General features: G+C 46.1%; 4 protein-coding genes and 1 pseudogene across 8 annotated transcripts; 4 read left to right on the top strand and 1 right to left on the bottom strand.

The window, feature by feature from the left end:
• The first annotated feature begins 8394 nt into the window (after window positions 1–8394).
• TRIOBP (TRIO and F-actin binding protein) lies at window positions 8395–68370 on the top strand. 5 transcript variants are annotated; one of them, XM_053407070.1, is made up of 21 exons: window positions 8395–8430; window positions 10479–10670; window positions 18179–18315; window positions 18795–18936; window positions 20132–20306; window positions 22060–22450; window positions 23127–23259; window positions 27095–28477; window positions 50182–50238; window positions 50792–50860; window positions 52471–52560; window positions 53550–53659; window positions 55853–56411; window positions 57987–58082; window positions 59369–59516; window positions 60601–60712; window positions 61871–62030; window positions 63552–63665; window positions 65034–65120; window positions 66187–66385; window positions 67583–68370. In XM_053407070.1, the coding sequence occupies exons 2-20, from the start codon at window positions 10557–10559 to the stop codon at window positions 66346–66348; spliced, it is 4239 nt and encodes a 1412-aa protein (XP_053263045.1). In that variant the 5' UTR covers window positions 8395–8430; window positions 10479–10556; the 3' UTR covers window positions 66349–66385; window positions 67583–68370. The 5 variants fall into 5 exon arrangements, with proteins under 5 accessions (XP_053263045.1, XP_053263046.1, XP_053263044.1 ...); XM_053407071.1 differs by having other exon boundaries at window positions 8413–8492; window positions 66187–66340; XM_053407069.1 differs by having other exon boundaries at window positions 8413–8492.
• A 4882-nt stretch (window positions 68371–73252) lies between these two features.
• On the top strand, window positions 73253–75185 carry LOC128422714 (histone H1.0). Its single transcript, XM_053407098.1, has one exon. The coding sequence runs from the start codon at window positions 73304–73306 to the stop codon at window positions 73880–73882; it is 579 nt and encodes a 192-aa protein (XP_053263073.1). The 5' UTR covers window positions 73253–73303; the 3' UTR covers window positions 73883–75185.
• Window positions 75186–81659: 6474 nt separating this feature from the next.
• Window positions 81660–94754, top strand: GCAT (glycine C-acetyltransferase). Its single transcript, XM_053407085.1, has 9 exons — window positions 81660–81893; window positions 84403–84533; window positions 86483–86584; window positions 87522–87668; window positions 87805–87959; window positions 89957–90039; window positions 91139–91310; window positions 91806–91927; window positions 94320–94754. Exons 1-9 carry the CDS (start codon window positions 81695–81697, stop codon window positions 94469–94471), a joined length of 1263 nt encoding a protein of 420 aa, XP_053263060.1. The 5' UTR covers window positions 81660–81694; the 3' UTR covers window positions 94472–94754.
• A 5910-nt stretch (window positions 94755–100664) lies between these two features.
• Window positions 100665–101726, bottom strand: LOC128422710 (noggin-like; annotated as a pseudogene).
• Window positions 101727–109779: 8053 nt separating this feature from the next.
• GALR3 (galanin receptor 3) lies at window positions 109780–118102 on the top strand. Its single transcript, XM_053407089.1, has 3 exons — window positions 109780–110249; window positions 114679–115051; window positions 116276–118102. Exons 2-3 carry the CDS (start codon window positions 114702–114704, stop codon window positions 117144–117146), a joined length of 1221 nt encoding a protein of 406 aa, XP_053263064.1. The 5' UTR covers window positions 109780–110249; window positions 114679–114701; the 3' UTR covers window positions 117147–118102.
• The last annotated feature ends 2895 nt before the right edge of the window (window positions 118103–120997 follow it).

Genomic DNA, 120997 nt, shown 5'->3' with positions numbered 1-120997 from the left:
CATTTCCCACAATGCCCAAAGCCACTCACAGTGTTAGCATCATGCAAACCACTGAGATTAATATTTTTGATTAAGTGGTATATAAATCTTGCTTAATTAATAAAACCACAGTGACGGTCAAAATACAAGACATTTGGAGGGGAAAAATTATTACAGAACATCTTAATAAATTCAAATAGGATTTATTAAAGAAATACAGTGTACCCTGGGTTAAGTACTTAATTCGTTCCGGAGGTCTGTTCTTAACCTGAAACTGTTCTTAACCTGAAGCACTGCTTTAGCTAATGGCGCCTCCTGCTGCCGCCGTGCCGCCGGAGCATGATTTCTGTTCTTATCCTGAAGCAAAGTTCTTAACCGGAGGTACTATTTCTGGGTTAGCGGAGTCTGAAACCTGAAGTGTATGTAACCCGAGGTACCACTGTAAATCTAGACTTAATATGTAAGTGCAGAGCAAAATCAAACTTAGCGTGCACAGACACTCACACCCACTAAAGCTAACCCATGCAACACAAAGCTAGTCCTGCCGTCCTCCAAATGACCAGAAACTTAGAGTCCTAGAAACATAGAGTTTGAAGGGACCCCGAGGGTCATCTAGTCCAACCCTTCAATTCAGAAATTCCAACTATCCATGACAGGTGGCTATTTAACTTGTCTTAAATGCAGTGCCAAGGGGGCTGGGGGTCTTATCAATGGGGTAGTCAAAGGAAGCTAGCAGTAGCAGCAAAAGGAAAGTGCTGGGGAGGGGAAAGAGGGTAAGTTTGGGTATTCCAGCTGCTGCTGTTATTACGATTACTACTACCACTACATTTATATCTTAGCATTTCTCCAAGGAGCTCCAGATGGTGTACACACATCTTATCCCCCTCCCCATTTTATCCTCGCAACAACCCTGTGAGGTAGGTTAGGCTTAGAAACTTGACTAGCCCAAAGTCACGCTGTGAGCCTCATGGCTAAATGGGGAGTCTATCCCTGGTCGGCCAGGGTCCTAGTCCAGCACTCAAAACTGCAACGCCACACTGCCTCTCTTAGTCTTTTCCCCCCTAACAACAGACCCTGTGCTGTTATGTAAAGTGTTACAGAATCTCCCCTGAATTTCAAAAATGGAATATCGTATGCATTGATGGGGGTAGAGGATTTTTGGAAAATCCATGTTTCTGTTTGTAGATCTTGTAGCATAGTTCTTCAGATCCTGGACAGTGCTTCTTGCTTATCTGGAGCTGGGTGGTGTTAGGAGGAAAGTAATCTCTTCAGCTACTAAAGGCTGGGATTTCATGTGTCATGACCTGGCATTTGCTTCAATATGTCCACTCCACCAATACAGACAGAGCCCCTCAGACGTGTGTGAAGTAGAAACTCATCTGTTGTCTGCCTCTTGTACAGAAGCAGCAGCACAGACTGGGGTCCCCCCCCCTTTGAACTTGTAGAACTGCCTTTGAGGTTATTCTCAAAACAGCTGTTCAGTGAACATGTTAAAAATCAGGCTCTACTTTGCTTTTTGGATACTACGAGTCTATGTGGTAGCTGGTATTCATTAGCACTGTTTCTCAATTGGAGAAGGCACCAATTTTTAAAAAAATAATGGTGCGTAGAGAAGGATGTGCTGAAGACAAGCCTCACAGGCCTGTCTAAACATTGCAGGATAATTCATTGCTCATATAGTGTGCATGTTTTGAAATCATGGAAGCCAGATTTGCAGCAGCAGTTTTCACAAGGGACATATATTTTTTTTAATTGAGAAAGGGCCAGCAACATTGTATTGCCCACTGACTGACTTCCATATGAAACCACACACACCCCCATAACGGTGAGGCGATATTTAACCTATTCTAGTGGGAATAGCACTTCTAAAGAATTGCGTTCATTCTTGGTCCACTTATAGACCCGGCATTGTCACTGGAGCCCTAAGTGTGGGATGTGATGTAGATAGAAAGGTTGACTGCACTTAGCTGTGTTCTGGCAACCTTTTGATTAGACTGTTGCAATACATTAAACACAAAACTGCCTTTGACTGTCCAGACACTTCAGATTGGGCTAGATCTGAAGGCGGTTGGGCTAGATGACCCTCAGGGTCCCTTCCAACTCTACAATTCTTTGATTCGCTTAGTTCAAATGCAGCTGCTTGGCCGCTAACTGGAATGGGCTTCAAGAAACATATTTTTTAAAACGCTGCAGTGGGTGCTGTTCTGTTTCTGCACACAGTTCAAAAGTGCTGGTTTTGCACATTTTAAAACCTGAGACACTCAGGTATGCAAGGACGGTCTTCTCCCATATGAGACTGTGTGAACCTTATATTCATCAACTGAGTCCTCCTGCCTTCTGTGGTTATAATTTACTTATTTTAAAGCACGCACCACCACCCCTCTTTGGACAAAAAAGTCTCTTGGCATGGCTTTCAAATCAGTTAAACACAAGACAAATCCCTGCACTTGGGCTTAAAAGGTCCAACATAAAAGGAAAAGGAGATGAGAGGGAGGAGGAAAAAAGCAAACTCAGGCACCACTTCTTAATAGGTCAGAGAGGCTTATCAGTTGTGACAGCCTGTATATGGAATACCTTTTCTGGGATTCTTGCCCCAAGTTTCTTATCTTTTTGCCATCAGTCGAGAGACCTAGCCTTCATGTCTATGCTGGATTGTCTTAATCTGTCCCATTTGGTCTTGTGCCATTTTTAATTATGAGTTGTATTGTAGAAGTAACAAACAGTGCGCCAAGGAACTGGGGGAGTAATTTACTCATGTAAGCAAGATATAGTACGTAGACATTTGTAAACAGCAAGCATAAGTATCCAAAATGCCCCTCACAGGAGGACTAAGAATGTCTTGACTGTTAAGGCAACTTGTTTTTTGCCTTCTTTGGTGAGATATTTGGGATTCTTGGATAAGTGTGGGGGTGGGAAGAAGAGAGAACATAAGAAGAGCCTGTTGCATCAGACCAGTGGTCCATCTACTCCAGCATCCTGTTCTCACAGTGGCCAATCAGATGCCAGTGAGAAAGTTGCAAGCAGAATCCAAGCACAAGAGCCCTCTCTCCTCCTGGGGTTTTCAGCAACTGGTGTTAAGAAGCATTACTGCATCCGACTGTGAAGAGGCATAGTTGTGTGTGTGTCTTGTGACTCCCGATCATATGAGGATTTTTGGTATGCAGCTCATAGGATTAAATATTTAGGCCACTCCTGGTGCATGGATAAATGCAAAAAGCACCATTTTCGTGACAATCAGAAGTATTTCTGCTTTTTCGTTACATCTTCTGCTTTCTAGGTTGCTATAGAACCCTTGCTCTGTTTATTTTTTTTTAATAGGGGGTGTAAATGATGTCTTTTATATTTTTCTTATTGGCTATTGGCTGCAGCTAAGCAGCAGTGCTTGGCTCTTGGACAGCCTCTGAAGTGTTTTCTGTACCCCAAAGTTGTTAACTAGCAAAGAGAATGGAAATTGAGTTGGAAAAAGGCCTGATGTTTTGGTGCTAAATGAAGAAATATCAATGGGTTTGCCCTACTTCTGAGTAACTCGTAATGGTCTGGTTCCACAGCTCAGTGCTGCTATTTTTTCACTGTTTTATTTAACCACGTATAATCCTCTGAAACCGGAAGGCACTAGCTTGCCATTGCCTCTGTTGAAATCATACAAGATTGGGGTGAAAATTTGAAATGTCGATTCTTAAAAGAATTTCTGTCAAATGGCAGTGTTTGCGGGGGGAAATGCCAGTGTTTGCAGTCCTAGCCCTGAGTTGCAGCAGCTGGGTGAACATAAGAGAGCTATTCACTCGATTCCTCGTGCCAGCCTAATGAAGTTCTTATATAAAATATCATTTTTATTCCAAACAATAAAAACAAAACAGGGCAACAGTACAAAGCAGTATCAGGGTTACATGAGTGGTCAGAAGATGACACCACTCCTTCAAGCTAGATGACCTAGCCAAAAGCCTAGTGAATTTCAGACAATATTGTGGCTCTACTCTTCTAAATGTCCCTCATAATTATAATGGTGCAGAGAGGCGGGGGAGAAGTTAAGGGCATGGTGAGCACCCTCAGTTCAGATCCTGGTCTTCTACATGACTGGGTCCCTCCAGAGGCAGTTTTAGGGTAGCATGACCAGTTCAGCTGCACTGGGCACTGCAATGATGATGTAGAAGAGGGGAGTACCAAATTTTAGCGTTTCCCAGGGCGCCGTTGATATTTGAGAGCCCAAAGTCTGCCACTCTCTTGTATGTGAAATTACACTAGCAAAGTAATCCCTGAGCTGAATAGGCGCCCGCTGTAGTTGATGGGGAGCTGAAGATGTCAGCCTTACTCCCACCGCAGTGGAGAATCAGATTCTAGCTAATCTAGAGCTCGTTGCAGTTCTCCACCAGAAGTTAAATAGTGGAAGGTTATGGAAAAAGATATGTCTCCTGCACTCCCTCTTATGAAGCCCCCAAGGAGTGAGAATAGCCTAACAGCCATGAACATACCATGCCCTACAGACATCTAGTTGGCCACTGTCCAGAACAGGATGCTGGACTAGATGGATCATGGGCCTGATCCTGCAGAGAAGGCTTATACTCTGGCCTCCTAAACCACACCCTAACCACAGCTGCTAGCAGTGGAGGAGTATCAGGGATTGCTTACTCATGAGTAGACCCTTACTCACTACTAGACCAATATCTCCGGGTCCAAAGATGCATACTGTGTTTTCACTCTTCGTATTGGACCTGAAGCCTATGGCACTGGTGGTCTCAGGGACGGGAGGGGGGTGCGCCTCTTCCTATGGCAGTCCCAGGAGTTGCACTTCCCCCGCCCTGCTCCTCTGTCTGTGCTGCAGTGTGTCCGAGTGATGCTGCGGAGTTGCAGGACCCCAGCTAGTAACGTCATCCTTGCCTCTTGCCAACTTAGCCGCATCATAGGATTGCAAGGCCTGTCTGCAGTCGGCTGCCTCCATCTGGGAATCGCCCAGAAATGTGCTTGAATGTGCAATGAATTAGCTTTCCTCTTGATGGGCGGAAGAGCAGCTTTCAGTGGCTGGGTGGTCTAATGAAGAGATGCGCAGGCTTTGCTGTAGTGAGTTTCCCCCTGCGGAGAGCGAGAACAACATGGCCAAGGGTATCGAAGCCAAAGCTTCCATGAGGCTGTCATCCCACCTTGGGGGGCAGGTAGACTGAGCGACAGAGAAGGGAGGCTCCAGACATGGTTGCAGGGACCCCAGATTTTATGAGAATTGAAAAGGTCCAAGAAAATGGAGCTAATTTCAGTGGATGCAGCCCATGCAAGTATTCAGGAAAACGTGCCCCTTTGGGTATTGCTGGACTACAACGGTCTCCCTTGGAAGGTGGCGGACTCTCCTTCCTCAGAGGTTTCTAAACAGAGGTTGGGTGGCCATCTGTCATGGATGCTTTAGATGAGATTCCTGCATTGCAGGGGGTTGGAATATATTACCTTTGAGGTCCCTTCCAACTCTACAATTCTATGATTCTATACAACTCTCATTCTCCCTGGACATTGATTGCCCATGCTGAGTGGGGATGATGATGGGACTTGGAGTCCAATAACACCTGAAGGGTGACTACAGGTTCTCCGTCCTGGGAAGGGGATGCCAGGAGCTCATATTCCAACTCTTATCCAGATAGTCCACACCCAGAGTAGCCAACAGGGTGCTCACCAGAGGTCGTTGGACCATAACTCCTATCATCCCTGATCGTGCTTGAAGGCACCATCTCGCAGGCACCCTAGTCCATACCAAACACATTATCTATGTAATAGAATTGTGGAGATTTTTTTTCAATAAGAAGATTGCATTCCTTTCTGGGCAACCTCCAGGAAGCCCCGTGCCAGTGGTGGGTGAGGCCAGAGGCAGAAACGGGCCAAGCAATGAAAGCTATTGTTGTTACTATTACTTCTGTACAGTAGGCTATATTCTGTGAACACTCACACACCCTTCTCTATCCTCCATCTGGACAAGCAAGAGGGGTTTATCAGAGTTGAAGGTCACATTCCAATCAGGCCAAAAAAACAACACTTGGGGATATGTGAAAGCAGATGTGGTTTTGGAAGAGTTGCAAGGGCCAGACAGAGAGGACCAGAGGGCAGGATTTGGCCCCCAGGACTGAGGGTACCCACACTCACATCTTCTGCCTATGACCAAGATCTCAGAAACTGCTTCTAGTATGTGGTGCCCAATGCTGCAGCTTGAAAGCTAGTGAGAAATACGACTGAGCGTCCTTAGAGGGTAGCTTGGAGAGAGCAGGAATGTGGGGCTGCGGCTGGAAGTGCTGGCCTCCCTTTGCAAATGTGACTTTGTTTAGTCTCTCACACAGGTGCAGGCCCCAGTTCGTTCTACTCATCTGCTCTGATTGGGCTAGTAATTTACTATTTTGAAAGGCCTTCTGTTGACCCCTTTTTCCCCTCGAAGGGTGTGTTTAGAAATGACAGGTGCACCATTTCCACAAGTGAAGCTGGGATTAGGCTGCACTAGGCCAGAACAACAACTGGGTGCAACAAGGAGAAATGAAAGTGAATGGAACAAAGGGAGACAGATGTAGTTTGAGTTGGTTTGCACCCAGCCTTTTACTGTATAGGTGTGTGGCACAGGTAATGGAAGTTTTTGCAGGTCTGGACTGGAACAGGTTAGCCTTTGAACCTGGCTGTGCATAGAACTTCAATGGGTCTGTTCTGAGCATGACTATCCTTGGATATAACCTTATAGTCTCAGTCCTATGCTGTAGAGCTTACTTGGTCTGTAGATAATGACAGCGGCTTTGAAACTTTACCTTCCGGGGATTCATTTCCAGATTGGACTGTCTGCTGCAAAACCAAAGCTGCACCAAATTCTGATGTGTGTTCTCGTGTGCATACTCAGTTTGCATGGTGCATGATAAGCTGGGTCTCTTGGGCCTTATTGTCACCCGTCTTGAACTCAGAGGACATCTTGGACCACAGCCACCCTTGCTGTTGCACATTTGAAGGGAACATCAGCTGCAGTTGGCCAGCAGTCATTAAGGAAATCTAGTCCTCCATCTTCTTAATAAATCCCCAATAAGCTTTTTCAGGATACAGAGTTTTAAAAACCCTAGTCCAGAGTCAAAACTACACCAATGCACAGGTAACTCATAGAGGCAGGGGAAGTTCACATGCTTTGCATATGAATGTTCTCAGTTGCTAGATCCACCATTTTCAGATAAGGCTGGGAAACAATATTATCTGAACCCCTGTACCTGCTGTCAGTCAGGCTAGAACTGGGATGGGAAACCTGTGGCCCTCCAGATACAGTTGGACTCTAAATCTCATCAGCCCCAGCCGACATGGTCAATGGTCTGGGATGATGAGAGTTGTAATCTGGCTACATCAGGAGGATCCCAAATCCCCTAGGCAATACTTGAGCTTAGGTGAACCAGTGGTTTGACCACCAGGCATAACACTACTTCCTGTGTTCCAATCATAGCGCACTCAAAGCAGCAAACACAGTGCAGAGCCTTGTGGCATTTTTAGGACTGCTGTTTTAAAATAAGCTCCCCTGGACAGTAATATGTAATATGACTGAGGACAGCATTCTTGCAATGATGATGATGATGAACTGGATGCCTGAGCAAGATGGAAGGAGGCGATCAGGGGAGACGAATAATCATGGCTGGCCCTTCCATTATTAAGCAGTGAGGCGGTTGCCTAAGGCAGCTGATTTTGAGTGTCAGGGAAAGGTCAGCAAATGGTTTAGCTATTTAATTTGACGTTTGTTTTTACTGCCAGGTAAGCGAAGAGGTGTTTATGGGATTTTTGTTTTTCTGCTTAAGGTGCCAAAATAAATTAACTGCCCCAAGGTACTAAGATGCACCTTGTTGGGGGCGGGGCGGGGCTGGAGAGGCGGCGTCATTTGCTGCTGCTCCCTGAACAACCTGCAAAACACATTGCGCCGACCCTCTGAAGAGTGCTAAGCCGAGAGAGCGAGGCAGAGGCTTCCGTGACGGCGAAAGCAGAGGCAGAGAACTCCGCAAGGACTCAAAACACATGTGGCTGCGTTTGCGTAGATTCCACGTTTCTTTTCCCATTACTTAAAATACTCGGAGCATCAGCGAGACGCTGGTTTGGCACGAAGGCCAAGCGAGCTCACGCTGCAAAGGGAGGGAGAAATCGATCACATCCCCAGCGCCGCTGCAACGTGGCTCGCAAAACATGAAGAGGCGCCGAGCTAATTATGTATAAAACAACGCAACAAAACAAAAGTTTCGACTCCGAAAGTTCCAAGCCCTGATCAACATTCCGGCGGTTTTGATTCGCTACCGAATTAGCCCACCCCACTCTCCCAAACAGCCACTTAAAACGTAGTATTCAAATGAAGGTGATTCGTTCAGCCAATGGGAAAGGGGCCGGTGCTTGTATTCTGGTTCCACCTCCCCGTTTGTATTCATTGTTAAAAAAAAAGAGAGCGAGAGGAGACAGTGGCGGAAGGGCTCCAGCTGTAGTCGCGTGTGTATATATACCTAGGATTGCATTTTGAAGGGTGCGCGCGTTTCTGCTGTTTTCTGTCGGTGTTTTATTGATAAGTTGCGAGCATATTGATAAGCTTAATTGGGGGAAGCAACACGGAAGTATTTTAGTGGTATCTTCCGAATTTTGATAAACACACGTGAAACTACCTAACGCGCCCCCGCCCCACTCTCGTTTAAAGGCAGAAAGTGGATTGTCAGGTGTTTGTGGCTTCCGCAGGTGATATGATAAAACCTGGTTTTATTGCTGCAGAGGCGTTGCAAATGGGGGCCAAAAAAAAAAAAAAAAAATTGAAGTCCCGCAAGGCTGAGAAGTGAAGAAGCTTTGGAGAGCATGTGTTAATTGTGAGAGTTTGTCTTCTGCAGTACCTACTGCTGTAGGATAAATTTATTTTAACTGGCTTTAACCAAAAATATTATGGTAGTTCTGATTAATACGAAAATGGTCATTTGATTGATTAGCTTTGTGATGTGTGCAAGTGATAATTGTATGGTGGTTTGGTCTGTTCTTCACAGCCTTTTGCTTCCCACAGTGGTGTTTGATATGGATGGATTATTTCTTAAAAGAAGAGCACAGCAACCTCTTTCAAAGAAATAAAATGACTGTGGTGGCTCATAAAATCCAGCACACAGAAATAGTATGTGTCGAAACTCTGAAGAAATATCCTGTTGGTGGTGGGAAACAAATTAGGCCTACATTTATTTTAAAGTTGCGAAATTGCAAAGGCAATTTTCTTTCACGCTTGGTTCAAGTAACCTCATTTTATTCACCTTTCCTTATGTCTTCATGAGCACGAATAGATTAAAAGCAAGGGTAGGTGCCAATGGTTATTAATCCAGACATAATGCTTATGGAAACACACATTGATTGATGCCTCACTGTTAAAATTAATCTGGTGACCAAGCATGTGTTTCTGTTTCTCCTCTTCTCCCTCCCCCAAGTTGTCCCTTCTGCATGAACTTGGCCCTTTCCATTTCCAGTGTCTGTCAAATTAAAGTTGCTTACCTAACACACCTGGTGAAGGGGTGAATGTGATAATCTTACTGCATACTAAATGCTATTCTTTCTCATTCTAATGTTCAGACCATGAGTACCATTGCTAATATAGCTAAAATGTCACCGCCCCAACATAAGAGAGCAGTAGCTGCTGGCTCAGAGAAACCCTGAAGCTTGCAAAAGTACCAAAAAAACCCTGATGCCCCCACCCCCCAAGAAAAAGCCCAATGAGAATTCAGCAAGCTCAATGGCCCTAGAATGCTGACGTAACTGTTTGCTAGATGTGCGAGTAAAATTGAAAACTAGGGTGGGGAGAGGAATGGAACAGGGCAGACATAACTGAAGTTGTGCTCTCCAGATGTTGTGGAGTTCAACATCTCTTGGTCAATATGGCCAGTTGGATCTGATGGGAGTTGTAGTTCAACAACCTCTGTAGAGGGTATTGGCTGCCTCTGGAATGGAGTATGCTGAACAAGAGCACTCCACAGATTTACTGCATGTCTGACTTGTCCTGTGTAATTTTAAAATGAGGCTTCCAGAATTGTAGAGTTGGAAGGGACCCTGAGGATCTTCTAGTCCAACCCTTCAATGCAGGAATATGCAGCTGTCCCATATGGGGATCGAACCTGCAACCTTGGTGTTGTCAGCACCTCACTGTAACCAGCTGAGCTACATGACCCAATAGTCTTATCCTCACGACAGCCCTGTGAAGTAGGTGAGGCTGAATGATAATGGCTGTCTGAGTGAGCTTCATGGTTTGAGCAGGGATATGAGCTGCTGTCTCCCCACTTCTTATTGCTAACTATTACACCACACTGCCCCACATATGGGACGGGTCTGTTTTTGGCCTGCAGACTTTGATGCTCTTTGAAGATTCCTCCTTCTCCTCTGATGTTCTTGGAGCACGAGACACTTCCTGCTGGTTGGTGCCAATGAGCACCAGGCTATACAGAACATTTTCTCTTTGATAAGGCTGGGGGGGGTGTGTACTGATGTATTGTATCTTATGTCTTATGATCCTTTCGTTGCAGCTGTTTCCCCACCCCTACCCTGAAGCTAGTTCCCTAAAACTGCATGCCTGGGGGAATCTTCCCTTCCCTGCATGGACCATGTCAGAAATGTCAGAGAGCACTCTGTGTGAGAAATTTGAGGCCAATGTATTTGCCAAGACCCGGTGCCAGAACTGCTTTCGAACTGTCACTGCACACAAGCGTGGTAACCAGGTGAGCTTATATTTGACCTTGGTTATTGTGGGCAGAGGGGGAGAGTATCCTCTATTGCATGTTTTTTTGGGGGGGCTGTTCCCAAGGAAATGTAGGAAGCAGAACATTCCATGGCGAAGTAATGTTAAGAGGCAATATTCCTAAACGAGCAGTTGTATAAGGCTTTCCAAGATTTATGATCTGCATAAGATGCACTGCTCTGTGGTCTGTTGATAAAAAAATCATGGGATCTCTTCCAACTCTACAATTCTAAGGGTGATCTTGCCCAGCCCCCTGCAATGCAGAAATCCTATCCACAACCATCCCTGGGTGGCCTCAAACCACCAACTTTTTTTTGGTTAACAGCCAGATGCACTGAGCCATTGACTTGTTGGGCATCATAGGAAGCTGCCTTATACTGCATCAAAGCAGTAGCCCACCCCAAAAGCCCTACCTGGAGATGCCAGGAATTGAACCTGGGACCTTGTACATGTAAAGCAGATGCTCTGCCCTTGAGAGTAGGCCTTCTCCTACCATGAACAGGGCCTTTTTGGTTGTGGCTCCACCCGTTTAGAATATCTTTCCTAGGGAAATATGAATGGGACCCATAACTGCTATCTTGAAGAGGACGTCAGAGATATATTCATTCCAGTCTGTGTTCAGTTAGTTTCAATGTGCTGTGCTTTGAAATGTTTCTTGCTGCTGTTTCTAACTTAGCAGGCTCTTTGGCGCACGTAATTGTGGTGGTTATGCTGCATGCCTTAATCTTTTCTCTTTCCTTTTTTTTTTTTTTTGTAAAATTGCCCTGTGAGGACAATGAGGCCTGAAAAGCAGTCGATAGATCTCTTTAATAAATAACTTTAAACCTTCCCCAAAGTTGGCAATTTGACAGGTGACAGAGCATGACAATTGCCAGAGCAGCATGGCATGTGCATCATAGGGAGGGGTAAGTTTTTTTAAAGGCTGGGAAAATAAGAAAATGGTGTGGCGTGAGTTATCGGCAGAGCTGAGTGAATGGGACTGGAGCATAACTGTGAAATGATTTGGTAGCCAAGGACTGAGGCATGATGGTGGCTAAAGCAGTGCAGGATCAAGACCGTTATCACGAGAGAGGCTGGTGCCTTTAAATTTGCAGCAACACACAGAGATCGCCGAGTGGCTGTTCATAATATTTTCCTTAGATGTTAGCTCTTTCATGACGATTGTCCATGTGGTTTAGTGGTTTAATGTTTTGACTGTGATCTGGAGAACTGGGTTAATATCTCAGTCACGGACTCACAGGTTGTCTTGGAGTAAACTGCTGCCTTCCAGCCTCAGCTTGCCATCCTCTCTTCCAATTCTGGTCCTTTCATCACAGTCTTTTATACTGGGTTGTTCTAAGGCAGGGGTCAGCAACCTTTTTCAGCCGTGGGCCGGCCCACTGTCCCTCAGATCTTGGGAGGGGGCAGACTGTGTTTTGAAAAAAAAATATGAACGGATTCCTGTGCCCCACAAATAACCCAGAGATGCACTTTAAATAAAAGGACACATTCTACTCAAGTTAAAACACGCTGGTTCCTGAACCATCCGCAGGCCGGATTTAGAAGGCGATTGGGCCACATTTGGCCCACAGGCCTTAGGTTGCCTACCCCTGTTCTAAGGGCAGCCTGGGGATGGAGCTCCGCCTCCTCAACGGATCAGTCCCCCCCCCCAAATCCATTGTTTGGAATTGCTGCCTATGCTCACGCTTGGTCTCTCTTCCCAGGTTCATCCCATCAGTTTCTCCCAACATAGAAAGCCAGCTCATGCGGAGTTGAGACGGGTTGCTCCATCTAGCTGAGGACTGTCTGGCAGCAGCTCTTCAGGCAGGGGTCTTGGAGAGGCCAGGGATTGAACCTGCAACCTTTTACATGCAAAGCAGACACTCTGCCACTGAGCTACAGCCCTTCCCACATCCTCATTGTAATTCCTTTGGCTTTAATGTACCTGCAGGCTGTAATCAAGGCTTGACCCAGAAAGTGAGGAGCACCAAACTTCCAACATCGGGGTTCTTATACCTTTAAGAGCTGGGTAGAAGAGGGAATGTTGGTAAATTCAGCTTTTTCTTGTCCTTGCCCTGTTGCGATGTGACGAGCTCCACCTGCTGAAATGTCCTTTTTCTGCGGCTGTCGCAGTGTCAAAAGGCTGAGCATCCCTGCCACAGAGCAGGAAATGGATCTGGCCTTTGCCCAGCTCATCAATTTCCATATTTTAGAGCAACTTTGGGGGGGGGCAGTGTCGGGGAACTGGTTCTGTAATCTGAGCAGCTATTGGAGGGAAGCAGGGGCTTCCCCTGCTGACAAGCAAAAAGAAAGGAAAGGCATTTGAGTGCTGTTTGTGAATGTGGACTTTGAATGAGACCACAGAGACTGCTAGATTATGTGTTAATGAGATACTAAGGGTTCCGACAAGAGGTGTAAAAGGCTGCAAATGAAGTCTCAGTGGCTGCTGGGCAGTGTAGTTAGTGGTCTCCTTGTTTTAATGGAGATGGGCTCTGTATTTTTAACAACTGTGGGGCAGGGACTAATTCAGCAGGAAAAACTTCCCCATTATTATTTGATAAACACACTTATCAATGGGCTTGGTGCTTTAAGAGGCTGTCCCTCAAGGAGCTTGCAAGCCTGAAATGCAGCAGTCAGGATGGCTCCTCTGATTTACCTTTAATTTGAGTCAGACTGTGGCATTGTGGGTTAAACCACAGAGCCTAGGACTTGCTGATCAGAAGGTCAGTGGTTCGAATCCCCGCGACGGAGTGAGCTCCCGTCACTCAGTCCCTGCTCCTGCCAACTTAGCAGTTCAAAAGCACAAAATGCAAGTAGATAAATAGGTACCACTCCAGCGGGAAGGTAAACAGCATTTCTGTGCGCTGCTCTGGTTCGCCAGAAGCGGCTTAGTCATGCTGGCCACATGACCAGGAAGCTGTATGCCAGTGAGATGAGCACCGCAACCCCAGAGTCGGCCACGACTGGACTTAATGGTCAGGGGTCCCTTTACTATTGTTCCTTTCAGCTCAGTATTATCTATTTACTGACTGGCAGCATTCTCCAGGGAGTCTGGCAGAGCCCTTTCCCAGCTGCACCTGAAGATGCCAGCGGTTGAATCTGGCCATGTTTTCCCATGGGCACAAAAAATGCAATGCTCATTGGCTGAAGAAACTACAGATCATGCATCTCCTTGATTTGACCTTGCCTGGTAGATAGGCATTCCAGCATTTAAAAACAAACAAATGCAGGGACTGATCTCTTGCAACGAATAAAGGAGTGTGGATGCCACAGCATTAACACTCACCAATTGTTTATGCTCAAAACAGCAGAGGAGAAGCTGCTACAAATTTAGGGGTCACCTGCAGTGCTTTAAATGATTGACTTTCCTAAGTTTCTCAGGACTAACGCTGGCTCTTCTGTGCTAAATAAAACAGTTTAATGGCTGCACTAGGAGTCCACACCTAGGAAAAGTGGATCAGGTGTGATATTTCTAACAGTGGAGTGTCAAGCCCCCACTTTTTAATCTTCCTTACAGTTTTAAGAGGAAGCCTGAACTGGTCGTGGTCAAAGTTATAACCCTCTCCTCCGCTCAGGAAAGTACCGAAGCTACTTCTACACTATAAACATTGATCTGGATTGAAACCTGCGTTCCTGTCTTGGTTTCAGCAAGAAATTCATAGAGGCCATTCTAAAAGCTCCCGAATCTCCCCGCAGAACGACATTTCACAGGTGTGGATAATGGGGAGAGAGAGGCACCTTAATTCCTCCACTCCACTTGAGAAATAGATGCAACCTGTGACTCTCGCTTCACTTTGGCAAGTCATGCTTTTGCTGCCCAGAGTTTATACGTTCCTTCCAGGATCGGGGTGGGGAGCCCGTGGTTCTGCAGATGTTTCTGAACTCCAGCTCCCACCAGCCCTAGACAGCATGGCCAGGGGTTAGGAATGACAAGGCGGTAACCCAGCAGCATGTGGAGCTCTGCACCTTCCCTGTCCCTGCTCTGGGATAGAGATGCCAACCTGACAAGGGACTCTTTAGCAAGTGTTGGTCTTTAACTGTGGCCCTGGATTAAAAGTCACCTGTCGGCTCCTGGCTCATTCGCTGGCTGGCCAGGTGTAAACTCCATCCCTCCCTATGGGGTGCCAGCTGGTGTCCTGTTAACAAAGGGTTTCGTGTTGTTCATTGTTTGCTGCGCTGGGTCAGCCTCGGATTATGAAATAGTAATGAGGTTCCCTCTCTCCCCAGTCCTGGCCCTCTAGAATTTCCTCCTGGCTCGCCTGCGATCTGCTCAGAGCCATCCCTGCTCAACTCCCCCCCCCCACTTGATCAGGACAATGGAGGGGAAGTGGTGCTGACAACCAGCCTGCTAGGGACCCTCCCTTTTGGAGATCATAACCTGCTAAGGTAACTGGGCTGGGGTGAAGGCGGGGTGGGTGGGATGACTCTCCAGCTGGCTAGGGCAGTGAGGAAGCTCTTAAAGGGACAGGCGCGCTTGAAATGGAACTCTGGATCTGAGCAGGGAAGGACCTGCTGTTTGTCTTTGCTTCTGGAGCCTTGTGAAATCCCCTCTCCCAAGCACTGGAGGTCAGGCAATAAGGAGTGCTTCCTATGTTGCTGAGCCCTCCTGTGCTTCCGGGGTGCTTCCCTGCCTTGCTTGTGGGGCTGAGTAGGAGGGATGGAGTGGAGACTTCCTGAACCATAGGATTGGGTGGCGATCTAGCTCAACCTCCTGCACAGGGCAGGAAGATTTTCTATATCTCTGCCTGATTAGCCTGTGACATCTAGGTGACCCGGTGCCATGCCTGAAGAAACAAGGAAGGCTCCTTGGCTTTGGAGATGCTGCAGGCACCTTTTTAGAGCAGGGCTCCATGAGAGGATGGTTGTCAAGAGAGGAGTGCTCTGTTTACGTTTGTGACAGCGCAAGGCAAGCGTTGCTCATCCAGTCTACACCTTCCAGTTAATGTAGCGCAGGAGGCAGTGTGCCCTTTGCCGGCTATTGATTGCCACGGTTGATCAATTGGGAGAACGGCGTTTGGCGTATGCTATTTATATTTTTGGTTTGCAAGCTTTTTGGTCCAGGCCCTGGTTGAGCCTTAACACAAAGAATACTTCATCTTAACAAATGACTTTCAGACTTTCAGTCGCTAAGCATGCTAGAGTCTGAGAATGTTTTCTCTCTCTTTAGGAACCCGTAACTTGCTCTTTAAGCCACTGTCCTCAAAGCGAATTATAGCTGCAAGCCAAAGGCCTGGATCTCATAAGTTGCCTTAAGCAAGTTCACAAAAGCAAAGTTTGCCTATCCCTCCCTTCCCTGAAAGCATCTGTGACCCCCCTCAAAAAAAGGCTCTCTGGAGGATCAGGACCCCCTCCAGAACAATGGGGCATGGGGAGCTCTACTGGAAGGAAGTGATGGAGTTTTCCTTCCTTAAATTAAAGTTAATTTAAGATCCAAGACTAATCTGGGTTGATTCTCTCTCTCTCCCACCCCCCACCCGCAAGGTGTTGCTAGGCACTTGAAGGACTCAGAGCAAAGGCCCGTGGTCCAAATTTACAAAAATAAAAATAAAATTGCCAGTGCTAATTTAGATGTATAGATTGCTGTGGAAAATTTGGGTGGCTGGGCTGGGTTCTCACCAGCTGTGCTTTGCAGCGAAGCCAGATGCTGTTAAAAGTTTTAAAAGAGGGGGGAATTAACTTTTTATTGTCATTTTATAGTTGTCTTACATAACCACAATCAGCAAAACCAAAAAGCTGCAACTATTCGCTCTGGAGAAACCGTTGCTGTTGTGATAAAAGCAATTCCCACACAATAATAGCAGACATTTCTATAAATAGGAATATATATGTTTGCGTGTGTCTGTATATCTATGTGAAATTTGGTTGTCATAAAATCCATATGTTGGTTTAAACCCTAGGGACTGGTCTTCCACTTTCTGGTGTTCCTGTAAAGACAATAAAGTTCCTGCAGTCTCCGGCAAAAGTGGCCCTAAAGTTATATTCCTCTTGCCAGTCGTAACTTGTGTGTTAGCTTTTCAGTGTTAGGAGTTCCAGGTTCTGCTGTGAAAGAGGCAGGATGTGCTTCCCCACCCCATCAATGCTTTTCTGCAGCTGCTCCCTGCACCCCATATATCATTGGTCAGGAAGTTCTTCCTGATTTTCTCAAGAAAACCTTGTGGTGCCGGGTACAGGAGTCTGCTGGAGTTTGGAGGAGACAGACCCTTCCTTCTGTGAACTCCCTTGTGCTCACTTAGGACCCAAGCCAATGATTACAAAATACAATAATAAATTTTTGCAACAATGTGAAGCAAAATAGCCTTTTCAGCCAGGGATTTTTTTTGGGGGGGGGTGCCTTTTGTTTTTTAGTCCAAAGTTTGTGGACAAACGTCTGGGGGCTGTGGGGGGGCAGAGACAAAAGTGGGCATAGCAATGAATGTTGAATGCGACTTGTACCTTTGTGTGGCTGGGATGTACAAAAGGCAGAGGGAGATATCTGGCTCTTGGTCATGTGGTTCCTCAACCCTCTTTTCAAACTCTGGATCCCAGAAACTATAGTCCAAAAGATTAAAAAGAAATTGTCGCTGTCAGGGCTGGATTTAGGTTTGATGAGGCTCTAAGCTACTGAAGGTAATGTGGCCCTTTATATGTCCGGCTGTCTTTTGTCAACAACAAATTGCCGCTGTTTTTTGTGTTGAATATATGGTAATTTATGGACCTAATAGGTATCTACTGTAAAGCCATTTGCACATGTTACCATGCAACCAGTCCATGCAGAATGTAGGCACCCTATATATAGAAATGAGCAAACCAGTGATATTTTAGGGAGCAGGCTAGCAGGCGGGGCCCATTACTTACATCACAGGAGCCTACACAACACAAAACACTGTTGCTGTTTGTAAGTTTTATTTCATTTGTTTTTAATCTTATGTTTTGGAAATGTACATCCAGGTTTTTTTCTTTAATTTTTTTTTGGGGGGGCCCCAACCCTAGCTTGTTTAGCTTATACGTAAATCCAGCAAAGGTGGCTGTTTTAAAAGGGCTGATAGATGAACCCATCAAAATATGCTAGGAGGGAGTGCCACAGTTGAGGAGCCACCGTCAAGAAGGCTGTGCTGTATTTGAATTTGATCTTTCTATTTATCTTGGGAAATTGCACAATGGGCTTGGGTTAGAGTGAAATTCCCAAGAACCAAGGATCAGATTGTTAAAAAAAAAAAGTTCTGTTGCCTAAATAAGGGGAGGATAAAAACAAAAAGAGGATCCACCTATTACTTTCCTATACAAGCGGTACAAAGTGTCTCAAAGGGCTTTTTTAATGTAAAGGACACTGCAGTCTTTAAAGCTTACACATAACTCTTCATCAAGCAGACTGAGAAGGCAACTGGGTATGTGTGTGTGTGTGGAATGTGGCAACGTTCTTTATTGTTCTCTGCTGTGCAAGGAAGACATTTTCTGTGCTCTGGAGAGTGCAGAGGGAGCACCGTGGTGCCCCTGAAATATCTCCCGCCGACTCCCATTTCTTTCTGACAGGAATTGAAGGAACACGCAACAAAAACTCCCAGTTGCCTTGATGGTGACAACGTGACCAGTCCCTGCGACCCCTTGTGCATTTTAGTGCCCCAGTGTGAACTCTATGTCTGTGTGGGCTCTGAGGACAAAGATGAGACGTAAGTTTTCTGATTGTGTCGGGGTGTGTGGGAGACACCCCCCCTCACGGTGATTCCTGTTGGTGACTGGGCAGGAATATGAGTGATTAGGGAGGTATCCTAGGCACAAATGATTAAGGGCCTTGTAGATTAATAGAGGAACCTTGAACCTGGCTTGGTAGTGCATGCGCAGCCAGCACAAACTTTTTAGAGCATGGGAGCTGTGTTGTCGGACTCCAACTCCCATCAGCCCCAACCAGCGTTGGCAGGGGGTAAGGAATGTGGGGAAAGGTAGTCCAGCAATTTCTGAGGAAGCCCCAGGTTCAAATTGTCTGCTGGTGTAACAATAAGGTCTTCCTTGGCTCTTAGCGTTGGCTACCTTTACACTGGCAATGCTCGGCCATCTTGAGCAGCTTTCTGCCATGGGCCCAGCGCTTGGCTTTAGCCCTCACCTGCTGGGTGGTTGTCGACCATTTGTGTGTGTTTTTGCCCCCCTACAGCTGGCAGGAAAGCTTGGAGTACACCCAGCTGAGCTGCAGAGCTGAGGAGGAACCCACAGAAGTTAGTACCTGTCCCAGCACCAGCACTGTCCTTGATGCAGAAGCGGATGTTGTTGACACAGATGCCCGTGCCACGCTTGAGGTGAGATGGAAGTGTGTGTATGTGTACACGTCTCTTGGCAGCCTCATGTTCCCTTTGCAATATTCCTTATTTTCAAGCCTCTTTAGATCCCTGCTGTGGCACCACTGCATGCCTGCTCACCAAGCAAAGGGAGGCAGAGCAGATCCTTATACATTGCCTTAAAGTTTAAGGTCACCTTCACACCAAGCACTTCAAGCACAGGGCTGCCTCCCGGATAGCTCAGTTGGTAGAGCACGAGACTCTTAACCTCAGGGCCATGGGTTCGAGCCCCACATTGGGCAAACGATTCCTGCATTGCAGGGGGTTGAACTAGGTGACCCTTGTGGTCTTTTCCAACTCTGCAGTTCTCCCTAAAATAAAAGTCTTGGGAACTGTAGTTTAAGGGATCTGTAGCTTTGTGAGGGGTAAACTACAGTTTCCGAGACAGTTTGGGGGAAGCCACATGATCTATATGTACAGTAACTTGGGGAACCTCAGATTCAGAGGCACCGACTTGCGCCCAAGATCAAGAGAGCCGGTGCATATTGCACATGCAATGTCGCATCATCAGGAGAAGACCAAGTGCGGAGCCCAATGTGGCACTGCTTCAGTGGCCAGCAGCTCCTTCTCTTTTGCTCTCAGGAGGAGCCGGCCACTGAAGCCACAGCGCACTTGGCCTCCTTTGCCCCCTCAACAGTGAGAGGGCCTGGCCCACACCCCACAGATATGGTGGGAAGGGGCGGCAAAAACACCTCGGCCCTATAGAGTTGGCACCAGTGCTCAGACTGTATGCCAAATGCGGCCCTTTTGGCCCCAAATCTGGCCCTCGGAGCTTTCTGCAGGCTACCCCCCACTTCACACCTTCCTTGAGTGTTTTGGCTCAGCTGGAATGTGCCCTTGGGCTCTGATATGGCATCCTGCATGCCTGAATGGAGGGTCAAAACTAGCCTACTGTACAAAGGTGAAATTTGCATGGCCTGCCTACCAGTGGCATGTGGCCTCCAGATGTTTGCCTAGGTGGGAATGTGGCCCTCAGTTTGAAAAAAGACACACACACACCCCGTTCCTGACTTAAAGCATCTGGGGCCCTTCTCCTAGGGACCGGATGTTTGGTATCTCTGACACACAGGCTTTCCTGCTGACAGACAGAGGCAGCAGGGCAGTGTAGGAAACAGCCTCTCTTTTTCTGTGTGTTCCCTGCCTCCCCTTTACATAGGACTGGGAAATGACCAGGCTCCTTGAGAGCATTTTGGAGCCTGACAAAGACAGCACAATGTACTATGCAGGCAAGAAGCAAGAGGCACGACCCGAAAAACTGCATGCTGATAGACCCAGATGGGCAGACCCAGCATCCTCTGGGAGAGCAGAGTCCTGGAATTGCCCAAAAGCAGGTATGTGTCATCTCCCTCCTCAGTCTCCTGACCTCTCCCCACCTCCTGCCAGCACAGATCTTTCCGTAGATCTTGTTTCTTCCAAGGGTGGGAACACACCATCCCAAAGGAAAGAACTGTAACTGCAGTGTTGCTCTAGGAACCCAAATCCTGTGCCTGGATTTAATAAACAGGAATACATTTGCATAATCAGTTCTCCCACTGATTAGGATCTCAAGCAACTTTTAGCGGGGTTCTGAGATGGCAAATGGCAAAATGTGCTGAGTCATGCGTCTTGTCACTGCAAGGATTTCCACTTATTTGATGGGATTTTCCGCCCCACCCACCCCCATACCCCCTAAATCTGTTAAGGGTTCCCCCAGCCTTTCGGGGCAGATTTGGCATGCAGTGGGGAGAAGAGCAAAAGTCCCATTGCACAATCAGAAATCCTTGTCTGATGAGACGTGCTACTCGGATCCCTCCCTTTGTTCCTTGCCCAGGAGGGCTATTAACCGTGGGGAGCTTCTACATTGAAAAGTCAATCTGGAAATGCCAGAAACTGGATTCTGCCCACAGTACAATAACCTAATGGAAGAATGTAGTTTATAATTGTTATCACCTGACCTGGGACCTGCTGAAGTGCTTATAATAAATGTAGATGTCATCATCTTTATAATGCACACGTACCCTTAGTGTGGTTGAGGAAGTAGCCCTCTGGATATTCCAAAAGGGGTGAGCTTAGGGGACCAGCTATTTCATTATGCAACAGGGCAGGGACGGAGAACCTGCAGTCCTCTCAGTTAGGGGATGGATATTAGCTCTGATGGGGGACATGTCATGCTCTTCCTGGGGCAGTTTGTCCACCCCTGCACTCAGCTCTCATCTGTGGCTCCTAGATGCTGTCAGCATACGACAGTGAACATGCCCCAGGAAACGGCTTTGACTGGCTGGCTTAAAACAGGTGAGAGTAGCCGATCGGTTTCAAAGCCTCGGTGAATTAGGGGCTTCCCCTGCATGTAAGGATAGGTTCTGGCGGATTGTGTGGACGAGACCAATAGTGGGTTCAACAGTCAAGAAGGTGGTTTCTGCACGTGCTGTAGAAGGAATTACCTGGGAAGGGAGCCCATGTAGGAGAGAGAATACTCTGATCCTACACCTAAACTGCCTTGCAGGATATCTTGGAAGAAGAAAAGGCTAAAGAGTAAACCCTACACAAATTAGGAGTCCCTAAGGCGGTTGGATGGCGCCTGGTACGCCTCCTTCTGTCAACTTCTGCAGCCAAGCTGGTGCCAAATGTATTGCCCTACTTTCCCTTGGACCACATCAGTGAAGTCGTCGAGAGGGGTGTCTTGTAATCTGGGCAGCCCTGGACCTCCATACACCCTGCCCAGGCTTGTGCCCCAGAAAGGTCACTTCCATGCTGCTATTGCAGTAGTTTGACTTCACCCCCGGGGGTGCACGCCATTGTCTCTTGAGACAGACGGATGCCAACAACAGCTACCATCAACTATGCTGGCTGGAGCTGATGATTATTGGAGTCCCACAACATCTGGAGTCCCACAGCTTCCCTTTCTATGGCTCCTGTGCTGCCCACTTCTGGCCAAAAATAAATCTCTTCTGCTTGGAGAGGCAACTGGGTGTCCTGAGCTAATACCCATTTCCATTTGGCACATCAAGTTCGCTGTTGGTCTGTGCTCTTTTCCTGCCCATGCACACACATGCACACACTTTGAGCATGGGAGGAATTGCTGCAAGATATTTCTCCCCCTCCCAGTTTCCAGGGCTGTGAGTCAGGACCAAGGGGACGGCAGGAGGAAGCATCAAGCCGAGAGCGGCTATTTCTCTCTGGAGCGACGCAAGTCCGAGCCGAGCCGGGCCCCTTCCCCTCCCCGTGTGGGCCGTGGCGCTTTGCCTGCCCGTGGCGATGCCTCTGGCCTTGGCAGGTGGCCTGCTTCCTCCATCAGCTCCGCTGACTCGGACCAGAGCTGGCGCACGAGCGGCAGCAGCGAGGGTCGCCACGGCCTGATGAAGCAGGAGTACAGCATGCTGGCCGACCTGCCCAAGGTGAAGCGGCTGGACCACCGGCAAGCTTTCGAAAAAGAGCGCAGCCGCACCAGAAGTCCTGGCCGGGCGGAGGTGGAACGGATCTTTGGCCACGAGCGCAGGTGAGGAAATGGGGCAGCCCTGGGAGATTTGCGCCTTGTGTGAGCTGGTCTCCTGAAACAAGCACCACTGCCCTGGCAGTAGGGGTAAGGCAGAGTCAGTGTGCCAGCAGAACCAATCCAGTTTTTTCAGAAGGGCACCTGCACATCTCTGACCTGACTACCACCCTGACGTATCCAGCAACGGGGTGAGTTCCTGTTCCTCTGTCCCAGCTCCTGCCAGCCTAGCAGTTTGAAAGCATGCCAGTGCAAGTAGATAAATAGGTACCGCTGTGTCGGGAAGGTAAATGGCATTTCCGTGTGCTCTGGTTTCTGTCACAGAGTTTCCGTTGCACCAGAAGCGGTTTAGTCATGCTGGCCACGTGACCTGGAAAGCTGTCTGTGGACAAACGCCGGCTCCCTCAGCCTGAAAGTGAGATGAGTGCTGCACCCCATAGCTGCCTTTGATTGGACTTAACCGTCCAGGGGTCCTTTACCTTTACATTTTTTTTTTACCCAGCTAAGCCTCAACAACGCCAGTGTGGGGAAGGTAACGCTGCCCTCCAAGATCCGAAAACTGGGGCCCAAAGTCCCTTGTCATGTGTTTGGAGGTGCTTTTTTGAAGGTCAGCTGTTAATTCAGCACCTCATAACTATCTGTTCTCCCCCATCCCCACCTTTTCCCCTTTTCTGATGTTTAGGAAGTCGGAGACGCTGGGGGCATTTCAAGCTCTGGAAGAGGGACTCTTGGAGCGACTGGATAGTAAGACCCTGAAGCTGGCAAAGGAAGGGCGATTAGTCAGGAGGCAATCAAGCCCCAGTCTGCGCAGAGATGTGAGTGGCTAATCCACAGTGAGGAATGGCAGTGGGGTGCTGAGGGGGAGTAGAATGGGGCCTGCTGAAACTGTATTCTCTCTCGGCCTTTGTTTTCCTCATTTTGTCTCCATGTATTTACAACAGTCCTCCTCAAAGGGCAAAGCTCTTGCTTTCCGATCTTTACTCAAGAGCAGGCATCCCCAACCTTCGGCCCTCCAGATGTTTTGGACTACAATTCCCATCATCCCTGACCACTGGTCCTATTAGCTAGGGATCATGGGAGTTGTAGGCCAAAACATCTGGAGGGCTGCAGGTTGGGAATGCCTGCTGAAGAGAATGAGGCTGTTCAGGTCCGCCCAGGGTACCATCTTAATAGAAGACTGCACCACTCAGAAGGTGCACTGGTTTGAGAGTTGACTACCTTGTTGCATTGTGCCTCCTTTGCTGCCCCCTCCTGGCACACAATTAACCAGCTTCCCTTTCCCTCAACTGGCAGCCTCTGGCCGCACCAGATCCTCAAAGCCAGGATTAGGGAATCTGGGGGTCAGCCAGATGTTTCTGGGCTCCACCCTCCCGCATCAGAGATTGTAGAAATATAGAGTTGGAAGGGACCTCAAGGGTCATCTAATGCAGGAATCCTACCCACAGCCATCCCTGGGTAGGCTCAAACCACCAACCTTCTAGCTAACAGCCAGACGCACTGACCCATTGCACCACTGGGAGACATCATCACTGACCATGGGCTCATGTTGGCCAGAGCTCATGGGAAGCTGAAGTCCAGCCACTTCTGGAAGGATGGCAGTTCTCCATCCCTACTCAAAGCCACTTGAACTGGTTCTGCTCCCTCCTAGCACCACTAACATGTGTCTCTGTGTGTTTGTGGACCATATTTGACATGTATTGCTAGCCAAGCCGAAAATCAGGATGGCTGAGCTTCGAAGCTTCTGCCTTGAGCCTTTCTTGCATCCTTAGAATTGGGAAGGGATCACCATGCTGCTGTTCAGATGCTCCCCACCCAGCTCTGCCATATCTGCGTTGGAAGGAAGTCTGGTTAGTCATTGTGTTTGCCAAAGGGTGGCAGCTGGGTGACCAAAATTGCTGCAGGCTGCTTTACTTCCCTGCCACTTATTGCTATTTGTGACTGCCAGTGCCACAGTCCCAGTTTCTGTGGGGTTCCCCTCCCCCTTTGTGGTGCTACGCATGCACATGTATGCATAGGCTTTTACAATACTAGCACTATACATAAATGGGAGGTAGCACCGCCGTTCAGTTTGTACAGTCGTACCTTGGTTCTCAAACGCCTTGGCTCCTGAACAAATTGGCTCCCGAATGATTGAAACCTGGAAGTGAGTTTTCCGGTTTTCGAACGATTTTCGGAAGCCAAACATCTGGCGCGGCTTCTGCAGCTTCCGATTGGCTGCAGGAGCTTCCTGCAGCCAATCAGAAGCCACACTTTTGTTTCCAAATGTTTTGGAAGTCAAACAGACTTTTGGAACGGATTCCGTTTGACTTCCAAGGTACGGCTGTATTTCCACCTAGTGATCCTTTTAAAAAGGGAAAGAAGATGCCGAAGGGGTACAGAGCACAGGTGATGTGCCTGGGATCAGAAGTCATCAGCTGGGGACAGCCTGTTGGACAAGTTAGTCCAATGCTGACCAGTTTGGCCTGTGCCATGTTTGCTTTTTGTGGATTATCAACACATTCTGCATGTTTTGCAATTCTTTATGAGTGTCAAGTCCAGCATCCTCACTGACTTGGCTTTCTTTATGGCAAGTAAACACACACCCTAATTCCCAGCCTCTGCTACTACGAAGAAGGCTTGTGTTGCCAATGGCTAGTGAAATTTCTGAGGCTGTAAAAAAGGGGCTGAGTGGTATTTATTTAAGATCATTTCTATGTGGCTTATTGTATAAAATACCTCAAGACCACAAATATTACAAAAAACATGTAATAAAAGCATCAGAACAAACTACCAAGGACAGCAATTTAAAAAGTACAGAAATGCAGTCAAGCCTTGTAACATCCAGAAGACAGTTTTAACAACTGGGGAGAGCTTGTGGGTAAGAAAGCAGGTCTTCAAAAGATGCCTAAAGCAACTCATGGTCAGTAATGATAGAGGTGGCAGCATAGCTATGTAGCGTTAACCTCTGGCAGCTGTTTGGATCCAAAGAAGGCCAAGCATCCTGAACTTTGGGGGCATCTCCAGGAAGCTGGTCTTAAAGTGGCTTGCATGGCGGCTTACACAACAAATTAATGCCAAAAATGGAACATAAATGACCAATCTTGCTTAATTACCCTAACATCTACAGCAGGGGTAGAAAACCTTTCCCAGCCCAAGGGCTGCGTTTCCCTTTTCACATACCCAGGTTGCACACATGCATGCACACCTTGAAATGGCAGCTCCCAACTTTGATGCCTTCCTAGCCCCATTGAGAACCATTGGGAACAGCTAATGGATGGATGGAAACAGGAAGGAGCACTTTGATCTTCTATGAGGCTTCCCGAGTACTGGTGATAAGCTCCATCCCGCAGGCCAGTGCGAGTCCCAATTTGGCCCACAAGGATGTTTTCCCCAAACCACTCCCACCTGCCCCGCATCTGAAGTTTCATGTGACATCTGGTGTGAGGGGCCTGAGGAAATGGGGAGCTCAGTCACGCAGCCAATCCCTGCAGAACGCAGGCTTGGCATTACCACCCTTCAGCTAGTAGGTGGTGGCTTCAAGCCTGCTGATCAGCAGCGCTTTGAAGCACTTTGTTAGAGCTCTTTGGAAACCCTACATAGTGCTTTGAAGTCCCAGCAATCATTGATGATGTTCTGACGTCAGGTGATTGACAGGTGAGTGGTCCTGCCCACCTCTCACTTTTGGCCTGTGGGGGACCACTGTCCAGATCAGGTTCCCCATCTGTGCACTGGGCAATTGGTGATACTTTTCTGCAGTCGATGATCACATTGGGCTTTATTTTCCAAGCACTGCCTGGATGTAAATGGCTCTGTTACTTGGTTACTTCAGGCATTGAAATAAAGATAGGTCTAATGCTGCGTGGTGCTAGGCCGAAAGATCATGGTAGCCCAGGAAGGAGGTGGCCTTCAAGCCCAGTGGGTCTTGAGCATAAGTAAGACTGACTCTCTCATGGTGTGGGATGAAGTGATGCATTACAGATACGCGCGCGCACACACACACACACACACACACACACACACACTTTTCAAGTTTATGCATTTCCCTGATATTACAATCATTTTGACATTTCAGAACTTGACTTCCTTCCCCCTCTTTCTGTGGTTCCTTAAATTTATTTTAAATATCTTCTGCAAATCCAAATTAACTTAATTTGCTCGTTTATTCATCTACTTTAAATATATACTCTTATTACAATAATCCTGCCAACATTCTTATCTGTTCAAAATTTATCTGTAAATATTCAATAAACCATTTCCATTCTTTTATATATAAAAAAGTTTGTTATCTTGATTTCTTATTCGGGTAAGTTCTGCCATTTCTGCATATTCCATAAGTTTTTGTATCCATTCTTCCTTTGCTGAGACATCTATTTTTTTCCATTTTGGGGCGAGTAACATTCTTGCCACTGTAGTAGCATACATGAATAAGTTTCTATACAGTTTAGGTAGTTCTGTCCCTATAATTCCCAAAAAAAGTAATGCATTTTGGACACAGTTGAAACAGCAGCAGCTGATTTAATTTTCTGCTTCCTACACTGTCAGTCAGGGGAGACAGTTACTGAGCTGGAGAAAAAGATGGATGTGGTCCAAGGCAATTTTAATTCCCAACATACGACCAGAGGGTTAGCCTTTTGCTATCACAAGGCTACTTATTTCCTTCTTCTTTTTCAGGTTAGCAAAAAACTTCCCTGGGAGCCAGAGCAGCCCAGCAGGAGCAGAGGAGGCCCCCAGCGCCTAGGGAGACCAGAGCAGCGCCCTGAGCGAAGCAGCAGGAGCCAAGGGGAGCCCAGCCGCTCTGGGAGCTCCCCTCAGCGCCTGGAGAGAGACAGCAGGAGCAGGGCCGTGTCTCCACACTTGGTGGTCCCTCAGCAGCCAGCAGACCGGCGGAAATGGGCGGACCCCGTGCCCCATCCGAAAGGCGACAGGGACAGGGCACCTCTCCGCAGCCCCACGAGTCACGGGAAGCCAATGAGTGATGGGAGGAAAAGCCAACCGCAGCTCTCGCACAGCTCTGGGAAAAGCATGGAGACCAAGTGGAAAAGCTGCCTGGGCGCTGTGAGCACAGCCCACTCCAGAAGGAGCTTGGACAAGGGTCAAGTGAGGCAGCTGGAGAGGTACAAGGAGAGTGACCGGAAAGCGCGGGGCAAGCCTTTGCTCCCCTTTGACACGGGCGAGCACCCGAGGAAGGAGCCAAGAGACTACCGGGGAGCTGTGTGCGATTTCAGCCCGGGGAGGGCCATGGCAGGCCGAGGGCAGACCCTGAGTCCCCCGAGGCCCAGGGAAGATGGCCGTGGGGCTCAAGGAGAGGCCAGGCGGTCTCTCGGCCCAGGGAGAGATGCAGGGATTGGTTTGAAAAACCGTGGGGAGGTTGGGGGTCTATTTAGTCCTGGGGGTAGCCAGAGAGAGACCAGGCGCTCCCTGAGCCCGGGGAGCTGCAGAGAAAGTGGCCGGCATAGCTCTGGGGAGGTCAGGCGGTCTCCCAGTCCTGGGCGGCTGGCAGAGAGTAGCCGCGCATATCCACAGCAGGCAAGGTGTTGCGCTGTGAGCAAGCAGCATGCAGAAGACAGTTGGAAAAGCCCAAGGGAGGCCTGCAGCAGGACTCTACGGACGAGTCTAGACACTGATTGGCCGGGCGAAGAAGAGCCGGTCAACCCTTTTGATCCCAGGAGACAGGACAACTGGGAGGATAGCAGCACATCCCTGTGCCTCGCCAGCCTGCCAGTGGCTGAGCTGAAGAGGGCTGGCCCAGGAGACCCCTCTTGCCCCGCGAGGCCGGAGGCTAGCCCAAAGAGCCATGAAGGGTCCTTGTGCCACGTGCATCCAATGCAGCTCTTGGAGAGAGACTGGATGAGCCACGGAGAATGTCCTCATTCAACAAAGCCTGGGCAACAGCAGCAGCAACTGCAGCAATTGGAGGGTCACTGGAGAAATCAAGGGAGTCCAATGGAACAGGTAGAGGATGAATGTACAAATCAGGGAAGGTGTCTGAGTCCTGCGAGGCCAGAGAGTCGGCCGGAGAGTGACCGGAGCAACAAAGAGAAGCTCTTGTATCAGGTAAGAAGGTGACCATATAGCACAGTGGTAGAGCATCTGCTTAGCATGCAGAAGGTCACAGGTTCAATCCCCAGCATCTCCCAGGCATCAGTATGCTCATATATCAGCCTCCTTCAAATGTTAAATACTGCTTGCAAAGGAGAGCCCACCAACTTTTCCCATACTTTAGTCAGGATTGCTTGCTCTTTGTCCTCTGGAGCAACGGAGACTAAATTTGTTGCGCCTAATATTCAAAACTTGGGTCACAAAGGTTTCCTCATAATGGCATACAACAAATCAAGTTGCAGAAGGAATGGAGTGTTTATTTGGTCTTTAATCAACTTCTCTCCTGCCTTTTTGTCTAAGGACTCTTGAGGCTGCTAACAATATGGTAAAAACAGCATGATAATTCATCAGCATTTTAGTGTAATTTTCTCCTAGTAGACACATATTTATACGTAGTTTTGACCCAATGTACATATTTTTGAAAGCGTTTCCCCCTAACATGATGCATTTGTATCTTATTTTCATGAATATCTTCATTTCCATGCACACCTCCCCCCTAATGCATGCTCCTCTTGTGCAACATCTTTGGTGTTGCAAACCTGGTTTGCATTAAACCAGTGTTCCCCATTTTGCCCCCAAAGGAAAGCTTGGGTTTAATGCTGGCAACTAACCAGGATATTAAACTGGGATTGAGAGTTAACCAAAGCATGATCCAGGATAGATATGCATGCCATGAAATGGCTGGCTCAGGGTTCCAAAAGATGTGTTAATATGAACACCTGAGAGCCAGGGGGAAGGAAGAACACCCAGGACAGAATTAGTCTGTACTCGGTTCCTCCAGAGCATGCAGCCGGCCATCCTTGGCGTTTAGCCCACTTTAAATGGGAACATTCCATCTCTCCTGGGATAGGGAAGTGATTAATAATAATCGCTCCTCTCACTGGTATGCTGCACTTTAAAAAAGATAAATCAAATCTAAAGGTGTTTATTTAACCCTACCTACCCGCAGTTGAGAAAAGCTTTTGCAGATTAACAGTTAAACAGATGCTACCCATTTATTTGGATGGCAGGCATTGTCATATCCCTGTAAGAAACAGATTGTGCGTCCTTTGGAAAGAGTTGTGGGGGATAGACTATGATATGCCTATCCTAGAAAGCGAAACTGTTATCTTATGTCACGATGTAGTGGGTGTCCAATATAGGAGATAGTAATTACCATATTTTCTGCTCTATAAGACTCACTTTTTCCCCTCCTAAAAAGTAAGGGGAAATGTGTGTGCATCTTATGAAGCGAATGCAGGCTGCACAGCTATCCCAGAAGCCAGAACAACAAGAGGGATTGCTGCTTTCACCGCGCAGCGATCCCTCTTGCTGTTCTGGCTTCTGAGATTCAGAATATTTTTTTTATTGTTTTCCTCCTCCAAAAATTAGGTGCGTCTTATGGTCTGGTGCATCTTATAGAGCGAAAAATACGGTAACTTGTTATCTGATGAAAATGAGTATATATGCTATCAAGTTGCACTGTTTGCAATTTCAACAAAGAAAATCTGAGTGAGAATCTCAAACTGAATGTCAGTGGTTTGTAAAAGTTACATGTTAACTTGAGCAAGCTAAGTCTTAAGAGTAACCCCTGGAAGATTTAAGGGTGATTTTAATATATTCATGTTTTATGTCTGTGCCAATAGGCATTTTACTGTATTTGCAGTGACATATGCCTGCAAGTAATAAATATTTATTGGGCTAAAAACTAAGCAGGATATTAAAGCGGGATTAGATTTAACCTAAATATACTTGCATATACTTAAATACATTTAAACTATATAGTTGAAGGAGCACCTTTCTCCATCTGTCTCTCACATGCAGCTCATGAGGGAGGGACTCTTCTCACAGTAACATCACTGTGGGTGGCGAGGAGGGTGTGACCGCGAGACGGGGCTTTCTTCACAGTGGCACCCTGCCTCAGGAACTCCGTCTCAGGTGAAATCCATTCCCTTTTCCAACTGTGTTCAGACAGAACATTTTATTTGCCCAGTCCTTTGGAAAGGGGTAGATACACGGAGGCACTGTCGTTTTAATAACTGTCAGTTTAGCCATAAGTATAGTTTTTTTCAGATTCGACATTGTTAAGCACCCTGTGGACACTTTCAGAAGGAAGGGCAGATGTAAACCGAAGGAAACAATACCCTGGTTAGTTAGTTAATCTTTTAAACCTGGGTTCTATTCTGTGTCTGAAATGGGGAAGTAAGGTTTAATGCAAGCCAGGATCATAGCTCTGAAGGCAGTACATTAAGGGAGGAGAACATAGCCTTGATGTTCATCTCTGGGGTCCAATAAGCTATTGTTCATAAAGGTCAATAGTTTATGAAATGGAAGGATTTCAATTTAGCTGTGTCCATGAGATGTGGACATTAAACCAGAGAAGCCATGATGAATGTCCAAAATGGGCCACCGTAATGTATGTTGGCAATACAGGCAAGGATCAATAGAGCAGTGGATATTATCTCTGTAAGGCTGTAGTTTGGTGGTAGGAAGGCAGGCTTGTCCTCATGTTCAGTCCCTGGTTTCTTCAGTTAAGGAATGTTTGGTCACAGTTCTAGGACAGTGGAAGCAGGGGTGTCACAAGGGGGGTGCAGTCCGCACTGGGTGTCATGCCTAGGGGGCGTGTGACCAAATCCCCCCTGGGCGGATCGGCATGGCAGCGCTGGCACCCCCATCGAGCAAATTTTCGCGATTGGGCCAACTGTCGTCGCGAAAATCTGACCGCTGATCATGCAAATATGCCCGGTGGCTGCCGGGGAAAGCAAACACCGCCCACTGGGGGGGGGGCGCAGCCTGGAAGGCTCCTGCTGCCAGAGCATCCCCAGCAAAGCTCCGCCACTGAGTGGAAGCAATGATATCCTGGGAAAATGGATTTGAGACCTATCTAGGTAACATTAGAAGCAGACTTATATGAGCTCAACATTTGTCTACTCTGTCTGGCAGTGGCTGTTAGGCAGGGATCCTTCCCACTGCTTGCTGCCTGATTCCTCAACCGGTGCATCGGCACGTACCTTTTATACATTGCCCCCCCCCTCCTGAACAAGCCTCTGCTCGAAATGCAGCTGAAATGGAATGATATGTGTCTACCTGTACGCCTTGGGCAAGCCTAGCACCTGCATCTCATCTCTTTTCCAGACATTGCCTCTCTACCGCTGAGCATGCAACACACCTTAATTGTAAGAGCAGTAAAGCAAATAGCCCAAGAGTTCAATTAATTCCTATTCAGAGGTGAATTGAGTGAAGTATCCCAAGGTCACAGTGCCTTTGGCAAAGGCCCAGGCTAGAAACATTTCTCACCATGTGCTCAGACTATATTCATCATCACAAGGTGGGTGATATTTGTAGAGACATTTGAGGCATCTGCACAAATATACAATTCATAAGCAAGGCCTGCAAGAAAATGTGGTAGCATAGATTGCTGCTGTTCAGGATTTCAGCTATTCTGTTCCGTTTCTTCTTTCGCCCCTGTTCATTTCCCTACCCCAAAATGTCCAAGAATTTGGTGGTCCTCCATTGGATTGTTTGGGGTGTGTGGGTTCCCACCCCCTGGGTATTTTTCTCATAATATTTTTGTACTTCTGGAAACCTTGGCCTTCTCCCATGCCTGTTGATACCTCCCTGTGTGGTGTTGTTTTGGCTACACAAGAAACAGCACCTCACGCCCTAACGCTGGGAATGGAGTGATGTTAAATACAGGCTCCCAGCTAATGGCTCCTGATCATTGCTTTGAAAGCATGTGCATTGTGCTAGTTGACCTGTAAAAATGCAAAAGGAAAAAAATTATGCATGCTTCTAGAAGGGTGTTCACACAATGGCATCAGCATCAAAATGCCAGCCTCTATCCCCACTTCCCCATTTAAGTCCAAATTTACCCTTTCTAAGCGAAATACATTACATTAGACACAAAACAAAACCTGTTGCCAATGCCCCATTTGGGATAGCTGAATGGCCTGTCTGCAATATTAAACCCCCTGTCTGAAAGCCCCCTGTCAAGGTGAGCTATGTAACTTAAGCTTAAGAAGGAGCAGGGCAATAATTTGCTACAACAGATGTACTCCTGAGTAAGACAGACAGATGGGAGGCAGAGGCAGTCGCTCAACATCTTGGATATAGTGTACAGGTGATAGCTAGCTTATCTTGCTTTCTCTGGAGGTGTGCATTCTTGATGTGAGTCTTCTTTCTCCTGCATCCTTTTGGAATCTACTGAAACAAGATCAGCCAAAAAATGACTTCATTTCAGTGGCTTCTTGATCCAAGTGAAACTCTTTAAAAATGTAGGGTTTTTTTACTACTAGGATGTAAAGTAATCAGGTAACTGTTTCCCAGTTGTTTCCTTTTGCTCCACAACTGTTTAAAGCTACAGTCTTATGCACACTTAACTGAGAGGAAGCTCTGTAGAATTCAGTGGAACTAACTTCTGGGTACAAGCATAGGATTATGTGTTAATTCTGCTCTTGAGTGGCCTTGACCTTACAGCTGACAGCTTGCTCCTATGCTGGATTAATTAACTGGCTTTAGAGATGCCAAACTTTACATCGGATTGGGCTGCAAGAACAATATTTGGGGATCCTTAATGCTTAGCAAGATGGGGTTGGTTTTATAGTGCTTTGTCTTGCTCTTATAGCATGGGCTACAAAAAGAATGAGACAAAATGTAAACATGAGCCACAAAATGGTAAAAGTGGCATAAAACAGTCAATATTCAAATTGTATCTAAAAAGTTCAGAAAAATAAAAAAGCACTAAAAGGACAATAAAGTAGGTGCCAGGCAAACTTCTCTAGGGAGAGGGTTCCATAACTGGGGCACCACCATTAAGAAGGTCATTGACTCTACTGGATATGTGATTGTACTGCAGGGGTGAAGAACCCTTTGGCGTAGGGGACCAATGTTGACAGGTGGGTTTTAAATGGCAATTTGCTTGGTACTATTGGAGCAAAGTGCACATCCCCTACGCATCCATTGTGCCTTGCTCCAGCAAATGCACAATTGGGTACTGATTTTAAGCTTCTGATGGATTGTTCTTTTGTAGCATGTCATTTTGTCTGGTGTGGGGCAGTTGAATGTGGTTTAGGGGGAACAGCCTTACAGGCCAAATGGGTGGATCAAATCTTGCCTGAGGGCTGGAGGTTCCCCCTTCTGTTGTACTGGTAGGTGCATACAGTGATAGGGTCCTTTAAGTAACTTTGACCCAAGTCAAACCCACACTACGTTACCCTTGGAATAGGATTGATATTCTTTTTCAAAGCTCAGGAAACACCCTCACTGCCTTCTTAACACAATGTATAGTTTATAAGTGATGTTATAAAATATGGGCAAGAAAAATAAATTTCTGAGAGAGGTTCCCCATCATTGCTGATACACACACATGCAACTGTTGTCTTTCTTTGGCAAAGTGAGTTTGCTACTGGCTTGTCTTCAGCTTGTTGCAAGGGCAGAGGGCTGCTTCATGCCCTGAAAGCTTCAGTGCCCTGGTTCTCCAGGGAAGCAGATGGCAATGCGAAGCCATTCACCTCCAGCAGGAATTGGCCCTGAGATCACTGAATGCTGGTTTAACGCATTGAATTACTGAATACTGGAGCCGGGTATCTGTGTTCAGTTATAGCTTGCTATGGTGCTGCTACTCACTTATGCAACCAGAGAAGTGATAGGAATCATAACAGATGAGGCGGTGGGTGGGTGGCAACTTCCTAGTGCTTGCCGCAGGTGAACGGGACCTTCCTTCAAATGCAGGGCGGCACAGCTAAGAGAGTGTGAAGTTCAGCTGCTAGGTTGAATTTCAGTTGAGCATGATTGGAAAGGAGAATCACCTGCTTACATGATACACTCCAGGCTGAACTGCAGACATGAGAGCCTTGTTTGTTGGTTTTTTTCCCTAAAGGACTGGGAGAAAGAAGGAAAGGCGACTTGCTAACCTTGTAATAGTCAGAATAGGCAAGGCACAGGAGACTCCTATGTGCTGAGTGCTGGAATAAACACAGCTGGCAGATATAACCTACCAAACACTCCAAAGCGCCTAACATAATTGCACTTCTCTATAATAATAAGGATAACGGAGAAGAAACATTGGAAGGTATGTTCTGTGCAGTTCCTACTCCTTATATTTACAAATTCTTTATGGCATTCCTAACATTCTCTCAGTGGTATGAGTCTTGGTGTGAGGCAGGCTTCCCTAAGATGTCTCAATGTGCATGCACTTAAGCTTTTTGAATGTGCGTTTTTATGGGCCAAATTGTTATGTGCCTTTGTGTGCATCTGTGCAGTAGAGGTAGACACTTTTCTAGTGTTTGGAATAGGCAAGGGAGCTTCTATGTACTGTTAATATTTGTTTCATTTTTGGTTACTGCTTTTTGTGGACTTCATAGAGGTCCTATTTGACCTTAAATGTCTTTGTATGTTGAGGTGTGCGTGTGTGAATTGCCAGCAAAGGAACTTGAACCTTGATTGTTTTAAGTGGCATTAATTTTAATTTTAGGAATTTCATGGAAACAAAATTCCTATGTGAGCTGTTACCATTCAGTATCATTCTGATTTCTGAGCCCAATATGTAATTGTTAGTGTAAGGGAAAGCTGAACATTTTTATTCTGACTGAATATTTATGAGTAACCACACTCAGATGACCTGTCTATTGAGCATTCACTGTGATTTGCTTGCACTGTGTTCATACATTTCCCCATTAATAATTAGTTCTTCCCACATTTTTCAGTTCATTTCAGTCACTTTCCTGACAGTAAAAGTGTTTTTTTTTTTTAAGTGGATTTTTTATACTACGAAGACAAAGAGTATTAACCTAAATTTCCAGGTATTTGCTATGATCCTCCTGCAAAAATATTGGCAGTTTAGAGGTGACCTTGCAGCTTGTCTGTTTGCTCAGACATACTGTAAGCTCCACTGATTTTAACCTGGTGTTAAAATACAGCCAAGGCGCTTGTTTGCTTTATAGTTTGGGGGCACTAGGATCATCAGACGGCCGCTTGTGCAAGGAAAAAGCTGCCAGTTAAACCATCGTGAAATCCAGTTAAACATCACCTCCTCTCAATTCCCCATCTTTCTGTTGCCCCCTCAGCCCCACTGCTTCTTACTGCGATGCTGGGGCGTCTTTACACAAGTTTAACATTCGGAAGCGAGGAATGCAGAGGTGTAAGGCCTCCGCAGTAGGTCAAACGGGCTCCTTTCCTTTCTGTAAATTGCAACCAGATGCCGGTCCCCAACCCCCAATTCCCAGCGTTGGGAGAAGGCACATGAGCAAGACGAAGAAACTAGCAGAACATTAAGGCTCAGATCTTGTCCTCTGCAGCTTTGCTCGAATTATAACCAGGGTGGGGTGCAAAATATTGTGGCTTTGCATAAATGGTGGGGTAGCTTTGTCCAGCCGGCCTGCAACCAGACAGCACTCCCCCCCCCCCAGCCACGGCTTGCCACTGACCCTTGGCAGCGCTGCCTGGCACGCTCTCTCGGTCCTCTGGCAAGGCAAAGGGGACTCACGGGCGCCTCTCTTAACATTTAGCCTGTATCTCTCTTTTTTTCATTATTATGGCTGAAGCCTTGCCCCTCCGCTTCCTCATTGGCGCTTCTCTCTCTCTCTCTCTCTCTCTTTGCATTCGGGCAGCCGGGCTCCGCCCCCGCCTCCTCCTCTTCGCCTGCTCATTGGCTGCCCGCGACTTGCGCTCTGCAAAAGTTGCAAATTTGATCTCCTCCCATTGGCTAGGAAGGGTCCTCCCAGGAAGTTTTAAAGAAAGAGAAAGAGAGGAAAAAAAGTTTATTCTGGGCGGATAGAAGAGGTTGGGAGCGCGGAGAGCGGAGGGAGAGAAAGGGGGAGGGTGGGGAAATGGACATCGAGGCTGCCGCCGCTACTGCTTGGAGGTGATTTCGACTTTTCTTTGCTGGGTTTTGAAAAGTGACCAGCGAACTTCTCTAACCGCTTTGAGCGCAGCCGGCAGCATGACGGTGAGTTGCCACTTTCTGGCTTGGTTTCCTTCCACCGTATTCGTGCAGTTGTTTCTGTTAAGGGGCTGGAGGGCAAGGACAGGTAGGCAGCTACTCCTCGGCCACAAGATCCGGATTCCTGCTTGGCGCGGGGCGGGGGTGGGGGCTTCCTCTTGCGGCAGAAGAGGGGTGCTGGATTCCGTGCCAGTCTGCCGCCCCTTTTTTCCGCCCACCCTCCCATTCGTAAAGGTTTCCGGGCTAGACCTCCATCACACCCCCGGAGCTAACGTGCCCCTTCCTAGGCCCAGAGTTTCCTCAACGCTGCTGTTGTGCCGAGGCTGGCAGGATTCACACGTTCGAACACGGGCGTGGAGGACGAAGTGTTGCCGTGTTCCAGGGCCGTTAGAGACTATATAGAGAGCACGATACATTTTTATTTTTTTTAAGATCACCTTCCGCTTGGCTAGGCGCGTGCCAGTTCCGAGTTCAAAACAGGGCGACTGCGGAAAGAGTTCTGTGTTAACAGGAAAGCCAGCATACATAGGTCTCCATTTTTATTTTAATATTATATATTCTCTCCATTCCAAAAAGCGGGGATCTTCCTCGATGGACTCTGTTCCCACCCCTAAAATCGCCTCTGGGGAGCAGGCGTGTATGTAACCAGGAAGAACTGCTGTCTCTGCGGCCGGGTTAGGGAAATGTTTCCCTGTCCGAGGAGGGATCGTTGCCTCTGGGAAGCTGCTTCCCGTCCTGGCCTTCGGAGGTGCTCCAGGAGCCAGTTTGCACAACTGCAATCCTTCCTCCAGCCCCTTCCCTCCCCCACCCTGGCCTCCTGGGAGTGGGTGGGTGTGCTGCAATCATGGAATGGATTCACTCTCTGTTTTGGACATGGTCATTATGCTGTTTTTTGAAAAGCCCCGATTATTTCCCTTGTTTTGGCCTGTGTCTTTTTGCTTTCTTTTGCAATGTCAGAAAACATTACAAAGCAGCCAAAGGATTTAGAAAGCTCTGGGGCTGCCTCACCTTTTGGCCTTCCTGTTCTCTTCTAACTCTCCTATCTCTTCCTCCCTGCTTCTCCTCCTACAGAGGTTTTTTAAGGGTCCAGTCCCCATCTCCACGGCTCATTGCAGACAGTGTCACAGAATCACAGAGTTTGAAGGGACCATGAGGGTCATCTAGGCCAACCACCTGCAATGCAGGAATCTTTTGCCCAATGTGGGGCTTGAACCCGCAACCCTGAGATTGAGTTTCCTATTCTACCTGAGTGAGCATTTAATGGGATTGCTGATCACAACTGGGACAGATAAGTGTGGTGTGCGTTCCTGATGGGGAGAGCAAGGAGTCTTGGCTGCTTCTTGCAAATGTTGGCTATAGGTCGCTGCATAGCTCACTTTCTGTTCTTGTAGAGCAGGTGTGGAGAATATCTCTGGCCCTCCAAATGTTGCTGAACTACAGTTCCCATCACCCTTGGCCATCCCAGCTGGGGCTGACGGGAGTTGTGGTCCGTGTCAGAAACTCAGATATATATAATCTGATTGCCAAACGGCACCTTAAACTTGGGTTACAGTTGCCACAATGGAATGTCTAGGTGCTTTTTTTGCAATTGAGTTTATTATTAATAATAATTATATTATTTCTATATTGCTTTATATTTTAAAGAGCAAATCTCACAGCACTTTACAACACCTTAAAACATCAGATAAAACCATACAGAACAAAACAAATTCAAGCTTCTAGGAAAATAGTTCCGGTCCTTCTCGAAGTGGCCTTTTGCTTTCCCCAGTTACTAACCTGGCATCCAGAGGATCTCTGTGTGGTTGCAATTGGACTTGCACCAGCCGCAAAACGCACCTGGTGCCTGGCTAATTTCTAACACTGGATGTGGTTCAGCAACAACTGGAGAACCAAAGGTTCCCTGTCTCTGTTGGGGACCAATGTCCACCAACCAGACATGGCTGAGCAGCTATAAACATTCCACCCCGCAATGCCTCCAGCCAGAATTTCCAATGATTAGGGGATGATGGAAATTATCATCCAGCAACATCTGGGAACCCAAGGATGAGGAAGGCTGCTGCTTTTGCTGCCAGGCTTGGTCTAATGGGAGATTTGTCAGGAGACTCCTACATGAATGCTAAAGTCAAGAGGAGGCGAAAATGAATGAGCACATTGGCTCCTTTCCCTTCCTCTCTCCACCTCTGTAGCCATTGGCCTTGTAGTTTGTGTGTGTGAAAAAAATGCCTGGTGCAAATGAGGTGTATGTGTGTGTGTGATGGCAATTAGCTATGGCTGCCTGGGGAACGGAGGCATCATGCCTGCGTGCACATCTATATTAGGGGAAGGCAGTGACCCACAGCTCTGAGCTCGGGCGGTGAGCTCTCTTGGCCTGTGCTTCCTACAGCCTCTCAACATCCTGCAGCCCTTCCTATCCTTCCTGGAGACACCGCTCCTTTTCCTCTCCCTCCACACCCTCTGGCACCCAAACCAAGCATAATTGCTAATGGAGTGGGAGAGGAAGAAACTGACATGTGAAAATGCTCTTCCCCCTTATTGAGGCCAGAAGGGTAGAATTGTAATAACTTCCTCCCCCCTTAACCCTTTTGCCTAACAGTGGCATAAATCCTAACCAAGCTTGCCCTGTTTGTTTTGCATTCCCCCTGCCTTTTGTTGGGGGAGGCTGGGGAGGGGAGGGAGTGGGTGTCTTTGGTCGCTAGCCAAGCCTAGCAGAAAGGGAGCTGTTTTTAATCTCTAGGAGGGTTGGATTCCATCTCATCAGATACGCAAGACTGAAGTAGGCACCGCCACCCATTTTCCTCTGCCGGCGTCGTCTTGTTCCCAGTTCAGCATCTCTGGGTGCCTCCTGCTCCAGATCACTTCATGGCGCTTTGTTATCTGATTAACCTTCTCACTGCTTTTCCGAGCATAGAACATGGTTAACTAGATAGACTCACCCCAGGACAAATCTGGGCAGAAAGGAGATTGTAATCGGTGCTCATGTAAGGATTGGTTGGAAACACGTGCCTCCTGATCCTCAGAGTTTCACCAAAAAGGGTGAGAAGACAGAAGTTTAACAGACGCATACCTAGAGCAATATTTATAGAAATACACGGAGAACCAGTCAGCTGTAGCTTTTGCCCATGTAGGGTATGTTGAGAATGTAATGAGCATTCGGCTCATTCTTTGTGCTCATGGCAATTGGAAACATCTGATCCATGTGTTGTATTGAGCCATACTCTGCCCTATTGTCCTGCTGGGCAAACTCTGGTTTGCAATGGGCTGCAAAGCCAAATGTATTTGGGATCCTGATTCAAACCATCGTCTACCCAGTGAGATGAAACACCAAACTACGGCTTGCTGCAAAGCAAAGTTTGGCTGCCTCTAAGTGCCATAGATAAGGGGGAAAGAGAACTTGTGAGGACAGGGTTGATGAGACCAAACCATGGTTTAGTTGATATGTCTGAACAAGCGCAGAGTAAAGTAGCTTTTATCATGACCCATCTGAGGCTACTCAGATCATGCCTCTCCATTCTCTCCCCACCGTCCTAAACTGGATTGGGGAGGCCTATAATGGCCCACGTGGCTTCTCAGGGGGCGTTGGGTAGTGATGTACCACCTCCTTTAATTGTCTGCTCTCCACACATTCTCTAGAGCTAGGCTGTTCCAACAGTTCCCAAGGAGCAAAGCTTTCAGGTTAGGGCCATTTACTGGCTTGGAATATCTTAGGAAAGCAGGAGTTGTGCCAGCCTAAATGCATGTTCCTGGCTGCTTCCCTAACCAATCTGAGTCCCAATCAAGATAAACCTTTGTCTTGGGTCTTGACTATTAGTTTCATCTTTTATTTTCCTTTCACAGTTTTCCATTGTTGATAATAAGCTGCTCATGCGTTCTTCTCATATGTGAAAATGTGCTAACCTGCACCCCAGTTGTGCCCAGATGCCAATCCCTCTACACATTTCCAGTCAAGCATCTGCTGAGAAGCTCCTTGTGCAGTCTAGAACCCTGAACAATTAGGAGTCCAAACTGTGTGGCATATCTTCTCGTGGACAGCAGGCTTCCTGCTAGGGGCGCTTACACATGGAAGCAGCATGGCCACACAAAGGGTCCATGATAGAGGCAGTGGGCCTCTTCCTCATTCTCCCTTGCACTATTCTGATTACACGTGGGAAGTGAACACCCAAATAGGGCTGAGTTGTCTGTCAAACGTACGCTTTCCAGGTGGGTTTGAAATCACTTATCTATTTAGGCATACACTTCATCTCCCCACTCACGTTCAGGGGAGAGATTTGCAAATGTTCTGTCCTCAACTTTTATTCAAAATCGGAGTTCTTTCAGCTGCGTGTCCCACAATTAATCTTGAAAGATCATATGGAAGTATCCTGACTATTTTGATAGCCCTGTGAGGAGTTGTTCTGGCTAGGGAAGGGTTTCTAGCAGGGATTGCCGACAGCTTTTTTTGCCCTCAAGTATGTTTGGAAAGTTACTAGCTAGCCTGCATGCACATACCTTTTTTTAAAAAAAAGTAATTTGTGACATGGTAATAGCCTGTTTTGTTGGGTGAGGCGGGAGAGACCTAACACAGAGTTTACAAAAGTGTTCCTGCTCTGTCACCTAAGGTTGATTTTTTACTCCAGGTAAGCAACTAGCTGAGTGCCTGTTTAAAAAACACATGACCGTGCTACTTGAAAGATCATATTACTAGTGTTGTGAATCAGGACAATGTTGTAAAGCATAGATTAATTGTGCACCCAGCAGAAGGGGTTGCATTTAAAAATTAGGAAGTAGAGACACATCAAAGCTTTTAAAGAAAGCAGAGGACATCGTTTTCTCCCTTCCCTTCCCTTCCACCCTCCCTTGCTTAACTGTTTCTGTGGGTTGTTGTGGTTTTTTTTTTACATCTACAGTCACCTGAATTGCCCCACAACAAATCTAGTTTGTTGGCAAACTGGGCACATGGTACAGTGATGCTAACTGCTTCTGTGTGGTAGTGATGAGGATCCATTAATATCCTGGTTGTGGAATATTGTGTTTCTGGTATTTAGCTACTATTATCTGCACCACTTGATTTTTATTTAAATTTAAAAAAATTATTTGCTGCTTTTCTACTTACATTCAAAGTAGCTACTGGCAATGCTGCTTTTGACGCTGCTTTGGTTCCTGCAGCAAGTTGTTTGCATAGATCTTAACTCGTTAGAATTCCTCCTATGCTTGAACCCGCACAGCTGGCTTTGCACGATAGATGCGCACAGATCTAGCTGAAAGGCAGTGCATGAAGATTTGCAGGAATGCATCCCTAATTATTATTGCGTAATTATAGGATTATTGTATAATCTTAGAAGGCGCATAGCTGTGACTGTCATGAAGGGACCCCACACCTCTGAATTTGCCACTACGCTGCTAGATAAGACTCTGAGCTCCATAAAATGATTATCCAGAGTGGAAGCGGGAGCCAGACTCCACAGCAGGATAATGCAACACTAAACGTAAGACCTTTCTTATTGCTGGTCAAACTTCATTAGTGAAAACCAGATGTGGAATGGGTTAAAAGACCCTAAGCAAAGGAACAGCATGCTGTGTTTGGGTTTTTTTCCTTGTAGCCGATATTGTGTCCTCCTTATCTCATCCCTATCTGTCACACAACCTATTTTTAATAAAGTGTGTGTTTGTTTTTCCTTGCCCTGGATACCATGCACTGTTTACTTTAATGGGGGCCTTCAGCTGGGGTGAGCAGGTCAACTGACTTGATGGAGTTTGAATCCTGAATAATTTTGATTGGGATGTGGACTCTTTCCATGTTATCAACGTAAACAGGGTTTTTTAATGCCAGTTTTTGGTGTGTAGGGAAAGGGATGTGCAGTTCAGGTGGTTTAGAGGTTGATCTTGGCTGGAAGTGGGACTTTTCTGCAAGTTCCCAGGATTCCTTGGGGCAACCCATGACTCTTTAAAGTGGTATGGTGCTTCTAATGTGTAGTGCGGATGCAGCCAAACTTAGGTCTTCCTGCAGATCAGATCCAGCTCTCTGTTCATTGGCCCTCTGTTACCAGATGTCCTCTCACCGAGCTTTTGGGTAGTGGTTTGGGTGAGCCCTTGCCTTAACGTTTGTCCACTTAAATTTTCTAGACTGGTTTTCACTATTTTTAGTGTGTGATTTACACATAGAAAAGATCTGCCATTTTGACAATATCTATTTCCTTTTTCAGTTGCCCCAATGGAAAATAGACAAGGAGAGGAAATGCGGTGCTGGGGTGTCTTAGTGATTCTGTTACAAATTGCCATATCATTTCTGTTGGGGTCCAAAGCATGTTTGAAAACTTTGTGCCACTTTAATCATCATAACAGCCTGTTGAAGAGGGTCAATACATAGTAACTTTGCCAGAACAGCCAGTAAGATTTGCGAGTGAACAGGGATTAAAATCTGATTCCTCACAGCAGAGTTCTCCTCTTTTGCACCAGACGTGGGTCAGTTGCTATTATGTGCCAAACCCACCCAACTACCCTTCTCTCTCTTGTCAGTCTCGGGACTGGCTTTCTCCAGCATCCTTTTCCAGCTTGGCCTTCTGGTTTGTTCCAGGACCAGATAAGACTCTGTGGTGAGGATGTAACCAGCCATGAATTGAGCTTTCACCCTCAGGAGGTTAAATATCTTCCATACGCTCAGGAAATTATGGACTGCCTTTTTATTCAGACTAGTTGCATGCTCACCACTGGACCGAATTATCTCCGTACAAGCCTTTTGAGCTTTCTTTCTTGTTCCTCCTTTACCCGTTTGGGCCATCCTATGCAATTCCTTTCCTTCTTTTGGTGCTTGTGTTCTTTGCACTCTATTATCATGCTCCCCTCTGTAGACCTGCTTTTGCCGGCTCAGCATATTTAATTCCCTTTAATCTTTTCATGCAATGCAGCCGATTCATCCCTCCGATCAGATTGGCTTTGTTTCTGTGTCAAATGGCATGGTGTCCTAAGACGAAACACAACACATGGCAGTGCTGCTAAATTGCTTTGGCTGTTTCCTGCAGAATCATGCAACGGTCATCTTAAAATTGGCATTTCCTGCTGATCCTCCAGATGTGCTTAGCCTACCACTCCCATCAGCCCTGACCATTAGCCATGCTGGCAGGGTTGAACTTGACAGAGAGTTCAGAGTCCAGCAATATCACAGGTTCACACTGTATAATATGGAAGATCCACAAGCTGAAGCCTGGTCCGTGTGGCTTGCAGCTCTCCATCATTTTAGTGTTGCCATCATACAGGGTTAAATTTTATCCTTGCTCTTTTTCCACTGGGGAAAATGCCTGACACACCATGCATCTTTCTTAGATAAATGTGCTCCATCTCATTACTTGGATGTTTGTTGCGGCTACTACTTGTGTGCTATCTTGCTTCTAATCTGCGTGACGGCCCAGTCTATTTGGACTTAAAATGCCATGGAGACGCAGTACAACATTTGGCTGCAAAAATGCAAATATATTACACATGCTGCATTCCTTTGGCCCCTTTTGAAACCTGGGTGTAACTGGCTCGAGTGATCCATTATAATCGCTTGCTGTTTATTGTCCATGTTTCTGTAACCATCTAAATACCTAGGGATTTTCTTGCAAAACTCCTCGTGTATTTCTTCTTCTGGGAATTAGCAACCCAGACATTGGTGGTTAATCTGGAATGAGATGGAGGAAACTAGGAAGTGGATAAGAGCATGGTTCTCTGGTTTGGTAAATGATGTAATGATGCTTCTGGTGCATCAAATGTTTTAGTACTGTACAACATATGTAGTATTCTGGGATTAAATGGGACTGACTCTTAACAAAACTAGAACAGCAATCCTAACGAATTTGAAGTCATTGGAGATGATCTAGATTTGTTGTTGGCTTGCACAGTGCTGCTAGTGTTACTTGAATTTAGCATTGCTTGTTGTGACCCAGGGGCGGGTGGGCAATGGAGTAAAATTGAAGTTCATGGTTAATTGCACATTTTTTAGCATAGCCATCTTAAATTGTTGTTGAATGGAATCTGGATACATTTAAAATAAACGACTTCTCCAAAATAATTCTGGGAACTGTAGTTAACCCCACACAGTTCCCAGTACCTTTAAACTACAGTTCCCAGTCTTCTTTGAATGTAGCGGGAAATGGTGCATACACAGTCCTAGGACCTGAACCAACTGGTTTAAATTATGAGAAAGAACGTCAGGAAGAACTTCCTGAAAGTATGAGCCATTTTGCAGTGAAAGCAGACTGCCTCAGAAAGTTGTGGGCTTTACTTGGTTCGATATTTTTAGGCCTCTGCTAATTGGAGGTGCTGTAGCAACAGATTTTCTGCATTGGCAAATGGTTGGCCTTGATGTTGTTTGAGATCCCTTCCAATTCTATGATTCTAACTGCTGTTGCTTGCTGCTGTTTGCACCATTTTCTACCTTGCGCCGTGATTTCTAGTTTTCTTTTTGGGAAGCAGAATGGGCAATGGCTCAGCACATTCTGACAGTGTTCTTCAGATCCTTGTGGCTCTTCACTCCCCCCCTCCCCCAATGTGCTGCCCAAGCAATTGTTTCGGTATTCATGCTCTAGCAATGTTTAGACTGCGGTCATTTTTTATCACATCCCAGTTGTCAGCATGAGTTCCTTGGCTTCCTGTTACTTTTTCATTCTTGCCTCGTTGCTGGCCAAGGGAGGCCTTTTGGTTTCAACCGGATGGCTCATCACTCCACTTCCGAGTTGATTTGTAACGTGACATCTCTGTTGATCTGAGGCAACAAAAAGACCATTGGGGCGTATATATGTCTGGGTTGGACAGGACAATTCTGGTTTTTTTTTCCAAATTTGCTAAAAACGCTTGACTCCCGCCCTAGACTTTTAGGCCATATTCATGCGATACATTTAAAGCACTATGATCCCGTTTTAAACAGTTGTTGCTTCCCCTGAATATTTCTGGGAACTGTATATTAAGGGTGCTGAGATAATTATTATTATTATTATTTATTTATATCCCGCCCATGGGGCGGCTTCCAAAAAAATATTAAAATACTGCAATGCATCAAACATTAAAAGCTTCCCTAAACAGGACTGCCTTCAGATGTCTTCTAAAATGTTGTTCTCTTTGACATCTGGTGGGAGGGTGTTCCACAGGGCGGGCGCCACTACCGAGAAGGCCCTCTGCCTGGTTCCCTGTAACTTGGCTTCTCGCAGTGAGGGAACCGCCAGAAGGCCCTCGGCACTGGACCTCAGTGTCCAGGTAGAATGATGAGGGTGGAGACGCTCCTTCAGATATACTGGATCGAGGCCGTTTAGGGCTTTAAAATTCAGCACCAACACTTTGAATTGTGCTCGGAAACATACTGGGAGCCAATGTAGGTCTTTCAAGACCGGTGTTATATGGTCTTGGCGGCCACTCCCAGTCACCAGTCTAGCTGCCGCATTCTGGATTAGTTGTAGTTTCCGGGTCACCTTCAAAGGTAGCCCCACATAGAGTGCATTGCAGTAGTCCAAGCGGGAGATAACCAGAGCATGCACTACTCTGGTGAGGCAGTCCGCAGGCAGATAGGGTCTCAGCCTGCGTACCAGATGGAGCTGGTAAACAGCTGCCCTGGACACAGATTTGACCTGTGCCTCCATGGACAGCTGTGAGTCCAAAATGACTCCCAGGCTGCGCACCTGGTCCTTCAGGGGCACAGTTACCCCATTCAGGACCAGGGAATCCTCCACACTTGCCCGCCTCCTGTCCCCCAAAAACAGTACTTCTGTCTTGTCAGGATTCAACCTCAATCTGTTAGCCGCCATCCAACCTCCAACCGCCTCCTGAGAGTTGTTAGGAGAACCCTATTCCCCTCCCAAAGCTACAATTCCCAGAGTTCCCTATGAAGAGGGATTGATTTACACCACTCTGGGAATTTGTAGCTCTGTGGGTGAAATAAGGGTCTTCTAACAGCTCTCAGCACCCTTAACAAACTACAGTCCCCAGAATTATCTGGAGGAAGCCACAACTGTTTAAGGTGGTATCATCATGCTTTAAATGTATGGTTTGAATGTGGCCTTAAAGGGGTGCCTGGAAATGGGTAAAAGACAATGCAATGAGATCTCTCTTGGAGACTGCCTGCATACCTGAACAAGAACTACTGTATGCATCCAAGACAAAATTAAAAACGTCACTATTGAATGCAAGTGTTGCTTCTACACTTGCTCCAGGAGGAAGGATCTGCCAAATTTGGTGTATGCTCCACTTTGTGTCGTCATCTTGGGTGCATTATTATTGTTGTTGTTGTTGTTGTTAAATAATAACAACTCTTTTATTATTTTTAAATTTTATTATACATTTTTACAGTAAAGTAAATAGTAAAGGGGGGAGGGAAGAAACAAAAGAAGGCACAGGATAACGTAACAATAACAGAATGACATTAAAATGTTAATAATAATAATCCTGACTTCTAAAAGGTAGGGATCATTCCGTGGCAACTTAACAAGTTGCAAAACAATAAAGTGGAACAAACAACGTCCGATCCCGTTTAAAAGTTAAACATTCTTCTGGGCTTGAGAGCTTTAAATCCTTCTGTACGGATGGGCAGAGGTGCGACTGTACCTCGGCAGAGAAAGGGTGGTTTGAGCATGAAGCAGTGAGGACGTGAGGATTGCACAGTCCCATTTGTTGACTTTGTGTCCCCTGCCTCCTCCCTGGGGTGTTTAGCAATCCTGGAGGTGCAGAGTGAAGGAGCCTGGGTCACCTGGCTCTGGTTTCCATGTGGCTTTTCTTTCCCCTCCTTCCTGTTGACATCCAGTCCCTGCAATCGGACACCCCAGCCCAGCCCGGGCAGCGATAGGCTGGGAATGGCAGTTGTAGCAACAGGTGGCCCAGCCCCATGTCCAATCCGGTTGTACCGTTTGGGGCGGGCCGGGACTCCTCTGTGCTTTGAGCCTGCCTGCCATAACCTTGGGTGTAACCCAAGAACTCAGCCTTGGGAGATGAAAGCAGGGAAAGTTTCGCTGAGCTGGGTTTGCAAAATCACCTGGCCATCCTGACGGATGCTTTCTTAGGAAAACTGCAGGGAGCTGCTTCCCACTCTTACCTTCTTCCCAGGTGTGGAGGATGTGGCAGGATGTGGCACGGTGGCTGGACAGCTTTCCTGTGAATGGCCATCTTGATGCAGATGACTCTCTGGTATGGATACGTCCCCTTCTGCTTTTCCCATTTCAGAGGTGGAGAGAGGCAGCCGTCTGGTCTCGCTATGGCATGGAAACCCATCTTGAAGTCTCAGGATTATAGAATCCAGATATACTTCCACCTACTGGCTTGTGTTCAGACTGGGCCTGAGGCACCCCAATTTGAAAAGCTCGGGTTTTGAGGAAAAGCAGATCTTCCCTGCCTCACTAGGAACGGATCTATCTGGAGCTATGTGGGCAGAATGGGGAAGCAGAGTAAATGAAACCTCTGCAAGGCAGGCAGTGTCATTAGCAAAGTTGAAACGGTTCTGAAAAGTACCAAAATCCAAGAGAATCGGAGGAGAGGCAAGATAGGAAGGTGTTTGTGTGTAGTGGGGGTACATTTTGCTTGTGAATGGGGCTGTATCTAGCCTGCTGCTTTTGATACCTTTATTTGTCCCTCCGTTCCCCCTTGATATTTATAGTAAGCGGTGCGTCCAAATATTTAATTCTTTTCTCCGGATTTTTATTCTGTGTGTGTGCTGTGTGGGTGGGAGCTATGCCCATGTTTGATTTTGTGAAGCAAGAGGGATGAATGTTGCTCTATGTCAGCTGTTCTGAACTGGGAGGCAAAACTGGTTCGGCTGTAGCAGCCGTTTGGTGAGAGTGAGTGAGTGTGTGGCATTTTGGCTTTGATTTCGCATGGCATCCACCCTGTTTCTGTTGACTGTGCACAAGGCCTTTGCCAGCAGATGGGGTGATGGTGGAAAGTGGGGGGGCAGGTTGCTCATCGGAGAAACCTCCCTTGCGCTTCAAGAAAAGTGCTTTTAATCTCAGATCTGACTTGTTCCATAGCCTTGGGCAAGTAATTTTAATATATTGTATGTTTACTCCTCTCTTGTGTGGACATGACAAAACGAACGCTTGTTTGCTTGTTCAAACGAAAGCTGATGAAAATACGCTTTGGATTCTTTTTTCATTTTCACAAACAAAACAGAACCCAGTCTTTCTACTTCATGGTAATGATTCTAGTTAATAATGAAAAGATGCAATTTCTGAAGGAAAGCTAATGATAGGAAATGGTCTGTCCATTTCTTCAAATCATGTCTCTCAGCTTGACACAATATTCATTATGGGTGAGGAAATCATTGGGGGCAGCCAGAATTACTTGCACAAATGAGCAGCTGTGAGTTTTTATACTGTTCAGCAGTGGAGCAGACTCCCTCGGGAAGTCGTGGACTCTCCTTCCTTGGAGGTTTTTAAGCAGAGGTTGGATGGCCATCTGTCAGGGATGCTTTAGTTGAGATTCCCCTATAGAAGGGGGGTGGACTAGATGACCCCTGACGTCCCTTTCAACTCTAAGATTCTATGATTCGGTACTACAGTGATGCTATAAGTGTTACTCAAAATCTGAACTGAAATAATTTAGCAGCATCCCTAAGGAATACGTAATTTAAATCTGGTGTCTCCTGTTTCTCTGTTCCTGGCATGCTGCTTACAAAAGAAATTGTTAGATGGTGTGTGCTATCTGATTGAATCAGGAGGCTAATTCACTGTTTATGTATGTGTATATACACTCAGCATTGTGGGTTTTTTAAACAAAACCCAAAGAACCAGATAAATATATATTATGTTTTGGCTTCAGGAAAATACAGTGCGGTTAAAATCAAAATGCTTCACACACACAAAAAGCTCACAGTAGCATCAATTAATGGTAGGCTTAAGATTGTGCAGTTATGTATTATTGCATTTATATCCCAATTTTCCTCCAGTGAGCTTTAAGTTGGCATATATGGTTTTCACAACACCCTGTTAGGTAGGTTAGGCTGCGAAACAGTGACTGGCCCAAGGTCATCCAGTGAGCTTCATGGCTGAGTGGAGATTTGAACCCTGATCTCCCAGGTCCTTGTTTGACACTCTAACCATTGCACCATGTTTGCTGGGGATAATTGCTCCTCTCCAAAGAACAGAAATCCCTGGAGTGCTGAACTGTAATAGTTATTGGGGCTAGGCAAATTAGATCTAGCTCTAATTTTCTCTCTTGGAGTGCTTTAACCAGGGGCATAGTAAAAAGTCTGGGGTGCCTCTCTTTTTAAAAAACTTCCTGAATCAGCTTAAGGGTCTGTCTGGTTCTGCCTTCCTTGATCTGCAGATGTTTTGGCATCCCATAAGCCCCAGCCAGCATGCTCAATAGTCAGGGACCAGGGAATTCTACTCCAAACCTTCTGCAGGGCAGCAGGTTGGGGGAATGTATCATTTTCATTTTTGCACAACCAGAGACTAGCCAGACACCTCCTCTGCTCGTTACAAGTAAGCGTAGAACTTGATTCTTCTAATTGCCACAAGTGTCATCTTTCTACGCTCCAGTTTTCCAGATATTTATTTCAACCATTTAATCCATCTTAATTACAATTGTGTATGCATGGTATACAGAAACTCAGCCCATTGTTTTCATCACATACAGACTAAAATCAGAATTCAGTGATAACACCCGCTAGAATAAAAAGAAAGTCTTCATTTTTTTTGTTCAGGTATCGTTAGATCTCAGACATACAGATTTCTTGCAGACGTCTACGTTTGTCTTCAATCTCATGCCGTTTCATAAATGTCTCTGTGTGTTTTCCCCTTCCTCTTTCCAGCCGGATCTTCTCAATTTCAAGAAGGGATGGATGTCCATATTGGAGGAGCCAGGAGAGGTAGGTCCAAAGGAATAAGTATATTCCTCTTCTCCCTCCTCCCCAACAAGCAGCAGGGATGACTGTTGCTTTTGACTTCCCTGCATGGTTGAATGTGCTGTTTCTCGGAAACTTTTCTTGTGCCTGGTGCGTGAAAATCTCTCTGGATTTTAAAAACAAGCCAATAAATGTACAGAAAACGAACCTCTCTGGAGCAACCTTGCAGAATTCCTTTTTGGAATGAAATGGATGCACAGCTGAGAACCTGGGAACCCCAAGACTAGGCATTCTTACTGCTACTTTTGCCTAGCATGCTTTGTGTATTCCACAACCCCTGTTGCACGATTCCTGTCAATCTCTGCCCTACATCTCATTGAATAAACGCTGGGAGGGAGGTGTCTCCTGAGCAGATGGAGTGGTCAGAGTTGAGTTTGGCACCTTCTTCTTCTTTTATTGAGTGCAAGTTTGAAAGGTCAATGAACGCTGTGCACTTCCGTCGACGTTTTAATTTAGCTCTCCCCTCCTGTCTTGCCCTCCCCCTTTTCCTTCCCCTTTTTAATGGTTCTGTCTGCAGTGGACGAAGCATTGGTTTGTGTTGACAGACTCGAGCCTGAGGTATTACAGGGACTCCAATGCTGAGGAGGTAAGAAAAGCTTCCTGGCCTGCATGACCTCTCCTGCACGGGGGGAACTTGCACAGCGATGGAGAGAAATTTACGGGTGTTCTTTGTTAAAAGCACAGCACGCCATTATTACCTCTTGTTTCCAGTTTTCAGGTTGTGAGTGCCGTTCCTTGTGTAGCCCACACAGCACCACACAAGCACAGGTCCTGGCTGCACCATGTGTTTATAATAATAATAATAATAATAATTTTATTATTTATACCCCACCCATCTGGCTGGGTTTCCCCAGCCACTCTGGGTGGCTTACAACATATCTAAAAACATCAATCCTTAAAAACCTCCCTAAAAAGGGCTGCCTCCAGATGTCTTCTAAAAGTCAGGTACAGTTGTACCTTAGATCCCGAAAGCCTTGCGAGTCAAACGTTTTGGCTGCTGAACACCGCAAACCTGGAAGTAAGACTTGCGGTTTGCAAACATTCTTTGGAACCCAAACGTCCAACGCGGCTTCTGATTGGCTGCAGGAGCTTCGCACTCCTGCGAAGCTGCACCTTGGTTTCTGAATGTTTTGAAAGTCGAATAGACTTCCGGAAGGCATTCCATTCGACTTCAGAGGTACAACTGTAGTTGTTTATGTCCTTGACATCTGATGGGAGGATGCCCTAAATTTGTTTCACAAGATTTAGATTCCACTTTATTGTAATAAAACCTCCAAGCAGTTTATAAAACTACAAGTAAGAAACTGTTAAAAGCAGTGATTTAAAACATTTAAAATGTAATCAGAATCACCAATCAGTTAAAAACCTGATTGAAACACATGCAAATATTTTACATTGTCTGGATAGGTTTTCTTAAACAAAAATGTTTTTTTGCCGCAGCCAGAAAGAGTACAGTGAAGGTGCTGCCTGATATTAATAGAGTGGTTTAATGATGAATCCCCCTTCCTTGGGAACTTGGAGAATTGTAGCCCTCTAAGGGGGAAATGGGGTCTCCTAACAATTCTCAGCACCCTTCAGTTCCCAGGATGGTTTGCAGGAAGACATGGTTGTTTAAAGTGAGGTGGTTCTGCTTTAAATGTATGGTGCAGATGTGCGCAGGGGAGGGATTGGCAGGCTTGGGGGAAATAAATTTTGCAGAAGTGCAAGAATCTTTGAGGGGGTGGGACCCAAACCAGCTCGAGGAGGACTGAGCATGCTCAGTGCTCACCCCAATGCTGACTGTTGGTCTAAAAATAGAAAACTGGAGAGGTGGGGGTGGGAATGGCTGGAATCCTGAACACATCACACTGCAACACTTTCTTACAGTTTCTGCTTGTTGGACATTATTATTTGTGGGGGGGGGGGACAAGCAAAAGTGTACATGGGACACAGCTTGTAAGGGCAGAGTGGAAACTATGGGAATCCTATATCCTATTTTCTATTAACTGAGGAGGATTAGTAAACTAGAATTTTAATGTCAGGTCTGTGGGGTATAGGGAAAAATATTGGAGGAAAGTAGATAGGATGTGATAGACAAGTGCAGTGTGTGTGTGTGTGTGTGTGTGTGTGTGTACATGCATGCTTTTTGTTGGTGGTGGTGGTGATGCTGTTAAGTGAGGTTCCTTGTTTAAGCTGATGGTCTGGTGGTCATTTCAGGCCGATGAACTGGATGGAGAGATTGACCTTCGCTCTTGCACCGACGTGACAGAATATGCAGTGCAGCGGAACTATGGCTTCCAGATACACGTGAGTGCTTAGAACCCGTAGAGTCTGGATGGAGCAAAAAGGCTATCTGGCCTATGCGTATTTTAGATGATTAGATACTGCTGCAATAACCATGTTGTTTGAAGTGCGGAGGTGGGGTAGATATTTCTGCCTGCAGTTCACTTCAGTCCTTGATTATATAGTGTACAAGTTCTTCATTCTAACACCAAGGCACATATGTTGGGTGGTTGAGTGGCAAGGGGCTTCTTCTATTCTTACTGGCCCAATTCTTGATTGATAACATTGTTCCTCGAGGTAAGGAAGAGGTACCACAGCCCATAGACACACTTCCAGGTGGCAAGCGCCCCTGGTGATGCTTGGAGAGGGCTGTCTGCTGCCAGCTTTAGTGAGCTCTCTTTTCTAATGGATGGATTCAATCTCATGGAACAGGAGCACCTGCAGCCAGAAAGGAGAAGGAGGAGCGGAGTCAGGGACCATCGTCTTATTAAGTGTCTGCAAAACGTGCCTGTAATTTACATGTAGAAAGTGAGACCAAAGAGTCTTGGGCCAAAGATTCTTGGACTCAAGTCTCACTTAATTCAAAAGGCTCTCCTATTTAGATTGTGGAAATATAAGAAAACAATTGTGGGCACCATTAAATACCCATTTCACGGAAGAAAAACTGGTTGTGCTCAGGGCCTCCAAAGAAGCAAAATGCATGAATCACCAATGGCACCAGGCCAAAAAAATTAGGCAACCCTCCTAAATCCAAAACAACTCAATTGAAAATAATAATAATAATAATAATGTGGTGGGGGAGGGGAGCTCAGGGGGGCTTGGCAGTTGCTATTGGGATGAGCATATATAAGGCCCTGTTTAGCCAAGCCCCACATTTTTAGGCTCTGTGGAAACAGATATGTTTGCCAGATATGCTTGAAGGGTTCAGTGGCAATGAAGCCTTGCTACATCTTCAGATCTCTTTGCTGTATTTGAAGGAGAGTACATGTCTGTGTCCGGTTTTTCCCTTTCAGACTAAAGATGGTGTCTTTACGTTGTCTGCAATGACATCGGGAATCCGGCGGAATTGGATAGAAGCTCTGAGGAAAAGTATACGCCCTGCCAGTGTGCCGGATGTCACAAAGTAGGCACCTTCAGATATTTCCCCCCTTGTCAGACAGCACAGCAGTTTTGATCCGTTTTCCTGATTTATTAATTGGCCTGATTTGTATGAAACAGTAAGCCAAAGTTAAACAAACTGTGGCTTACTGGGGATGATTGAGAGGGTTGGTGCTCAAATGGCTCCTCTCCTCCTCCTGCCACACTGGGAGGAAATGGATCAGAGCACTGGCTTGGCATTAGGCAAGAAACAAATGCTCACCATTTTCTCTCTCTCCAAAAATACATGAGAACAAGCCAAGAAATCTTGTTTCAGTAAATCTAGTTTTGTTCCTTTGGCCATTGCAGTTGCTCGGTGTGTTATCCTATGTCACAGATAAGCTATCTGATATTACTCCTGTAATAGACAGTTGTTTGCTGCAGCAAATCATTAGCCTCTGCTTAGGGGCAGGTGGGCAGTAATGACCTCTTAGCCAAATAAGCAAAGACACACAAATTCTCTTTTAGTAGTTCTGACAGTAGGTTAATACTCATATCCTTTGGGTGGGGAGTTCTGGAGGCCACGTTCAGAACAAACATGGTAGAACTGTGAATCTGACAGAGAGTTTTTACAGAGTTAGGAAGCTGCATCTATCTAGCTTGAGATTAGGGAGTCTCCAGCCCGTGGGCCAGACCTCCCCATTTGGCCCTGCTGGCCATTGGAGCCATGGCAGACCCACCTGCCCTATACCTGAGCATCGGGTGAGGTGGGTAAAAAACCAGGCTCATCTGAAAAGGGGGTTTGCAGGCACCACCCATCAGCTTGTTGTCTGCCGATGGTCAAAGCGCGTCTTTCAGCACGCATTGCAAAGTGCTCTGCAAGACCCTGGCAGCCAAAAAAACAACAGTCATCTGATGTCACTCCGCCCACCTAGAATCATAAAATTGTAGAGTTGGAAGGGACCAAGCTGTAACAGCTGGCATCTAACCCAACACCCTGCAATGCAGGAATCTTTTGCCCAGTGTGGGGCTCGAACCCACAACTCCGAGATTAAGAGTCTCATGCTCTACCAGCTGAGCTCTCCCAGCAGGTATGAGCTGGCCCACTGATCTTGCTCAGCGTTGTCTACAGTAACCACCAGTCGCTCGCCAGGGGATCAGGCAGGGGTCTCTTGCAGTCCTGATTGGAGATGCAGGAGCTTGAACCTGGGACTTCCTACATGCCAAGCCTCTGCAATCTGGCGGGCCTCTGTAAGAACAGGATTAGGGTTGGGCAATGCCAGGTTTTCAACATCACGATGTTATCACCCACCAAACATCACGATCTGGCGATACACTGCGATGCTGACACAACAAGCTGCATTGACCCCGGCCCTCGAAGCGCCAGGTTGAAACTGCTGCTGTCCGAGGGAGCTAAGGCAGTTTCACTTCAGCGCCTTGTGGGGCCAGGGATGATGCAACTTGTAACCGGCGCTGGGGGCGGAGAGATTCCCTCCATTCCCAGAACTTGGCATGGAGGGAACTTGCGCTGCTCAGCCGGGGGGCACAAAGGCTCCCACCCCCACCCCCCCAGCTGAGCATTAAACTGCTCTCGTCCTACCTCTGGCTTGCACAAGCCAGAGGCTTCTTTCAATTGCTCCGCTGAGAAGTGCGTAGCTGTCCGTGCTTCCACAGAGCAGTTTAAAGTAGCCGAGGGAGGAACAAGGTGTAACAGCTGCCAATATACTGCCAGGTGAAGCCTCTGTCATGGTCTGCTCCTCATATCTGTCCTGGGCGATACAGTCATACCTCATGTTACGTTTGCTTCAGGTTGCATCCCGCTGCGACCCAGAAGTAACGGAACGGGTTACTTCTGGGTTTCGCCGCATGCGCAGATGCACAAAATGACGTCACATGCATGCGCAGAAGTGGCAAATCGCGACCCGCATAGACGCGGGTTGCATTCTGTTCAGGTTGCGAGCGGGCATCCGGAACGGATCCTGTTCGCAACCAGAGGTACCACTGTATATCAATACATTTCCCAGGCCTAGGCATGATCCTGGGCTCGATGGGTCTTTGGCCTGATTCTGCAGCCACAAAAAAAAAAAAATTCCTTTTGTGTCACTGCGTGATGTAACAGGGCTGACAGCACTTGGGCTGTTCCCTGGGCATGACCACATAACAGGATTGGGGAGAATTTTGTATGGCCTGCTTTCGTGATGCTTGCCTGCGCCATTCCCACCTCTCCTCCTTATTCTAGGCTATCTGACAGCAATAAGGAGAATTCCTTCCGCAGCTACGGATCTCCCAAGAGCTCCGTCAGAACAGAGGAGCAGCGGCCAAGCACAGGATCTGAGGCAGTAACCAGGAGCGGCAGCAGCAGGAGAGCAGATGGGCCACGCCACGCTTTTGACTACGTGGAGCTGTCGCCCTTGCAGCAGGGGCCCGCGGGCCATGGATCTCCGCAATGGACAAGAGGGAGCGCGAGAGCCACAGAGAGCGTGGCCAAGCGCGAGGAGCTGGAGAGGGACCTGGCTCTGCGCTCCGAGGAAAGGCGGAAGTGGTTTGAGTCTCCGGCCACTGGGGTCCTGCAGACAGATGGCCTGGCAGGGGACGTCTGCCCTAAAGCAGGAGGCCACGAGGCTCCGGGGGGGCCCCTCTCCGAAGCCCAGAGGACTCGGCTGAGTGAAGAGATAGAGAAGAAATGGCAGGAGCTGGAGCGCTTGCCCCTGAAGGAATCCAAGCGGGTTCCCCTGATGGCACTGCTGAACCAGGGCAAAGGAGCCCACGAGGGTGCAAACGAGGCGCTGGAGAAAGAGGTACGGTTAGTCATGGCGTGGCCTTAATCGTTTTCAGGAAGAGAGTGCTGCTTCCTTTTTTTCGCAAGCTTGTTTCATATTTTGTGTCAGTGTTAGAAATTCAGGTATGTAAACTAATCACCCAATGGCACCTTAAACCTTGGTATGTCTAGCCGCCTTTTTTGCAATGAGATTTTATTTATTTATTTATTTTAATCACTTTTATTAGATTTTACAAATATAAATTTATAGCAATACAAAATACATATCCGTATAGAGAGATTTCTCTGAATCTTGAGACTTCCCCTCCATGGGTCCTATTGTCAACATTTTCAACTGCATATTATTTCATAATCTATATTTTGTATCTATCCATATTATCCATAGTGTTTGTTACATTACAAGTGAGATTAAAATCCTGCTAATGTTTTCATCTGTTTACAGTGATCTTGTAAAATGAGATTTTTTAAAATTACTGCCGCTATTATTAATTTCATTTCTATATTGCTTTATATTTTAAAGGGCGGGGAATCTCAAAGCGGTTTACAACACATTAAAACATCAAATGAAACAATCCAGAATAAAACAAATTCAAGCTTCAGATCCTTCTCTAAATGACATGTGGCTTTTCCCCATGTTTATTTTCCTACTTAATTTATAAAGCTGCTCCATAGCAGAAGTACTTTAGGAAGCCAGGGTGGTATAGTGTTTAAGAGTGTCAAGACTAAGACCTGGGAGATCAGGGTTCAATTCCCCACTCAGTTATGAAGCTCACTAGGTGACCTTGGGCAACTCACAGCCTCTTAACAGGGGTGTCCAATTTTTCCCCAAAGAGGGCCAGATTTGATGAAGTGAACATGTGTGAGGGCCGACCAAAGTTTTTGAGCTTTTTTTAGGATTGAAGTTGTTGAGCTTTTTAAAGGATTTTACCTCAGGAAATAAGCTGCCCCAGGGGCCGGATTAAACCGACCGGTGGACTGGATTAGGCCCCCAAAATGGACTTTGGACATGCCTGTTGTAGGGATTAACTGAGAAACGGGGTGAACCATGTATAACTTGGAGAAAAAGGTGGGATTTAAATGCGATAAATTAGCTCTTCTGTTTGCCTGCTTAGGAAAGCTGGAGAGGCCAGCCAGGTGTCACTTGCCAACCCAGCATCCAGAGATCTCCACACCGTTGCAATTGGACCCTCGCCAGTCGCTAAAAGCGCTTGGCTCATTTCTAACCCTGCTCTGGGTGCCTCGGCCTCTCTCTGTTCTGAGTGCATGTTGCCTTGATGCAAAGAGCAGTGGTGGCTGGTGTCCCTTGAGATTGGTAGGGTGGCAGGCAAGGAGACAGGCAGTAGGGGGCGCCAAAGCCAATGACAGGCAGAGCCCACTGATTCCAGCTTTATCCTCCCTCCTCCCCCCTGTTAGGTCCTGCAAGGAGCACTGTGGAGACTAAGGAGGAGGGGAAAGCTGCCAGGCAGTGCCCACCCCTTAAACTGGCAAGATGGCAGGCAGGTGGGGGCTGGATAAGGGCAGACAGAGGTTAGTGCAGCAGGTTGATTTGAAGAAATCCTTCAGTATGGTTCGACCTCATTTTTTTCCTACACAGGTCCAGGTTCTGAGGTCACAGCTGGAGTCCTTGCGTGCCCACAGTGAAGCAAAATCTCACCGAGGTGGGCATGCACCCCGAGGCTACATCTCTCAGGTAACAACATAGCCTAGTGTGGTGATCTGAATCTGCCAGCTTTTCATTTTCTCTCCTCCCCACCAATCCCAGGCCATAAGGGCAGGGAAGCAAGGACTGGGGGGGGGGGGTCAACCTCATTTGCTTGCACTTAATATAGCTTATTGCTGCCATAGCAACCACAATCAGACCCATCTGTAATCAATGCTAATTATTTATAACTGTTGTATGCAAAGACCTCCCTGCCTAATGCATGGCCAGGGCAGTCGGCTTTAGGAAAAACCAGAAGAGAGCCTGATCCTGGCCTGTCCTTATGCGTCACCTTTGTTGGTCTATTTATGCACCAAAAATAAGCAAAGCGTAGGTCTGGAGGAAAGAGCGGCAAGTTTAGCAAACACTGCAAGTATTTATTGCACTCTTGGCCCCTGAAGCGAGTTGCCATATGATTGCAGAAATCTGCTGTGTTCTGTGTCGTGCAAATCAAACTCTAGAAACAAGTGTAAAATGCGTATATTTGCACACTACATTTTTAAAATTGTTGGTACATAAATTAAAGCCGCGGGAAAAAATATTAAGAACTGGTTTGCAATCTTCATGTAATGAACTGTAAGCCTTATAAAGGCTCAGTTTTGCCCTGCTTTTGTGTTTTTAATACGTTTCTTTCCATTTGCGATGTGGTTTTTATAAACGAACGGTCATACAACTCCATCTAGTGTAAAGTGTCTGTGGTGGGGGATCTCTACCATTCTTTTGCGATCATTTGCTCTTCATATGCCCCCGTGTGGCAACCCAAGATATAAGCATGAGAGGGAAAGGCACTTCTGAATATTTCCATTTCACCGTGTGTGTGTGTGTGTGTTTTCTCAAGACATGCAACTAGCTCTGGCCGGAGTGGAGAACCTTATTGCCCTCCAGATGCCACTGAACTACAACTCCCATAATCCCTGATCCTTGGCCATGATAGCTTGGGCTGAAGGGACATGGAGCGTGACATCATTTGCAGGGCTGCAAGTTCCCCATCCCTGAACAATGGGGAGAGTTGTAGGATGACGTCATGATGACTACAACTGCTGCTGCTGCTACTACTTATAGGAAAAAGTTGGGTATACATGGCCACTGAGCCAGCTGTCTTTTAAGCACCTGAAATGTCTCTTGAATCAGGGTCCATGGCTTGGTTTGCCAAGCTCAGCCTTTGTTCACCCTAGATTCCCCCCCCCCCACTTAAGTCTCGCAGTCAGGCTGCCTGCAGCATTTCATTCTCCTCTCCTCTCGCCCCCACCACCCCCAACTCCCAATCTCTATGGCAGGAGGCATGTGAGCGCAGTTTAGCAGAGATGGAGACTTCCCATCAACAGGTTATGACGGAACTGCAGCGGCATCACCAGCAGGAGATGGAGCGGTTGCGGCAAGAGAAGGAGCGGCTTCTGTCTGAGGAGGCAGCTGCTACAGCGGCAGGTAGGAGCTACTGTGTGTTCTTGGGTTGCTGGATGTGCCCCTTTGTCTAGCTAAGATATGGTCATTAGAGCGGTCCCTTCGGTCTCCTAACAATTCCTGGCAGCTTTAACAGACTACAGCTCCCAGGATTCTTTGGGAAAAACCGTGACTGTTTCAAGTGGCATGATATTGCTTTAAATGTGTAGTGCAGACGGGCCCTAGGATTGGGGAAATCCAGTTCTAAATCACTGCTTGGATATGAAGCCCACTGGATGACTTTGGGCCAGCCAACCACCCTCAACCTAACCTACTGCATGATCGTGAGGGTAGGCTGGGGGATGACTGTCTTTTCCATCTTTTAAAGCTCCTTGGAAAGGTGGGACATAATTTGATATCATCAGGACACGTGCCGCTATGACTGTCTATATACATACAGTGGTACCTCGGGTTACATACGCTTCAGGTTACATACGCTTCAGGTTACAGACTCCGCTAACCTAGATATAGTGCTTCAGGTTAAGAACCTTGCTTCAGGATGAGATCAGAAATCGTGCTCCGGCGGTGCGGGCAGCAGCAGGAGGCCCCATTAGCTAAAGTGGTGCTTCAGGTTAAGAAAGTTTCAGGTTAAGATCAGACCTCCAGAACGAATTAAGTACTTAACCCGAGGTAGCACTGCATGTGTGTGTGCGTTTATGCATATTGTCTAGACATCTTCATGCATCTTCTCTGACACATGGAATAGAATAATGGGTGTTTTGTGTACATATGAGGCTTACTTCAACTGAGACAGACCATTGGTCTATCTAACCCACTGTTGTCTATTTTGACTGGCAGAATCTCTCCAGGTTCTTGCACAAAGGATCTTCCTTGTTGCATGGTGCCTTCTCAGTTGCTGCTGCTGTTTAAACTGGCGAGATGGCAGAGATTGAATTTAACGCTTGTGCTGTGTCCCCACTGAGCTCTGTCCCTTCCCCAAGAAGGCTTGGCTTCTCCCATTTAGCTAGGAAGCATTAAAATGCATTGCAGTTTCTACTTCAGCACATCTCGCGTGTCTTCCCCGGCTTCTGTTTCTTTTGCCCATTTTTCCAATTTTCTTTCCCTCTAGCAATTGAAGCACTGAAGAAGGCACACAGGGAAGAGTTGAATAAAGAACTGGGCAGGACCCGCAGCTTCCAGAAGGGTGGTTTAGACACCGATACACTCCGGCGGCAGCATCAGTAAGTAACTGCAATGGCTCTTCAGCATCCATTCTGAACTTGGAATAGTGTCCCTGAGTTTAGAGAGGAGGGAAGGGTTGTCTATTCATTCCCAAGTGCAGCTTGCAACATCGTTGGGTCTGATGAAAAGGAGGGATGGGGGGTGTGGATTGTGGGATCCTGATAACTAATCACAGAATCATAGAATTGTAGAGTTGAAAGGGAGGGTCATCTAGTCCAGTGCTGGGATCTTTTGCCCAACTTGCAGCTCTTCGGCATAAATGTGGGTGGAAATCCAGCCTGGGGTCACTTTACATTTCAGAATTTACATAGAAATAAATCTCCAGCGATAATTGTCACCTCCATGGTAGTAAACACTGTCGCAAAGTTTCAGACACTTAACAATTTAGCATTTTGGTTATGTAAATGAAAGACACCTGAAGAAGAAAATAGTAATGAAGACTTTTGATGTTTACTATTGGGGTGCTTTTTTGATAATGTAATGGGGTTTTTGGGGGGGGGGTTTAAGTCCCATGTGGTTTTTCAAAAAAAAAAACAAATCCAGGAAAAACAGATTAGAACCCTTCATCTGACACACCACAAATGGTTTTATTTTGGGACATTTTCCCACCTTGAGGCACATTTGAATTTGGCTTGGGATACAAAACTACCACCTAAAACTGTCGGTGTCTTTTCTTTTAACTACCATATCCCCACTAAGCAAAAAGTGATTCAGGGAAGTCGATAAGAGCCCCTCTCCTGAAGCAACACATACGACTCGGTTTGGGACACTCTCTTATCCCAAGATACACTGGAAATCAGATTAGGTTAGGAAACTGCCCTGAATACTGTCTCTGTCCAGCTTTTAGTGTTTCTGAGCATGCAGCTATCTTAAGCCAAAGTGCTGTTGTATAATAGATGCTATCAGTTTTCACTGGATTACAATGATGTTGTAATCAATGGTCATTTGTGCAGAGTCATGACCAATCCCACCTGTCATCTAGCACCTTTGTTCTCTGGTCAAGGGGCAGCTTGTGCAGCCCACAAGGGGAACCCTGGGATACCAGTGATGGCAGAAGAGACCATCAGAGACGGGGAAGTCAGCCATGTTTGTAGAAGAGCCCTGGGATGAGATGACAGCTCTTGGCAGCAGCATTTTTTTTTTTACCTCTGCTGCAGGTCTGACGTTGAGTCCCTGAAGAGGGAGCTGCAGATGCTTTCAGAGCAGTATTCCCAGAAGTGCCTGGAGATTGGGGGCCTTGTGCAGAAGGCAGAAGAGCAGGAGCTTATGCTGCAGCACTGCCAACAGGAGGGAAAGGAGTTGCTGCGGCAAAACCAGGCGAGTGGCTTTCTGCGTAGACATGAGTGGGGGACCTTTAGCCTGCCAGATGTTGCTGAACTACAACTTCCATCAGACCTAGCAGTTGCTGGGGAATGATGGGAATTATTGCTCAGCAACGTCGGAAAGGCCGAAGGTTTCCCACACCTGATCCAAGGGTGGGAATTGGGAAGAAGAAAGTTGGTGTGGAAGAGAATATCTTCTTCATCTTCATCATTATTTACTTTCACTGTGAGAAGCGAAGTTACAGGGAACCAGGCAGAGGGCCTTCTCGGTAGTGGCACCCGCCCTGTGGAACGCCCTCCCATCAGATGTCAAGGAAATAAACAACTATCTGACTTTTAGAAGACATCTGAAGGCAGTCCTGTTTAGGGAAGTTTATTAATGTCTGATGTTTTATTGTATTTTTAATATTTTGTTAGAAGCTGCCCAGAGTGGTTGGGGAAACCCAGCCAAATGGGCGGGGTATAAATAATAAATTATAATGATGATGATGATGATTTTCATTAATTTCATTACTGTATTTTCATTAATTGCATTTATTAAATGCTTTATATGAAAGGGTATTAAAGCAACTGCACAATATAAAATATAAACAGATAAAATCAATTAATTAAAAGCCAAAAGGAAAAAAATCCTAAAATGGGCATCCAGCAACACGAGGAAGACCGTCACCACACAAAAATATGAGTGCTTCAGTAGAAGCTAACTTCATTCCCAAAGGCCTGGGATGATGATGATGATTAATTTTTTTTGCTTCCAGCAAAATATATAAAGACACAATAAAACATCAAACATTAAATAATTTGCCTATACAAAAATAACTAACCATCCCCTTAGTCTGGCATCTAAAAACTGACAAAGATAATACTAGGCAAGTTTCCCTGGGGAGAGTGTTCCACAAATATTGGTGGGAAGACCACCGAAAAGGCACATTTTTTTGTGGCCACTTTCTGCCCTTCCCTTAGATGAGACACCTTTCATATAAAGGGCCTCCGATGAAGACCCACAGGATCTGGGCTCATTCATGTGGGGAGGGGCAGTCCTTGAGGTTTGAGGGTCCTAAGGTTTTATAGGTCAAAACTAGCACTTTGGGTGGAGACCAGAAACGAATTGGTAGCCACGATAGTCAGGCTTACAGCGATGACTGGGTAGCATATGAAAGCAGGAGGGGGCCTTTGTGTGGGAGAGAGGAGGACCATTGCAATATTTGTTAATGTTTAAAATGCACAAAGCCTTTCAAAAGACAACCCCAAAGCTCCTAGCTCTTACCTAAAATTCCTATTGAGCTGCTGGTGGTGGTTCATGCTACTAACTGATGTTGGCAACAACTATGATGATGATGGCCAACTCATAGGATTCTTGCGCAGGGGGCATATTTTAAAGCTGGAGGCATTTAGGACTTGGCCATTTCCATGAAGAATCCCTGGAAAGACAGGCTTTGTAAGATGCCAAGTGTCTGCCTGTTCATTTAAGAGCAGCAGATAAACGAAGCCTGACTCTTCCGCTCCTTGTCCCCAGGAGTTACAGAGGCGCCTGTCGGAGGAAATTGGGCAACTACGAGCATTCATCGCAGCCCAAGGCTCACGTGATGGTGCTTCACACAACAACGAGAGGAACTCTTGTGAGCTGGAGGTAAGGACTCTTGTTTCTTTTTATAACCTGGTTCAATGCCCATTGTGCGCCAAGTGTCTCAGATATGAAATGCTGCTTATATCTGAGAGCTTGCCGCTTTCGAAGTGTCAGGAGAAGAGTAATCAGTTTGGAAAGGAGTAGATATCAAAGGCTGGAAAGAGGAAACGTTTATGCAGTTGCCTGTGAGAACTGTGCTTGTAATGGTTGTACAGCAGATAAAACACGGAGTACAGCAACTAAGGAGAGTGATTTTGATATGGAGGATAGTGGATATTGTCTGACTTTGTGTGAGCGACCCTTGGCTTTGGGCTTCCTGAGTAATCTTAGGGCAGCCCAGTCCGTAAAAAGATGGCAGTTGTGAGCGCTGTAAAGACAGTGAAGCTTTTCATACTCAAGCAATGCCATGATGAAATAGCAAAGAGTTACGTGTTTTATTTATAAAAACATTTATATACCGCTATATCATTAAAAAAATCAAAGCAGTTTGCAATAGGAATATCTATACAATCAAGCCACTTAGAAATTTAGAGTAAGAAACTTAACGTGAAATGTCATCGTCAATGCCTAGGAACCATGTGTTAAACACAGTGAACTTCTCCAAAGGAAGAGCAAGCCATAAGTCTGACTGATCAAAATAGAAACTCAGCTTTAATTCAATTTTTACCTTCAGTTTGCTAAAAGCACTTGAATCTAGAAATGATTATTTGTTTAACAAACAGAAATCCCAAGCAGGTGGTTAAATCTGAAGGAAACTATAAAACTCAAGGCCTCTTCACACAACCCTTTTAACTTGTGACAGCCATGAGGGAAGATGGCCGCCAATTATCAGTTTGCAGCTGCTTAACCTCCACCATGTAACAGCCATAGGCATCTGACAACCTTGCACTGAGTTCAGTTTGGATTGGCCACAGTGAACACTGTTTTGCAGTGTGTGTGCTAGTAGTGTGCTATGATCCATGCTGGTTTGAACACTGGAAGCAGAGGCACATAACTTGTCTTTCTAAGGGCTAACATAGCTAGACTTTGACAGGGGCAACCTATTTCCCTCCCCAAAAGCTGCCATAGGCTGTGAAGTAGTTATTTGAAGAAGCTTGTGATGAGGCCCAATTGTTGTTGGTCAAGATGGATGACTTGCTGAGTGTAGTTGCACTCTTAGACGACTACTTGGCCCATTCATGAAAATGCGTGTGTGTTCTGATCTTCTGCATCGTACCAGAAGCCATTTTGCAAATATGCTATATGGGACATTTGAGCAACCTAGCTATTGTTGCTTATTCTCCCAAGTGGGTTAGGAAACCTATTTAACCTGCGCCCTCGGCAAGTTTTCAACCCATTTCCTTACCTCTCCCCTTCTGCTCTTCTCTGCAGGTGCTGCTACGAGTGAAGGAGAATGAACTTCTGTACCTGAAGCAAGAAATCCGGTGTCTTAGGGACGAGCTCCAAATGATGCAAAAGGTAGATTCCTGGGAGCAAGTCAGGTTCACTCGTCAGCAGGGAAAAGGCAGAGCCCTTCCTTTGCTCAAGTCCTGCAGGCAGGGACAGAGTTAGTTGTACTCTGTATGCTGACTTCTGTGTGGTGTCGTTTGGTACCCTGATGCTGATGTCACTGTGCGATTCCCACTTGCAACATCAATCTGCTCTGTAGAGCATCTGCTTTCATGCAGAAAGTTCCAGGTTCAATTCTTGGCATCTCCAGGCAGGGCTGGAAGAGTCTCAACTGAACTCTTGGAGATCCACTGCCACTCAGTACAGACAGTACTAAGCTAGATGGTCTGGCTCTTAAGGCAGCTTCTTAAGTTAGGTCAGAATAAGTCTCCCCTGCACTCATTTCCTTGCTTCCATCCTTTCTGGACCATTGGGGGGCAGAGGAAGCTGAAGGCATAGACTTTGGGGAAATAGGAAAGAATGGCAGATCTTCAGAAGAATAGCTCTGGTGGACCAGACAACAGCCCATCTTCTCACAGTGGCTAACAAGATGGTAGGCAGGACCAGAGGCAAGAAGTAGGTAGATCAATGGAGGAGATTCTCAACTTTGAACAGTAGGCTGTGTTCCTGCCATGTACATGTCAGAGGTTTATACACACAATTACATCCTGGCAAGCAAAAAGCATTATCACATTTCAAGGACATGTTCCAGCCAGGCCAAAAGCATTTGAATGCAGAGCCAGGCCAAGAACACTTGAGTGGAAGGAGTTTCCTGGGGAAAGTACTGAGGGCCACATTTGGCTCTCAGGTCTGAGGTCCCCTGCCCCTGTTCCAAATCTTCTACTTTTGTTTATCAGCTAATGAGACTGTTGCAGAGGACAGCACAGACGTACAGATGTTGTTGAACTCCATCTCCCATCATCCCTGTTGGTTAGCCTTGCTAGCTGGGGGCTGGAGTCTGAACAACATCTGGTGAGCCACAGATTCCACATCCCTGGTGTGTAGACTGCAGGAGATCCTGGAGAATAGGATTTGAACTGAGCCTCACTCTGGGTTGGATATCAATTATCAGTGTGTGGATTTCTTTGCCCTACAGGATAAGAGGTTTGCCTCGGGGAAATACCAGGATGTCTACATGGAGCTGAACCACATCAAACAGCGGTCAGAGCGAGAGATTGAGCAGCTGAAGGAGCACCTGCGCCTGGCCATGGCAGCCCTGCAAGAGAAGGAGATGCTTCACAACAGTATCGGCAAGTAGACAAGAGCAGCTGTCAGGCCTGACAAGGGAACATCGGGTGGAGCTATGAACAAGCAAGGGTGCCAAGGCAGGGACGGGATTTGAGAGGCCACCTTTGCTTCCAGCTCAGGGGATGGCAGTTATATTGGGCATGGCATCTCTGCCTTCTGCTTGCCAATGATCAAAACTAGTCTTACCGTTAAACCATTTGAAGCTATTCCTTCAAGAATAGTGTTCTAGGAGGGTGCTATTTTCTTGCCTTCATTTTTGTGTGCGTGTAGGTGTAGCATGTGGCAGCACACATGCTAGAGGTGAGTAGGGTAGTCCATACCCCAAAATGGATGGGGCCATTCCTTTTTTCTCTCCCCCTTTTCCATGTTGCCCAACAGGCTCCAGGGGAAGGGACAAATTGCACTTGCCACAGGTCTGAATTGCCAACATTCATTGTATTTTTGAAGCTAGGCCTAGAGCAGCAGGCTGCCCTCCCTGCATAAGCTCAGAATCGGCCTGCAGAATTCTTCTGGTGACCCAGGTATCCAAAAATACCAACATTAAGATGTGAACACTTCCTTTGTTCTCAGCAGCAAGAGTAGCACAATGTTTTCCCCTCTCTAGTTTTCCTTTGGACTCCAATGGCTATTGGCCCCAGCCAACATGCATGGATGATGGGAGCTGTATTCCAGTGCTATCTCTGCTCTATAGGATCTACCGTATTGGCCTGAATATAAGCCGCACTTTCCACCTAAATTCCGATTGTGAAAAGTTAAAGTACGGCTTATATTCATGACCTTATGGTATCGCTGCTGAAACAGCTGCTCACGAGGGTCGTGGGGGACAAAGGCGTGCAGCCTGCCTGCCACTCCCAAGCCCCACCCCCACCCGGCGCCGGCTTGGGGAGGTAGTGCCAGGAGGCGTGCACACAGCGCTCAGAAGTGAGTGCCGGCCACCCCACCCCCCATTCATGACAGTAGAGCCAGAAGGGGGGCCGCACCCGCAAATAAGCCTTGAATTTTAAAGGTGTGGCTCCTTTGCGGGTGCGTCTTGTATTCAGGCCAATACGGTAAATATCCTGAAACAGTTTTATAGGCCTGAATTCAGGCCTGTGCTTCCTTAAAATGGTTCTGGGTTTAAAACAAGTTTATAAACAAGAACTGTTAAACCTGTGGTATGATAACTGCCATCTCCTAAGCCTTGCACATTTTGGTACGTTTCAGGTTTATGTCAGTTTCCCTAACTTTGTCTGTTTGCTCCATAGGTTAGTCAGCTTTGTGTACCTTGCTTTGGAGGACAAAGCTGTATCCTAGCAACCAGCATCCCCCTCCAGGAAATGGACCAAGCCTCCATCAGACTATCCATCACATGCACCTACATAACTCGGCGTGTTTGGGGCTGGATCCTACTACTTGCACCTTCTTTGGGATTTTATACATGAAAATATATTTTATATGGGGGTGGGGTGTTATATTTTAAAATCCTGTATTACGTTTTTAACCAGCAGTTGACAAGAGAAGTGAGCCAGAGATACTCCCCAGCCTTCTTTTAGTCATAACAGAATCCTTGTTCCAGGTCCTTGAATATATCTGAAACCACACATGACCTCTTGCTTCCAATTCTCTTCCAAGCAAAGAGACAAAATTTACACATGTTCCAAGTTTATGGCAAGTCTCCTTGGACGGACAGTGTTGATCCACAGTGATCCATGTTTTGAGATGCACTGTGCCAGGAGGAGGAGGATGTTCTTCAGATGAAACTGGTTTTGTTCTGATAATATGGATTGGTTTGTTTTTTGTTTGGGACCAGCCGTTTGTTTTCATGTACTAAAAGCAAAGGCAGTTCTTTCCCCCCTTATGCTGATGAAACGTCTATGCATCCTACTGCAAAGTCAGCACCGGCCACATTCCAGAAGCTAGTCTTCCACCTGTGTGTTCCTGTGGGGAGGGATGTCACTGCTAATGTCGCCAGAGCCAAATGATGAAGGTGGCTGAATTTTCTTTCTTTCTGCACAATTATAAACTAACTTAATAAAAATCCTCAAATACCAAAGATGGTGTTGCTTTTTGGCATGGGCAAAAGAAGTTAACATGAATTCTTTACAGTAACTTAAGCCCTGGTAAATATTCAACTCGTGCATTCGCAGAAGAGCGATGTCTACTGCTCTGGTATTGTCATAATTGGCACTTATCTGTAGCTTGCTTGACTGTTATGTATATATAGTAAAGCAAGAAACAATAGTTCTTGCAGATCCATCTATGCATTTATAAACCTCACAAGCACCAGTCTTGAGATTTCTCCCACCCAAGGCTATCATCATAGACGCAGAAAGGACCACAGCAGTCCTTATGGTGTTCATTTAATTTTATTTCTTAGTTTCCTGGTTTTCTTCCACTGTGGAACCCAAGGTGACGTAAATGTGGTTCTGAGTTCACAAAAATTATTCATCAATCTGGATGTTGAGCACAGTGAGAAAAAGCTGGCTTGCCATTAAAGTTACGTATAATGCATCCATTGGCCCAAAGTTAATCCTTGGAAGTAGCATAGCTATGAGAGTGGTCACAAAGAGCACCGGTACTTCAGAATTTACCCAGATCATCTTAGCTTCAATAATATGGTAACCTTATGCCTCACCCATGGCCTTCGTTGCATTGTGACAAAAGTCCTGAAGAAGGGGGTGGGGGACCTCTGGCCTGTCAGAGGTTGCAGTTTGGCCCACATCAGTTTTTCTGAAACCATGCTCACCTGTCAATCACCCCAATGGGCTGGTGACATTAACAGAGTAGATCCTTGCAGAAAGCGGGATTGAACCCCTCACTGCACAGCTGATGGGTGGCAGGATTCAATCCTGCTTGGTTGTCATTTCCCACTTGCCATCATTGACAGGTGAATGGGGCCATCTACCTGCCAGTCACAAGTCAGATGATTGACAGGTGGAGCATCTGCAGGGGGTGAAATAAAGGTAGACAAAACTGGGGATGGGTATCTTCAGTACCTGGTAATGAGGTAACTCACAAAGGAAATGCCATTCTTGTCTAGTGTGGCAGAAAGCTAGTGCCCTGCATTTATGTTTTTAAAATATGTCATTTACACCATTCCTTATCTCCACCTCTTACCTTAGTAATAAGATTTGTGATGGGGCTAGGCATTAAAATCCTGATATTTAAAATAGAATTATCTTAAATATGAAGTATTATTAGTAATTGCCGCAGGTTTGTATGTAAACCTACTGCTTAAAATTCCCTTTTCAATCGAAGTTTCTTTTTAAGAATGCAAATTTGCTCTTCAAAATGGCTGTCAGTGCCGTCTTAGGCATGCCTACTCGGAAGTAAGAAACTGAGCTCAACAGCCTTTCTACTTGGCAAAACGCATGTAGTACAACAGCCCATTAAAAAGCCGTTTCTGATCTTATTTCTGTCACCGAGGTGCGCTCCTAAAAACGTCTGATGCATCGGTGGAGATACGAGAGGAAGCCACTAGTTCTGTGGCAAACCACAAAAAGGGAAGTAAAATACCTACCGCGAGAAATCAAAAAGAAAACCACTGTAGTGGCTTCGATCAGCGGTTACAACAAAGGCAGCGAGATCTTGCTTACGGTTGAGAACGAAATCTGCAAAAAAAATTGTTATATTGTGTGTGCGCGTAAAGTGGAGAGCAGGAAGGGGCAATCCTTGCACAGTGCAAGGAGGCGAGTTCTCGACAGGCGCCGTGCATTGGCCAGCCAGCGGCTGCTTACGACAATCCTATCCCGTCGCATTTTTGAGAGCTCTATTTGCTGCTGCCCATCAGAGGGCACCCAGCAGCGTGCCGACTACATTTCCCACAAGCCACGGCTCGGGCATCCTACGGTGGCCCAGAGCGACGCGAGAGAGCGAGCTTTCGCCTCGGCTGTACCCTCTTTAAGAATTAATCAGCTGACTGATGAGAGGCTCTTCAAAGCAGCTATGACTACTGTCAACAGAGGGCTGTCAATGGGCTATTGTGCACGGGGCTGCTTCCTCCATGGTCCTTTTTCAGGATCATTCTCAACTCTTCACTAAACACTCGCCCAGCCCTCATAAAGCCACTTTCATGAGAACAATTTTCTCAACCCACAATTTTTTTAAAAAGCGCGATGTCACCTTTTGTCGTTGTCATTATTTCACTAAAAACACTCCATCTTTGCCTTTTTCGAAAAACACCCATTGCAGTTTTGCCTTTTTACTCTACCTGCTGCATCGATAACTTTCTGTTCCTACAGAAAAATCCACGCCCCCCCCCAAAAAAATACTGGTTAGCGGGGCATTCAGAATTTACACTAATGCAATCCTCTCCCCTGTTAACAACGTTTCTGATACGTCAAGTCAAGAGGACAAACACCTTAAAAAACGAGTTTCAAAACAACACGTTATCTACCCGCCGCTCCATCCCCGTACCCAAGTGTTAAGTTAACTCTCTTAACTTAGATGCAAAAACTTATATATACAGTTTATATACATGCACTCATCAGGATAGTGGTAAAGGGTGGCGGCTACTTGAAGGAAGACGATCCAGGAACTCTGTATCTTGGCAAAAAAGCCCCACACCCTTATCCAGACCGGGAATCCAAACAATGGAATGGGGCTAGGTGTGTGCGGACGGGTCTCCCCGACCGTCCCCTGCTATCATTTCACTTTGGAACTCCCTAAACAACTTAACCGTGTTTAGTGGTGGGTTAACACTACCACGCAAGTCTGTAGCTCTCCCTCACTGAGCAGAATCATATCCGGACACGAGACTCCTTTTAAAATATTTAAATTAGTGTTTGCACTTATTCCAAGTAGACAAACATCAGTCCGATTGCTTTTGGAGGAAGAACTCTGCTAGATAAAAACACTTGAAAAGATACGAGCATTTCAAAGATATTGACGTTTATTCGCCTGCCACAGCCATAGAACTGCAATCCCCATGATCATTTTTAAATAAAGCTAAAGGCAAAGCGCACATTTAAAAGCCTTACATTGAGCTGCTATGGGGTTGGGGGGTGATCCTATGAGGATGGGGGGAGGTGGAGACAGAGGTACCAAAGTGCCCGATTATATATACATATATTTGTTGCTAGTGTGCTCTCCGTGTTGCTAGGATCCCAGGTTGTTTTTATAATTCTTAAAAAGTATTCTAGAGGTGCTTTTTACTTTCCCACCCCGGAGTTACTCAATACCACAAGCCGTCAGATTGCAGCTCCGCATCTTCAATTTTGCATCCACAACGCTTTTAATTAATATCTTTATTAAGGAAGAAAAAAATCTGAAGAGGGGAGATGGGGAAAAAACAACCTCAGTTCTTCCAGCAAGATGGCGATGGCACGTACATTTAATCTCCTAACAACAGTTAAGCACTCCCACAGGACTGGGAAATTAGGGTTAACACATTTAAAGAAACTGCCCTGCACCCCAATTCGTCACCTACCTTTCCCCCCTCCCCGATAACTTTTGTCGAGAAAGTATTTTTAAGTAATAGGATCGACTCCACCTTGAAAATCCAAGGAGGAACAAAACAGCCTATGTAAATCTCGATAACATTTTTGTGGGGGTTCAAAGTGATCCGGGGGCGGGGGGACAGGTGTAGTGCAGGAATAGGGGGGAGTTTCTGAAAAGGCGCCGACCCTAGGTTGACTAAGATATGGGGGCTTCGCGTCCCCCCTCCCCAATCCTTTCCTATATAGGCATACTTGTTATTATTTAGAAAACCACTGCGGCCAGTGAAATACTTTTGGGGGAACAAGAGTTAGCCAGGCAAACTCCCCCTCTGTCCCTTTCTACCCCTTAGGTCAAGCAAGGCAGGCCTGTGCCCCCCACCCTGGCCACGGACCCCCAAGTCCAAGCAGGGGGCTGCCAGGTGCTCCTTGGGGGAGGGGATGGCTGCAAACTTCCCATCCGACAAAAAGGAAAGTTTTTGCAGCGCTAGGGCTTCGGGGAGGGGGCGTCTGGAGGAGGGGGTCCACGGGATGGGGGGCAAGGGTCCCCCTAAAGACCCCCCACCCTTGGGGGAGTCACTCCTCCCCCCTCCCCGGCCAGGTCTGAGCTGAGCCTCGCCTGGCTCGGGGCTCCCTGTGTTAGTTGGGGTCTGCTCCCGGGGCCCCTGCGCGGCTCTCGGGGCGCTCAGAGGGCCGGGACGGGGGTCCCCCGGTGGCCCAGGGGTGCCCCTTGGTCCTCGCCTTTCCCCCTGCCGGGGCTCCCCTCGGCTGCTCGGCTATGGGGGCGCAAAGGGGAAATGTCGCCGCGCCCCACTCGCACCCAGCGCCGTTTGGGGCGCCCTGAGGAGGCGCGGGACGGCGGGAGAGCGAGCCGGCGGCGGGGCCCAAGAGCTCAAGGACCGGAGCAGCCGGCGGCCGCGGTGCGGGGCCCAGGAGGCGCCGGGGGACGCGGGAAAAAGCCGCTTTAGGCGGCGGAAGAAACACAGATGTCAGCGGCGCGGCGCCATTCGGGGCCTGAACAGGCAGCCAGCAGCCCTGTCCTCACCGCGGTCCGCGCCTGAGCGCTAAATACCCGGATGCGCCGGCTGCTGCCTAGAGAGCCAGACGCAGAGCGGGAGGCACAGGCAGCGGCGGCGGTGGAGGAAGGAGGTGTCCAGTGGCGCCCCGGAGAGAGAAGCGGGGAAAGAGGGGGGCGAGCAGCGCCCGGGCCGCTGGACAGAGCTACGCCAGCGAGGGCTGACCGTGGCCGCTTGCCCGCGGAAGAAGCTGGTCAGGTGCACAGCAGAGGCCTGAGCCGGGAGCTCCTTAAGTTTCCGTGGGGGGCATTCGCTGGGACGGCTGCCCAGACCACACCCCGCCAGCAGGAGCCTGAAGGGGGGCGACAGCCACACTCGCGCGTGGTGTTGTTTTAAGCCACGAGGAGACTCTTTGAGGGGGGTGAAAAGTGTTGCTCCCCTCATCAACAAGGGAGGAGTCCCACGTGCTGTTCAGGAGCCACCCGTGGCAGAGGCGAAGAGCCAATTTTCCTGAAGGGAAACTTCCAAAGCGAGGATGACCGAGAACTCGTCCACGGCACCTGCTGCCAAGCCCAAGCGGGCCAAGGCAGCCAAGAAGTCGACGGACCACCCCAAGTACTCGGACATGATAGTGGCCGCCATCCAAGCCGAAAAGAGCCGAGCTGGCTCCTCGCGCCAGTCCATCCAGAAATACATCAAGAGCCACTACAAAGTGGGGGAGAACGCCGACTCCCAGATCAAGTTGTCCATCAAGAGGTTGGTGACGACAGGTGTTCTCAAGCAGACAAAAGGCGTCGGCGCCTCGGGGTCCTTCCGCCTGGCCAAGGGGGATGAGCCCAAGAAAGCGCCCGTGAAGAAGGCCAAGAAGGAAGTCAAGAAGGCCGCAACACCCAAGAAAGCAGCCAAGCCCAAGAAGGCTGCTGCCAAGTCGCCGGCCAAGAAGCCCAAACCTGCGCCCAAAAAAGCCAAAAAGAAGCCACCGCCTGCTCCAAAGAAAGCCAAGAAGCCAAAGACTGTCAAGGCTAAGCCAGTGAAGGCGTCAAAGCCTAAAAAGGCAAAAGCGTCGAAACCCAAAGCAAAGTCCAGTGCAAAGAAGTCGGCCAAGAAAAAGTGAAGTGCAAGCTTGGGTCCTTCTTTCTTGGACTTTTTTCTTGACCTCTACTCTGTAAATAGATTCCTTCTTTGTTCTCTACTCCTTTCTATTGCAGCTTTATAAAAGACTGAACTATTCTGCCTATAATGCTTTCAATCAATAGCTTTTTTAAATGACACTCATCAATATGAAAGTCCCTCCTTTTTTTTGGTTTGAATTTTTTCCCCCAATTAGAATTTTTAAAATAGATTTCTGTGTTCATCTTTCTTCCCCTCCCTCTAAAAGGTATGCAATACTTGTTTGTGTTTTGAGCATGAGGGAAGACCAGGTCAGATAAGGGAATATTTTAGTGTTCCTATTGCTTGGAGATGATTTTTAGAAATATGTGAATTAAGAAAGGGACTTGCATTGGATGACTTTCTTAGCCAAGGCCCTGAAATGGTGGGATTAAGAAAAGTAACTAATAGTGGAAGCCACCTAAGATGGAATAGGGTAACTTCATTTTTTACAGAACTTCAAAATTTCATGGTGGATAATATTCTAATGTAACTGCATACATGTAGGATGATGTCTTTCTAGCCCTGGGATGGACTGAGATAAGCTTTTCACTGCTCTTTCAAGGGGAGGACTGTGCTGTTGTCTGGAGTGGCTGGTAGAGTTGGAGACAAGGAATTAAAATGAATCATGGGGGGGGGGGAGATCCTCTATTTAAAATCATGATAGTTTGACCACAACAAAGTGGGGATACAGTGAAAATTTAATTTCCTGTCTCTTTCCAAACAAGTCTGACCACTGTCTTGGTCCCTGCCAACTTCCAGGAGAAGGTGTTAACAGAAGCTTCATTCTTCCCAACCCTTCAGTGCCTATCCACAGCTTTTTGTGTTTAAAGTCTTATGTCTGCAGTGCATCCTACACCTCCAGCAATCTTTATTTTTTCAATTGTGGATCTTGAATGGGGGAGGGAGGGAAGAATGAATGTAGAGGGGGACAGACTTGTTATTGAGGTAACTTTATAAAGCTGTGTTACCATTGCTTAGGTTTGGGATTGGGTGTTTTTCCCATGAGGAGGGGGAATGGAAAAGATAATTTTCAGTACTCTTATTTTTATTTTAAAAAGATATGCTTGTTTAAACAACGGAAGATTCTCATAGGACTGATAGCTGATTGTCCATTTTATTTTGTATGTGTAATTTTGTGCAAGAAGGATTTAGCTGTCTTTGTAATTTTAGAGTTAAAAATAAAATGTAAACAGCATAATGGCTTAGGTTTCCCACGGTGTACTGTCTTTTGCAATACAGCTATATAAAACAACATTGAAAATTCAGGCTCAGCTGTACATTCTCAAAATGGGACCATGCGCGGTTGATTCTATAAAGTTTGAAGGGGGGGAGAGAGTTCTGCATCAGTGAAAGTGCAATGGAAGGAAACAAACTTCTGTTGGTGTCTAAACTATGGGGACACTTTCTTGGGTTATTGTGAAGAATCTGGATGAATGGAAAGTTTCACCATGAAAATCTCCACATAATTAGCCACTAGATGGCAGCCTAGCAAGGCATGATCTCACTTTACAATGGAAAAAAGGCAGTTAAGAAATAGTTGTGTGTTTCACAGGGAAAAGGCCAACCAATTTGCAAGTAGGTTCCTTAGTCCTATGCAAACTGATCCACAATATTTGGCAAGCATGTTTCAGCAAATGCAGTGATTAAAGTGCTATGGAATGTAAATGTATTTGTGAACACAATAGACACGTGCATGAAAACCCAACTGTCAATTTCAGTTCTACTTTTTAATTTTTCCAATCTTAAATTCTCCACATTTCTGTAGCAGTTTAGTTTTTTTATTAAAAAAAATCCTCATGAAAAGCCACCAGCATTTTTAATTTCTCCTAATCACATTTTTGTATACAGCTTTAACCAATGTACTTTTTTTTTTTGCAATGAATTGGTCATATGCAATTTTGTATGTTACTTCCATGGATACATTCATTTTTATCCACACTTCCCCCTAATATATGCATTTTTGCAAACAGTTTACTCTGAGAACTACATTACAAAATTCAGATAAGTATGAATTTTTAAGGATGGCTGTATTTCAGTTCTTGTATCATTTTGTAAAGTGTCGGTTCAGTAGATTACACATTTAATGTTAAAGGAATTGAATTTCTCTCCCCTCCCTACCCAACTTTGCTCCCTGAGGTGTGTCCATTATGTGTTTAAAACAGTGCTTCATTCTAAAGTCCACATGGCAAACACACTTCCCATCCAAACACTGGTTTGCCACTACATGTTGTTCTTATACTTGCCCACTTCACTGAAGATAATTGTGGGGGAGGGGAGCAGTTACTTTTCTGTTGCATAGTAACAGTGAGATGCCCCAAGGCCCATGCTGGTCTACAATTACTGTTTCAAGTAAGAATAAAGGACAGCATACATGGAATGCAGGAAACAGATTCACAGAATGAATGCATCGGATCCCCTGAAATGCCCATGAAGTTCTATGAAATTAAAATCAATTAAATATGTGTGGCATGCTTATAGATGGAAATTTCAGGTGGGAAAGGGACTTCTCTGCTGATCACCATATTACAACTTCCCCCATGTAAAACTAGGTCCTATCCAATTTCAGAATTTTGGTCCACTTAACTTTGTCTGTGTACACATTATTGGCTTAAACTGTTAATTCAACTGAGATTGAAGCTGCTTTGTGGGGAAAGGCATCAAAAGGTACTTGATTTTAACAAATTACAGGTTACATGTGGATTGTGGTTAATGCTGTGTGTGCACCATTTCTCCAATCGGTGATGGGGGCACTCTGGATGCTGAGTAAACTGGTGTACATAGCCTTAGTATTGTCTACCCTGACCAATACAGACTTGTCAAGGTTTCATAAAGGGATCTTTCCCACCCCTAGTTGGAGAGGCTGAGAACTAAACCTTGAGACCTTCAACATGCAGAGTTCTCCACACTGATTCCCTACATCCAGGGTTAGGAGCTTCATGCAGTTTCCAATGTGGGGTCACATGCAGAACCCACCCTGTGGAATATGTTGGATGCTGATGTGTGTCTGCATATTGTAGAGTGCATCCACCACAATCTCTCACCATGCTACATAGTGGCAATGCACATTTCCTCATCTGCTTGTGATGCAGATCAGGTACGTCCATGTAAAACCACTGCCTAAGGCCAGTGCGCTTGTTAACTGCATTTTGCTAGTCTTTGTAGTGCACTGTTATGTGCGACATCAGGGCCAATGGGTGCTGCTCATGGTGTAAGTTTTGTGCAACACTCACGTGACATCACCCTCATCAAAATGCCATCCTATGCTGTTTTCTGTTCATTCCACATTTTCTCCAGAAATTTTGATAAGTGAAAACAACCAAGGGAATGATAAATCTATTGAATTGGGAGGTGTATGGGGCACTGTTTTGATGAGGCTGACGTGTAGACACTGAACAAAATTCGCATGCATGAACAGCTCTGAGTCCACACTATACTGCCATGTTGAAGGTCCCAGTGTCGCCAAGCAGAATGCAAGCCTGCGGACAGAACACAAAAGATAGTTTCAATTTGGGGCTCTATTCCGATAACGTTATTGGTGTCACTTTATAAGTCGAGTTTTGAAAGTTGGGTGCCCAGCCTGTGCCTGGAAAAGGCATGAGAAACCCTACTCTATGACAAGGAAGAAACTGCAGGGAGCTGTCTCTCCTGTAGCAAGTGTTTATGGCTAGGGCAGCAGATTCTGGCTGAGTAGATAGATAGCTTGTAGCACAGGTTGGGTTGGATAGTGGGTAAAGCTCAGGGCAAGCCAGTGTGGAATATAAAAGAAAGCTTTGTTCTAATGCAGAGCTGGTAGCTGTGGAAAACAGATGATCCAAAAAGAAAATTCAGTATATGTATCTCTGATGAAAAATTCTGTTGCCTCTCCCCCAGCTCTCTGCCAAAATCCTAATCCAGTTTGAGATTTTTGAGATTTCCAATGCTTGCATTTTCAACACAAATCTATGGCTTAACTAGTAGAGGCCACTGCTTACTCTAAATATACAGAGATTGGATTTGCTTCAGTTTGTGCTGCTACCTTTTCTAATGAGTTATTAATCCATTATTTCATTGTCTAGTAACATAATTTTGTGAGCAAAATCCAGAGCAACAGTGGTGGCGGTGTTACTATTAAAATGTTTTTTGCCTTCATGCAAGCTCCTAGGTTGACTTACAGATGCACACTTAAAACAGAATTTAAACAATTTAAACCTGTAAACATTATATTAAAAGTAGCAAAGGATTATAAGGAACTGCGATTATTATTATTTAATGAACGGGGATAAATTGGATTTAGGCTGCAGTATTAACCCTACTCACTTGGGACTGAACCCCATTAAATCCAATAGGACTTACTTCTGAGCACATGTGGTTAGGACTACATTGCAAATTAAACCACTGCAATACTTTGCCAGCACATTGCACACATTTATACAAACAACATCCACTTAGGTGTGATGTCGGAATCTTCTGGGAATAGTCGCAGACAAGGACTCAGACTCTCTGAGCACTTTTAAAAGAATGAAGAAGGAAAGAGGCAAGCAAATGTGAGGCTGTGTAACTACAGAGGAGGGAAACACATCTCTCTGCCAATGCTTCTGTGAAAGGTGGGAGAACAAACAGCTAGATCATTCATTATCAAATTTAAAAGATGGGAAGAAGATGCTGAAGATCACAGGCTAAGCTTCAAGTCAGTTGACTCCATAAATTTCTCCCAGACATACAAATTTTATAAAATTAGGGATAATTTTCATTGCCCTGCCACTGATGCCAATCATATCAATTATTCAGTACTCTGTCACCAACAACATTCACCTCTCGCATTGTTCTGATCATGTGACACACTTTCTTAAATTCCTGCACTGGCTTTCGGTCTGTTCCTGCATCCAACACAAGTTCCTTGTCCTTCTCGTCAAAGCCATCTATGTCCTCCTTGCTTCTCTCTCTGCTTTTATGTTCCAATAAATCCCTGCCCTGTGGTCTTCACTTCTCCAGCCCTCCTCCTCCACATTGACTACCATCCACAGCTTTCCTGCACACTTCAAAAGACTGCTTTTTCTCCCTTACTGACCCAAGTGCCTCCTCTCTATAGATTTTTTTAAAATGTAAGCTCCTTATGGCAGGGACCTGTCCATCCACTGAAGCTGAATACAGTGATGCCTCGTGTTACATACACTTCAGGTTACAGACTCCGCTAACCCAGAAATAGTGCTTCAGGTTAAGAACTTTGCTTCAGGATGAGAACAGAAATCGTGCTCCGGCAGTGCGGCAGCAGCGGGAGGCCCCATTAGCTAAAGTGGTGCTTCAGGTTAAGAACAGTTTCAGGTTAAGTACAGACCTCCGGAATGAATTAAGTACTTAACCCGAGGTACCACTGTACTGAAAGATTCAGGACAAAACAGACAGAGGAAAGGCACATAGTCAAACTATGGAAAAAGCTCCCACAAGATGATGTGATGACCACCAATTTGGATGTCTTTAAAAGAGGATTAGACAAATTCATGGAGGATAAGGCTATCAATGGGTACTACCCATGTTGGCTATGTTCTCCCTCTACTGTCAAAGGCAGTATGACTCTGCCTGCCAATTGCGAGGAATCACAAGTGGAGAGAGTGCTCTTGCACTCAGGTCCTTCTTGGGAGTACCCTTGGGGTATCAAGTTGCCCTCTCTACGGACAGGATGCTGAAATAAATAGGCCTTTGGCCTGATCCTGCAGAGCTCTTCTTGTATGCTTATGTTCTGCACTTTCTTAAGCACTAATGCATGTGTCATGCATGCACACACACCCCTATTATTTTATGTGCTGAACTAGGCACTTCAATTTCTATGGAGCCCACATCTGAAAGCGTCAAACTTGTCCATCACACCTCCCTGTCTTCCTTATACTGCAGTTCTCATTTATTTCTATCCAACCCTCCAAGCTCAGGGTTTCTTCCTTCCCATTTCACCTTCTCAACCTCTTGCGGTAGGTTAGGCTGAGAGATAATGGTAACCAATATTCCCAAGAAAATTTTGTCACTGAACAGGAATGTGAACCTTTCCATATGCACACAGTCTACACTAACTGTGGATATCTGAAGGTGGGGCCAGCAGTGCAACCCTGCTTCCAGTAATCTCTCATTCCATGGGAGGAAATTCCCCTTTTAGAAGTGCATTGTTTCATTAAAATTAATTCCTAATGAATGGACACAGTATAAATCAAATGCACTCTGACCTACAAGTGTACATATGATATACAAATATATAGGTTGATAATAGGTGGAGGAACAGCTTAAACATTCCAACAAACAGCTATTGTATTACGGTATTTTAATATTTTGTTGGAAGCTGCCCAGAGTGGCTGGGAAAGCCCAGCCAGATGGGCGGGGTATAAGTAATAAATTTATTATTAATAGTTATTATTATTATTATTATTATTATTAGCTAAAACCACAGCGCCTAGGACTTGCCGATCAGAAGGTCGAATCCTTGCAACGGGGTGAGCTCCCGTTGTTCGGTCCCAGCTCCTGCCCACCTAGCAGTTCGAAAGCACGACAAAGTGCAAGAAGATAAATAGGTACTGCTCCGGCGGGAAGGTAAACGGCGTTTCCGTGCGCTGCTCTGGTTCGCCAGAAGCGGCTTAGTCATGCTGGCCACATGACCTGGAAGCTGTATGCCGGCTCCCTCGGCCAATAAAGCGAGATGAGCGCCGCAACCCCAGAGTCGACCACGACTGGACCTAAAAGTCAGGGGTCCCTTTACCTTTACCTTTACTGCCCCAGAACAGAGCCTCAGATCTCTCCCTCTCTGGCTTATTTTCTTTTTCACAGACCTAAAGCACATCATCCTTAGCTAGGGTGCAGGTGGCAGGGGGTCATAAAGACATATGCCCCTTTCAGGACCTTCCCGGTGTTTCCTAGCCAAGCCATTCACAAATCAGACAGATATCTCCCTACCGAAAGGAGAATCTTGCCAGACCTGGCCAGCATGTAAGCAGCCTTCTTAGCTCCATGAAACCTCTTCGATCGAAACCTCCAATCTTAGCCTCGCTCTTATTGTTCCCCATCCAGCCCTAGGCCGCTTGTAGGCATCGGCGCAGCACCTTTTGTGCCACCGGTCCTGCTGACCTGGACGTAGTGGCCCATCTAAGCTCAGTACTGCGGACACTGACCGGCAGCAGCGGCTCTCCTGGGCTTCATACGAGAGAACGGAGTGAACCTGGAACCTTTTTCCTTCCAAAGCACCTGCTTTGCCGCTGGTATGGAACTTAAGACCGAACAACTATTAATTTATTTTAAAATTTTAGATCCGGCTTTTTTTTTTTAAAAAAAAAAAGAAAGCGTGGGAGGCGGGAGGCGGTAATAAGCATTTGTCGTCTGCACACAAAACGGTCCCGACCCGGATCCATGCCTGCAGTTCGCATGCGGGGGAAATGTCCCATGGAAGCGAATGACAATCCTCCCCCAAGTATAAATTGAAGCAGGGTGTGGGGCTGATAGATACGGCTGGAGAAAAGGGTTAGCCCGAATACACCACCGTAAGGTCCCGCTCCATATCGTGCACTGGAAGCTTGCGTTAAAAATCATGGAAACTTACCAAAAAAAGCCGTGAAAGTCATATCCACGAAGCTGGGAGCATCCTGCAATTGACACCTCTTCGCGCAGCCCGCGTCTTCTTCTCTGCCCCTTTAAATGAGCTCCGCCGCCCATTGGTCGTGCTTCCGCGGAGGCCTGATTGGCTGGCTCGGCCTACGCCTCCAGCGACCGGCCACTCTCCTCTTCTTCCTCCTCTCTTTCGCTTTGCACGCGGAGCTCGGCGATGTGGTGCAGGCGCCTCTTGAGGACCCCGCTTTCTGCGGGCCTGGGCAGCCCCTCCCGGGCCCAGTCTGCCCTGGCGCAGCTGCAGCAGGTGCTGGAGGGGGAGCTCGACGGCATCCGCGGCGCGGGCACCTGGAAGGGCGAGAGGGTGATCACCTCGAGGCAAGGACCGCGCATCCAGGTGGAAGGCAGCCACGGAGGTAGGGCGGGGACTTGGATAGGAGAAAGAGAGCTTCGGCTGGAGTTGACTTATTATTATATTAAATTAATTAATTGAATTTTGCCAGTCACTCTATCTTGCCCAGGGCAACCTAAAGCGACTTAACAACCAAAACAGACAGACAATAAACCATACATACAGTGCTTTTTTTCCTAAAAAAAAAATGTTTAAGGGTACTCTCATTTTCCTACTCATATTGAAATACTGCCCCTCAACAAGGCCAAACTTAGATTCGCAAAATGTTTAGTGGTATGCGTCCCCCCAGAAAAAAAGCACTGCCTACACAGATACATTAAAACCAAGAGGAAAGAGTTTAAAACATTGCACTCACTTCTAAAAGGCCACAGATAGTTAAAGGCCTGGTTACGGAGGAAGGTTTTTGCCTTAGACAAATAGGATTACTTTTGACAGCTCCCAAGAGAACATGGCCGCCTTTCTTCCCCCTTCTATCAGGATTCCTTGGCCTGTTAAACTTGTTGAACTTAGGTGCTGGCTATAAGGAGAAAGCATTGTGGCTCCTATTACTCTCAGCAATGTAATTTATCTAGTGAGTGCTGCAGTTCCACCGAGCTATGCAGAACTAAAAGTATATTTGCAAAATCGCTTTACATTTGAAAAAAACAACAACTTCAGTTCAGTATTATTTGTCTAGCCATGGCTGAAGTTAGAGAATGGTAACTCATATTGATGGAAGGGAGAGCTTTTACAGTGCCCGAAAGAGTGTGAAAACATGGATTGGGGCACAGGAAGATGCAGTGCAGAAACAAAAGGGGTAGGTGTAGGGGATGAGTGCATTGTTTAAAAGGTTGGATCCAGCTGATCCATCAGTTTCACAAGGCAGCTGAACAGCAAAACAGAAACAAGCTTAACCCACAGCATTCAGGCCCTGTGTCTGTTTTTCCTTCCTCCTTTTTGTTTGTGAGCAGGCTATTAGCCAACACCTGTTCCTTAAAACTGACTTGATATGAAAACTAATCATGTCTGTAATAGCCAACTATATAATTACTAAGTATTATTTATTCTTACAAAATGAGCCACAATTGTGAGACTATATATTGTTGTAATTGATATAGCCAGTAGAAACTTAGCATATGTTTGATAGAATCTTCCTTAACTGGACTGTTTCCATAGTTCTGATCCTGTGCTCAGTACTCTTGGTGTGTTTGTTTTAGCTCTTTAGCTCATGGAGGCTTGATTAGGTTCCAAGTAGCGTTGTTAAACAAATGGAGAGAGACAGTGTGTTTTAGTTCTGCTTTTCTTACCAATTGCCAGATCTTTTTGTGTAAACTCCAGAATTTCGACTTATTGCCTAATGTCTTTTGAGCTGAGCTGTCATTTTTGAGAAAAAGCTGTATCCTTTCCATTTAATTCATCAGGGATGAGGAAACTGTGGCCCTCCCAATGTGGTTTGACACAGTTTGCACCACCCTTAACAAGAAAGATTAGTCATGGTGGCTGGAGTTGATGACTGTCCAACAACATCTGGAGGCCACAGATACTTGACCTGTGCTTGAACTATGTAGCTGTTGCACACACAAACTGGGGTTGGGGGCACTTGGTGGAGCTCTGCTTTGAACCGTAATTTCTCATGAATCAAATTCTCCTCCTCCAAAGATTTCAAGCAGCCAGTTCTTTCAAGTTTTCTGTACATTTCAAGTGGCTAAAAATATAGTGCATTCCATAAGCGCAAATTCTCAGCATCAAAAATGGGCTAGAAAGTTTGATTTGGGATTTTTAACTTTAAATTCCTAGCATTTCAAGTGTGCATAATGCTTCGTCACAAAGTAGGCATTTAATATCCTCTGTTTTACAAACATGTCCAAGGCTACCAGTAAACTGTTTGTTTCGTTTAATAAAATTTGCTGCTTGATTTGTCATAAAACCTCTCTCCCTAGCCAGCCAGCCAACCCTCCCCACCCCAAATTCCCTTAAGCTGGGTAAGGTAGGGTGGACATGGCATATGAGTATTGCAACAGCAGTGACTTCTTTTCTCATTTCCCTCTACAGAAGCATTATGCTATGAACACCACCTGACCTCTAGCTCCAGCTATAGGGAAGAGACTATAACTGGGTGCAGTTTTCTCCAACCAGGTGCCTTCTGTATATTTTGGACTACAACTCCCATCTGCCCAAGAAGGAATAGTGAATGGTGAGAGATGGTGGGAGTTGCAGTGCAAAATATCTGGGTATCGCCAGGTGGGGGGGAGGCCGGCTTGATGGGGGAACTCATGGTTTGCATGTAGAAGGCTCCAGTTTCAGCCCCCACCATCTCCAGTTAAAGGGTGGTAGATAAAAACATCTGCTGGAGATGCTAAAGAGCATCACTGAAGACAGTAGAGAGCTAAATAGCCTGACTTGGTCCAAGGCGACTTCCTATGTTCCTAGAATCAAAGTGAGAAATATGCAGCTACCTTAAGAAGATGAATAAAGTAGGAGTGTGCGACTTTCAATGTGCTGCATTTGTTTCAATCTTCTTCTCATTGCTGCAGATATCCTGAATTTTTGTGCCAACAATTACCTAGGATTGTCCAGCCATCCCAAGGTGATCCGTTCTGGACTGGAGGCCCTGGAGAAGTATGGAGCTGGCCTCAGTTCCGTCCGCTTCATCTGTGGAACACAAGTAGGAATGAGCAGGAGTGTTGCAAAGACCTAACCATATTTGCAGTGCAAGCGTCTGAAAATGCCACTGGCCTGCTTCAAGTAATTGCTTTGAGGGCAAGCTTCTTGATTAAAACTGCTATTGTTTTAGCAATTAAGGAAAAGCTCTGGCTGCATTGATGCTTTTTTATTAATTCACAAGCAGCTGTAATCCAAGGACTTTGCATTTTTGTGGGGGGTGGGGAGAGGGGAGAAGGAAATTCAAAGTTCTGCATGAAGAAAACAATGAAAGTGTGTAGCAGTAATGATACAGAATAAGCATATTTACATGTATTTGCATGCTATGCATAATTTTACACTTCTTATGGTTGTGGGAAGAAGCAGTAAGAAGAAACCACACAGGGCATCCTGTCTCCACCCCATAGTTGACAATCTGATATCAGATGTCACCCACACACTCTCAACATGTACAGGCTAGAAACATCACTTTAAGGAAAAAGATTCCCACGATGCCGCGTTATGCACAAGTTAACAATTTCTGCCCCTAGGCAGATACACAGCCCCACCTAAAACTATCCTGATAGAATGATGATGCAGCTCCTCTCAGGGGAATTTTCTCATGTGTCTCAGAAGTGGCCCTGAACAACAAAAGACATCTTTCTAAGGCTTCAGTGCACCTTCATTGATGAAGAACCTGTCATCATACATAGGAATTAGCCTTTGAATTGAGTTCAAACACGTACACCTTCCATCACCCCCAACCCAAGAAAAAATAATAATGGGAAGGATCGCTGTACAGGCCTATCCACCATCACACACACACACAGAGCTCCCAAATTTATCGGTACAGTGTTACCTCTGGTTACGTACTTAATTCATTCTGGAGATCTGTTCTTAACCTGAGACTGTTCTTAATCTGAAGCACCACTTGAGCTAGTGGGGCCTCCTGCTGCCGCTGTGCCGCCGGAGCACGATTTCTGTTCTCATCCTGAAGCAAATTTCTTAACCCGAGGTATTATTTCTGGGTTAGCGGAGTCTGTAACCTGAAGCGTATGTAACCTGAAGCGTACGTAACCCAAGATACCACTGTATATGAATTTGCCAATATACAAACTCAGGGAAATGAATTTATATGTTAAATTTCATAGCTGGAAGTGGTATGTCTCTGTGTCCCATTTGCTGGGAAGCACAAGTAGAGAGAGTGCTGTTGGGTTCAGGTCCTTCCTGCTGTCTCCTCATAGGCATCTGTTTGACTATTGTGAGAACAGGATGCTGGAATAAATGTGCTTTTGGCCTGATCCAGCACGACTCTCCTTAGGTGGTATTTCCACAGTCATCAAGATGTTTCTGGCAAGAAAGCTGGGCCTGTTTTGGATGTGGGAAGTAATAGCCTTTCTCATACGCCTGTTTCAGTCAAGGTAGATCCTACAGAATAAAAGGAATGGTCATGTAGATGTTTCAGTGCTGGGCCCTGGGGGCAAGCAGACTGGCTAAGAACGACTGGAGTACAGTGGTACCTTGGTTGTCAAACTTAATCCATTCCGGGAGTCCATTCGACTCCCAGAACCATTCAAAAACCAAGGCGTGGCTTCTGATTGGCTGCAGGAGCTTCCTACACTCAATTGGAAGCCACGGAAGTCGGACGTTCAGCTTCCCAAAAAACATTTGCAAACCTGAACACACACTTCCAGGTTTGTGGTGTTCGGAAGCTGATTTGTTCAGGAGCCAAGCCGTTCAACAACCAAGGTACCTCTGTACAAATCTTAGCAGGGCTAGAACCCTGGAACAAAAGAGGATCCCAATTTAACTTTCACTGTTTATAAACAAGTGATCTAGAACGTCTGGCTATAGCATTAATGATGGCAATAATATATAATATATTAAATTTCTTAGTTGCTTTATGAGAAAAAGAAAATGTCTCAAAGCATCTTAACAGGATAACCATTGGAACCTTTTGTGCTTTCTCATTAGAATATACACAAGGATCTGGAGGAGAAGATTGCCCGTTTCCATCAGAGAGAAGACACCATTCTCTACGCCAGCTGCTTTGATGCCAATGCTGGGATCTTTGAGGTTCATAGCACTTTCTGTTTAGGAAGTTGGGTGTTGGTGGTTGGGGGAGTGGTCAGCGGAAAGCATCAAAATCCCAAAGCAACTCTCTTTGTGACAGATTTCTGGAGGGGTAGCCATGATAATATGTTGCACCAACAGGGAACTAAGAATCTCACAGCACTTAGAAACTAAGCAACTTTATTATGCCATAAGTTTTTGTGGACTAAGGTTTACTTCATAATATGCATGGTTATCTTCTGTTGGTAGACATGCACAGCCACATACTGGGAGGTGTGTGTGTGTGAGAGAGAGACAGTGAGGACAAAAGGAAAGAACGTGCAAAAAATACACATAGCCCATGACAATTTTGCTAAAGTGGACTTGGGGAAGTTATGGCTCTTCAGATGTTACTGGGCTACAGATCCCAATATCCCTGACCATTAGCCACACTGGATGCAGTAATATCTAGGCCACAGGTTAGCAACCCCTGTGTTAAACTTCTATGTATCCAAAAGTCACACAGACCATTCACAATGGCCATAATGGATAACACAAGCATCACAACATAGTTACTTTATTTATTAGTTTATATACCACCTTTTTCTTCGAAGGGGCTCTAGGTTGTGTACATGTTCTTGTCCTCCCCATTTCATCCTCACATCACCCCTGTGAGGTAGGTTAGGCTAAGAGATGGTGACTTGCCCAAGATCACCCAGTGAGCTTCATGCATGAGTGGGGATTCAAACCCTGGTCTCCCAGGTCTAACCATTATACAACACTGGCTTAAGTTAGATATCCCTTGTATTGGGAAAGAAAAATGCCACAGGACTCTTGTGGGCATTTAATAGACTGTGGAGTAGCCTATTATTTTAGGGAAGTATGAAACATCAGTTGTTAAGTGATGTATCGTAAGCAGGTGCTTGCTGTAACTATTCTCTCTGCCTTCCGGTACCTACAGGCTCTACTGACCCCTGAAGATGCAATACTTTCAGATGAGCTGAATCATGCCTCTATCATTGATGGGATCCGGCTGTGTAAAGCCAACAAATATCGCTACAGGCACATGGACATGCAGGACCTGGAAGCCAAGTTGCAGGATGCCCAAGTAAGTTGGTGCTGTGGCTCCAAAGCAAAGTGAGATTGCTGCTTTTCCAAGTCTCCACCTCCCCACGAGCAATTTTCCTTAGGTTCTTGCTTACTTGGTCTCCATTGACCACATCCCTACTTGCTCTCCTACGCAGAAATACCGTTTGAGGATGGTGGCTACGGATGGTGCTTTCTCCATGGATGGTGACATTGCTCCCTTGCAGGAAATCTGTAGGCTGTCCCAGAAATACAAAGCCATTGTTTTTGTTGATGAATGTCATGCCACTGGATTTCTTGGGCCCAACGGACGGTAAAAAAAAATAATCAAATTATTCTCTTTTGTCGCATTCTTTGTTGCTGTCGTTTTTAGCAAAGAAAAATTATCACCAGTGATTTCTAACTATATAATAAAATTGTAAGGATGTTGTCAAGGTGCAATTTGCTGCAGCCATGTGAGCTGCAGCAAGGCAGCCAATAGCATGTGGGCAGCCCAGGCAGGCAGGTGAATGAACAGGTGGTCATGAGAAACCACAGAGGAACACCACGACAGCATTCTGATGCTGCTATTTTGGCCTCACCAGGGTCAGAGACTGAGGAGGAGGGAAATGATCACAGAGCCAGATGGTTCCTGGAGAGTTGCCCCAGCCTGCCCTGCCTCTTGCTCTGTAGCTTACCTGTGCTGGGGTTTGAATGACCTGTAAGGGTGGGTTTGGCTAGGTTGGCTAAGTGTAAAGGGAGAGGGGGTTGGTCAAGCATAGGGAGTGGGGAGGGAGGTTGGCAAACGAAGTGAGCAGGGGTAGCTGCCCTGAGAATAATGAGTCAGGATTAATTTTGTGCTGCTTTTTAGCCCCCAAAGTGGCACACAAGTGAAAATACAGTATCAAACACACTATATAAAACCCAGTGTTGCATTATAAGATGATAGTGACAATGACAATAATGACTTAAAATAGCAGAATATAAAGTAGACTCTGGGGTGAGAACAGCAGTTCAGTCATCATAAAAAGACCAATGGGATTGTTGAAGAAGAGTGATATCTCTTATGCCCTGGCTAAGTTAGCTCATAGCGGTAAAATAGGAAGCTTAATAAACCACACTGTACTTTTTTATGGCTTTTATGGAACCCCCATTAACTGGCCTATGTGGACTTCCTTGTAATCTTGGGATGTAAGGACTGTATGTATCATGGCCACTGGGCCCATCACCTCCTGGCAAATAGAAGGGGAAGAAATGGAGGCAGTGAGAGATTTTACTTTCTTGGGCTCCATGATCACTGCAGATGGTGACAGCAGCCACGAAATTAAAAGACGCCTGCTTCTTGGGAGAAAAGCAATGACAAACCTAGACAGCACCTTAAAAAGCAGAGACATCACCTTGCCAACAAAGGTCCGTATAGTTAAAGCTATGGTTTTCCCAGTAGTGATGTATGGAAGTGAGAGCTGGACCATAAAGAAGGCTGATTGCCGAAGAATTGATGCTTTTGAATTATGGTGCTGGAGGAGACTCTTGAGAGTCCCATGGACTGCAAGAAGATCAAACGTATCCATTCTTAAGGAAATCAGCGCTGAGTGCTCACTGGAAGGACAGATTGTGAAGCTGAGGCTCCAATACTTTGGCCACCTCATGAGAAGAGAAGACTCCTTGGAAAAGACCCTGATGTTGGGAAAGATGGAGGGCACAAGGAGAGGGGGACGACAGAGGACGAGATGGTTGGACAGTGTCTTCGAAGCTACAAACATGAGTCTGACCAAACTGCGGGAGGCAGTGGAAGACAGGAGTGCCTGACGTGCTCTGGCCCATGGGGTCACGAAGAGTCGGACACGACTAAACAACTAAACAACAATAACAAGGGCTGTATACAAATTGGATAAATAATAATATTAATGGAAAGAGGGCAAACAATCAGGAAGGAGATTGCTTTGTCTTCAGTTTGAACCCGAGATCATGGTTTGTTGTTCTATAACGAACCACCGTCTGTAAGCAAACAACAAACCATGGTTTAATCCTGGCTAGCAATTCAGGCATGTTAGAAGGGAAACAAACCTGCTGTGGTCTGTTCCATTAGAGTGAATGGAGCACTGTCTCACCAACCTGCCTTACTATTTAGGTAGGTTAGGCTGAGAGTTGGTGACTGGCCTACATTTATATTCCAGACCACGTGCAGGCCGTCACAGCATTTCCAGTTGCTGGGGGATGATGGGAGTTGTAGTCCAGCAGCACCTGGAGAAGAGAGCTTCCCCAGCTCTGGAACAGACGAATGGGAGAATTCTGAAGCCTAAGCTAATAACAGTTATTTTCTCCTTGCAGGGGCACTGACGAACTCTTGGGAGTGATGGACCAAGTCACTATAATCAACTCCACACTTGGGAAGGCGCTTGGGGGAGCAGCAGGTGCAGTTGCTAACTAGCAGTACCCTAATTAGAAGTGTAGGGGAGAAAAATACATTTTAATTTTTTTTTGTATTAATAACTTCTGCCCTGCTTGTCTTTCTAAACTCAGAACAGCTGACATCTTCTTCACCACCATCCATTTCCCTGAGCTCCCCGTTCATTATTCTTCCTCTCACCTCTCTTTCACAGAGACGATTTGAGAGGCAGGTTGGTTATGTCATCTTTGAGCCAAAGCTAAAGAGGTTGGACACAGGGAACATCCTTGAATATGGGGGCAGGGAAAGGGAATAGAGTCAAGATAAACCACTGAGTTGGAGAAAGCCGTTTCAAGTAGGAATTGGAGAGCAGCAAAGCTCCCAGCCCCCAATTCTGCCTTGACTTTGGCAGCACCTGATACCTTAAAGCACAGATTGGGAATCTCAGGCATAGGGGCAGAATATGGCCCTCCAGGCTTCTCTGCCTGGCCCCTGGAACTCTTCAGAGGCAATGCCCCTTGTCTGGCCAGCCCCCTTCTCCGTAGACCACAGCGCTTACTGTCTCTTCTCTGTGCTCAAATGGTTTTGCCTGGCTGGAATGCATCCTGGAACTGTGATAATGTATTTGACTTGCTTGGATGGAGAGGAGAGAGGTGTGTGTAGAAAACCTTTGTGTGTGTGTGTGTGTGTGTGTGTGTGTGTTTGCAATGCAGCCTGCTGTGTAAAGGTAAAAGCGCATCCTTGGCTCTGCCCACTTTCATCCCTCTCACTGCCCCTGCCTTAAAGGAAGAGTGGTTCAGTTCTGAGCATCTGCCATTGATAAAATCCATTTTACGATCTAGAAGGGATTGCTCTAGAGCTGGTGTGAGGACCTATTGCCTCTTCTGTCATTGCTGAACGACAGCTCCCATCACCCCCAGCAATCATGGCCGCAGCAGGGATGTTGGGAGTTGTAGCCCAGCAACATCTGGAGGGTCAAAGGTTTCCCACACCTCCATTGGGTAGAGCCAATGAGCACAACCAATGAGCGGCTCCCTCCGCCCCCTTGAAGAGCACAGGCATCTATGTCATCCATGGTGGCCCATTGGGGCCTTGAACTAACCTTGTCTTTCTTCTCTTTGCAGGTGGCTACACAACCGGCCCCAAAGCGCTCATTGACCTTCTGCGTCAACGTTCGCGCCCTTATCTCTTTTCCAATAGTTTGCCTCCTGCCGTGGTGGGCTGTGCCTCCAAGGCTCTGGATCTCCTCATGGAGAGCAATGCCATTGCACAGTCCATGGCTGCCAAGACCACACGGTAAGGGAGCCTGTCATTTATCTAGAGCATTTATACCCCACCTTTTGTTCAAATTGTCCTCAAGATGGTTTACAACCCACAGTGTGCGCCCCTCCTTAGGATACTCCATTTTCCTTCCTGGTTTTCCACCGTCTTTGGCCACTGAACATGCTGAACCCTCATTGGGCTGTTTTGGGGGGAGTTTGCTCAGCTAGTCCCGTTCCCACCGAAAGTACTATTTGTACTTTTGTACATCTTTTGGCTCCTCCAAATATACTGTCGTCTCCCTTTCATTTGTCACTGGTCACATTTTGACTTATTGCTGTCGGCACTCCACACACCATTGCTTTATTAGAGGGTGCGATGATTTCTGCTGTCAGAACAGTTTCTGTGTCAGAGAGGAAGTAAAATAGTACACAGTCCCTTCCACAGACGTAAATGGGAGAGGGAGGGAGTGCTCCGTAGAGGGGACAGGCAAAGCAAGTCCCACGCTGAAGGCGTTCCTCTTCCTTGCAGTTTCCGAAGCAAGATGGCGGCAGCTGGGTTCACCATTTCAGGGAATGACCACCCTATTTGCCCTGTGATGTTGGGCGATGCCCGGCTGGCGTCCTTGATGGCTGATGACATGCTGAAGAGAGGTAACCAATGTGGGACAGGGGAGCTTCGCGTAGCTTATGATATCTTCGGGTGTCACTGCCTGAAAAGCCCTGGGATGGATTTAAGAACTTTGGAGTTGGGAGGAAAAACCCAGAGACTCTTCTTTGCTTTGGAAGCTGTCGCAGTCGGTGTGGCTCTCCTTGTATCCCCATTTCATGTGAAGCCAATTCTGCACAGCAGGTAACTCAGGGAAGCAAGTAAGGGAAGTCCCAGGCAGCCTCTGAGGAAAAAGGAGGAAAAGCTGATGAGTTAATTCTTGCTTTAAGACATTGAACATGAATTGTGTTTTGCATTTCAGAGCTAATAAAATTGGCTGGGCTGTTTTTTGTTTTGCTTTATATTGGGCATTATGCTATACTAACTAGTGTTCTCAGCACTTCTTGTAAAATGGGTGTTTAATAATATAGACCCTATTCCTGGTTAAGGCATGGCAATTCTGTCTTCAGATCCCTAACCTCCATGCTGTGTACCAGTTGCTTTACCATAGGCACAGCATGGGAATCTTATTTAAACCTCCTTTGTTTTTCTCCTCCCTGTCTTGACTCTTAAGTGTTCCTGCATTTCTCTTAATGATTTGATAGTGGCATTATCCCCGATCCCCTATACCAGTGGTTATGAACCATAATCTGCCTGCCATTATGTGTTGCTGCTCCTGCTACTTTCATTTCAGAGACTGAGAATGGGCCACATGTAGAGAATAGACCTCATGCTGCCAACCCCTGTTGCTTCTTGCTCAGTTTCCCTCTTTCTTCCTGTTCTGAGGGGCTACTCCAGAACAGGCAGAAATTCAGTACACACACTTGTGCCTCCACCCTGGGCGGAAGCTGTGATGATCGGCAAATCATTTGTCAAACTTTTTGCTTGATGTGCAGCTGTTAAGTAGAAGAGGAGCATCAGGGACAGCATAAAGCTGCAGCATTGAATCAAATCTGTTTGATCCAATTTTTTAAAAAAAGTTTAATCTGCCTTCTGAAAATAAGCATATAAAAATACTATCATTTTTAATACAAGTAATTGCAATTTAAAAAAAACTCCAGTTGGCCAGTCTTAAGAGGCATTTCTGCTTTTCTCTCACTTAAGTTCCTTAAATGATGTTTGCTACACATCCAAAAACATGATGGATAGGAACAGCCTGCTGGCATCCTGTTCTCACAGTGACCAACCAGTGCTCTCCACTCCTGCAGATTCCTGCTCCTTGATTCAGTGCTACTTTCCCCCTCTTCAACCCAGATTTGCTCAGTCCTTCCAGAGCTGCCTTTCTGCTTTGGTTTCAATCCCACCTTAATAGCAGCACAAGTCCATCTGACCTGTCACAGAGCCACTCCTGCGTCTTCCAACAGGAATTTCCCTGGCAGCTCTGTAGAGGGCAGCATTGTCTCCAGAAAACCACCCTGGAAGTTTGACACTGGTAAACGCACACTCCTTGTCGCAATCCAGAGCTGGCCCTAAGACAATACTTTGCTGTACAACCTCATTCAAGAGCTGCGTGATCTGCCACACTGGAAGAAATCTTGGGCAGTACTAAACAACAGTCTGCAACCCAAGAAGCGGTTGGCTAGTTCAGAGCAGTATAGCATTCCCACCTTGCCAGCTGCCTTTTTGGTCCTCCTGGGTTGTATGACAGCTTGGCTGATAGTCTGCAGTGTGAGAGGGTAGTGAAGGCAGCCAAACAAAGTCCTCTTACTTCTTAACTTTCCCTCTGCCACCATGTGGATATCTTTATTTTCTCTGACTCTGGGTGCGTCCAACACAGTAAAACATCAAATATTAATAATAATAATAATGATGATGATGATGGGGTTGGGGACCCTGATGCAGTTTCTGAGCATGTGGAGCTTTGCTATTCTCAGCAAAACACTAAAAATATAAATAAGAGATTCAGGGAGTGGGGATCCGTCACCTGCTTCCTGCAAGTTGCCTGGCAAGAAGCTTGCATGTGCTGTTGCACAGAAATATGTGCACAGTGGAGATGGAATTTAACCAATCCATTGATACAAACAGTGTTGGGTTTTATCCCGAGTGATGCTTAACAATCCACATCAAATGTTGTAGATTCTCTAGGTCAGCCTGGCAGCGAAGCTCATGAAATTGTGGAAGTTAGTCAAACGTGGCATGCCCCCATATGAGTTACAGGGATGGATGCTGATACTTTAATGCATTGATTTCTTAAATTGTGTAATATGTTCTTGTGATATATTTGTTTATGCATTTTTGTGTGCTGCCTTGTGAAAGTTTTATTTATAAATCTCTTTGTTTATTATTTATTTTACTCATTTATTAAAGAAACAAAACAAGGTCTTGCTTATGCAGTTGATCTGCTGCCTCTGCTACACTCATCTCTCTCTCCCCCTCCCTCTCTTTCTCACCTGTCAGGCATCTACGTCATTGGATTCAGCTACCCCGTGGTGCCCAAGGGAAAAGCTCGCATCCGGGTGCAGATCTCGGCTGTTCACAGTGACGAGGATATTGATCGGTGTGTGGAGGCCTTTGTGGAAGTTGGCCGTAAGCATGGAGCCTTGCCTTGAATGGCTGAAGATCGTGAGCTGTAAGATGCCTTTCGAAACCTGAAACCTGCAGGTGGACCGTGCTGCTTTTCAGAGAGGTGGTAGTGGCTTTGAAAAGAGGCGTTGCTCACATCACTTTTGGTGCTCTGTTGCCAGACTCTAGAACCTGTGCATTCTACCTCTGCTTAAGGAGGACCGCAATGTGCCTGGAGGAGAGTAATAAAGGTGATACTGACCCTAGTCTGAAGGAAGCTTTTTGTTGGTACAACGCATCTGCTGAAATAAATTTGCTCATGGAGAGACAGTGCTGGTACTTTTATCTTGTGCATCAGTGATACATATTTGCCTTTGTATATATCTTGATCTGCTGATATTTCCCTCTCCCCTGCCCTGAACTGATGCTAAAGGCAGGAATGGGTAATAAAATGAAAAGAGTTGGCTTCAGACCAATTTTCGTAGTATCGAAAGGCCGCCTACTTGGGTAGCTTTTAAAGGCGATTGTACAAATTCATGGAGGAGAAACTTATTCACAGCTATTAGTTATGATGGCTATATACTCCCTCCAGAATAAGAATTTAAGAAGAGGCTGCAGGATCAGGCCAGTGGCCCATCTAGTCCAGCATCCTCTTCTCATTGTGGCCAGCCAGATGCTTGTGAGAAACCCTCAGGCAGGATCTGAGGAGAAGAGCATTCCCCTCTCTCGTAGTTTCCAGCAGCTGCTGTTCAGCCCCTCCAACTGTGGAGGCAGAACACAGCTGTTGTGGCTAGTAGCTATTGAGACCCCCTCTCTTGTGAATCTGTCTGTTCCTCTGCTAAAGCCATAAGAGGCAGTATGGCTCTGAATACCAGTTGCAGGAGAACGTAACTGGGGAGAGTGCTGTTGTTTTCAAGTCCTGCTTCTCATGGGAATTTGGTTGTCTGCTGTGGGACCCAGGATGCTAGACTAGAAGAAGAAGAGTTTGGATTTGATATCCTACCTTTCACGCCCTTTAAGGAGTCTCAAAACGGCTAACATTCTCCTTTCCCTGCCTCCCCCACAACAAACACTCTGTGAGGTGAGGCTGAGAGACTTCAGAGAAGTGTGACTGGCCCAAGGTCACCCAGCAGCTGCATGTGGAGGAGCAGAGACGCGAACCTGGTTCACCAGATTACAAGTCCATCGCTCTTAACCACTACACCATGCTGGCTCACTAGATGGGCCTTTGGTCTGATGCAGCCAGGCTTTTCTTATGCCCTTAACTAGGCCCTGTAGCTGATTTTGTGCCTCCTTTCTCCGGAGAGAACAGTTTGTCGTACTACCCAGTAGGCTCATCTCCAGGATCTAGAGCATTCCTTGGACTGCATTATATGTGGGCCCAGCTACCACCTCCTTCCCTGTCCTAGTGCCCTCTTCTTTTTCTTTGCTGCGCCTGGTATCTGACCAATTGCCCTAGATGACGTGGTTTATTCTCTGATATCGTAGGATCCTGTGGCTGAGCTGCACAAGCCTAGCGTTTTGTACTGGTTGCAGAAACTGAGGGTTTCTGCTTCTTCTTTTAAGTTCTTTAAAGCATGGATTTTAGCCTTAGGGCTTCAAGGATAGCCTTGGGCAAGTGAAAGAAATACTTGGCACAGTCTCAGAAGTCAGAACACAGCTCAGCAAGATTTCCAGGGGCTAGGAATGCCGTTGTGAATGCCTTAAAGCGAGGCTGACATTTGCATTCTATCTGAGCTTTCGCACAATGTAAAATAGAACAGGGAAACACTGGGGGAACAGAATTAACAGAATTAACCACTGTGTGGCTGGACAGTTAGGCATGTGTGTGATTGCTACCAATGCAGTTCATACCTAATCTATACACACTTTTGTGTGTGTGTAGGTGCAGCTCACTAGCTGACCGTAGGCTAGTCACTGTTTCTCAGCATAAGGTACCTTTCAGGGTTGTTGAGATATAAATGGAGAATGGATGGCGGCTAACAGATTGAGGTTGAATCCTGACAAGACAGAAGTTCTGTTTTTGGGGGACAGGGGGCAGGCGGGTGTTGGGGACTCCCTGGTCCTGAATGGGGTAACTGCCCCTGAAGGACCAGGTGCATAGCCTAGGAGTCATTTTGGACTCACAGCTGTCCATGGAGGCGCAGGTTAATTCTGTGTCCAGGGGAGCTGTTTACCAGCTCCATCTGGTACGCAGGCTGAGACCCTATCTGCCCACAGACTGTCTCTCCAGAGTGGTGCATGCTCTAGTTATCGCCTGCTTGGACTACTGCAATGCGCTCTATGTGGGGCTACCTTTGAACGTGACCTGGAAACTGCAATTAATCCAGAATGCGGAAGCCAGACTGGTGACTGGGAGCGGCTGCTGAGACCATGGTAACACCGGTCCTGAGAGATCTGCATTGGCTCCCAGTACATTTCCGAGCACAATTCAAAGTGTTGGTGCTGACCTTTAAAGCCCTAAATGGCCTCAGCCCAGTATACCTGAAGGAGCATCTCCACCCCCATCGTTCAGCCTGGACACAGATCTAGCGCCGAGGGCCTTCTGGCGGTTCTCTCATTGTGAGAAGTGAGGTTACAGGGAACCAGACAGAGGGCCTTCTTAGTAGTGGCGTCTGCCCTGTGGAACTCCCTCCCATCAGATGTCAATGAAATAAACAACTATCCTATTTTTAAAAGACATCTGAAGGCAGCCCTGTTTAGGGAAGTTTTTAATATTTAATACTGTATTGTTTTTAATACTCGATTGGGAGCCATCCAGAGTTGCTGGGAAAACTCAGCCAGATGGGCTGGGTATAAATAAATTTATTATTATAATGTTAAAAATATGGGGAGATTGCAATGAGTTTCTTTGTTCTTTCTCCTGCTGTGCATTGATGGACTAGCAAAAGATGCCATCTTTATTTGAACAGCTGCTTCAGCCTGCTCACTAGAGGGCATCCTTGTAACAATCCCCAATGAGTTGCTCTCGCATAAGGGAAGAACTGTCTCAAGAGGTCAATGATAATGTATGGTAAAAACCCCATCATTTTGATGTGTTCATCATGATGCACTACAGAATGCTAAACCAAAAACCAAAAAAACCACCTCCATCAGCAATCTGGTTTTCTGATTCTACACTATAAACAAACTTTGGGAGAGGAATACAAGGCTTCTTTTTCTTTCTCTCCCAGCCCCCCTTGTATTTTGATTGCTGGATTAATTTCCCAGTCCAGAGATACTCATACACAAGATCAGGCTGTGCACATACAAATGACAGCATGTGTGGATCTCTGCATACTCATGCTTCAAACAGGGAAGATGCTGACCTATGTGTGCCGTGCAGCTTGCCGTGAGATAGCTGCTGCTCTCAGGATCATTGGAGTGAAGGACTGCCTTGTTTACAGTGTTGAAGTGAAATTCAACGGCTTGCCTGCTCCATGCTTGTAAAGGGAATGGGAAGCAAGTGAAATGTCAGCTTATCTTTTGCCTCAAGCAGCAAAAAGTCTTGGGTTAGCCCAGGGTGCAAAATTGGGTATGTGCACAAAAGGTAGAGTATTTTTTTTACAAGGGGAACCTGTTTCAGAAATGCTACTTCGGGAAAATCTAATTTGCCCTGGCAAACAGTGTCTTGGTACTTCTAGCAAACCTCACTGCTGCTGTTCCCTTCCATTTCCTTACTGAAAACAAACCATATCGTTTCTGCCGTACCCGACAATCAGGTTTGCCCTTCAAGAAATTCAACGACTGTTGTTTTTTGTGTTGGTTAAATCACTCAAATAAAGGTTGCTCAGCTTCCAATGATTTCGCTGGTTTCCAAAAGGATAGATGGTACTCCCCCACTTTCTGCTTCCAAATATTTTATCTCTGTCCGCCTTTTCTCTGCTCCCACCCCCTTACTTTTTGGCAGCCAAGTGCTGCACTGGCCTGCAGCAAGAGGCATGCTGGGAAATAAAAAGGGCTGCAGTATCAAAAGATTTGGCAGAGGGGAAAGATGAATAATGCAATTGGTTTCGATCAAAATGTTCATGTTTATAAAAAGGTCATGGCTAGTTTCTGATTTGTCGGCATCCATGATGTACGGCAGGCTGCCGGTCTGCGGCTGAACAACGTCGGGACAAAGGAAGATAGCTTCTAGATTACCAAGTCAGATAATACAGAGCTAGATACACCAACTCTCTATAGTAACAAATAGTGGCTCTTTCCCATCCTTACCTGATGGTGGTAGAGATTGCATGCAAAGAGGCCCAGGTTCAAAAGCATGTTCTCTAGCACTGAACCATAGCCCTTCCCTTTAATGTAACCTGCACCATTCATATGCAGCTGCTGTCTTGCCATCCATCACAATGCAATGCCAAAAGCAACACACACACACAACCCTTTTGTTGCTCCAGCCACATCTTTTCTGCTATTCTGGTTCAGCCACTTTCAGATCCATCAGTGCATCCCAGGGCTGCGATTTCCTTAATTACTAAATTCCTGTCACTGATGATTCCTGTCTTAGAGATTATGAGCCATCAATAGAGTTGCTCTCAGCTGCAATTTCTCCTGTTGTAACATGGAAACAAATTGCAGCCTTGAAATTGCGAAGACAAAGGAGTTCAAGGTAGCAATACTTTAAAAGCATTGCTGTCCTGTTTATATTTCCAGTGGCGTAGCGTGGGGGGTGCAGGGGGGGCCGGCCGCACCGGGCGCAACATCTGGGGGTTAGGGTTAGGGGGCGCAAATCCACGGGTTAGGGGGCGCAAATTACTTGCCTTGCCCCGGGTGCTGACAACCCACACTACGCCACTGTATATTTCCAACATACCTTCTCTCCTCTACCGTGCCTCCAATTAGAAATTGGTGCTCATTGTTTTACAAAATCCTGGGGCACTTTTAATTAAAAAGGCTGCCTGAACCAGACAATGTAAACAATAGTTGTGCAAATCAGGACCTGACCTACTTTCAGACTTGCTATCGATAGTAGGCAGAAGTTGAACCCAGGACTAGCACTCTGATCCCATACATCACACCTAAATCAAGACCCACAGGATTGTCTGCTGGAAGCGATGACTAAGAATTTCAGTTTGGTTTGGATTCTAAGACCTTAGAGGTTTCCTCCCTTCACCAAACATCAGTTCCTAGGGCTCCCTCGGAAGGCTATTGTTCCTAGGGGTCCCTGGGAAAATTATGAATCCTGGGAGTCCCAGGAAAAAAGAAACAGTTGAACAAGTTCAAGCCTGTAGTGTGGATATACTCAAATACAGAAGTACAGGAAGTATTCTATTTTGGGAAGGTCACATTTTATCACTAAGTAGCAGGTGCTTGAGTTGTCTTTTGTAATATTTCCCTGCACACATCTTTAAGAGAAGTTATGGGATGAAGGTACAAAATGCAGCAGAGGCCTTGCACTTGCTAAAACGTTCTAGGTCTGATCAGTACCTGGATGAGGACTGCCTGGGGTTCTATTGAAGAAAGGTAGGATACAAATTTAATAAATAAGTCTAAGGCAAGAGGTGCAAAGGGAATAGAAATTGGGCGTTTTTGTCACTTCGAAGTTGCCAGTGTGTATCTCAGAGTCTAATGGGCTTCTATGGAGGTTGCAAAATGTGTGTTGCAAGACCCATGCCCTATCTAGATTTAACTTACAAATGCAGCTGTTTTCCACCCACTTTCTTAAATCAAGGATGAGGAAGTCCTCCAAATGTTGTTGACTTCCCAGTCAGCCCCAACAAGCCCAGCTAATGGTAATGGATGGTGGGGCTTGGCGTTCAACAACATCTGGAAAGCCACAGGTTCCCCAGGCCTGCCACAAATGCATATTAAAAACTAATGGAGAGAAAAGTAAACTGCACAGCAGCCCTTCAGAATCAAAGACCTAGGTCAAAGTCAACTAAACCAATATTTCCCCATCTTTATAGCTATCCAACTAGATTATCATGGGGCACAATTCACTAGCATAAGTCTTATGGAAAACAGGAGATGTAGAAAACCCACCTTACTAAATTATGTTCAAGCAAAACTGCAGTCCTATACACCCAACAACATAGCAATTGCTCTGGCCCCAGATAAAAATTAAATGAGGCTAAGTATCCCAAACACTTATTAAAACCATTTATTTCTCCACACACAAAAAATCAGGTTTCACCAACAGTGATGATGAGCACAGTTCCTTGACTTTCCAAAGCACATTGCCTCCCAGGACGTCAATGGTGAAATGCTTTCCGTTTCTGCCGTCAGTTTGTCATTACGCCTGTCAGTCCACAAAAGATGTTGGCCGTCTCTGCTTCCCACGAGATATCACTGCCTTGACTTCCTTTCCTGAAAGACGGCAGCAATACCCCAAAGTCTAGTTTTCTTTGCTTGCTGTAAACATCTCGCTGAGATGCAGTCTTTAATATCTTCACTGCTTTCTGGCGTCTCTTGCTACCGTTACCCTCTGGTTCAGAGACCCATTGAGACTATGGGTGACCACCAGCTCTGCAGATTTCAACTCATCAGCAAACGGCAGCAAACTCCTTGAGAAATCCGTAGCATGGCAATGCGAAACCCACATCACCTTGTCATCAGCAGGAACACTTGCACGTAGCCACCACAGGGTAAGGGAGTTGCCTCCAAGTGTATTGCTGTGAGGACTTCCCCGGCCTCAGCATGTGGTCTTCCCTTGCCCAGCAGTGCCACGCTAGGAGTTTGATCTGGGTGACTTGGGCAGGCTGGCAAGTCATGCCTGGAAGCCAATGTGAGTCTGGTTGCAGTCCATATGGTGTACCAGCGTGGCAAGAAGATGGGTCCCATGTCCACCCAGGAAGAAGTCAGGCGGCAGGTAGCATTATCCACAAGCCATTGATGGAAGCGGTGGAGGAGGGTTTTGTTCAGGACGAGGGAGATCCCGCCCTCAACAGGCAGCAGCTTGGAAAGATCTAAACCCTTTGCCTGCTGCAGAAGCTTCTTCCTAAAGCGTGCTGTACGCTCACCCAAGTCCTGGCTGAGGACGCCCACTTCTTTTAGGCTTGTGTTGAGACCTCGGGGGTCCTTGAGAGACATCCAGAAGGGGTTGTAGGAAGAGCCCAGCAGTTTCATCAGCCGTGTGGCACACAGGAGCTTGGGCTTGGGCAAATAGCGGTTGCAGTCATCCAGGGAGAGGGAGAGGCTGTAGGGCCTCGCCTGAGCACCCAGCTCGCTCCAGATGAAATGGACGTCGGGGTTGTGCTGCTCGCCAATCCTATCAGGAAGCAGGGGAGCCTCTCCAATGGGAAAGTCTCTTTCCTGAGAGGAGGAAATTGCTCCGGTTCTCTGGCACCAGGGCTCCAGAAGACAGACAAGCCAAGCTTTGACACCCATGCCTGCCGCAGAGCCTTCAAGACTTGTGTGCCTCTCAGCTGCAGCAAACAAAGTATGCGGGATGCGTCTCTCAACCCACCCCCCTTTTAAATCAGCAGATCCTTTGGGCTAAGAACCTCCTAGCTTCCCTTTCTCCCTGCTACAGACTTTGATATCAGATTGCACTGTTGCTCCCAGACACAAACAATTATAAAGATGAAAAGAAACCAAGAAGGGGGCTTTTAAAATATTTTTTTCCCATGAGCAGAGGCCAATAATGAATATCTAGAGTGAGTGTCTATCTGGGCCCCATGTTATGCTATTGTCTACCTTAGGCCTTCTCCAGATCATAGAATTAGAGAGTTGGAAGGGAACCAAATGGTCTATTCCAACCGCCTGCAATGCAGGAATCACAGCTAAAGAACCCCTGACAGATGGCCATCCAACCTTTGTTTAAAATCTCAAACTCAGTATCTTATTAAGAGTTCATCCTGGTTTGCCTGCACAAAGCTTACATGGAGGTTAGATTATGTCCAGTTCTTCTGGAGCATTTGTTCTCATTTGCTTGTGGGGAGATTATGTGGCAGCGAGCATTCATCCTGCAGCCATCCTGGCTTGCTTTATGTAGTCAATGATTTGTTCATCACACAGTGCAATTCTCTCACTTCCCTAACTGCAAAACAATTTGTTGAACTGTGGGGTTGAAGCCAGGGGCATTGTTTGAGGGTGGTCCAAACCAGAGCAGCACATGTCTCTGCTTCCCACTTCCAGCTTCCAGCTCACATACACCACAGCTCTGGCTATTGTTGTTCTGCCTAAAAGCCAGGGTGGCTTGCCTTCCACTGCAGAGGGTTGGACTCCTTCTAACCCTACAATTCTATGATTCTGTGACTTAACTGTTGCGATCTAGTTCATTCTTTGAGATGCTAATAAGGCCACTTCAGTGGCCAGATAAAACCATTACCTTAACAAAGGAACCAGTTTGGCAGGTTCCACAGCCGCTTCAACTAGATTCCAGCTCTTACTGGATATAGGATCACAGGCCTGGAAGGGATCCAAGGATATCATTCAAACTGACCTCCCAAACTGACCTCCCAAAATATAACTTACATAACTAATTACCGGTACATAAAATATATAAGTTACCTAATTTTACCACAGCAGATTGTTGTTGTTTAGTCATTTAGTCGTGTCCAGTTCTTCGTGACCCCATGGACCAGAGCACACCAGGCACTCCTGTCTTCCACTGCCTCCTGCAGTTTGGTCAAACTCATGCTGGCAGTTTTGAGAACACTATCCAACCATCTTGTCCTCTGTCATCCCCTTCTCCTTGTGCCCTCAATCTTTCCCAACATCAGGGTCTTTTCCAAGGAGTCTTCTCTTCTCATGAGGTGGCCAAAGTATTGGAGCCTCAGCTTCAGGATCTGTCCTTCCAGTGAGCACTCAGGGCTGATTTCCTTAAGAATGGAGAGGTTTGATCTTCTTGCAGTCCATGGGACTCTCAAGAGTCTCCTCCAGCACCATAATTCAAAAGCATAAATTCTTCGGTGATCAGCCTTCTTTATGGTCCAGCTCTCACTTCCGTACATCACTACTGGGAAAACCATGGCTTTAACTATACGGACCTTTGTCGGCAAGGTGATGTCTCCGTTTTTTAAGATGCTGTCAAGGTTTGTCATTGCTTTTCTCCCAAGAAGCAGGCGTCTTTTAATTTCGTGACTGCTGTCACCATCTGCAGTGATCATGGAGCCCAAGAAAGTAGCATCTCTCACTGCCTCAATTTCGTCCCCTTCTATTTGCCAGGAGGTGATGGGACCAGTGGACATGATCTTAGTTTTTTTTATGCTGAGCTTCAGACCACATTTTGCGCTCTCCTCCTTCACCCTCATTAAAAGGTTCTTTAATTCCTCCTCACTTTCTGCCATCAAGGTTGTGTCATCTGCATATCTGAGGTTGTTGATATTTCTTCCAGCAATCCTAATTCTGGTTTAGGATTCATCCAGCCCAGCCTTTCGCATGATGAATTCTGCATATAAGTTAAATAAACAGGGAGGCAATATACAGCCTACCACAGCAGATACTTAGATGAAAAATAGTTTTTGGCAGAAGATAAAATACAGCACAATGGGAATAGTGCTGCGTGTGACAAATACAGGGCAGAATGGAAAACAAAGCCTCTTTACATCCCTAGTCTTAAGTAGTTAGTGATGCCCTTGGTTGAAGCTTAGAACTGAGAAGAGCTTTCTGCATCTCTGAATTTTCAACTAAAACAAGTTTCCAGTAAACATTCTCCACCATCCCAGCTCCCAAGCATAATAAATTGCACTTCTCCTGCCCGCTCAGGAAAGCTGGATTCCATTTAAACCCCTTGTGCAGAACCAACCAAATACATTTTGCCACCTGAGTACACTCTTCCCTTTTCATGTACAAAAGCTGATCAAATTGACAGCCGATGGATCTTATTTTGACACTGGCAATGGGAGCATACTGCACTCTGAGGGCAGCAGGCTTGCTTTGGTAGGACAAGTCAGACCACATGACACATGCAGCTGCTTCCATTCCCTGTCCTTCACCATTTGCTGCCTGAGGTGGTTGCCTCAATCTGCCTCAAGACAGGGATGGCCCCGCTCCAGTATCATCTCAACAGAGCACTTTGTGAAAAAGCAATAGAGGAAGTCAACAGAAGCACATGAACATTTATAAGACCTTCTGTAAGCCTCTACTGGTATTGCCTGGCAATGTATAATTTGTCCAGTTTCCAGCATGATGAGGGGGAAAACATTCCTACTTTCATCCAAAATGTATTGATTTCTCCTAATCAGAAAAGCACATTGGGCAGTAAAAAATAGAGAGAAATCCTTCACTTGCAGTGCACACTGACAAGGCCAAATACCTCTAGATGCTCCTGTTTCCAAGGCAACAAAGCACTTACAAGAGCATGTGAGCACTCCCCCCCCCCTTTCAGCTTCATCAGTCAGTAACTCGGTGTGCAACTAAAATAGATATCTGTACTGTAGCTCACACATAACAGAAACATCAGCATCTTGTGCTAGAACATCCTTCCTCAAACTGCTGCCTTCCAGATGTTGATGGACTACAACTCTCATCACTGTCTGTTGGTCATGCTGGCTGGGGCTGGTGGGAGCTGGAACACAACAACATCTGGTGGGCCCACAGCATGAAGAAGGCTGGGTTAGAGCAACAGGAGGTCCCTTGGTCGGAGGTAAAGTATGTGGGACAGTCTGCGCTCAGCCATTGAGTGGGTGATGCCTTATGGATCCTGTCTCACAGCAGGTTTGGTTCACTTTGAGAATCTCAGTTGAAAAAGCTCCTTCCGTGTGTCCCATTGCCCTTAAAAATCACCAGCACCAGAAATGATCAGACAGAAACATGTCCTTAGGGATTAGCAACTGTGTTTACACAGCTGTCATGCATCATTTCTAAGCAGCCTATCATAAACGATCCAGAATATGAACTCAACAACAAAATCCAAGGATGTCTGTTACGTTGGCCCGCAACATTTCTTTCTGCCAACGTCTTCCCTCCTTATCTGGGTTTGAGCCTTAGAGGCTGCCACCTCACTGGAAGCGCATGTAACGAGTCCTTTAGCCCAGCCATGAGAATGTCTAATTCCCCCAGTGGTCCAAGAAACCTCCACAGCAAATCATCCTTGTAAAAAAATATCTTACACAGTCATACCCTTAGACCTACTCACACGATGCTTCTGTAAGTCAGCTGACTATGTGGCTGGGTCACACCAGCAGATAAGCTACCTGTAGCACAAGGTGAAATGGAAAAACAAATATTGTAGTAATAAAACGTATTAAGTAAATCAAGCATTGGGAAGCCGTGGCTCTCCGAATATGTTTGGGCTACACAACTCATATCATCCCTGACCATTGGCAATGTTGGCTGGGTCTAATGACATCTGGAGGGCCACAGGTTCCCTACTCCAGAACTAAATAATGCTTAGCTTCATTGCTACATCTGTTTCTCCCCATTGCCACCCCAAGTCTAACTGACTACCTGCTTTGTTGAGCTAAGAGGGTTTCACAATATGTAATGGGATTCACCTATCCCATTTCTTTTAAGCCCACAGAAATATTGCACATTGGATCGTCTAGATTCTCTCCAGTTAAAAGTTGGGAAAATATTGACATTAAGATATCGGAGAAGATGTGCTGGTAAAGGCTGATAGTAAAGTGGGCATACGGAATCTGTGGCTCTCTAGATGTTGCTCTAAATGTCGATGACCATTGGGCATGCTGGTTCGGGGTGCAGGGACTGATGGAAGTGAGCACAGCAACATCTGGAGGGCTTGGAGTGTAAGAAGGCAGTGGGTTCTGTTCTGACCTGTCCTCATTACAACCAGCTCTATTTCTGTTCTGCTGCAGTTCGGTTTCCTCCAAATACAGTCATACCTCGGGTTGAGGTTGCTTCAGGTTAAACCTTTTCGAGTTGCGCTCTCCGGCGACCTGGAAGTAATGGAGCATGTTACTTCTGGGTTTCGCTGCTCGCGCATGCACAGATGCTCAAAATGACGTCACACACTTGTGAATCGCAACCTGCGCATGCGCGGACGTGGGTTATGTTCACTTCAGGATGCAAACGGGGCTCCGGAACAGATCCCGTTTGCATCCAGAGGTACCACTGTACTACATTTGCCCTGTCCTCTGCCTTTATGTTATGCAGCTAACCCACATTTCAAGCAAAGGAAACAACCAAAAAGCAATTACTTTCTGTGGATTAAAAAAAACCTAGAACAATGTGAATATTGATCATATTTGCTTGACTGATTTCTGCTGCTGACCACAGATGAACATGCAAACTGTGGCAATTTCCACTTCCTTTTCCATCGGAAATTCCTAGCATCCCTTGGGGGGCCATGGGTTCTCCATACCTGCTGTTGTCCTGAACGCCTGGCCTACCTGGCAACAAGTCAGTATGACATACCCAAAGTCCAAAGGTCAGGAAACACATTCCAGGGTCAATCCAAGTAGCCAAGTCTAAAGTCCAGCAGTCAGGATACAGTCCAGACTCAAACCGGAAGCACAGTCCCATAGAGTTCCAGAAGCATCCAAGCCATAGTCCACCAACATGGACAGTGGAGCAGACACAGCCCCTCAGCTCTGCTGCCCTTTTTTACTTTGCCTGCTGATTGCAGCATCTGGGCTTGATGAGACCTGCTCCAAGCCTCCTTCAGCTAAGGAATCACACACCTCTTCCCAGAGCTAGCGAACCCCACCTGGCCAGCTAGGGAGCTGGGCTGTGGGCCCTTGCCTGCCTCAGCCTCCTGCAGTGCCCAGCCTGCTGCTCCCTACACCTCAGAGCCCTCCGTGTTCATGAAAAGAGGGGCCTCTCTAACTTGGGTGATGGGTCCTGCTGCTCTGGTTCCTGTGCCCTGACCCCCATCTCCTCACTATGCTCTGTCACCCTGTGAGTACAGGGTACCTCGGGTTAAGAACCTAATTTGTTCCGGAGGTCCGTTTTTAACCTGAAACTGTTCTTAACCTGAGATACCACTTTAGCTAATGGGGCCTCCCACTGCCGCCACACGATTTCTGTTCTCATCCTGAAGCAAAGTTCTTAAACCGAGGTACTACTTCCGAGTCTGTAACCTGAAACATCTGTAACCTGAAGCATCTGTAACCCAAGATACCACTGTACTTCTTTCCCCTGCTTGCCCCAGTGTGTCCCAGTCCTTGCTGGGATCTTCTTCCTCCTCCCAGTGTCCTGCCAGTTCATGACAGCAGTCAATGGATATCCGATACCAGTATGGTAGGGCTTTTATATCCTCAACTTTACAGTGATAAGGGGAAAACTGCCGCTGATCCTTCTTCGGGGACAATTTGTTTTAGTGGTTCCCCCCCCCCATAGAAAGTTGATATGTTGCTATTTGTATGGCCCTATATTGCTTAATGCTGCTCTATTTTTGTAGACCAGATGCTTGCTGATTGGCAAGGGATTAGCAGTGTTATCTTTGTGGATAATTGGAAGGTTTGAGAGTGAGGCTTGTATGTGAAGCATTGCTAAGGGTGTGTTTGGGAGAAGTTAGGGGGCAGGGGTATGGGAATAGCTGCTACTTCACTTGCTTTGTTTACTTGTTAATGAGTCTGCTACTTTCACAAGCTCCATTCATTCTGCACTTGTTAACAAATCAATCATTTAGTGTGACAGCTCCTACACTATGGAACTCCCTGCCTATTGACACCAGGCAGGTGCCTTCACCAAACAGTATTATTTTCAGCATCTACTAAAAAATTAAAAAATAAAAATTAAGCAAGCTTACCCAGACATGCAAGTACTTTAATCTGAAATTTTAAGCTTATTGTGTATACTTTAAATCTGTTGATTTTATTTATGTTTTGATTCTTAAACTTGTTTTTTTTTACTTTTTTGGACAGTTTGAATGTATTTTTTTAGCATTCTTGTAAACTGCTTAGAGGTTTAATTTACAGTTAAGTGGTATACAGATTCTGTGAAATAAAACGTAGAGAAATATGTCCCCATCTGCTACCCGCTGCCACGAGCAACTTTTGCAAGTCGCTGAGCCGCGCGGCACATCTTTGAGCACGAGTGCATTGCAGAGTACATTGCAGTGCAACATGGAGAACTGTGTTTAAAAACCCTGCTGCAGACTTGCAGCATAATTTTTATTGGCCTACTTTTCATTTCAGCGCCTTAGATTTAAAGTGGGAATATTGATGTGTTCAATCTGTGGAAAGCGGAGCGCCGTAACTGATGAGGCCTAGTTCGAAGCTGTGCGCCGCCTAGTCCCAGATGGCTGGAAGTTAGCAGTGTCTCTTGTTAATAGAGATGGTGAGGAAAGCCTTTTGCACTCGGAGGAGTATGTTTCTCTCCAGTCAGCCTTCAAATGTACATGCGTATATATGTGCAGCACACAAACAAAGAGAGCTCACAATATGAGAGAGACAAGACCCTTCTGGACACAGGGTTGCCATGCCTACTTTTCACCCTACATTTCCATGGAAGCATTAAGAATGTGCTTAACATCCCCATCTTGCAGTTAATGGGACTTCATAGTATTGATCCTTGGCTGACTCACGCTCATCAGCTTTTGCTATGGTATAAGTGCATAAATCGCTTAATTACAAGGAGGGATCTGGGCATCTTTCCTCAAGCTATTACATGTCACATTTCCCCAGCATTCAAAATGTGTTTTTTGGGGTGGGAGTGGGGTGTCCCTGGGAAAATGTGATCTGTTTCGCTGGGTAGCAAATGCACTGCTCTCTTCTCCTTGATGTGTAGAATGGGATCTACTACCCATTCCTTTTTTAAAATGAAAGTGCCAGGAGTTTAATCTGGGACCTTTTGCTCTACCGTTGTAGAAGTCGGCCTTTGCCAAGCTGGTGCCCTCCAGATGTTCCAGACTACACATTTCAGAATCCGGTAATGGGCCCTGCAGGATTTATGCCAGCCTTTGCCAAGCTAGTGCCTTCCAGATGTTTTAGATTATGACTTCCATCAGCACCTGGATCCAGTGAGCCTGGCAGAAATGAAAAAAACAACGGTCAGGCCCATGTAGGCTGTGAGAAAAGCTCTGGGAAAGCCTTTGTGCAGTGATGCTAAGTCCAAGGGGAGCTGGTGGCTTTCAATGCCACGTGCAGAAGCATAGCACACAACAAGAAGTACTCAGAAACTTAGATGTCCCCAGTGCCTGCTAGCAGCCTGATCCTTGGCATGCCTGCATTTTTTGTACAGCTTGGGAGAGACGGAGGGGGCAGAATATGCTCTTTCACCATTGGCTATCAAGATGGTTTTGGAAATACGTTCTTTGGCTGTAGCTGCAGAAGTGATCTTGCCACTTAAAAGCTGGCGGTAAAATATGCAGCACTCGTAGAGAGGGTGTGGAGGGCAACCCGTGATATATGGATATATATTCACATCTTCATGCCTGTGGATCCCTGAAGAATAGAACCAGCTGTGTCAGGAAAGGAGGCTAGCAGAGAGATCAGATAGATAGATAGATAGATAGATAGATAGATAGATAGATAGATATAGATAGATAGATAGATAGATAGATAGATAGATAGATAGATAGATAGATGATAGATAGGCAGATAAAATAGATTAGGTAGGTAGATAAGCAGATAGACATTTAGATTAGGAAGGTAAGTAGGTAGATCGACAGGCAGCTAGATAGTACTGGAGATCTGGCCATAGGAGGGTTAACACCCAACCAAACCTCAAGGAAAGAAAAAAAGGATCAATGGGCTTGGCACAGCAAGAGCAGGAGAGGGGGAGCAGAGATCTAGAGAGAGACATCAAGGGAGGAGAGAGAGAGAGAGAGAGAGAAAGAAGAAAGCAGATGCAGCAAGGTGGATGCACTGAGAAGTAGCTAAGAGGAAGAGGCACAGGGAAGACCTACTGAGCACCTCAACTTGCAGAGTCCCCTCCGGGCAGTTTCTTTTCCCTTGCCACTGGAGAGAAGCAGGGCAAGGGCTTCTTCGTGTTGCCCAAGCATCGGTGCCGGATAGCGAAGACTCGAGGGAGGCCAGGGGGATCTCGCCTCTTTCCTAACAAGTGAGTACACAGCTTTTGAGAAGTAAAACAAAAAATAGAAATGGTATCGAAACAAGGGGAGGGTTCCCTGTCTCCCCCCAATGTGGCTCTAAGGGAGTTTTTCAAGACGGTGTGTGTGTGTGTGTGTGTGTGTGTGTGTGTGTGTGTGTGTGGAGTTCCTCCTAGAGTGGCCAAATTCAGTAGGCAAGGCTCCTGCCTGCTTTTAATTGCTGTACCGAAGGGAGAATTTCAGCAGATGCTGCTTCACTCTCTTCTATTCTTCAGAGGCAGGGAAGTAAGAGATCGGAAAGGGCTGCGTCTTTATTCCAGCTCAGAGACAGTTCTGTTCAGTGTGAGGCAGATGGGCTGGAACGGGAGGCGGGGTGGAAATGACACCTTCCACAGTGGGACAGGTGAACAGTCAGAGTCTGAGCATCTTCTCTTTGGGCAAGCGATGAACAGCTGTGGATATGTTATGGCTTTACTTTAACGATGTATTTGAATGTTGGGTGTTTTGTAGCTATATTGTAGCTTCTATCTTATAAGCTCTGCCATATGATTTATAAATATACAGTTTCTTCATTGTTATACTTGGCTTACAAGGGTTATTATGTACGCAACCCTTTGCAATAAGGAAATGACTATTCTTTTAAAGAAAGAATGATCTTGTGGAGAGAACGAGTGCAGTCTGGAAGCAAGCGGGGGTGGGGGGCTCAAGAGAATTCTGGGAAGGAGGGGCAAAGGCACAAACCTTGCTCACACAGCAGTCTTTCTGGTATACATGCGGAAAGGCTTAAAGGCTAAAGAGGCAAGTCACAGCTGAAACAAAACAGCATTCTTCCTCCTGTAGCAATGATCTATCCTTTCCCCCTACCCACTCTCAGTTTTGTAGAGGTTGCTAATGTTTTATATTTTAATTATGAGTGTAGCTGATGCATGACACAAACATTACAGTAGAAATTAAAAGCCATGTTCAATGTTAATCTTCAGCATGCTATAAAACCATGTGAGTTCCACCCAACCCCAGCTCTGAGTGATTCCCACCCCCTCCCAAATTCCGAAAATGGCATCTTAACATCGCAAAGTCTTTCTGATTCTGAATCCTCTACTAAACCATATGTGATTTTATTGGCTGCTCGGATGGATCAAACTTCATATCTCCAAGCTGTGTGTGTTCTGTTCAAGAAAGCTGCCATACTCAACCCAGCTAGGGACAGGGCACCCATTTGTGTACAACCCCAAATTCGCAACAAATGGGGTGGTTGGACTCATTTTGTCACAAGCAGCACCTGGAATATTGCACGCCACCATAAGCCACTTACATGTGGGTTGATTGGTAGCGTTCAAATAATTCGCTTCTGCTTGCAGCAAATAAAATCATTCATTCACCCAGAGCAGGGAAAAGCAATATAAAAACAGCTGCTACAGGCAAGGCAGTTGTGTGCATCAGATCATACTGCAGCCTTTGCCAAACTTGTTCCTTCCAGGTGTTTTGGACTAGAATTCCCATCAGCCCCTGCTGGCACGGGGTGCAGCTTTAGTCCAAAAACTAGTCTAGAGTAAATGATTTACTACCACAGCCTAATGATGCTAAGATTGGAGATAGATTATAACTTTTTGTTATCTTTAAAACAATTCCAGTACAGAGGCAGACTGGGAAAGATTTCAACTTAATAAGCTTGCTGAAAAGGGAAGGTCTATAGGCATCAAAAAGACAACAGAAATGGTGCCAATCTAGTATTCTATTGCAAATATTAGTATTATGCAGCTTGAAGCAATAGGATGAATCAAAACTCTAGGAATAAAAATTGTCCATACCCAAAATATGGTTTTAAAGCTTTACTAACAGAACTTTGTTCAAACAGTCACAAAAACAAATAATGATACATCCGAATAGTTACATAAAATCATGTTTGCCCAAGGACAGGTTCAGCTTCTTACAAATATGAAATACTATTTATAATCAGAGCTGATGCACAGAGCTCTCTCTCCCACATCCATTAACCTGGAGGCTGTTTTCTTCCCAGGGGAGACATTAGAACACCTTTGTCTTCACCTTTGGCTTGAGAACACAGACTCCCTCAAAATGGTGATTTGTAACTGAATAAACCTCCCATGTGATTTACAGTTAAACACCAAGTGAGAGAGCAGCAGAGATACATCCTAAGTTAATGATCAACCTATTGCTCAGAAAGCTCTTCAATGGAATTTCTCCAGTGTTCCCTTTAGCAATACATATTCAGAGTCATTTTCCATTTCAATGTACAATTAAACAATTATACTTAACATATTCAAAAGGAAGGAATTCCAAAGGGTAGGTGCTACCATGCTAAAGTCCCAATTCCTACTTTGTGTGGGATAGTTCTCCTGATAAGATGGTATCTGCAGGAGGCTTCCTGTTTCCAGTTCGCCAGGAACGGAGTCTCCCAACACTGTGGGAGCGAGACAGACCAAGATAATCAGATAATGATGGGGGAATTTCATTATCTGCATTCCTCTTTGGTTGGAAGAGGAACCAGGCTCTCATCGCAGTTTGCCTGGCAGTCTGGCACTCGCTTCCCCATGGAATGTGAGGGCAGGCAAAGGCACTAGGTGCACGGAGCACTCCTGCTGCCATGACCCCCGCCCCACCAATCCCATTCCTGGAAGCACAGGTTACCCTGCAGGAATTCAGCAGGTTCAGATTTCCTGGATGAAGATACAGTCTGCAGGTGGGGAAAGTTGCATCTGTTCAACATGCCACTGTTAAAAGTGCAGAGGGAGGAAATACAACCTTAAAAGAGATACTTCAACTCCAGTCTATGATTAATCAACAACCTCAAAATGCAATCCAGGCCTGCCCTCCCTTTTCACCACCATTCTCTTTAAATGTTCTGTTCCCTCCTTCCAGCTTTTTCCAGGCTGGTTGCAGCAGCTGAGTCCTGTCAAACAAAGGTGGGCATTTTAATTCACCAAAACAAGAGGCTTAAGAGCTTTGGGGACGTAATGAACTAAAGAGGGTCAAGTGGTGATTGGCAGAGGCTTTCTCCACGATGGATTGGCGGTCAGGGTTAAGGCTTGTGCCTGCTGAAGGAGAAAGGGGTCTTGAACCCAGACACCCAGAGTGACCTAGAGTTAATCCAGTCTCATGCCAATGTAATCTGAGCCATTTACATCACAGAGGAGCTTTACAGATCCTGATGTCACTGTTAAATTAACTTGTTTCATGCTGCTACCCAACAGAGTCTGATAAGTGCAAGTTGCCTGCCCTAACCCATTCCTGAACATTCCATTTAATGCAATTTCAAATGCACAGAATTTGACCAATCCAGGCTAACGGGCAAGTAAGGAACTGGGAACTAACTCTAGTATCTTACCCTCACTGGAGTTGCATTGGTGTGTGAGGGGACATTGGTTGTGTTTGATGCATCATGATCTAATATAATCTTTCCTGCTTATTGGAGCTGTGGCTGGCATATGGATTCAGTTCTCAAGACACGATACAGAAGTGCTTAGGCAGAATAATAGCAGACTCTTCACTTGAGCACGGTACATTAAGGCTTGAATCCATTGTGTCTAAAATATGCTCAGATTGTCAATCCAGTGCATGCTTTCTGAAATGGCTATTTGTACAAGATTTGGTTGATAAAGAGATTCTTAGGAGCAAATCGCATACCCGATATATAAATTATCATATGAATGACAAAAGTCTTTTGATACCTCTTATTATGATCCGCAAAAAAAAGTACAAGACCCTTATAATTCTCACAGTTCAGGCTGTATTAAGTTAATGGCATCAACTGATAATGGCCTCCCATTCTTGAAATTCTGAAAACTTTGGGCAATTAGCTTCGGGAATTTTAGTCCTTAATGTGAGTGGTCCATTTGCCATGTACCTGCCAGGGTTTGGGAGAACCATTTTAAGGCCGTCTTTAACCATCATCAAAAGGTTCCTATAACTTGCAGCTATATCTGCCTCCTGGTATTCCTGAATGGGCAATCAACAGGTCCAGATGATATATGAAACAACATCAACCTCTTGGTTGGCTACTCTTTTTTTCACTTATTGATAAATCTGGGCTATTTCCCCACTTGTTAATAAAACGTGACTGAAAGCAATCTTGTGTGTGTGGTACAATTTTATAATGGTATGATGGTGTCTTTATCAGTGTCTTTATGGTATGATTCTGTGTGCGCGCATGCACACGAGAGAAAAATGGAATTATGTGTATGCTTGCTGTGTGTGTGTGCTGGTGAAGAAGGTAGAGCTGGAGGAGTGAATATCCTGAGCAGGGATAAATTGGGATACAAGAGACAATGGAAGACAAGGTCCTGGAGAGCTTTGAAGGGACAAGAAGCGTGTGCAGGATCTGGGAGCGGACAGGAAACTAGTGCAGGGATATGAGGCAGGGCTTGTCCCATGATTTGCTACTTTTACCTCTGTTCATTTCATCTCTTCCTCTTTCGCCAGGCCCCTTTCTCTCAGATGGGGAGATGCCAGACAGCTGGAACACATCTTCAGACAGCGTAGAAGCACGAACTGCAGGCATTATTGTGCCGGTGGTCTTCTCCCTCATCTTCTTCGTGGGCACAGTAGGGAACGGCTTGGTGCTGGCTGTGCTGCTGCGCAATGGACAGGTGAAATACAACACCACCAACCTGTTCATCCTTAACCTGGCGGTGGCGGACCTGTGCTTCATTGTCTTCTGTGTCCCCTTCCAGGCCACCATCTACACGCTGGATGGATGGCTCTTTGGTGCCTTTGCCTGCAAGGCAGTGCACTTTCTCATCTACCTCACCATGTATGCCAGCAGTTTCACCCTGGCAGCTGTCTCTGTGGACAGGTAAGTACAAGCACTCCTTCTCTCTGGCATGTCTCCCTCTCTGTCCTCCAAACCAATATATTGCTTGATCAGTAGAAGGAGTCTACTTCTTCCATAGGAAGGAGTAGAGGACAAAGGACCTTGCTCCTTTGAATACCTTTCAGGGATGGGAGAGAAATTTGATCCACTTTGCATTTAAAGGTGAACCTACCAAATTTGCACTTGGGAACAGAAACACCGCTCTGTTTCCAAAGTCACGCTTTTCTGAATTTTGCAGTCAGTTTTCCAGCGTACAAAGATGCATATACTAAAGTAAAGTGTGTATTAAAATGCACGCATCACCAAAAATAGCATTGTATTAGGGAAGATTGGTTATAAGAAAAGATTGCATGGAAAAATATTTATAGCAGGAGACATTTTCACTAAAATGCTGATGAATTTCCATGATGATTTAAAATAAATGAATGAATCTTAAATTGCTGCAAACTGTGGAGAGCTGAATTTGATACCAGAAAAATGAAAGATCCTTCCAAACCTGCTCCACATACATTTTCTCAATACCCTTTCTCAAGTTTTCTCCATTCCTTTGTCCTTAACAACCTAATCCCACTTAGCACCTCTTGCTGTTTCTGCATAGGGGGCACCTTAATAAATTTGTGCCTGAACATGCAATCTCCCAGTTCACTTGGATTCTTGGCATTCCTCAGGCATATGTGTTTCTGCACTCAGTTTTCTGTATTGAAGGAGGAAGGAAACACATTGAAGGAGGAAGGAAACGCATTGTACACATATGAAAAACTTTGTGAATTATGGAAGCTCTTCCTAGATCTGCATAAGTTGTTGTGGGCCCCAATTTGGAGTTTTCGTTGGCAGTTTAAGCTTAAGGAGTTTTGGGAAGAGCCTAGAAAATAACTCTGTTGGCTTGTCACCAAGGTCACATCTTCACCAGGCATTTAAAGCACATAGCCTCCCTCAAAGAATCATGGGAACCGTAGTTTACCCCCTCACAGAGCTACCATTCCCAACACACACAATAAACAACACTTCCCAGGATTCTTTGGGGGAAGTCATGTGCTTTTTCAACATATGGTATGGCTGTGACCTGAGATAATATGTGGAAATGAGAATAAGGAGGTGAGGCACTGAAGCAACCATAGGAAAGGGAAGGTGATGTTTTTTGGGCTTCTCAAAATTTATTGTGTTCAAGAAACTAACCCCTTTACCCCACACCCACTCTGCTTCCAGGTATCTGGCTATCCGTTACCCCCTGAAATCCCGGGATCTCCGGACCTCTCGCAATGCAGCTCTTGCCATTGTAATGATCTGGACGCTGTCACTGCTTTTTGCAGGACCGTATCTCAGCTACTACCAAATAGTCCTCTACCAGGAGGTGCCCATCTGTGTCCCTATTTGGGAGGACCAGCGCCGCAAGATCTTGGACATCCTCACCTTCGTATTTGGCTACGTCCTCCCAGTCTTTGTTGTCAGCCTGGCTTACGCTAGGACAATTAAGTTCTTGTGGACTGCTGTAGATCCCATTGAGAGGATCTCGGAGTCCCGTAAAGCCAAGCGCAGGGTCACCAAGATGATCATAGCAGTGGCCGTCCTCTTCTGCCTGTGCTGGCTGCCCCACCACCTAGTGATCTTGTGCTTCTGGTTTGGCTATTTCCCCTTTAACCGGGCCACCTACGCCTGCCGCTTGGCTTCCCATTGCCTGTCCTACGCCAATTCTTGCCTCAACCCAATTGTCTACGCTCTCATCTCCAAGCACTTCCGCAAGAGATTCAAGCAGGTCTTCACCTGCCTCCTCATCCAGGACAAGAACAAGAAGAGGCGAGCAGGCAACAAGGTCCACGTAGCCAATGTCAACAATGGTTTAGCCAACCATACGGCAGGCTTCTGTGGAGGGAACACAGAGGTAACCCAACTCCATGAGGAAAATATCCGATGCTACCAGGGCCTGTTGCTGAAAGAAACTGAAGGGGGGGTGCCTGAGGCATGGTCTCATCAGTTAGAAGACACAGCCATCTCGGATCAGAGAGAGCTAATGAATGAAGAAGGTTCTGGGGCAACTGACAACAATCAACTGGCTGTGACAACACACGAGGGACTGTAACCTACTAATTATCCATGGCAGATTATTTAAATGGAGGGCGGTGCCTCTTAGCATCACAGTCCTATCCCCATCAGCATCAGATGTGGAATGGGTTGGCTTTAGATAGCTTTTCTCAAAACACACAAACTACCCAGAATTTCTCAATGAGAATATCAACGTTTCCCAGCTGAGACTGCATTTTAATGGTTCCATTTACACCCTGTCCTTGGGTAATGGCTACAAAAACTATTAATGAAGCCACCAACTGGTTGTAGAAATAAGGGGTGCCTTGAGATGTACCCAGCAGTGAAGGGATGGTCAGTTGGGTCAGAGAATTTATTAATGTCTCTTGACAAAAGTGGGTGGTCCCAGACTAGCTAATGGCGATGGTGGTAAAACATGAAAAAGCCATCCCTAGATCTGGAAGATCTCGCTGAATAATTACAAACTGGTGGCAAACAACCTCTTTCTCGGCAAAGATCTTCAGCGGGTAGTTGCTGACCAGATCCAGGCATGCTTGGATGAGACTGCTTTTCTGGATCCAATTCAGTCAGGTTTCAGGCACTGAAACAACATTGGGCACCCTGTATGATTACCTTTATCAGGAGAGAGATAAGAGAAGGGTGATGCTGTTCTTCCCCTTGAACTCTGGTTTGCTTTTGATACCATTGAGCATGGTATCCTTCTGGACCTTCTGTCAGAATGGAAAGTGGGTGTCACTGTTTTGTGGCGGTTCCTCTCCTGTTTGGGTGGTCCACTTCAAAAAGTGATGCTTAGAATTATTGTTCAGTCCTGTGGAGCCTTCATTGTGGGCTTTCAGAGGGATTCATCATATACCCCCATGGATTTACTGAATCAGTGCCTGACTGCAGTAAACAACTGGATGAGGGAAAACAACTGAAACTCAATCCAGTTAAAACAAAATAATTTTTCCCCTTCCAGTAGCACCTTAGAGACCAACTAAGTTTGTTATTGGTATGAGCTTATCTGAAGAAGTGTGCATGCACACGAAAGCTCATACCAATAACAAACTTAGTTGGTCTCTAAGGTGCTACTGGAAGGGAATTTTTTTTAATTTTGTTTCGACTATGGCAGACCAACACAGCTACCTACCTGTAACTCAATCCAGCTAAGTCAGAGATACTGCTACTACGTGGGTCCTTGGTCCAGGTAGGTGATGTGCAACTGGATCTCCCCACTTTATAATCAGATGCACAGATTGGGGATACTCCTTGTTCCATTGCTGTCACAGGAGATGCAAATGGTATAGAATGCCTTCTTTCAGCTCTACCTGTTGGCTCAGCTATGACCTATGGCTGGGTTGCTGCAATGCACTGTATGTGGAGCTGCCTTTGACAATGGTTTGGGGAAACTGCAGCTGGGGCAAAATTCAGCAGCCAGTTTATTGGTGGAGACCAGGTGCTTTGAACATGTAACACCAATTCTGGCTTGATTACAGAGGATACCAATGTGTTTCTTGGTTCAATTCAAAGTGCTGATTCTGACTTGTAAAGCCTTATACAGATTGGGATCCCATTTTCTACAAGACCCCTCTTCCCATATGAGCCTGACTGGAGCCTGAGGTCATCATCAGAGGCCTTATTCTATGTTGTCCAGAACAGGTCTTCTCAGTACTGGCTCCCACATCTGTGAGGTGCTTTCCCCAGAGTGGCTTGCCTGGCATCAACACCAATGTATTTTCATTGCCAGATGAAGCTGTCTTTCTTCCCCTGGGCAGTATTAATTTCTGCAGCAGTTGATGGTATTTTAGCTAGTTAATTCTTTGGTGGGGAGCATGGAGTGGGGGCGGGATTTGTTATTTTGGGATGGTTGTTGTTGTTGAGGAACATCAACACTTTTTGATGTTGCTACAAGTATTATAACTGGTTTTAAACATTTTTGTACCGTGTGCTGCTATTTTTGTACGTTGCTTTTGAGATGTTCTGTGGAAAGTGACTGATAAATTGAATAAATAATGATAATAAAAGCAAAAATACCTGGAAAGAGAAGTGGTTGTTGAGGTTTTTGTTTGTTTGATCAGCCCCTTCCTGCACTGATACACGTACATCCTGTGGATTGCTGCTTCCTCTTTGCCCCACCACCTCTGTCTTCAGACATGTCTGCTTTGTTTCCTCCCCTCCCCACAAGAGACCACATGTCTATTGAACCAAAAATTTGGTCAGTGCTTTTATTTTATATTTTTAAAGACTCTCTGCAATGTTTTTAAACACCAGGTTCGTGCTGTTCTGAGAAGCGAGGAAGTTGGCTTTCAGATTGACATGGGGGACGGCTGATAGCACAAATCTTGCTCCTGCTGAAAGCCAGAACACAGACCCACAACAAAATGCCATTGCGTGTGTCCACCAATCCCTTACAGGAATATGCCTACTATGGGCTCCATATGCCCTTTTTCTTGTGCATTCATGATTATTTGTGCTCATGACAGAATCAATGTGGTTATATGCGATCCCGCTGTCTGACTGTTTACGCTTGCAAAAGTTTTGAGGCGGGCATACTGCTTCATTTCCAAATAATTTGTGTCCCATAGTTTCCTGCTGAAATCCTGTAACTTTTCATACTGCAACCATTCTGGGTTTGTGTGCCCTGCTTTTGCAGCACTATAGTGTAAGAATGTCAGGTTGGCAAGAATGCAATAACATGGGGAAAGCATCACTGAAGAACTATGAAAGCAGAATGATGGGTGGATGGTCCAGTATAAACCCACCACTAATGTACTTATTATCTTATGCATTGCAGCCTGCGTGAAAGACACGAATCAGGAGGGACCCAGAGGTGCTGAAGGATTCAGGCTCAGAGCTTGAACATTTGAGGGGGGGGGGCAAGGAGAAATTTCCGGGGAATAGGAAAGGAAAGTGTGTCTTCCCCACTCTTGCTTCTGTATGTGTGCATGTACCATGCTGAGCATGTTTGCTTGGGAGTAGAGTCTGTTATCAGATTCAGTAGTATGCACTTAGGTAACCATGTTTAGAATCATGCTTTGGGTTCAGATCAATGCAGCTGGCTTCCAAGTAGACATGGTTAGAACAAGATTGGTAGATCAGGGGAAAGCTGTGGTCATAGCGTATCTTGACTTTTGACAAAGTCTCCCATGGTATTCTTGTGAGGAAGCTGGTAAAATGTGGGTTGAACGAGGTAACTGTTAGGTGGATTTGTAGCTGGTTGACTTATCAAACCCAAAGAGTACTCACTTGTCATGGTTCCTTGTCATCCTGGAAAAAAGAGATAAGTGGGGTGCCGCAGGGTTCTGTCCTGGGCCTGTTGTTCAACGTCTTTATAATTGACTTGGATGAAGGAATTGAGGGGATGCTCATCAAATTTGCAGATGACATCAAACTAGGAGGGGTAGTTCATGCCACAGAAGACAGTATCAGAATTCAAAGTGACATCAACAGACTGGAGAACTGGGCCCAAGCTAACAAAATGAATTTCAGTAGGGACAAATGTAAGGTTGTACACTTAGGCAAGAAGAACCAGATGCACAAATATAAGATGGGAGACACCTGGCTTACTAGCAGTACCTGTGAAAAGGATCTAGGGGTCTTAGTGGACCGTAAGCTTGTCATGAGTCAACAGTGTGATGCAACAGCAAAAAAAAGCTGATGCTTACTATGCTGCATCAACAGAAGTATATTGTCCAGAGTCCAGATCAAGGAAAGTAACAGTACCACTCTGTTCTGCCTTGGTCAGACCAAATCTGGAATGCTGTGTCCAGTTCTGGGCACCACAATTTAAGAAGGATGTTGACAAGCTGGAATGTGTGCAAAGGAGGGCAACCAAGATAATCAAGGGTCTGAAAACCAAGGCTTATGAGGAACAGTTGAAGGAGCTGGGTATGTTTAGCCTGGAAAAGA

This window comes from Podarcis raffonei, chromosome 10 (genome assembly GCF_027172205.1).
Source record: "Podarcis raffonei isolate rPodRaf1 chromosome 10, rPodRaf1.pri, whole genome shotgun sequence".
Classification (NCBI taxonomy): Eukaryota; Metazoa; Chordata; class Lepidosauria; order Squamata; family Lacertidae; genus Podarcis; species Podarcis raffonei.
Note: the sequence above shows the minus strand (reverse complement) of the source record. Positions and strands in the feature narration are given on the sequence as shown.

Coding starts and splice junctions, on each gene's coding strand:
- TRIOBP (XM_053407070.1), top strand. CDS start 10,557: ATGTCAGAAATGTCAGAGAGCACTCTGTGTGAGAAATTTGAGGCCAAT. Junction 18,316..18,794: donor TCTGAGGACAAAGATGAGAC/GTAAGTTTTCTG, acceptor GCCCCCCTACAG/CTGGCAGGAAAGCTTGGAGT. Junction 65,121..66,186: donor AGCTCCAAATGATGCAAAAG/GTAGATTCCTGG, acceptor TTTGCCCTACAG/GATAAGAGGTTTGCCTCGGG.
- LOC128422714 (XM_053407098.1), top strand. CDS start 73,304: ATGACCGAGAACTCGTCCACGGCACCTGCTGCCAAGCCCAAGCGGGCC.
- GCAT (XM_053407085.1), top strand. CDS start 81,695: ATGTGGTGCAGGCGCCTCTTGAGGACCCCGCTTTCTGCGGGCCTGGGC. Junction 84,534..86,482: donor GCTTCATCTGTGGAACACAA/GTAGGAATGAGC, acceptor CTTTCTCATTAG/AATATACACAAGGATCTGGA. Junction 91,928..94,319: donor TGATGACATGCTGAAGAGAG/GTAACCAATGTG, acceptor CTCACCTGTCAG/GCATCTACGTCATTGGATTC.
- GALR3 (XM_053407089.1), top strand. CDS start 114,702: ATGCCAGACAGCTGGAACACATCTTCAGACAGCGTAGAAGCACGAACT. Junction 115,052..116,275: donor GCAGCTGTCTCTGTGGACAG/GTAAGTACAAGC, acceptor CTCTGCTTCCAG/GTATCTGGCTATCCGTTACC.